The following is a 143,761-nucleotide window of genomic DNA, read 5'->3' on the forward strand; positions in this document are numbered from 1 at the left end:
TTATATGGTAACACTGGCAGCTTAGAAGTGGAATTTACTTAATTATTTCTATCATTGGAATTGCCTTGTTAGGATTGTATAGAGCAGTAGGAGGATGACCTTGGGATGGCAAGGAGAGCAAATACAGCTCATTTTTTAGCCCACAGAAATTTCACAATATACCTGTAATTTTACTTGCTTGTACAGAAACGACAAGAACCTTGAGAGACTCAATGCTCGTATGTCTATAACAGGTCCCAGAATTATCTAAGTTTTGTTGATATGTCAAGAATCAACAGGAGAAGGATAGGCATTGTGAACTAATATCGTAGTGAATCATAGTTTCATAGAGATGGAAGGACCTATTTGGGCCATCAGGTCTAACTCCTTGTCCAGTCCAGAAATCCAAATTAAGCAACCCCAACAAATGGCTGTGGAGCTACCACTTAAATATATCTAGGAATGGAAAGCTCACAATCTCCTTTGTTCAACCGCTATTACTGTTAGGAAGTACTGCCTTTATGCATCTATGACCATTATTCTGTACACTGGGACAACAGAAAATAGGATGTGACCTAGTTCTTTGTTACATGCCTTCAGTTGTTTTATCTCAGGACAAAACTTCTCAATTTTTCTTGCTACGACCTTGTTAGAATTAGCTTCAGTCCCTCATGTGACCATGGGGATGTTGCAACAGTCATAAGTGTGAAAAACTGCCATGAGTCACTTTTTTCAGTTCCATTGTAACTTTGAATGGTCACTAAACAAACTCTTGTAAGTCAAGGACTACCTGTAGATAATTTAAATATATTATAGATTTGGCAATAAGATATTAATTTCTAAAACAGTTGAAAGCATTTATAATGAACGATTTCTTTTTCTTTGTAAGCTTTCTTTTATAGAAATCAGACCATGACTCAGAAATATCTGAACAAACAACATTTGTTTGCATCTCATAAAAAGGTATTTAAAGACCTGTGTTCTGACAGAGGAGTATAATTCAAAACGCACTGGTAAGGTCTCCTCGAATGGTAATGAAACATTTGCAACAGGGGTGGGTTCTACTTACCTTTACTACTGGTTCGCAACGGGGCCGCGCGCATGCCATCGGGTCGGAGCCTCCCGCCGGTTTTACTACTGGTTCTATAGAACCGGTGCGAACTGGGGGCAACCCACCACTGATTTGCAACCAAATTGCCAAGCTCAAACCGACAGCCTAATTACCAACCCAAGATACTAATATTCAAACACATTTCTTTTGTAATACCACATCTGGTCCTTAGAAATCTGGATGATCATTAGTTGGCAGTCAAGGATAGTAGAGCTTTCTGTACATTTTTGCATTTTGATTTATGCTGCCTAGATCTGATAACCCTATGTCTGTGGGATTGATGTCTGAAATTAGACACAGTTGTGGAAACAGAAATTGTGGAGATCACATTGCATGAAAAACAACATGTATTTCAACACTAAAAAAAGGGTTTCTTGATAAGATATTCTAAATGCTTTCAGAAAAACATTTATATAGATAAAGCAATGGAGATTATTGTGGTACCTTAATACTGAGCTTTTATAGATCTCAATCTATCACCACATATATCAAATGAAGTGAATTTCCTGTTGAATCACAGCTGAGCGAAAAGTAAAATAATTCAGTGGCCCTGTGGAAAACTTCAGTGCTATACAGCCCTTTGGGAATGGTACAAATGCCGTATAAGGAAATGCACTTTGATTAATCATGAGAAACCTTTTAACATCTATTATTGGTTTCAATATCTGCTATTTTGTGATGAACGTGGCCTTTGCCATTTCTTTTCTCAAGAATCTCAAATCCATCTTGAGGTCAGAGGCAGAGTGTCTTGGAGAACTGCGGTGCTGCCTCATTATTTTTTTTAATATTACCATTTTTAAAATTAGATTTGTGCCTGTTTATTCGTCTACCTAGAGATTGATCACATTGTTCAATATAAAGATACAACAAACATCGTTTGCAGATGATATTGTGTAATACAATAGAACTAAGCAAGTGTATATTCTTCTGATTTGTGGGGACTTTCCTGAAACTATGATACCAACATAGCCAAAAAAATCCATATGCCACATTTTTTTTTACCACACCTTACAGATATCTCTGGCTGGCAATGATGAGAATAAGTGTGGATGAATTTAAAATATTTTTACAATTTTGGGAGTGAAAATAGAAGCAGGATTTGCATATGGATAAGAGATTCTCATCAGCATTATTTCAACCAACTAGTCTATGCAGGCAAATCTTGTTATTTTTAATTACTGTTTTGCTAAAGGAGGCTTTAAGTAATCCTCATGACTTCTTGACATTCTAACATGCTGCCTGTCTCCTTCCCAACAATATATATATAAATGCTATTCATGTTGTATGTACCATTTTTTCTGCCACAAGACTTGGTTTGCAGATGGTGATTACACAAGTAGAAATGAAATATGAACAGCATCCAAACAAATATAATTTATACTGTTTATCTCTGCATACAATGACAGTAAAATGAGAAAAGGAGGGAGAGGAAATCAAAGGACCGGTCTTATATAATAATTTAAAAATGATCATATAGTCAAGAACAACAAATATTAGATAAGTCAAAAAAGTTAAAATATTAGTAAGCCTTTGTAATTAATAAATCAAATGCTGTAAGTAATAGCTCTCATATTTTTATAATATTTGAGGATGGAAAACATCATCTAATTCAGAGGACCTTATTTGTAGATGCGAACTGTGAATTTTAACTGGATTTAATCAAAGTTGCCTTGTTGAAAATGAACAAATGTCCTTGGTGGAATGAACAACTTCAATATTTTGTCCATGTAAGAAGATTTTTCAGATGGTAACAGTTTCATCCACATTATTCATTTAAAATGTACAATAAATCTGATTGCTTCATAACTGTATACAACAGAGAACAGTATATTTGTTTCAACCAAATAATAAATCAGATCAGATCAGCAGATTAATGGTGAGACTTGATGTCACTACTTGCCAGTCCTGATCATTCTTCACCCCCAGCATTCTGATTAGTAAGTGCAAAGACTCTGTATTTACGCATCAGCAGCAAAGGAAGCAGTAACATCTTATATAAAGCAAGTTTTTAGCTTTAGGAGGAGAGAAGGGCTAGAGATAAAAGTATTATTCATTCCATTTATTGATTAGATTGATGCCCATCACAGGGTTGTTGGTCTTTACATCCTCCATTATTACAAAGAATAAAAAAGTCCATGATAAAAACCCATGAAAGAAAGTAGCAAAATAAATCCTAACATTCACAGCATTACGACTGCTGGTTACAATTCATATTTCAAAGGATTTCTGAACATCTTCCATTTTTATAACATTTGAACATTTGATAGCACAAAGGTGTATCAAATTCCTGGGTAGGGGCTATTTCAAGGTGCAGACATACCAACCAAAAGTACAGAATCTGCAAGCCTTATCCCTCACTTTCTTTATGGAATTGGAGACTTCCAGCAGATTGCCTTGGGACATAGGTTTTGGGCAGGGTGAGAGTAGTTGAAGCAGGTGGTCCTGTAAGTACCTTAAGGTCAAGTCATGTAAGGCTTTAGAGGTTAAGACCAGTGCTCTGAATTGTATTCAGAGACAAATACAGAGCCAGTCCATACAGAGTAAAGGTGTAACGCAACAGTGAAATCCTCTGAAGTCTGCTATCGGTTCTGTGAGTCTGCTACTGAGTGCATGCTTTGCATGCATTTACACGCCTGAGTTGCACACGCGCAGCGCTAAAAATGGAACATTTTGAAGCCTTAGAGTCTGCAAAGGTAAGTATAACAGCGAAGGGGGGGATCCACTGTGCCATGCGATTTAGATTAGCTAGAAAGCAGGAAATCCAACAATTCTAGCTAATATAAATCGTGCATCACAGCTGATCGTCAGAAATATCAGTTTGCCCAAACCGGTAGCATTTTTTACTACTGGTTCAAGAGAACCGGTCCGAACCAGTAGCATTTCACCCCTGGAGTAAAGTAATTATGACAAAATCTAACAACCAGCATCTGGGTCAACTGTGTTGTGGACTAATTGAAGCCTCTGGGTTGTGTTCAATGGCAGACCCACATAAAGTGCATTGCAATAGCCCAAACCAGTGGCAATGAAGGCATATTTTTATTTATATATACACGAGACACAAATGTAATTTAAGAAAGCATTTCAGACTTGACCCTCCTTCTCACATAGATAGAAAGGAGAAGCATATCCAGACTTGAAAGATTATGTTTCTGTACCTTTGTGATAAAAATAATATTAGCACTCATAACTGGTTTTTGAAGGACTGACACATACTGAATGGACAGCTGCAATTGGCACGTTACCTATGCCTTGAGAAAGGGCAGGGGATACACCTTCCACCTGCTATATAGCAGTAGCCATGCGTTCAGGAGTATCCACTGTTTCAGAGACAGTGCCACTCCAGCAAGGAACAACCCTGGAGGCAATAGAGAACACCAGTGAACTATGAGAATTCCATCTTGTTTGAATTCAGTTATCAGCCTGTATAATCCCATCCAGGTTGTTACAGCTTCCAACATTGGGTTAAGACATTGACAGTCTCTCATACATTTAGGGACCTAGTAATATGGCAATGCATATCACACAACTAAACCACCATATTGAACTCATCTTTCCAGGCAAAGTATTGTAACAAAGCTAGCAGTGATACCTACCTTCCTTTCTCCCCACAGAGATAATTGCTTTTTTTAAAGTGGGGATCCAGTACTTAATCTCCTTTTTTCACAAAAGTGTCCCAGTTATTATAACAGTAACAGAGTTGGAAGGGACCTTGGTGGTTGTCTAGTCCAGAGGTCTTCAAACTTGGCAGCTTTAAGGCTTGTGGACTCCAACTCCCAGAATTCTCCAGCCAGCTATGCTCACGCAGGAGACCTATACTAGGGATTTGAACCGCCAAACTGCTGACCTTTCTGATCGACAAGCTCACAGTTCTCCTCTGAAGAATACTTCAAAGCACATAACAAGGCCACGTGTCTCCTTCATGAGTGTAAAAATGGCTCTTGTAACAAAGAAACATGTTTGGACCTGTCTATATAGTATGCATGGTGCTTCCTATTGCTGCTTTTCTCCATAACTGCAATCCTGTTAGGTAGGTTGGGCTGAATGATAGTGACTGCTTCAGTACCATATGCTGCCATGCTGCTTCTGCTTCAGCACTGCTAGCCAGCCACAGTCACATGATCCACATTTCCAATACTCCCTGACAGCTTCCAACAAATCAATGGATAAATCAGCTGGATAGGTGGCAAGTTGCTTGGGTAAGTCTACCACAGCAACACAATTATCCCAGCCTCACACTGCACCGGCCACTTGCACGCCCCAATGTGCCCTCCATAACTTGCACAGCATCTCTCACAGACTCCTGCATGCCCTTCCCGACCTGTGCAGCTCTGCTTGCACACTTCCACACAGTACCCCATACCCTTCCCAACCCATGCCACATCTCTGTGCATCCTCCCTCACCTGCACGGCATGTGCTCGGTGACCCACATGGCACTTCTCGTGTGCCCACATGCACTCCCGCACAACTTTCTGAAGAGATGACTCAGAGGGTCACAAGTTCCCACTAAAACAATAATCATACAGAATAAACATCATTTGAGTCGTGAGTTAGTCAGAGATGCAATTAAATGCTCTTTGCTTGATCTTAGCTAAAAGAACAAAACAATCACAAATTGAAACAATAGTGAATGAATGTGGCACAACAAGAAGTCAGCTAGTGGACCAGTTTCTTATGTTTTGTCTTCAGACAAGGAGAGGGAATTGCCCAGAAATCTCCAGGGATTAGTTCCCCATAAGGATATTGCAAGACAGCAGGTTTCAGTGCATTTAGAGCTCTAGAAGCTGAAGGATGATCATCTTTGCTGAAGCCTTGGGTTGGACAACACACTGGGCTCACATATATCTTTTCATAGTCATTTTTGGGAATTGCTTGTTAACTGCTTTTTCTGTCAATGGTACATCCTAATCAGGATCTTGTCTGCTATCATAAAACTGGATTTAAAAGAGGTTTTGAAACAGGAGCATGCTTTACTAGACAAGGCTGAGACTGAGGCTGATTTGAATGTGAATGCTAAAATGACAAGATAAAAGTATAACATGGGTAAACTGGATATACAAATGAAGCTGGCTGAGTCTTAATAATTAAAAGGGATATAAAAATACCAAAGCAGAAGAGTGATTTATATAACTTTTTCCTTTTAGATTTACAGAAGAGATGTACTAAATGCTTTGAAGGACCTTTAAAGGGAAACTGAAAAGAAATTGAGTTCTGAGACACTATTTAAAAGGATTATAGATCAAGATTTTTAAAAGCAACGGAAAGGAATATACAGCAGGTTTATTTGATCAAGGTTAAATATATATGTTGTTTCTGATAATTCTTATTTTTTTTGCAATCAGGATCAAATGACAAAGTTAAGATTTGTTTATATGTTTATTTATAAAATATGACACGGAAAAAGAGATCTTTTTATGACACATAAAAAGAGATCTTTTGTAATAAAAAACTAATGTTATTATGTTAAAAGTAAAAGGAATGTAAAGTTAGTCAATTTGATTAAGCTGAAATATCTGGTAACTCTTAATAGACTTTTGCTGATTAGACTTAGATGAGAAGGCTTCAAGAATTGGTTTATAAGCAAGATATGAGATATGGGAAGAAGAGAGCTTTTGTTGTACTATCAGAGAAAGTGATAAATTACTGAAATTGTTTGTATTTGTCATGATTAAAAGGAAAGTAATTCGTTTATCTTTTTTCTTTACAGGTAGTCCTCAACTTACAATCATTCATTTAGTGACCATTTGATGCTACAACAGCACTGAAAAAAGCGACTTATGACCATTTTTCACACTTGCAACCATTGCAATATTCCCATGGTCACGTGATGAAAATTGGTACATATTTATGACCGCTGCAGTGTCCTGAGGTCAGTTGATCACCTTTTGTGACCTTCTGACAAGCAAAGTCAATGGGAAAGCCAGATTCACTTAACAACCATGTTATTAACTGCAGTGATTCATTTAACAACAGTGGTAGGAAAGGTAGTAAAATGGGGCAAAACTCACTTAATGACCCTGCTTAGCAAGGGAAATTTGGGGCTCAATTGTGGCCATTAGTTGAGGACTACTTGTACTATATTTTTTATTTGCACTTTTTAATTTTTTTTCCTCTTTTTTACTCCTATATTTTCTTAAATTGGGTTCTTTTTATTCTTGTAACTATAAACTTTATTAAAATTATTATAAAAAATAGATTAAATGCTCTTCTAGATTTTCTCCAGGACTTCTACAATCAGTTTAAAGCAGAGTCATCAACAACATTTTTATTCAACAATTTCTTCTAGGAATTAACAGCACCTCCACCTTATTTCATCAGATTGTGCTAATTAAATGTTAAACATTGTAGCAATTGTTGTGTTGTGATGCATTCTGTTATCATTTATTTGGTTTTGATCAACCTGAAGCATATCCGTTTTTCATTAAAATTCACATATCCATATCGTATGCTGATGAAGTGTTAGATTAAGATTGGGAAGAAACAGGTTAAAATCTACTGTCAATAATGGATGCTTGCTGGATGTCTGAGCCAGTCATTCCCCTTCAATTCAATCTCCCTCACAGTGGTTGTGAGGAAAAAAATTGAGGCAGCAGTTCCATCATACTGAGTTTCCTAGAGGAAAGATGAGATGTAAAATGAATGAATGAATGGAATATTCTTAATTATTATCAAAGACCAGTAACAATTACTTTATCATTTTTTTCTGCAAATCAACAGCACTAAATTTCTGCATTACAGTATATGCTATTTGTATACGATGACATATATAAAAATATAACGCTTTGGGGAAGAGGTTTCCTGCTTTAAAAAAAATATGCTTATCTCTCTTCAGCTTACTGAAAATTGTGCTATGTTCATCACAAGGTAGAATTGATTATTCATGAGAAGTGGAAGCCTGATCCTCTCTTTATGGAGCTACAAGGTAAGATAATATCTTCCAGAACTGAACAAAGATTGAAACTGTGACTGTTCCAAAATCAAACTACTTGGCAAGTGATCAGTTCTCCTGATGTCTTTGCTTCAATTAGTTGGAGGTGGTAGCATTTATTTTGATCCCATGATGATTGGGGAGAAGATAGTTAGATGTTCTACCTTTCCCCATAATTATTTCCGTAATTATAAAAAAAGAGAGAGAGAGAGAGAACTTCTGTCCTGGCAGCTGCTGCTATTGGCTGCATAGGAAGAAAAAATATAAGTACAAATAAGTACAAATACTCCATCATAATTAATAGCTAATTTGGGATGATTGAAATTGCAAAACTGTCAGGGCAGGAAGAGTTTTAAAATAACTTGTAGTATATTATTATACCGTACCTTATACCTAAACAATACCACTCTACCCAATTGGTCTTCAATAAAAGCTTTGGTAGATTCAGTCTGCCATGTTTCCTAATTCAAGTAGAATTCCAGGAAAAAAGATGCATTCCTACTGTAGGGTGTTGCACAGGCTCTGAAAACTTGCGACTGATCATGTCATGTCTCTCCAGCTGACATCAAGCTACTTTCTTTCCTATCAGCCCAATCTGGGGTGAGAAAGAGAAGGTAAAAAGCTGAAGATTTTTACCTTCGTATTCCCCATTTATACATGCATGTTAAAAGGCAGCATGGCTTCAGTGCTTCAAGGTGGTTGTACCCACCATCTGTCAAGCACCAGGGAAATCAGGAGAGCCAGGCGGTTCAAATGGGTATAAAGATTTATTGCAAGCTTAAGCTGTCTACAAGAATCTGAACTACTAACAGTCAAAACTATTTGGCTGTAGATAAGGAATTAAAGGAGGGCTGGATTTAGATATCTTGTGGGCCCAATTACTGACTGATGATGTGTTTGACCCCTCCCTCGGGCTCAGCCTGGTCCTCTACACCCTCTTGACATTTTTACCCCTTCCCACAAACAATCCTGTTCCTAACTGAATTTATCTTACATTATTAGTTTGCTGCCCACATTGTAAGATTTATTATCCCTTAATAGTAGGTGGCCAAGAAAGCGAAAAAGGGGAGGACCAAGACCCTATTGACAAGATTACTTGCATAACCTAGAGACCACCCAAAGCAATCTGATTTTCAAAAAAATAGTTAATAACAAGGTTTTGTGAGACAAAGAGCAGAATATTCAAGAGATACAAAATTATAGAATTCCAAAATTGAATACAGTGAGATTGAATACCAATATATCTATACCAGGTTTTGCTCTCTCTTGGTGAACAGAACAGAACAGAACAGAACAGAACAGAACAGAATAGAATAGAATAACAGAGTTGGAAGGGACCTTGGAGGTCTTCTAGTCCAACCCCCTGCTTAGGCAGGAAATCCTACACCACTTCAGACAAATGGTTATCCAAATCTCTTCTTAAAAACCTTCCAGGGTTGGAGCATTCACAACTTCTGGAGGCAAATTGTTCCACTGATTAATTGTTCTAACTGTCAGGAAATTTCTCCTTAGTTCTAGATTGCTTCTCTCCTTAATTAGTTTCCACCCGTTACTTCTTGTCCTGCCCTCATGTGCTTTGGAGAATAGCTTGACTCCCTTTTCTTTGTGGCAGCCCCTGAGATTTTGGAACACTGCTATCATGTCTCCCCTAGTCCTTCTTTTCATTAAACTAGACGTACCCAGTTCCTGCAACCATTCTTCATATGTTTTAGCCTCTGGTCCCCTAATCATCTTTGTTGCTCTTCTTAAAGAAACAACCTTTAAAACATAACAACGCTTAATGAAAATGTTGTTCTACTGCATTTGGACTGTTCTAGATGAGAAAGGCTGACTCTCCCTCCTGCTCTCTCTCCCTCTCTGACATGCTCTCTCTCTCCCTCCCACCCACCCCCCACAAATGCGCAAACACGTGTATGAGTGCACACACCCATTAATCATTATAGCAAAAGATAATTGCTTCACAGCTATCATTTCACCTGATCATTGACCATATTGGGCTGGTGGGATTTCTAGTCCACACTTTCTACAGTATATAGTCATTAGTTTTGAGATTAAGAATGTGGCCTAAAACCATTGGGGTTTTTGCCATTTGCTTCATCCCATTGTTTGCCATTTCTCATGCCCCAGGGAAGCCCTCAAATCTAGTTGTCCTTTGGGGTTTTTTTTACTCTTATGTAGCACACATGGATCGCTTTTATTGATGGACAGTAAAAAAAAAAATCATTATTCTGTGCTTTCCAAGCCTGATGAATTTTAATAACATTAAGAATAGCTGCTCTTTGTTTATTGTTTATCATTTCTGTTGCATGTGATAGAGGTGAAGAATATTTTGCTTTCTGTGAGTCATTATTATTAAATGTTCATTAAAATGCAGTGAAGTCTGTCCATAAATGAAAGATAAACCTCCTCAGAGTATTGTTGTCCTACATATTTCAAAAACAACAGGATAATGTCATGTGGCAACCTATAAACCTGCCCTAGTTCTACTTTTTGTATCCTTTGCAGTGAATCACTAAAATGTCAAAGAAACACTTGCAGATAGCGGTTTTTCAAAATAAAGAAGGCTATATCCCAGCTGATATCTATTTGTGTCACTTTCTAAATTCATGTGAACAATGTTGATTCACACCACCTCAAGAAATCTTACCAAAGGTGATCTGACATATTAGAAGACCAAGAGAATTAATCTCCTTGGGCAGAATCATTTGTCTCAAATTCTACACGTTTTGATCATATACATTCATATTTCCACGGTATCAGTCTGCGCTTTCTAGGGCTGGAATGACATATAGAAAAGATATTTAAAATATTTGGGAATTTGCATTGTTCACCTTATTGTCTCTATACTACTGCTTCATGTTATTGTTATTGCACATCTTCAACATTACCTTTCTACTCCTTCCTCAAGCTCCCCATTTCTGAGCTGAAGTGCTCTCTAGCGATATTTGAGTCAGCATGTCGCACCTTGTTAAACACTTTTTCTCCCTGTGGATCAAAATCAGTCTCAGTATCACATCGTCGCCAAGAAGCTTTGTGCCTGATAGTCACCAAAAAGTTTCGAGCAAACTGGCTCATGAAAAGGTCTGCACTTTTCAGAAAATAGAGCAGATGTTAGCAAAGGCAGCTTAACAAAAGTGGCATTTTCCACTCTTCCCTTTAATTTTCCTAGAATAAATACAAGCACAGAAGAAAACTGTGAGGAAGAGAGGGAGCGAATGAAACAGATAAGACACTGTAAAATGCTCTTTGAAATTGGCTGCTTAGAGTAGAATGTTTATAGTTTGTTAAGATAAAGCTACTGTTAGATCTTTACCAACTCAAGGTTGACTCAGCCTTCCATTCTTCCGAGCTCGGTAAAATGAGGACCCAGATTGTTGGGGGGCAATATGCTGACTCTGTAAACTGATTAGGGCTGTAAACCATTGTGAAGTGGTATATAAGTCTAAGTGCTATGGCTATGGCTACTGTGTACATTAAATACTACTGCAAATTGCAGTGTATGTAGAGAAAAATATTGTCTTCCTCCATGAAAATTGAAATGAAACAGGTGTGAAATTTACTGTCCACTTGCAAACCCCTAACCTGTCCCTATTGCCTCTATTGGCAGTCAGTGCCAGTGCCACGGTTTCCTCCCAATGCAATGGGTGACAAGTCCTAGTAGTTTTTATAAAATTGAGGTTGCTCTTGAATTACATCAGAATGAAGAAGAAAATATTTTAATGTAGTCTAAGGATGCCTGTCTTACTCGTGGTCTTAGGGCAAAATAAAGACAGTATTATGTGGGTGCTGCAGAAAAAGCAAAACCTGTTGTCAAGAATGCTATTGTTGCACCTGTTAGGTACAAGCGAAGAAGCCCCTAAGGGTTGTCTGAGCATCAGTAATAGCCTGTGTGAATATTGCCTTCTATTCATTATCAAGTAAATAAGCTTAGAAAGATTCATTCCACAAAACTACACACTTGTGTTAATTCCATTCATAAGGAGATTGTTTTGAGAAGGATATTAAGTGAACAGTGACACCACAATTGTACACTTGTCTTCTCAGAAATAAGCCTTATTGAGCTGACTTCAAGCAGATAAAGAAGCAGAATTTGCAGCTTAATTCATGTCATTACGGAATGAGTGAAGGTACTGGCACAGAACTTGGGTCATTATTTTAATGGCATTTTAGACCACAAAAATTTCATGTATGACACCATACAATCATAACAAATTGAACTGAAATGCTAGATGAAAGTAGTAGATGCTTGGGTCACTTTCGCAAGCATGTAATGTATGCATGCATGCAGGGAAAGCGAAATATTTCATCCTGCTTTGTTCCTCTTAAATGATCGAATTCGTGATCATGACGATAGCAAAACTACACTCGAAGTATTCTAAGCAACCTGAAAGGGTTCTTATGAACAAATGAATAAAACAATCACAATTCTAAATGAACTCCATTTGCTCAATGCCAAAGGCATTTGGACTTAACATCCATGAAGTATGTATCTCTGGCTTGCTTGATGTGTTTCCAGGTTTGAACTTTCAAGGTACTACTAGGATCATATGGGCTGTATGATTAGGCCCTTCGGTCAAAAGAAGTCCCAACTGGGCTCTCCACTAACCACTTCCTAGGAATGCTTGGCTTTACTCTGACACTGAAATAAGAATCTAAAAGGAATGGTTGTACTTGTCTCGCTTTCTATAAAAGTGTGTCCTTTAAGCATCTCTCTATCAAGCTTTGTTCCCTGGGATTCTTTGTAGTGCATGCAGAGGGGTCATGGCGTTATTTTTTTTGAGAAATGTCAGCTTGACAGAAGTTCACAGAGGTAGAAGCAGATGCTCTGAAAATGCCATACCAGCCTTATGACAGCATTGTTAGATTACTCATTTTCTTTCAGTGTTTGTCAATACTTAAGATACAGTATGAAAAAGTCGAAGCAGTGCATTTAAGGACTGTGGCATCTGCCATGAAATACGCATAGTTTGAGATTCTTAAAAGTAGGCTTCTCTCTTTTTTTTTTTCTTTTAATATATGTGAGCTGCCAACTGGCCATAGGAAAAAAACCCATAACTTAGTTTACTCTTGGATCTTTAACCAGATCTGCAGAAATCAGAACAAATAAGTAGTACAGGTAATCCTTGCTTAGCAACTGTACTGTTTAGCAACCGTTCAAAGTTATGATGGAGTTGAAAAAGTAATTTTATGACTAGCTTTCACACTTACAACTGTTGCATCCTCCCCATGGTTACATGATTGAAATTGGGGCACTTTCCAACTAGCAGGTGTTTATGATACCATGTTTCCCTGAAAATAAACCCTATCCTGAAAATAAGCCCTAGGTTGATTTTACATCTACACCTAATATAAGCCCTACCCTAAAAATAAGCCCTAGTTAAGACTCCATCCACTCCATCCCACCATCTGCTTGTATGAGGTGGGGCGAGGTGCATGTGTAAAAATCAAGCTAGGACGGGGGTGATGGGGTGGAGCTGCTACACACACCCTGCACTCGCTTATCTTAGGATCACTGCAGCCAGGCCTCCCATGCCTCGACACCTGTCGTGCTGCTGCTTTAACCTCCAGCCCCCACCCTAGCTTGATTTTTACATATGCACCTCACCTCACCTTGTACAATCAGACAGTGGAATGGAGTGGGCGGGGTTTTAACTAGGGCTTATTTTTGGGGTAGCGCTCATATTAGATGCACATGTCAAAAGTCTGTCCCAGCCATGTCTCACTGCCAGTCCCTATTGTGGTTTGTTAAGCATGGACTACCTGTACTATTTCTTTCTTCCCTAAGCTTGGCAATGCCAAAGATTCACACAAAGAAGACCACATGATCTGACAGTTGAACTTGTGTCTTACTGGTTTTTGTCAAGCCCTGTTTGTTTGACAAAATTATCCCATGAATGCTTGGAGAACAAATTAGACTTCAAGGACTTCCACATGACAGAGTTTTTATTCATTTTCCACCCTCCCTCAATGCAAAGTTAAAGTGACATCTCCTAACCTGTGAGCCAAGAGAAAACTAAATAGGCATAACATTTGCTGTCCTCACTGTTGATGTCTGTTCTGCCACAGACACCTGTCATCCACCAGATTGAGGTATCCTTATTTACTGGGTGAAGGGCACATTGAGGAAATTTATTCCTAAATTTCCCTGGGGAGGGGGATGTTCTTCTCTCCCACCAACCAATACCAACCAGCAGAAGTAGAGCTATCAGAAATCCTCTTTAATGTGGAATGGGGAGGTTAGATTGTGTATTTAGGCATCTGTCAAAACTTACTTCAGAGCAAGTGTAAGTAATCTTTAAGAATTCCGTGTTTTAATAGTGCTGATTTTAATGTGTATGTTTGCATTTTAAAATATTTGTATTGTGTTTTTATTCTTGTTCGTTATTCAGAGTTGCTACTGGTAATGGGCAGCTTTATATTTGTTAAATGAATAAATGATGCATGGCAGGGTTGCACAGTGTAATAGGAAGGACAATGCCACCTGCTTCCTGGCCAGGTTATTTCTAATCATATGTTCGTCATCATTTTGGAAGAGCATTAGGTTCATGTGTAAAAATACCTGACTGAACAACAGAAAGTGGATGTTTAGCAATGTAGTGGAAGAGAAATTCCTGCTTTACCAACAATAGTTCCCTCCAGTCTTTCAGATGTTCACCTGAGCTATTTTCATTGATGGGCATACTTTGGGTCCTGTTGATTAAACAATCTTGCCATACTTCATACTTACATACATACGTACGTACGTACATACATACATACATACATACATACATACATACATACATATTATGGAGTGTGCCTATATATACAGTGTGTGTGTGTATGTGTGTGTAAGGTAAATGTCCCCTCGCACATATGTGCTAGTCGTTCCTGACTCTAGGGGGCAGTGCTCATCTCTGTTTCAAAGCCGAAGAGCCAGCGCCGTCTGAAGACGTCTCGGGGGTCATGTGGCCAACATGACTAAACGCCAAAGATGCACGGAACGCTGTTACCTTCCCACCAAAAGTGGTCCCTATTTTTCTACTTGCATTTTTTACGTGCTTTCAAACTGCTAGGTTGGCAGAAGCTGGGACAAGTAACGGGAGCTCATCCCATTACGCCACACTAGGGAATCGAACCGCTGACCTGCAAACCTTTCAATCAACAAACTCAGTGTCTTAGCCACTGAGCCACCATGTCCCTGTGTATGTGTGTGTGTTTAATATCTCTCTACACATGCTGTTCACTTTGAGTTTTACAGCATTCCTGATCTTTAATTTTATTGTTACATAAAACATTACATCAAAATTATCCAAAGCTATGTGCCCTCCTACTTTGTTTAATTATATTAGAGTGTAGAGTCTTTGGGTTTTTGGTTGCTTTAGTTTTAGGACTACTCAGTCTACATTTCAGATTCATCATTGTACCCAAAGAGAGAGTTACTTAAACATCCATGAAGTATGTATCTCTGGCTTGCTTAATGTGTTTCCAGATTTAGCAATAGCAATAGCACTTAGATTTATATACCGCTTCATAGTGCTTTACAGCCCTCTCTAAGCGGTTTACAGAGTCAGCATATTGCCCCCAACAATCTGGGTCCTCATTTTACCTACCTCGGAAGGATGGAAGGCTGACTCAACCTTGAGCCGGTGAGATTTGAACTGCAGCTAGCAGTCAGCTGAAGTAGCCTGCAGTGCTGCACTTTAACCACTGCATCACCTTGGCTCATGAATTTGAACTTTCAAGGTGCTATTAGGATCATTTGGGCTGTATAATTAGGCCCTTTGGTCAAAAGAAGTCCCAACTGGGTTCTCCACTAACCATTTTCTAGGAATGCTTGACTTTACTCTGAAATCTTACTAAAGTTTTCTCCAACAGAAATACTGCAAATGGAGGCAGCTGGTTTTTCAATTTTCCAACATTTTCTTCAGGCTATGTAGGCAGCAAGAGCACTAAAAATATGTTCCTAACGCTAGGGAGTATTTTGTAAGAAGAAAAATAGAGCAATCGTATTAGGCATATTAGGAGTGTGCTTTGGAATGTAGGTCAAATTACATGGTGCCACATTGGGTGAAAAATAGATCCAACTTCTCACAAAAGCATTCCATTGCCATTTACCCTCTAGTTTAGGGATGGATGCTGTTAAAGGTATCTGGGAAAAGTTATTAGATTTAGACAAGGTTCTGATATTTTCATTTCTACCATTTGCACTTTGGTTTACTGGATACCCTAGGCTGAGGCCAATAAAAAAAACTTGACAGTGCTCTGATATGAGAAGCATGTGTGTCGGTTGCAGCACCCAAACCTTGTTTTACTCTTTATTTCCAGTTTCAGTCTCCCGATGTGCATTCTGTGAGAAGAGGTAGGATGTTTACATCACTTTTATAAATGGGCAATTGGGCATTGCAAAACCATATGGGAAGCTAGTGGGCAATCTCAGAGTCAGGAAGTGAGTATAGATAATATTGTTGTAGAAAGAGAAGACTGAACAACATTCCTGGGTCAGCCAGAGTCAGTTTATTGCGCAGTTTCAGAACCAGATTCGTATCTGCAATTCTGAACAAAGAAAGAGTTCTGATACAACTGCTTTTATACATATCCAAGACAAAGGACTTTGCTGGCACAGCAGTTTTCCATATATGGTTAATATACATCTGTTACATGATAATTGACACTTTTTTAATTACTAAATTCCTGCCCTAATTTATAGTACATGAGATAATTTTAGCTAAACATCCTCCTCTTCTGTAATCACTGATGCATAGATCCATGGCTGTCCTAGGATTAATAAGTAACTTTTGTTTCATATGGATGTCCTTGAATTCTTGCCAACTAGGCCTTTTAGAAGATATATTACATATGGTCCTTGCATCTTTGACAGATAGGCCCCTCAAAAGATATGTTGCCAAGAATGGAATTTCGCTGACTTAGTGTAATTTTTGAACAAGCACTTTTCTGTCTTATAATAATGTGAATAAAGAGGGTCCTCCAGTGTTCATATAGCTGACCCTATACCATTCACATTATTCACATTATTATATTATTCACATTATTCACTTTAATATGGCACAATCCAACATAATTAAGATGCCATTATGGCATTTCATTTTTTTCTAAAAGGGAAATTCCTAGGCAACTGCAGAGATGCCAATATTCTAAATAACCATTTTAAATAATGAAGAGTTGTGTCTAGATAAAATGATAGCCCTGGAACTCTTAAGTTCACAATGGAGGGCTGATGAGGCTGTTTTAAGTAACAGATACTCTGTGAATCAACATTTGACAGCAATATAGGCAAATCCAAGGATTGATGACTTACTTCAAAAGTAAGCAACGTACTTTTTTGAACTAATACATTTGCAATCATCTGCTTTGGCACAGGTTAAGCATCCTGTACCTGATTTAATTCTTTTAGGCAGGCAGGAAGGAAAGGGGACCACATATACTGGAAAGCTAAGGCCATCTCCCAGTATCGCTGACTTTTCCAGGGGTGTTCCTGACCTTATAACCAGATTTCTTAAAAAATTAATGGTGAGTGGTGAAACCCAGTGGTTTTTGTTTGTTTGTTTGATTGATTGATTGATTGATTGATTGATTGATTGATTGATTGATTTTGAGGGGGGACATATGCCCATCTGACCATAGGTAAAGGTTCCCCTCACACATATGTGCTAGTCGTTCCCGACTCTAAGGGGCGGTGCTCATCTCCGTTTCAAAGCCGAAGAGCCAGCGCTGTCCAAAGATGTCTCCATGGTCATGTGGCTGGCATGACTAAATGCCAAAGGCACACAGAACGCTGTAATCTTCCCACCAAAGGTGGTCCCTATTTTTCTACTTGCATTTTTTTAAGTGCTTTCAAACTGCTAAGTTGGCAAAAGCTGGGACAAGTAACAGGAGCTCACCCCATTACGCGGCACCAGTGGTGGGATTCAAATAATTTAACAACCGGTTCTTTGCCCTAATGATTTCTTTCAACAACCAGTTTGCCAAACTGCTCAGAAAGTTAACAACCGGTTTTCCTGAAGTGGTGCGAACTGGCTGAATCCCACCACTGCGCGGCACTAGGGATTCAAACCACTGAACTGCTGTCCTTTCGATCGACAAGGTCAGCGTCTTAGCCCCTGAGCCACTGCGTCCCTCTGACCATACAAAAGCCAAAGATAAAACATGGGGGCAGAGAGGTTCATTGCCCTGTGCTTTTTGTTCTTTGTCTGATGAATGTAAATCCTTACATAACAAGTGAATCGTTGTGGATAATTTCTATTCTAAGCTCATAGATGCTGATAGATTAACTGAGAAATGTTATGCATGTAATTTTAGAGATTACCATATGCTTGCACCCATAGTACTGGGATTCTCCCAGAGCACACAGCAGCTCAGGGACATGCTATTTGCAGAACTGCAAAGTTGTCTGGACTCCTTGGCCCAGTGCTGCAAGTTCTGAACATAGGACTGATTTTCTGCCAGGGATGTGTCCTCTCTCTCCAAAAACACAGAAACTACCTCAACTCACTTGCATATATGTAAGGAGAACAATACATGCTGCAATAGCCGACAGAACATTCTCCTCTGCCACTGGGGTCTGATAGTTAGGCAGTGACCCTTGACTTCACAACTTCACTGCACCTATTGCAATTTCTGGAACCAGGGGGATCACAAGTGACTTCTTCAGCCATCTTCCGAAAGAATACTATCATCTAAGAAGATGGGAAGGAAAGGAGATGCTAACATCTATAGATAGTAGCGGGATGACCTGAGACAAATATACCAACTTCCATTTGCACTGAACAAGAGAGAGTTTCAGAAAAGCAAAAGAACAGGCTGGTTTCCACTATACCCCACTATACCTCTCTTGGAAAGTTGTGGGAAATATTTAACATGGCAGAACCTTTCAGGATCATCTGGCCTAAGCACAGATGAAACCTACTGGCATGTGACTCCAGCGATATCTCATGGTTCTTCTACCCCTCTTCTTCCTCTGTCATTTTCATCATACCTTTAGATCTGCAGCTTATACCTGCAAACAGAATATGGAATTTAGGCAGGCCCAAAGCATGCTTCTAAATAAGCAGTTAGTAAGATAACTTCAACAATTTTCAGCAAATGCTTATATATGCCAGCCATTTTGTCACCTCATCCTTTTCCCTATAAGAATTATAGGTGATTTCCAGTTTAAATTGTAGAAACAGAAATTGTCAAGTGGGCATCCTCATCAGACAGGTTGGAGTCTTTTGAGCCCTGGTGGCGCAGCAGACTAAAGCACTGTTATTAACATCAGCTGCCTGCAATTACTGCAAGTTCAAATCTCACCAGGCTCAAGGTTGACTCAGCCTTCCATCCTTTCTAAGGTAGGTAAAATGAAGACCCGGATTGTGGGGGCAATAAACTGACTTTGTATAAAATATACAAAAGTATGAAGGCTATTGCTTAACGCATTGTAAGCCGCCCTGAGTCTCCGGAGAAGGGCGGCATATAAATCAATTTAAAAAAAATGAAGTGCAGATCCAATGGGAGGCATCCAATAGCTGAAGTGAGATGCAAAATTGTGGCTCACCTGGAACAATGATTGACTACAACATAGAACCCTTCTAGGACAGAGGATGTCCCCATTCTCTCCCAAGAAGCTCTGTAACCATGAGATTTCAGCCTTCCCAGATTATTTCTGGATATTTACAATTGTTAGTCATGTAATTCTGCCTGCTGCCCACAGCACTCTGACACTGAAAAAAGGGTCACCTCTGTGGTCCCAAACATACAGGATTACTGCATCCTAAGTATCAGGCAGTTGGTAAGTTTTTTAGGTTGTACGTGTGTGCACGCACACATGCACATCTTTGAGTCAGTGTTAACTCCTGGTAACTCCCTGCATTTTTATTGGCAACATTTTCAGAAGTAATTTGCCATTGTCTGCTTCCTAGGCAAAGAGAGAGTGACTAGCCCAACGTCATCCAGCTGGTTTCATGCCGAAAGTGGGACCAGGACTCAAAATCTCCCAGTTTAAAGCCCGATGTCTTAACCATTACACCAAACTGATTCTCTTTAGGACTGATGCTTGCTTCCCATTGAAGAAAGTGGAGAAGCTGAGGGAAGTAGAGGTAAACTGTTGATTCCCACTCTTAGGAATGGTCATAGACAAACACCTTCCAAAAATATCAGTTGACCGGTTTCCATTGTGTGGCAGCCAAAAATAGTGTAGGGGTTTTACCAGAAAGAGTTGGCAGATTTTCATGAAGCTTGGCAGACTATAAATGCCCAATACTAACATGTTTGACCTGCCTTTAAGACTTTTATAACATTTTACATGGCAATCTATAGCTGAATCTCATCAGTTTTGAAGCATGAAAGAAAAGGCTAGCTGGCAGAGGCTACTTTGAGGGAACCAAGGTAAATAATAAAGGCAGCATCATGGTGCAATTCTGCCTCTTTGATACCTACTTTGTGACTTTACAAACATATACAAAGGGCGCAGGACTTGGAGCACAATGATTTCATGCTGCTTTTGTTATTCTAATAAAAATGTTCAAACCAACAAACACCCCTGCCTGGTTGGTTGACCCCAAAATATATCAATCCCACTAACTATTTGCCTTTGAAATATAGACATTAAGATATACCGGTTTTATGTAAAACTGGGAAGGCAGGCTCTGTTTTTAACATATTTCTACTTCTTGCAATGTAGGAGAGTACACTTCCAGCCCATTTTGCACTTGCTTTTAAGTGATATAAAAACTGGAATAACCAATAACGAATCTGTTATATAATGGATAGTTTGACTGCATGCAGCCAATTATCACTCCACAGTGTGAGCTGAATAGTCTTGTTCAGGAATTCCTAATTACAGTTCATGTTAATAAAAAATTTGCCTGGATACATCCCAATATTTGATGTTAAAATTGACCGCCCAGCACCTTTCCCTTCCGTTTCTTTTTGAGCTTTCCATAACCCCAGTTCTGCACCTTTAGTGAGAAAAAAATCTATTCTTGTGCCGCCTCAGGCCTTGTGAAAACTAACATTATTGTCATATGCATATAAATTGCTTTCCTTGCTGTTAGATTCCATATTGTGGACTATTTCTCATCACATTGCACCAAAAAATTAAAAATGATTGAGGCAATGTGTTTTAAAACAATGGGGATAATCTTTTTCTCTTGATTCACTGGGTAAACTGCCTTCTTTAGAGTTATTGTAAATGATTCCATTTGCTGCTAGCATTTTAATTTCTTTTGACTTCAGTGGGTGAGATTCTGCAGATGCTTATGGTTCTCATTGAAAATAATGAGTCTGCAGCTTAGCAATTTTGTGAACATTTGTGCTGATGGAAGACAGGAGACCCACTATCCTGCACCAATCCAGCAGCTGCCAAACCCTGTACTCACCCAGTCCAAGATGGCAAAGACACAATATAGCTACCCCATTAACATCTGGAGCAAAGCATGTTCACCCATTTTAGACGATTATAGCAATTGTCTGTCATACAACTCAGATAAAAAAAGGTAGCTAATTCCCTGCCTGCAAAGTTGATCTACTTTAAGCCCAGGATAGCTTCCTGTCCTACATAAATACAGATGATGCCACAAGCTTCTGGAATGCAGTTAGCAATGATCGAGTTGGTGAGAATTTCCCGCACCCCTACAGGCAAAAGTTTGTCCTGTTAGATCACAATGTCACACAAACGGAAGGAAGGCATTATTTACATTGCTTGGACCAATTAATCTTTCCAACACTGTCCTCCCTTGGCAAACCATGTGAACTATCAGTCCTGCTAACATTTATTTCTCGCTAGCTTCTTCTTAATGCCAGAAACCTAAATATAGAAAAGAGAATTCTTCAATAATACTGATTTTCTCTGTGCCCTCCCCATGATGCCTTTTGAGCCACCATGAAAGCAGACTCATTTAGAATGACGAAAAGGGATTTCTACCTATTTTCATTCCATCCTGTATTGCTTATTAATTCTATCTCTTATTTTCATCACTTTTTAAAAAATTCTTTTTAGAAACTCTTCATTTTTCTAGCAGTTTTCTAACCTGCCCAGAAATTTTTGCTTATTGAATGGTGCCAGGGGTGTCAAACTTAATTTCATTGAGGGCCACATCAGGGCTGTGGTTGACCTCGGGGGGCCAGGTGGGTGTGACCGACTGGTTGGGTATGCCCAACTGGGTGGCCGTGGCCAGCTTGATACCACTCACTGGGTGTAGCCGACTGGGTGGACGTGGCCAACTGGATGGGTGTGGCCAGCTTGATACCACTTTCCAAACTGTTTCCTCTTTGCACTGGGTAGACTGGGCTGAAGCCATGCTGACCAACCCCTTACATTTTCCAGGATGGCCCCGCAGGCTGGATCTGACCACACTGTGGTCTGGATCTGGCCCGTGGGCCTTGTGTTTGACACCCCTGGCTTAGGTGGAAAAAGAAGGAATAAGGGGTTTTATTTTGGGTATGAATGTATACTGAAGGCACAGTAGAATGAACTATAATATGCTAAATGTAAAATACATCATATTCATGACCTGAATTTTAAAACATTCTTTTCAGGTTTTGGAAGATATTTTAGAAGTTGTTGTTTTATACTTTTTCAATACAAGTAGTCTTTGATTTATGGTTGCAATTGAGCCTGGGATTATGGTCGTAGGTCATGCTGGTCATCTTTCTAAAGTCATGCAAGGCTTCCAAAAGCTCCAAAAGTCCAGCATGGACAATCTGTATTTAGAACAGAAGCCACTTCACAGTTCATCTAAGTTCATCTTGCATAAAAAGCTCTCATGGAACAGAGAGTTTATGTTTATGTTTCAGACTTGGGGCAGAGAAGGAATTTTGAAATCTCTAATTCTAAAGTGCATTCACCAGATCTACATGTGAATAAAGATCCAAGTTGAATGTTGGTCCACTTAGAAATCCACGAGTTTGCCGGATTCCTGATTCCTTGCCAGATTCCTGATCAGATGGTCCAAAGAGCAGAAATGGAAAATTTAAGCAGTTTGAAAACTCAACAGCAAACATCTTCTCATGCTGGAAGAAACAGCAAAATGTCCCTTTCTTCCTTCTAGAAGTTATACCATGAATTGTTGTTGTGGCAAGTAAGGGAACTCTTTGGAACAGTGAGAGACAACAGTGAGAATCAGCAGAGAGCACGTCTGTACCCTGTCTCTTTCTTTCAATGCTGGATCCTGGTGTTTTGATTATAAATGGAAGGAGCTTTTCCTTTCATGAATGACCAAGCTCCATATTAGTTAATATAAATATTCAAAAAGAATAGATTATTCTGCAACAACGAAAACACCCCCCCAAGCGTTTTGTAGCATGCAGCAAATGTTCTTTCTAAACAGCATTTCATTTTACAAGTACTTTAGAAAGTTTCTGCTTTAATTGTTCCTGACTATATTTCAACCTAGGAAAAAATGCACCTCTTTATGAGTATATTTCTCTAGCAACAGTGTAATTCCAAAACTGATTTGCATTGCCTCAAGTCCTAAGAGCAATAAAAGAATCACTGAAGAACTCTAATCTGATTAAATTGGAATAAATCACTTTGTCATGAATCATATAGTGATTTCGTTTCCAATGTTTTCTATCTGAAGCCATATCTCAGCTAAATGCCATATCTCAGGCTCTCAGGAGCCTGAGTGGTGCAGCAGACTAATGCTACTGTTAAAGGTAGTATTTAGCTTCCAGATGCCTGCAGTTACTGCAAGTTCAATTCTCACCAGGCTCAAGGTTGACTCAGACTTCCATCCTTTCTAAGGTAGGTAAAATGAGGACCCAGTTTGTGGGGGCAATAAGCTGACTTTGTATAAAATATACAAAAGTATGAAGGCTATTGCTTAACGCCTTGTAAGTCGCCCTGAGTCTCCAGAGAAGGGCGGCATATAAATAAAAAAAATAAAAAAAAATAAAAAATAAAAAAAAATGCCTAGAAATGCTTCTACTATTGTCTCACTATAAATGAGTAATATTTACTCATTTGAGATTCCACATAGGGTTCCAGGTAAAGAGAAGTACAGTACTTTTGTTTGCTTATGTGCTTCTATCAACTTCTGGATCCAGTGAAACCACCAGATAAAGCTGTACAGGAGTTAATAAATGGGATCAACTAATGTTTGTAGGCAAAGATAAGTTACTGTAAAAGAAATATAATCACAACAATAGCAATGAACAAATGGACACACTAGATCAGTGGTGGCTAACCTTTTTGCCGTTGCATGCCAAAAGCAGGGAGGAGTGTGTGGGAGAGTTTGCGCGTGTGCCTACACCCATAATTCAATATGCCCTGCCCCCCTCAAATGTGCCCATGCTCCCCCATGACCCCCCCCTGTTTTTGGCACGCGATGGCATGGTGGGCCAGGTATGCCTGTTTTTTGCCCTCCCCAGGCTCCAGAGGCTTTCTAGGAGCCTGGGAAGGGCAAAAACGTCCTTCTCCACTCCCCAGAGGCCCTCCAGAGGCCAGAAATAGCCCATTTTCTGACTTCCGGTTGGCCCAGAAGGCCCGAAAATTAGTTGGCCAGCGCGCGCATGCATGCTGGAGCTGAGCTAGGCAACACTCATGTGCCCACAGATATGGCTCTGCGTGCCACCTGTGGCACACGTGCCATAGGTTTGGCATCACGGCACTAGATGTATTACATATTCTTTGATCTTGAGCAGTTAATAGAAATGTGCCACCAGATTACAAACTCTCCGTTTCTAAATTGCTGATGGATGGTTGGATCATTGTTGTATAAAAACTTAGAATTGAGATCGAAGTTTCTCAACCATAAGAAGTGTCGACTTCAACTCCCAGAATCCCCCAGCAAGCATGTGCTTTAGATGAATATTTGTATCAGTTTCTTATCAGAACAAAACAGGATTTTTTACTTTAATTTCTGCCAGCAGTGTACTCGTCTAACCTACCTCCCTTGCTAACAAGATAAATACTGGGCATTATTTTGTGGAAATGCAGCCTCAGTTCTGGCCCATTTATTTTCTTTCTCATTAGCAATACATTCTTTAAGCTCTTTATCAAGAGCTGGCAGATGGGTGCTCTATTTATCACTGCTACATAGGAAATGAGGAAATTAACAGAGCCTGTCAGATGCAAGACACATAAACTAGGTGTGCCCAGTTTCTGTTCCTGGAAAAATTAACAGATTATGCTTCTGTTTCCTTGAGCCTATAAAGTATCCTTAATCCGGAATGGGCAGCCTTTTGGTAGCTGATGGCCACACAAATCTTTGAGGAGATGTTGAAGATAAAGTGTAAAAAGCAGTGTCTAAACTTTTGGTTTTTTCCCGCATTTTTTTAAAGGAACTATAAGGTCTTTGTTCTTTTAAGCCAGGGCCACAATTCATCCTCCTGGTTTTCAGAAGGATCAGAAATCATTCAGGATTGTTATAATTGAGGAAATGTAGCTGGGTGTATGTTATGCAGATATTTCTGTCTTTAGCAAGGGGGGAGGGGCTTAAGAATAACGAAGGGGAGAGGAGCCCTCCCAAAGGAAAACTGCTCCTAGTCCAACTCTTAAAATCACTTTATAATAACAGTTATAATCATGCCAAAATTCAGGAATATTTGCTGCTAAATTTCAGTGGAATGACTTGGGGTGAGGGGAATTGGGTATCCATTCATTATATTGAACCTGTTTTAGAGATTACACCGGTTTCTTGCATTTTAACTAAGTCAGGACTGACTTCTCGTTTTCTCTTTCCTATTTCATTGTCCTTTCCTTTTGAGATAATTGCATATTGGTGTATTTCTACTCTTCTTCATGAATATGGCTCTCTGTTTCTCTCTTGCAAAATACTATCAGTTCTTACAGAAAGTTTACAGAAAGCAATACAAATATACTGTCTGCAGCATCTCAAAAATTTAGAGCTGTAATCATAATTTGTAAACTTAAACATACAACAGATTACAATTTAATCCAAATTAATTATACAGTACTAGGATTTTTTTTCATAAATCAACAACCAGCAAGTATCTGAATTTGAACCTAAGACCCAGTTTTCTTGTCCGCCAACCCTAGGACAGGACTCGAATTTGCTAGATTTCTTATGAAAATTTTGTATCTACATAGAACCGCAACTTGTGCAAAAGAACATATATAACTCACAAATGAAGGCAAACATACGTGTCCCAGGATAATGATGCAAAAGCGAATTTGGGTTGGTAACTGGGACCAGAGATTTACTCTTCTGAGCTTTCTGGAATCTCTGGTCCCAGTGACCGACCCAAATTCTATTTCACATATATAACTCTTGATTCTGTCTGGTGTTTGATCCCAAAGTGCCTTTTAGAGATTGCTCTGCATTGCCTGGTACTTTAGGGTATATCAATGATAAGAAATATTATGTTTGAACATTGCCAGTGATTCTGCAGCAGAGATTGTCTGTTGCTATGTTTAATTTTTGTTTTGTCTAACTAACTGCAGTGATATTGATTCCACCTCTGGTTGAACAGAAGATTGCAACCATATTATGTGGATATAAGCCTGCCATACTAGGTACCTATGCACCAAGATCACAGGCCTAACATTACCCATTTGGTTATAAACAATCAAACCTTTTTTTAGAAATTTAATGTCTATTTTAACTTTATTTGTGCCTGCATAAGGAAACTGGCCATGCTGATAAAATGCTAACACATTTAAAATTCTTTAAAGGATTTTACTGACATAGCTAGGACTATCTACTGTTGCATGTGGACTTCAGACTTATAGCTATGTCATGGTTCCATCAGACATTGTGCATGTCTGCTTCTATAATACTTATGCACAGGACATTTACCCAGATGGTAGGTTTGTGAAAAGTGTGTATTTACTAGACTGTTTTTTATTTGGGATTCGAAGTGATGTGAATATCACTATACAATACAGTTCATTAGTACTTGAAGACAGCCTATCATTCAAGGTTGGAGTGAAGCTAATTTGGACTTTATAAGTCACACTTGGCATAGATGTATCTCTGAAAATGCTGACAGATGCTGCTTAAAAGAAATGCCAGTAGATTAAACTCAAATGTCTAACAGTGAAGGATGTTGGAATCTATAGTTCAGCAAGTTTAATAATAACGTCTTACTATTCAACAAATGGAAGGCTCCAGAAATTTCCTATTTTTTAATGGGTAGGAAAAGAAATTCAGGCATATTACCAAATAATACCAATATTACACATTTGCTTTTTTTTCTAAATTATGATCATCTTTCTTCAAGGGCCCCAAATATGTGAGTTTCTTCTTACTGATTATTGACTCAAGAGAGCAATAACTTTTTATTTGGTGCAGGACTGATTGATTCTTCCTGAAGTAATTTCACTTTCTGCAAAATCATAATTAGAAGCTACTTTCAATCTATTTTTCAGCCATATATTAGCACTAAAAAAATCATTGCTCTAAGTAGTCCTCTTTTTGATAACATGTTTTTTACTTCATGATCTTTTCATGAAGCAATGACTGGTTGGCTATTGAGTAATAGCCAGAGATATGGCTGCCTTATTAGAACCTTTATCAATAGCTGATTCTGCCTGGATGGATAAAACAGGCTTTCTCACAAGAAGACTGGAACCTTTGCCTCCTATGGATATTTTGCTCTACGTAACTATTAAGTGAAATGAAATGAATGCAATATACATCATTATCATTTAAGCCATTGTCTATCCATTGCAGGATGAAAGCGTCTTCCACATTTCCAACCCATACGGTCCTGAGCCAACTGAGCCCGCAATATCTGCTTATGATGTTGATTCATCTTGTTTTAGGTCTCTTTTGTGGATACTTTTTATCAAGTGGGATCCATTCTATGACTGCCTTGGCCCACATGCCATCAGTTCTTCTTGCTATGTGACCAGCCCATTTCCATTTCAATTCTTTTACTCTCTTGATTGATATCATATACTTTTGCTTGTTCTCTAATCCATGTGCAGGTCTATCTTGTCTTGTAATGCTGAGCATGTATCTTTCCATGGCTCTGTGCCACTCTTAGCTTTTGTAGCAATTGTGAGGTTAGTGTCCATGTTTCACCGGTGTATTTTAGAGCATGTAGCACACATTGATCGAAACTTTTCTCTTCAGGCATAGGCAGAGTTGTTCTTCAAAATTATGCTTAACTTGCCAACCACATTTAACATGCAACATGTTCAATTTTCTTTATTGTATCACCTGCCACTGAGATCCATCTGCAAAGTATCTGGTTCTTCTCCAGATATATATAATTTCCTTTGGTGAATTTATTAAACATAACCTGGGTCTTTTTCAGGTTTATTTTTAAGCCAAATGGTTCTCCTGCTTTGTGCAGCTCTTGTGTCTTTGTAGCTCTTCTGGGTCTTGTGAGAAAAGAACATCATCATCTGCAAATCTTAAGTGATTTAAATAGGGGCCATTGATTTTTATTCCATCTTTTCCCCAGTCTAGTTTGCAAAATATTTTTTCAAGGCAGGCTGAGAAAAGGATAGGTAATATTTTATTGCCTTGTCATACACCTGATTTTATGTTGATTTTCACTTTAAGGCAAATTGTCATTATTTTTTCATATATTGATTGTAGTAAGTTTATGTAAGCAGTGTCTAAGCCTTGGTTGAGCAATGCGTTAATTATTGCTTACTGAAATACTGAGTCAAACGCCTTTTTGTAGTCAATGAAAGCCATAAACAAAAGTATGGTGTGCTCATTGTGCCTTTCAATGACTTGCTGAACAATCTGGATGTGATCCATTGTGGTGTAGCCACTTCTGAACCCTTCCTGCTCCTTTGGCTGTGCATCATTTAATGTTCTCAATATTCTTTTTGCTATCTTGGTGAAAACTTCATAGATGATTGAAAGAAGGCTTATTGGGCAATAGTTCTTTTCATCTTGAGCCCTTTCTTGTGTATAAGAGTCGCTTCAGCATTTTTTCATGCATTGGCTATTTTTTCTTCTCTGAGGCATCTAGAGTTTTCTAGTATCTTGAGTAAACTGTGACCATCAGCTTTCAAGATTTCAACAGCCATTTCTTGGAGCTTTGCCATTTTTCACTGATTTTATGGCACTTGATACTTCCTCCACTGGGATATCTGGCATTTCCTCTTTCGTGGGTATTATTACTTTTGAGTGATCTTAATCTTTGTATAGCTCTGAATAGAATTTTCCAATTATTTTTAATATTTTCTGTCTTGTTTTTACACATAGAGCCATCTTCACATTTTAATGCAAAAACCTTCTTTCTAGTATTTATAAGCATGCATTTTGCTCTATCAATCCCTTCGTTTTCTTCAGCTTTTTTCACAAGCTTTATGTTAAACTGAAGTGTTTTTTCTTGAATCCTAGAAATGAACACTCAGCTCAAATTTTATCCAACCTGCTAGCCTATGATGTTAATGTAATAAGGTACAATGGGCTGTGGTTACTAAGGAATATATAACCTTTAACTTTCTTGGTACGGAAATAAATTAGCAAAAAATACAGCAGAAGAGAACCATAGAAAATGAAGTTTGAGTAGGGTAGTTAGTGGGGACTAACCTATCAGTAGAAACAACAGGACCAAAGCTACTTCCTGGATAATAATTTATTGGGAATTATCATTCAAAGCAAGTTAGAGCTATGATGATAAAAGGCCTCTGGCACCAGGATTTGCCAGCCCAGGAAGAGCCCGTGGTTGTAGCTTGGAAGGAGGTGGAGACATGCCCCCTTCATTGTTAGGATGTTCAGAACTAGAAAAAGGCAAGGCGACAGAACGATGTTCTTCAGTGGCTACAAGGGCAGTGTCATTAGCAGAAGCTGGAGCTTCTTCTTGTACTTTGGTCTGTTCATCAACTGTAGTAGAAGTGGGAACTTCTTCTTGTACTTTGGTCTGTCCATCAACTTTAGCAGAGGAACGGCGTTTCTGCCAGCGACGGCGAAAGCAATAGCAACAGCTGCAAGAGATGGACAGAGAAGCGCTTAACTAGTAACATGTGAACTGCAAAAGATATCCACACCATTGTTTTCCCAAAACAACATTCTCTTTCCCATGAGTTGTGTTTTTCAATTCTCTAGGAACCCACTGTGTATAACCTTTTACAAATCATAGTGAGAAATATCATATACTGAAAAGAAGTGTTGCTAACTTAAAAGAAAGTTTTAGGTAATTATACCTAAATTACCTAATTAGATAATTATAACTACCGTAGATCATAATTCTTCTTTAGACTGATTAATTTAAACTGATTACCCATAAATCTATCTGGGCCTACGAAATTTTACAAGAATGAAATAAGATAGGAAATGTGAATAGTCAGAACTTACATCACAATGAGACAGAGGCAACCAAGTGGAGGCACAGCAAAGGCTATCATCAGTACAGAAAATCGACGTGAAGGAGGGACTATATGAAGACAGATTAAGGAATCCTCAGCATCCAAAGTCAAGCTATACAGTTATAGCACCTATCCCAATTAAGTATTATATATGGAAGGAAAACAGGAAACTAGGGTACATAGTACATAGTACTACAGTAAATCTATATGTGTTCTTCTATGTTCACCTGCTACTTTTTCATTTCCACTTACTACTATATAAACCTTCCCAAACCTAGTGTTCTTCCCATGTGTTAAGACATGTGTTCAGACTACACATGTATTAAGATTCGCAACTAGGACAGTAAACTAGATGTTTGTATATTTATTTACAAACAGGATTACAAAAGAAATAGTGTCTTGAAAACTATTTTTCAGATACCTCCCTAACCATACTCATAGACTTATGGAATATCTCACCACTTCCTTCAATTTATATCACTGAAAGAACAACACTGGGAGGCCAAACAAGGCCCAATATTAACTGCATTTATGCTTTTAGCATGGAGTTCTTAACATGTATAAGTAATGTTAGAAGGGCTATGGGTTTGCTTATGATTATGAGTGAAACAAGAGGAAAAAATTGAATTCTTTTCCTGCTGAAGTCCTGAAAATTCCTTCTGAAGGTAGTATTTGTATTTTTGAAAATAATAAGAAACTGACTGCCAATAATTGCTGCCAAAAATGGGACTCCAAGGAAATATCCAATCTAATACATACCTCTCATATTCAGGCAGTCTGCAGATGTTCTGGCACCAGGGTGAGAGGTAAGCCAATTGTTGTCGCATGAAATACAAAGGACTGTCCCATAGTGCAAGCTATAGCTCCCAATTGGACAGAGAACACAGCTGCCACTGGTAGCCACACTGTATGTTCCAGGTGGGCACAAAGCTGTTCAGAAAATTAGTAGGTAAAGGGAAAAAAGAAAGGCTAAAGTGAAAAGAACAAACGTCATTTCTCTATTAGCCTAATTTGTGGGGAGCAGAGAAGATGAATTTCAATGTTGACCACATAAGGGCGATCCGTACCAAAAGTATCTTTTTAGAAAATCTGAGCTCTTCTAAACACTTTTTTTAGAGTCTTGATTTGGAGGAACCATATGCAGTACAGGCTGATAAATAGTTAAGTCCCTACATTTGGACAGAATCTGCATGGGTTCCAAGATACACCTGACAAGAGCTACAGAAAACATATGAAAAAGACAAGACAAATGGATAGGAACAGAATGGGTAAAAGACTTCCCACAGCATAGAGAGAAACAGAAGTTTATAGACCAAAGACAGTGTCTGAAGACAGATGAGGCAGTAGCTTTTGGATCACCTGCTTAACTCACTACAGCAGTCGGGACAGCGTGACTGTAGCTCCTGTGTCTGTCCATAACCATCTTGACACTTTGCATCTTCTAAGAAGTTGAAAAAGGTGTTGACAAAAGAAACATGCGAACCATTTGATGTTTCCAGAGAAAAGTTTTTATTCTTCTCCATAAATTCAGTCATGGCTTCTTTGGCCTGTATAGAGCAATGGGCCAAGAAAAGAAAACTTTTGGAGCCACAAAGTGAAACAGACAACCACTTTTCACATGAGTTTGTGTTTGTACGTTTGTGAGTAGTTGAAAAAAGAAGTAAAAAAAATAAGTGAACAGAAAATTTAGGAGGTCAGCAATTGCTGGTAATGTCATGTATATTCCATAAAAGTGAGAAGGCAAAACTTAGTTAATTGTATACTAAATGTCTTATGGTTAAAAGCATGAATCAATTTCTTCAACAGACTTGCTGTTTGATGCTCTTGATTCCCACCCCACAGTAAATAGCCCCACCATCAAAGATCAATTAAGTTATCAACTATTAGTTTGAGGATGCAAAATGCATATTCATAGATTCTGATTAGGTGTAAGTGTAGTGTCAAGAGCAGAATAAAAAAGCTATGCATCCCATTGACCTTTGCCAGATGTGGTTGATCCAAGTACATGAAACCTCTTGTTGCATTTTGAAAGTCAAGCTTCCTAGCAGGCATTTGGTGAAAATGTAACTAGCTCCAAAACCCAGCAAGTCATTTCCTAGTGGGACAAATTACAAACCTCCTGTAGATTTTTTTGGACTGCTGAGTGGTAACATTCTAATGCCATCGAATCAATCTGAGGGTAGCAGGATTTATCCCAGTCCTTTCCAAATGGAGTTACTGGAAAACAAAAATACATTACTGTTCTTGTGATCTGCTCTAACCAATAGATTCTCTTTTTTACCACCACACACAGAATCCAAATATCCTGAAATACTGCAAAATAATAATATACAAAACATTTTCATTACAATCTTTTTTGGGCAGTGTTCTAGGCTCTTTGGAGAAGAAGTGCATTGTAAAATCAATTGACAGTATACTACTTGCTTTCCCCCAGTTTGCATGCATAAAGATTACAGTGGCTAAACTTTAGACAGTTGTCTACTTCATAATATATTTTTATAATAGTCCTTGAAGTAGAACTTAAGGTTCTTCCTTGAAGAATTTAAAGTAGAAAAATCTTCTTTTCTGCATGAATCTTCCTGATTTCATCAGGGAGTTTCCAAACCATATCCCTTTTTGGCTCTGACCTTTTAGCTCTACTTGGAGGTTGAACTCATCCAAAGGCTTCTCCACAGTAGGAAAGCAAGTGGTGCTTCCAGAAACGAGCTCACAATGTAGGTGAGACACCAATTGACTCAGCTGTGTGTGTAGACTCCTCACAAACTCACGCGCCAATGACTTATCACATGAGTTACTCTGAAAAATCAGGAGGACCTGTAATTCTCCACGTATGTGATACCCTGAGAAAAGGAACAAAATTTAATTTAAATTTAAATTCCACTACAAGGATAGTGAATGCACCATATCATAGCAATCATGAAGAAAAGACCAGACTCTAAATTCTGGAAAAAATAACGAATTCTTAGAAAATTGAAAAGGTATGTTGGCATTTGGCTAGACGCTAGAGGATCCAGTCATAGGAAAGCTATTTTCTTCATACTTGTTTCTGAAAAACATTTTCTTCCACAATGTCTCCATATAATCAAATAAATCAAATCAAATGTTGTTCTCTTATCAAGCATCCATAGCAGTGGTGGGTTTCAAACGTTTTTACTACCAGTTTTGTGGGTGTGGCTTGGTGGACGTGGCAGGGGAAGGATACTGTAAAATCTCCATACCCTCCCCACTCCAGGGGAAGGTTACTGCAAAATCTCCATTTCCTCCCAATCAGTTGGGACTCAGGAGGCAGAGAATAGATGGGGGTGGGGCCAATCAGAGGTGGTATTTACCGGTTTTCCGAACTACTCAAAATTTCCACTACCAGTTATCTGGTCAGAACCTGCTGAAACCCACCTCTGATCCATAGCATTGGTTTCCTGGTGTTTAGCCATCCTTCATAACAGCAGGGATATACTCACCCACCACCGTATGAGAGAAAGTCATAGTATGGAGCTGGTCTTCCTCTGTGAAAGAGACGGAACAGGTATAGCGTCCACTCTCCTTAGCACGAAATTCATGCAAAATAAGGGAGGCACCAGAATGGAGAGTTAGGTTTTCTGGAAAACAGACAATAAAGTTATATCATTTGAGAATGGCAACTTCATCTTAGTCAATCAACAAAAGCACTTGCACTGAACTAGAAATTTTATTTATTTATTTATTAAAGAAATTTATATGGCTGCCCAAATCACAAAAAGTGACTCCTGACAGCTTACAATATTAAAATTTCACAGTGTAAGAACCAATAACCCACTCCCCAACCATTTAACAGTCCTTTTGGAAATGAATCTTCTATGATACGAGCTCTCTCTCTTTGCCAAATTCATGAAACCTTGAAACCTAATTTCTCCTGATTTTATGACTATCCCACATAACAGCAGTTATTAATCTTACTTTTTCATATCATCCCTTCACTAAAAATGTACTTTCTGAACTTCAAATTTAAAAATTAAATATAAATATATTATTAATCATATAATTAAATTACATGCTTAAAAATATTAGGTTTTCTCATGACTTACTCCAATTATTATTTTCCAGAGTCAAGGGTCTAAAGATAAAAATGTATGTTTCTCAATTAAATAGAAAATAGAAATAGCTATGTCAATGCATTGTTACATTCAGTAATGTCATTCAAAGCAGCTGTTCCAATATTTTCTGCATTATAAAATAGATACTAGGAAAAAAAATAAGCCTAATCTATTGAATTGCCTAGATAAATATAGAGAAATTATTATTAAAATTAGAATTCTGATCAGCTTGGCTTTTTACCTGGGAAGTTGAAAAGCACATTTGCGGATTTGTCTTAGGGCTCAAATTGTATGTTTGTAGTTGGATAAGAGTCAAATAATTAGGACTATCTGAACTGCAAAAAAATGGAGGACCACTAAATGACAGTAGAGTTAGAATTTTTTGCATCTCTTAGTGCCATCTAGTTTTTGTATAATGTTTTTGTAGCCCAGGTATAGGGGTCTTACTTAAATCTACTTGCCTCACTGTCTCAATCCTCCTTATTTTAGACCAATGTTGGTCTGCAATCAGTAGCATCTGGGAGGGCAGCCCATTAGTAAGCCATCAATGTAATTACAGCACTACCATCGCACTTCTTAAGATTTGGATCCAGGAGGCAGAAATTGGCTTGTCGAGCTAAATTTCTTTCTTTAGACTGTAATCTCCATCTCTCTGTGTGTGCACATTCAGACACACATAACTATTAGCAAATGAAACATTATACATTCGCCTTTTTGCCTAAGGAAGAAGTAAGCTATGTACCCTCCAAGTACTTAAAAGTTATATATTTATACAGGCAATACATGAACAACACATTGAAAGGAATATCATGAAGAATAAAATACAATACAATAAGAAATGATTTCAGAGATATTTGCAGTTGTACATTTGTAATCTTTTGGAGAGATACAACATTTTAAACATCTACATTCAATATTTCTGCTCAGAAAAGGAGGCATATAAATGAAGATTATCTGTTGGGAATTACTTTATTAGTATAACTAAACATTTGAAACCAATTGTAAAACTAGCAATTTTAACTAATTCTTTCTTGGGTTTACTTTTTCAGCCGATGTTATATTCTACACTTTTAAAATGTACTGATGCAACAAAAAAAAAAAGCATATGCGAGACCAAGTTATACAATACAAGCAAACAGCCTAGTACCTGATCCACCTACTATCAGAATAGTAGACAGACAGAAACCATCACTCCCATCCAAAGAAAATAGCCTTTAATGCATTATATTACAAGAATAATATTTGAACTTCGAATGCACCATAAGTAGGGTTCTCATTTAATACACAGCAAAGGCAGGAATTCTTTCATAACTATTACAGTAAATCTACTTATCTGAATTTATCCTTTTTTAAAAAACATGTAACATTTATTTGAGCTAAGGGCCTCTTTTGGGTTAGAATAATTTCCTGAGAATGGCAGTCCACAGATTCAATCAATAGCAATCTATAATCCATTTAGATATAAATTAAACCTAATTACAATTAATATGACTACTTCCATAAATTAATAGTTTTTCCTTGAATTTATCCTTGAATTCTTGTTTGTTTTCTTGTAGAAACCTGATAGTGAACTCATATCTTTTGCTACAGTAAATTGGCAATAAATTATATTACACATTTTACAAAAAATAAAACTAGAAAAAATATTAATGCATTGTAAGCCGCCCTGAGTCTCCGGAGAAGGACGGCATATAAATCAAATTTTTTTTAAAAAAATTAAAGGTTGTTGTGCAATATTTCCATCTCTTCAAAACCTTTCGTCCAGATTGAGTAATTGAGTATTATCCAGAAATAATATTATGTTGGAAACCAACTACAAATTTAAAGGCCAATTTAATAATATAATTTTAATGGTGTGTGATGCCACCTGTAATTTGTATTTATAGTCAATTCTTAATAACTTGTTAAACTAGGTTAGGAAAGTTTATGTTCTAATTTAACTTAGCAAGTTCAAATCTTTTAAGTGTCTTAAAAAAGAACCCTCCAGATAGTCTCTGAAGTCCAAAAGTTCTAACCAGCATGACCAACTATTGGATATCTTAAGAGTTACAGACCAAAACATCTGAAGGACACCAAGGTAACTACTGCTGCTCTAAGGTTTAGCTACATGCAAGACACTGTCAGATCCACCAGCTTCGGCTTGGTGCCTTGCCGGCATTCTGCCATCAATCAGAGAAGGGACGGGGAACAAATGGGCAATAAAGCTGTATACCTTAGTGATGGGAAACTGGAAGGAGAGATTGACAGTTGAGGAAGAACAGAGTGTTTTGGAATCCAGTTTGTGATAGTGCGCTGGCATCTTCAAGGCAGTTTACCCTAAGAGTGGAATTTCACCAGCCCAAACAACCTCTGTATTTCCCAAAACATCTCGATGATGCCAGATTGGCTACACATAGATGGGCCATGGGGGTGGGGGGCAGGTCTAAAGGGAACCAAGGGGTTAGTCCTGTATTGGTGCACAGGAACTTTAGATCCCGCTTGATTCTACTGCAATCAGCATCTCTTAGTAAAAGTGTTTTTTCACTTCAAGCAAATGTAGTCAAGTGTTTTACTTCCCTAGGAGATCAGACTGGGGCAGGTCTGACAGACACTTGGAATTTATTCCTTTTATAAAATATTTATAAAGTATTTGAATTCAGCTCTCCAAAAATCTTAGGCAGAGTAATCTAAAGAAACATTGAAAGCCAGAATATATTCATGTATCTTTCCACAAGAAAAAAATGCTATTTCCTGCATCATATATATATATATATGTCTGTTCTCTATAAAGAAATCTTAAGCCCTCAGCAACAAAGCCGAACCTCCATTTTCCAGGTTCCAGTTGTACGTAGGATTCATACCAATCACAACATCTGTTTTCTCAGGCTTGCATGGTACAGTGAATTCCTTGGCACCAATGTGGACAAAAATGAGTTCTGAAAGAAATGAAAGTGTGGTAGAGTCCTAAGAGAGTAGGATGACAAGGTTCTTCAGCTGTATTAATGTATAGTTCTAAATAATACCTATATTTATGACTAGATCAGTTGGACAGACATAATGCCATGACTAGAGATTTTAAGACTTTAATATCCAGGGGTTACGCATGTGGAAAAGTTAAATACCCCCATCTATTGTTAGAAATTTCAAAGTCTTCCTGGAAAAGTGTAATTCAACTTTATTAATTTTTTTACCTGTCTCTTTCTCTTCAATAGGTGCTTGCCCTGAAAAAGTCTCATTATCAGACTTGTACAAATCAAGGAAGAATGCACAGCCTGAAAAACAAGGTAAAACCTCAGCAAGTTGCTATGACTGGAAATTATTTTACATTCAAAGTACTTTTCTTTCAATGTTTACAAAACTGCCTTTTCCAGTATAAAGGTGCACTGCAACTCCAGAAAGCTAGCTCACACCTACCAACAAAGAGTAAGGTAAAAGTAAACCAGAATATAATATCAGATCTTTGGATCACAACCTGATTTTATAAGGATTTCTCACTCTCTGTTTAATAACAACCAATATAGTTTATTCATTACAGTTGGCTTGTTCTAATACAGTGAGTCTCAAATCAGGATTCACAGCTAGTTGAACTCACCAGTTTCCTCATAATCAGTGAAGATCAAATAGCCAAATTACAATAAGTGCATTTACTGTACTGCTTCTACCACTGCCTTCCTGCCATTACCTTCAATCCATTGTTTGGCAAAGTTACATCAGTGACTGAAAAGTGGTTCACTGAAACTAATAGCAATACATACTATAAGTAGCAATGTGAGTATTAAGAAAACTGAGAGTAATGAACAGATCTGAAATATAGTTACTGAGTTCTCAGGTGTTGTCAAGTATAACTGTGATCTCATATAACCAATCTTTTATCCCCCCCCCAATGTAAATGGGAGTATGTAAAGTGAGATTTCTTTGTATTATGAATCTATACATCCCAAGTTATTAACATTCAAAGATCACTTTATAAGAATTTTCTTAAGAAGCTTGTGCTTATAATTTTCACTATAAGGGCATAGGGAACCTAAAGTAACTCAACAAATAATATTTAGTTTGGGCGATATTTTTGTACACAATTAAAGTGTCTTTTAAGACAGAAGGGATGGTAAACCAACTATAATCATTATTTTTCAAGTAGTATGAACTCCCATGCTCTTAAAATTGAAAATGTAGAGATGGGTATTTGTATAACTGGGTAGCTCTCAAATTTCTAAATGTTTACTGAATGGACTACAAATACATTGGCCTTATAGAAAGTCTTTATGTTATGTCTTAGAGCGCTTGCTCAAAATATGACCCATGAGTGAATATTTATTTTAATAAACAATTAGCATTCTCCTATTAGCTGTACCTCCTGTTTACTCTTCTCACCTCCCACCTCTTTCCTTCCATTTATTATTTTTTATTATTTATTATTTATTTGCCCTTGCCTTCACTTGACGTTTTTAAGCTTCTAAATAAAATGAATCGTGCACATCTTGTGATTTAGGATTTCACCCAAACTTAATTTTTTCATGAAATAACACAGCCAGCCATTTTGCCTGGGAGCCAAGATGAGTGTTGGTCTATTTCATCTGCTAATGGCCAAGTCAAATCGTTTTTTGAATGTTCCCAACAAACAGAACTAAATTACTGATAAATATTGCTCATCAGTATGAAGGCGCCATCATGGGGAAAGCTGCACCTTTAATCTTTTGCCTACAACATCTTTACAACACAATAGTCCTATATAGTTGCATCTATCAAAGGAGTGCATAAGTGCACCAGCGTGCCTACCAATCCTGTACTAATATTCCTTTTTACTTACTCTTTCCAGGTATTCAAATTATGTTTATACTTATACCTGTTATCTTATATATGCTTGACAAATAAACTTATAATTATGATAGATTTGTCTTATTCTTATACATCCCCCGGAATCCCAGCTTCCAAGCGATGGGAACCAGAATAACAGTGTTGGAAGGGACCTTATAGGTCATCTAGTCCAACCCCACCCACCCCACCCCACCCCACCTAAACAGGAGACCCTGCACTATTTCTGACAGATGGCAGCCCAGTCTCTTCTTGAAAGCTTCCAGTGGTGAAGCTCCCACCCTTCTAGAACCAGCCACCTCACTGCAATCCATCCCCATACCAGGTCTCTCCCAAAGAAAGACGATTATGACACCCAAAGCAACTCCAACCCCTCGACCTGACATGGACATGTAGCCAGACTCGAGGATAATTTGCTCCGCGCCGGAGGGCGTTCCCACTCTATCACCATGGTAACGAGCGGGAGGAAAGGCATTCTACGCATCCCCCTTAGTTACCCCTCAAAGCCTTCTGTGACTCCGCGGCCGCTTACCAGCCCCGCCCCTCCTTTGGAAGCGTCGGCTACGTCACCAACCCCCACTCCTCCTTCTGGTCGCCGGTGATTGCGTAGCTCTGCCTACGTCATCAGAACGCGAGTCTTGGAAATCGTACCTTGGAGAAGCGTTGTTAATTTGTGTACGGAATGCGGTCTTGAGCCGCGCGGGCTGCGAAGCTTTGTGGGCGGGAGGAGTAAGGAAGGGGGCGGCGAAATTTACTGCGCGGGGACGCGAAGACGCTTTTTTTTCCCCTGGTGTTTTCTTAGTTTGGTGCCTGGGCTTTTCTGGGTGGGGAGCTATGAAGCCCCCGTCGAGGCTACGATCGGCGCCCGCTCGCTTCCGCCTGGACCCCGCAATCCGGGTTTGGACGGATCGAGAAAAGCGACGTCTTCTCCAGGCTTTGAGAGCTCAAGCCCAGACTCCGGGCCCGCTTCGGCCGGAGCAGCTGAAGAAATACTTGCCTTCCAGAAATGAAGATGAGGTGGGTTTAGAGGCGCCGTCTGTGGGTTGGGATAACTTAAAAGGCCTCGATGGGATCCTCCTCAAACGAAAGACAGGAATACCTGAAGAATTTGTGGGGACAGAGAAACTGCTACCCTGTTTAGACTGTGATAAGATCACTCGAAGTACACAGGATATAGATGTAAAGCAGTGGTTCTCAACCTGTGGGTCGCGACCCCTTTGGGGGTCGAATGACCCTTTCACAGGGGTTGCCTAAGACACACATTTTCAATGGTTTTAGGAATAATTTTATGGTTGGGGGTCACCACAACATGAGGAACTGCATTAAAGGGTCGCAGCATTAGGAAGGTTGAGAACCACTGATGTAAAGGTAAAGGTTCCCCTCGCACATACGTGCTAGTCGTTCCCGACTCTAGGGGGGCAGTGCTCATCTCTGTTTCAAAGCCCAAGAGCCAGCACTGTCCGAAGACGTCTCCATGTGGCCAGCATGACTAAATGCCAAATGCGCACATAACGCTGTTACCTTCCCACCAAAGATGGTCCCTATTTTTCTACTTAAATTTTTTATGTGCTTACGAACTGCTAGGTTGGCAGAAGCTGGGACAAGTAACAGGGCACTAGGGATTCGAACCACTGAACTGCCAACCTTTCGATTGACAAGCTCACCGCCTTAGCCACTGAGCCACTTTTAAGGTCACTCAAAGTACACAGGATATACATATAAAACATAATATCTATTTCTAACAGTACAGCCGAAAAAAATCAACAGGTCATGCTATACATCTATGTCTTTGCCCTATTGTACTTGCTTTATACTATGTTCTATAATTACTGTTATGGGTTGAACGGTTTTTGGTTATCCTAGTCACTATTTAATCTGGACATTCATATCTTTCATTTTAACATGGCCCATTTTGAGTTTCAGCTGCCCAGATACGAGATTAATAATACCAATAATCTAGCTTGAAGATGGGAAGTTAATATATTTCTAATTGGGAAGTGGGTTTGAAAGTGATAGGTGAGTGCCTTAGAGTGATGCAAACCCGACATTTAAAGATGGAATGAAAGAGGCCCAAGCTTTTGAAAACAAGGAGAGAGAAGGACTAATTACAAACCCTTGTCTCTGTCATAAAGAATGTGGAACATACACTAAGAGTCTATCTTGCAGTGTGGTCAGCTGAGTGTATCCTTTGGACGGTAAAACAAGGGTTTTCCTCTTGAACTGTAAAATAAACCTAAATGTCAAACAGCAATACTTTCTTATGTCTAAAGAAATGGAACCACTATGAATAAGTTTTCCCATGTCTAAGAATTCATCATCAAGCCAAATTTAAATCAAAGCTGAAGTATGTTAATAGAAAAATGTTTGACTTCCTATTTGTGTGTATTTTTATTATATTTCCATCCAGCCTGTCTATCAAAGAGGTCAAATAGCATACATGGAGTCTCCCCGCATTTTAATCCTCAAAATTACAATTCTGAGATATGACTTTGGACTAATTATTTCTCAGGTCCAAAATATCCATGAAATGGGTTCCATGAGATAAAAAAAGATACTCAAAATACAACCAGCTTTCTATTAGTAAAGTTTTGTCTCTTAATAAGGTGTTCCAGTTTGTTTAACTAGCAGGTTACATAGCCTAAAACAGTTTGAAAATCTCTGGATCAGATTCTCCTGAGTGTTAGACTTAGCAATAGGACTTAGACTTATATATGACTTCATAGTGCTTTACAGCCCTCTCTAAGCAGTTTACAGAGTCAGCATATTGCCCCCAAGAATCTGGCTCCTCATTTTACTGACCTCGGAAGGCTGAGTCAACCTTGAGCCAGTCAAGATCTAACTCTTGGCAGTGGGCAAAGTTTGCCTGCAATACTGCATTCTAAACACTATGCCATCACAGCTCTTAGGATTCACTTTACACTTAGTATTTGTGGCTAAAGAATTTTCATTAATGGGTGACACTAGTTCTCCATTTTTGAAAATGTAAAGTTCAGATTGTTTGTGCAATCAGCAAAACCAACAATTGGGGGCTTTCATGAAGTGGGCTGGATATAACTATTCCTATGACTGACAAAGCTGAAAGTTACAGAAAACAAAATAATTCTTCTTTGTAATGTTTCTCTTTTGCACCAGGAATAAACTGCATTTTTTTCTGAAAATAACCATTATTCAGTGCTGTTTTAAGAGTAGAATGTCCCTTCTTCTAAACATTCATGTGTGATATTTTGCAGATCTTAGCATTTGTAGACCTGCTGAAAGAACGTGTGGCAAGGGAAGCAGTCAAGGCACGGTATCGATATCGCCAGTGCAAAGAGAAGGATGCCCCAGTTCCAGCACCTATAGAGGTCTGAAATTATTAAAAATATGGTTTCAAAAATAAGACAAGTAGGCTAAAAGATACTCATTTATTGTGTCATACTCTCTATTCCAGGTATGGATTCGTTTAGCTAAGAAGTTAACAGGTTGCCTTGAGGATGCAGTAACAGCTGCTTTTTCCCAGGTAACAGTGATATCCCCTTCATGACACGATTGTATTAAGATAAATATTTCTATGAATATAATAACTTCAGAGATTTTTAACCTTGGATATGCAAATGTTCTCTTGAAACAAGCATGTCTACCATTGCTAACTACAGCTATACATTCCTTTGATTTTCATTTTTCCAAGCAAAGATGCAGTAATTGAAAATATACCCTACACAGAATTTCTGTTTTCTGGCACTTGAGTTATTGGATATTTTTTCTTCTGATTATCTTAATTAGGTTTTAACAATTGCATCTGCAGAGCCACTCTCTTTGCTTCACTCTGTGCCACCAAAGCCTGTAGAAGTAAATGCTGCTCAATGCATGACCCCAGCTGTTCCTAGCAAGAATATGAAATCCAATACAGAATCTGAGGAAGCAACTACATCATCAGATGTAGAACAGTTGACTCCTGCGGAAAATGGTGAATTACATGTGGACTTTGAAAAGATATACAAGTATCTTTCAGTGATTTCACGGGGATCTAAAGCACCAGAGCTACCACCTGGTGGTAAGTCAGGATTTAAACCAAGATGAAAAGATGAACTATTCCTGCATCTAGAGTTATATCTATTTATTTATTTTTTTGTGTCAGTAATTGTTTTATTTACTCTATCTTTAAATCTTAGTTGCTCTTATATCTACTTTTTAATATTGTGTTGTTCTTTATAATAAATTTCATTTTTGTAAACTGCTCCGGGTTCTTATTGAAGGGAAGACTCTTAAAAGCTGCGGGGAATGAAAAAGCCCTAGAACTGAAAAGAACATATTGAACGTCTCCAAAGTTTTCAGTACATTTGAAAGCTTATTTACCAATAAAGGAGAATATTTGTAGTTGAAATCAGAGATCCTTGGTGCTCTCTGAGCTTAGTAGTTTTTATCTAGACGTTTCATCCAAACTAGGTAACATCATTAGTGCTTGCCCTGTCAGTTTTAATGGGAGTGGTCTTGGAGGTTCTGCTGTTCCTAGTGGCATTTGGTTGGACTGATTTCTTGTTTGGCAGTTCTTAATTAGGGCAGTAGAACCTCCAAGACAACATCCATTAACATTGACAAGAGAAATATTAGCATTGGTGATGTCACCTAATTTGGGTAATGAAATATCTGCAGAAAAACTACCAAGCTGAGAACACCAAGGATCCCCAAAAGGTTATTTATCCCAAGTGTGACTGGTGAGAGATACTATATATATATTTAATTGCAATATTGATGTGTGAAACCTATAAAACGAGCAATATTTGCATTGAAGGAAGCAAGAATATGGCAGTTGAATAAGCATTTGAGATTTGGTTGTGTTGGTGTGAATTACACACATATACAAATTTACAAACTCAACTAGTTATTTCACTGTACAGTTTCAAAATTTTCAGTATAGGAATCAGTAGAAATTCAAAATAAATCAGTTCCCTAGTTTCCTAGCTGTAGAGATACCAAAAAAAGTCCATAAAGGCTCCACCTACAATGCATTCTACAGAAAAATGATCCATTATAAACTATAGTAAACAAAAGAGTAGTTATGAAACATTTAGTCTGTACTGCAATGTTTTAAAATAATTTCCCATCCAATATTCTAGGCCCAGCTCTGGGCCACCTACTTTTGCACTTTTAGGATGACAAATGAAGGAAAGGCTTGTTTAAAGTTCCAATTATTCCTCATGAGCTCAAAATAAAACCTGTGCTTGTTTATTAGCAATGTTTATGGAACAATGGTTGAAATTTTAGAGAGTAGGAAAAATTTTCAAATGCAAATTTCTCCACGTGAAAATAATGAGAAGTGAGCTAAAACAATTTTTTACATATATAGTAGGGAAATTATAGCTGAATTTCTATAACTGAGAACCACAGTTTTCATTTAGCTTTTCATTAAAAAAAACATGTTAGAAATTGCCATAAATCTCTAAGACTTGGAGATAATTAAAATTCAAATAAATGGATGCAGGAAAGAGTGAAGAATGACAATTATTTTGCTACGCTGTTTGGGGAAGTATAGGAGAAAAAACTTGTGAAAATGTCAATTAGAAAATAAAATACAGCATGAATTAGCTCCCAGCCACTACTTATGTTTTGCTTCCTTTATTGCTTTCTGCAGAGTCAGCTGTTCTGCTAGATCTGCTTTTGTCATTACCAGAAGAACTGAGTCATCTGGATTATAAGAAATTTAAGGGGCATATGTACAAATGCTATATTGATTTAAGTGCTCACTATAAGGATGAAAAAAGTACAAGGAAAGCAAAGATCAGCCCGCTTGTAAACAATAATCAAGATCTTCCTGAAACATTTTATAACGTGCCATCAGCTGGAAATAGCTTTTCACAAGAGCAAGAGGATACTAGTTCTACTGCTGCTTCTACAAGTGGCACAGCATCAACATCTTCCACGGATTGGAAGACGCTGGGTATTTGCCCACTGAATTCATTTTGGTTTCCTTTGGATATTCTAGCACAAAAAAAAGAGATTTTGGATTAAATTTTTTATTTTATTACATGTCATGAATGTTGTGTCTTGGTATCTGTAACAGTGGAAAAACAACTGTCATATTTTGGCCAAGCATGGTCCTTTAATTTGGTTCAGTATTTAACGCTGGACTTATGAATGTCTACTTTGTATTTTTAAATTAAGATATGTGACTGTTTTGAATTTTAATTCCAAAAATTCTGAAGTTTACTGATTATTCCTGGGAAATCAGTCTCATCTTGGAAAGTTTGTGCTTACATAATTAATGTTCTGAGTATGCATCTTTGTTGTCAGGATATGGATTATTCCAGATGTATCAAATGCAATCAGTGTTATTAAAGTGTTTCTGCAGTATAGAGCTGAAATGTTTTTTTAGTGCTATGAAAAAGATTGTATGCTCCTTTAGGTATAATTGGCCAAGTTCCTTTAATTCAAGATCACTTTGAATAATCAACTTCTGTGAGCTGATGGTGAGGCAAAGCTCCTGTTAAATTTCTGGTTTCTTATTTCATGCAATCACTTCATAAAAATAAGATAATTCCAAATTGAGTGAACACTTCAAAATCTCATTTAATCGGATGTCTGCTGTATGGTCAACCTGCAGTAGCTTGATTGGTCTGCTGATCATAGATAGGGAATAATTAACGTAAGGGTAGCTCTGTAATACTTTCAATACAATATATAAGCAATGTTTTTATTTATTTACTTGTATCCTGCCTTATTTTACAAATAACTCAAGGCACCAAACATACCTAATAGTCCTTCCTCCTATTTTCTTCACAACAACCCTGTAAGGTGGGTTGGGCTGAAACAGAATGATTGGGAGTGAAAGTCACCCAGCTGGCTTTCATGGCTCAGGTAGGACTAGAATTCACAATCTCCCATTTTCTAGCCTGGTGCCTTAACCGCTAGACCATAGCATTAAATTATTTTCTTAAATAGTTAACAGAAAATCTCACCTAGCATTGCTTGCTGTACATGTAGGAGAGAGTGCATTTTAACAAGTATATGCAATGTTATTTAAGTAGCAAAATTATTTTTGCTTCAAAAGGTGTTCAGATTTTAAATTGAATGATTTTGTTTCAAATTCTGCTAAGGGAACAAATTCTATTCTTGAAATTGCAATGTATACAGAAAATACCTTTGTAAGACACTAGGATGTGATGCAGATTACTCTTATCTGGTTGGCTTTCTTTTAAACTTGAGAAGCTATACTGCATACAAGACTATAGTACAAAGAAAATGAAAGTGTCTCTGTTCAATTCAATTAAAAAAATCGAAGACCTTTCTCAAAATTGGTACATTTAAGAGAAGCAAAATGGTCCAGGGTATAGAATTATCAATCATACATTTATAACGATCATTAAGTAAAATCTCATTTGGTTTATTAAGGAAGTAATATGAGTCCTTAAAGTTAAGTTTTATTCAGTAATATCAAATACTCACAATACACACAGTGTAAGTGCTATTTGAAGTAAATATTGTAGCAAAATTTGACTATTCTGTCAAGATGGCTTCAAGTAATTTTTAAGATCTGATCAGTGCAAACTCAGAAGCAGAATGATTTGGGTTAAAACTTAAGTGTTCATTTTAGGCAGATGGACTGTCCGTGTTTATAGAAAACGATGTCTCATAATTGTTCTCTTCTTCACAATGCTCCAATACTTAATAGAAATACTGAATTTGTAGAAGCAGTTGTTCCAAAACTGTTCCAAAATTAATTAATAAAATGGTACCAAGGATTCTCAACCTATAAATGTTCCTTTAACTTTTTCATTTTCTTTATCAGGGTAAATATAGGAATGCAGAGAGACCTAAAGAGTAAAAGCAAACAAAGTCAGACTCAAGTTGTTAAACACCTTATACTGTTCAGCCCCTTATACTGAGATCTACTTTGATCTGTTAAAACTTTTTTTTTAAGTACTAAATTTGTGGCCCGCAATTTATTAAAGATGAGGGCAAATGGAAAATACCTTTTGCAAAAACAGAACTACAACCAAAAATATTTTGGACTGTTCTACCCAGAAACCTCAGTAATGCCACTAATCAGTTAAGGGCCTTGCTCTAGTCTCTTCTAATTTTCACCCACCCACCCCCAAATATCCACTCTGTATAGGAATATATTGTCTCCAAATTGTGCTACTCTGGATTAGCCTAATAACAAATTACCTGATTTAAAAATCGGTCTCTCTTCAGCTCCTTGTAAAATTGCAGTACACATGGATTAGCTCTGACTACCTTGGCTTCAAAATCCAAAACTCGGAGACTTGCCAGACTACGAGCTCGAGAAAGTGCTACATACGCCTGCCCACTTTCAAAGACGCGAGCTAGAGAAACCTCTGCACAGTCTAAAGACATACCCTAGAAAAAGAAATAAGTGAAGAAAGTTATTAGTAGACAAGACTGAGCTAGCAACACCAACAGTTAAATGTATATTGAAGTATGTACATAAGTCATCTGCTAGGATGTACATCCCAGGTTTAATCTTTGGAATAATAATGGAAAAACATTCAGTAACTGGAATTACAACTATGAGCTTGCTGTATTCTTACTGCAGCACAAATATAGTAACTACCGTATTTTTTTAATGTCCGTATCCTCAAGATCTTATTTCCAGCTCTATTTATTCTACTTCTTAACGTAGCTTAAAATATTTAGTTCCAGTTTTAAAGTAATTCTCCCTGCACAAGTTTTGCTATGGACACTGTCATACTGCTTCTACAGAGTAATTGCTGACATGATCAGAAGCTGGATCTGCTCAGCTTCTATTGCTACTTTAGGCTGCTGCCACCAACATGCATCTCTCCAATGAAGAACTGCCTTGCATGACCTTTTTTGCTTGAGCAGCAGAAGATACGAGACGCCTAGCTTCTACAGATAAATTTACTGATGCAATGTCTGATTGGTGCTTTCTAAAGCAGGGGTCTCCAACCTTGGCAACTTTAAGACTTGTGGACTTCAACTCCTAGAGTTCAGCAAAGCTGGTTGAGGAATTCTGGGAGCTGAAGTCCACAAGTCTTGCCAAGGTTGGAGACCCCTGTTCTAAAGCACTTAACAGGTTTTATGCAAGCTTCTTATTAACATGAGTAGCACTCAGCATTAAAAATAGCAGGTCTTGCTGCCCAGACGTTTATCTGGGTTCTGCAAGCTACATCTTTGCTTGTTCTGTTAACTTCCAACACATTACAGATTTTCTGCTGCTCTGACCAACCTATTTTTGTACAGTTATGCTGATAGCACTATTTTGTCTATTCTTTTCTGCTTCATGGGCATTCATAGACTACTTTCAGATGCTGATGGCCAGGAGGATGGAATTGGATTAATCCTGCAGGCATTGCCATTCCTTGCAAGATTACCTGAGGATGAAGTTTACATGTTCTCAATCGCTTTTTCTCCCTTTAGCTTACTGTCCTCCTCCATGATTGTGACCTGTCATCTGGGCTATTTGGGGATATATATTTAGCATTCTTTTAATTGGACAGTTTGACAGAAGGCTAATTATGCCATTCTGAGTACCTGCCTACACTCACCTAACCCTGTCCTAACCCACATTAGCAAAAGTTGTTAGTTATTTTCCAGCTGGTGAGCAATATTTGATAGGAAGGGAAGTCAAGGAAAGAGAAACCAAGGGAATCCACCAATTTCTTTCCTTGCTTTGTCCCAGATAAAAACAGAAAAAGGAGGGCACCAATCATCAACTTAATTACTGTGTAGCAGAATATATCCTTAGAAATTGGGCAGCAAATTTTAGGCCAGTGTACTTTTCTGCTGACCCCAGAATTAGGGGATAGGACTTTAAATGGTATAATGGGATTACCAGATTAGGGCTGCAAACACCCAGATAACCTGGTGCTCTCTGAGTTTGTTGTTTCTCACGGATGTTTCAATACCTAACCAGGTAACATTAGTGCTGATGTGTGTGGGGGTTTGCTCTCTGTTTATATACAGTAGCTTGCCTTGCCAGTATTGGTGGAGGTATAGTTTTCTCTTTGGCAGTTCCTTGATTAGGACATTGTATAGTGTGTGATTACTTTTTTTAGTGCTAATCCCTGATTAGCTGGATGATGGCTATTGGAAATGATGTGTTTTGGGGGTTTTTTTGTTTCCCACCAAAATTGGCAGGGGAAGCTACAGGTAGTCCTTGACTTATGATCATTCATTGAATGATCGTTTGAAGATATAATAGTCTATAAAGATAATTTTTGCAGTGATATCACCATGTGGTTGCATGTTAGGTGCTTGGCAACTGGCTCTCATTTATGACCAGGTTCAGCATCCTACAGTCCCGTAATCATGATTTATTATCCCCCCCCCCCCCCGTTTCCAATGGCTTTTTTTTTGCTACTTGCCAGCCAACAGCATCCATTTGCGATAATGGTTTTGCTAAATATTATGTATTTCGATTAATTAGAATTTAGAATAACAGAGTTGGAAGATACCTTGGAGGTCTTCTAGTCCAACTCCCTGCTTAGGCAGGAAACCCTATACCACTTCAGACAAATGGTTATCCAAATCTCTTCTTAAAAAACTTCCAGTGTTGGAGCATTCACAACTTCTGGAGGCAAATTGTTCCACTGATTAATTGTTCTAACTGTCAGGAAATTTCTCCTTAGTTCTAAGTTGCTTCTCTCCTTGATTAGTTTCCACCCATTGCTTCTTGTCCTACCCTCAGGTGCTTTGGAGAATAGCTTGACTCCCTCTTCTTTGTGGCAGCCCCTGAGATTTTAAAACACTGCTATCATGTCACCCCAGTCCCTCTTTTCATCAAATTAGACATACCCAATTCCAGCAACCGTTCTTTATGTTTTAGTCTCCAGTCCCCTAATCATCTTTGTTGCTCTTCTCTGCACTCTTTCTATAGTCTCAACATCTTTTTTACATCGTGGCAACCAAAACTGGATGCGGTATTCCAAAGGTGGCTTTACCAAAGCATTATAAAGTGGTATTAACACTTCACGTGATCTTGATTCTATCCCTCTGTTTATGCAGCCTAAAACTGTGTTGGCTTTTTTGGCAGCTGCAGCACACTGCTGGCTCATATTTAAATGATTGTCCACTAGGACTCCAATTACTATGTGATTTGGATTTAACAACTGCTGTAAAAACAGCAAAAAAACTAAGGTCCAATCTCGTGAATACCTTGATTTATAATGACAACTTCTGACCAAAATTCCAGTCCCAATTTTGTTTGTAAGTTGTGGACTACCTATACTGTATATAAACAGGGAGGAAAACCCACACTGACTCTCACTGATGGTATTATCTGTGTGTGTGTGTGTGTGTGTGTGTGTGCGCGCACACACATGTGTGTGTGTGCATGTGCGTCAGATAAAGGAAACATTGCCTACAGAAATACTACCTTTATTTATCCTCCCTGCAGCAGAGTAGAGAGATTGGAGAAAAAGAGATTTCAAGAGAACAAGTTGTTGCTCTTCTACACTTCAATAGAAAGTGGCAGTAGGAAAAGGTCAGACAAAGAAGAGCTTGCTTACAGAAATTGCTTGCCTTTTTCATCCCCTCCCTATGCAAAGCAGAGAGATTGGAAAGAGATTTCTAGAGAGTACTATGGCTGAGGTTCCCAGCCTTGGGCTCCTGACATGATCGGATTGTTTTTAGAAAAGCAAATGGCTTATTTTCTTCCAATCCCTTTCTCTTCAATTAATCTGTGTGGTGGGGGAAAAAAAACACAGATTGGGGAAAGAACCACGCCTATGGACCGTAATGGTGCTCACAAGACTGAGGAATGCTGCAGAGGTCATAAATGGGCTGTAAAGTTATTTTTTCACCATTGTTGTAAGTTGTCACTGGACAAGTAGTTAATAAAATGAGGATTACCTGTATATGATTTCTTTAGTATTAGAATATCTACTTTAAAGTTTAGGGATAAAGCTGTGCCTTAATAGCATTTAGTGTGCAACTTTAGTCTGCTCAGTTTTATAAATCATTGATAGGAACAAAACAAGTTGGATTTCCATCAGGTATGGGCAAAAAAGAACAAACTAGCTGATAACATTCCAGGATTTTAACATTGATAAAGAGTCTAGTACAAAAATCAAAATTCTGCTGTTACTTAAAGAAGCCCAGTGATAAACCGTTATTACTGTATATTTCCCACAAAAATCAGATATATTACAAACCTGGCTCTTGTGGATAGAAATGGCCCAGGCAAGCTTCAGGGGCAGCTGCTGGCGACTCAGGTAAGTGCCTGCTGGCCCCTTAAAAACCCATCTTTCCAAGCCAATAATATTAGTCACACCACAAAGAAATCTCACTTTGGGCAGGCCTGTAGCAAAAAACACAAGTCTACAGTTATTATTCGGTACTGCAATATACTGCTGGTTACAGGTAGTTCTCAATTTACAACCATAATTTAGCCTGAAATTATGGTCATAGGTTCTGGATGTTTTTAGGAGGGACACCATATGACCGTGGCTGATTTTACCTATTTTGCAGTGGTTAAGCAAATAAGTTAAATGAACTCTCATGGTCATTACATGGAACCATTGCTTTTTGCCAGAAAATAGAAGTAAATGACAATTTCCAGTTTTAAAAAAAATGCCAAAAATTGCAGTCATGGGGGGGACACTGCAAATGGCCATAAATAAATCTAGTTGCCAAGTGCCTTAACTGTGATCATGTGACACGAAGCGGGGTGGGGCAGGGGCAGCCATTAGACCTTTGAAACCAGATTGTAAGTATCAAATGATTGCTATGTAAACAGTTGTAAGTTGAGAGTTACCTATATAGGTAATATGCCAAACTACCATACATAACAGTATTTTCCTACATTTTCTCATTTTATATAGAATGATTGTCAACTCTCTATGAAGCAAAAATAGAATTGCTTCTGCAAAGAAGTTGTGGCACAGAGCAGAGGAATCTAAGACTATAGTAAAACTTTTCTAAAGGAACAATGCACAAAATTACATTAGAAAGTGAAATCTAGACTTGATCTGTAGCAATGGAGTTTGTTAGAACTGAACTAGATTGTTTGGGACAAAGGGAAAGAGACAGCACTTTCAAACAAGTTTGACAATGGAAGAAGAGTGGGAGTTTTTCTGTATATGACAAAACTTTTTTGATAGCTTTCCTTGCTATTTTTTATTAATATTAATGCCAGTGTTGCATTACAATCTTAACAGTTGAATGTATTTTCTTCATTGCAAAAAGAAACCAAACCACATGACTACCCATGAGGAGATCATCCAAGGTTTGTCTGTCAGAAACCAACCTTTTCCTTCAGTTTCAAATCCAATCACAACTCCACGAGCCCCATTCACCAGACCTTGAGAAACATCAAGATTCTTTGTAAGCATCACCTATTAAAAAAGGAAAGTCACAGAAATGCTCTTGTGGGTTTTTCCATAGCACTTTCTAAAGTAGATTTACTTCCACTGCATGCTGACAAAACCATCCTCCACCCATTTGTGGGTAGGGGAATCATCCAGAGAAGTGCTTCGAGATTAGGATATAGGCGTTAAAATCAAGTAGACTCTAGCATTTGGCAAGATCTGATGTGTTGTGAAGAAAGAGAAGGCTCTCAGAAGCAGCCACAACACCTCTGTCCCAAGCAGTGCTGTTTTGTTTGTTCACCTGGGCACCTTCCTTGAGTTCAATCATGCTCTTCACAGGACATTGTGCATCAAGAGTCTTTGCCAACATAGGATCACTGTCAACAGCCTTGAAAGACCTTAGCTGTCCTGGAAAAGAAATAACATTTTATTCACTAGAGTTCTGATTGCAGTGTTGCAAACTTATATCCTCTCAGACATCCTGCAACACTAAGCTTGTTAACATTTTTTTCAAATTAATAAATAGGAATGGAAACTGGCATGCTTTAAACTAAAGTTCCAGCCTCTAGAAAAAAAGACCTTTCAAGTATTTGAAGAAATAATATGGTAAGGGGCTACTGGGCATGGATTTGTAAATAAGTGCAATTGCTATAAAAGTAGTAGCAGGGAGGGAGGGAGGATAGGGGAATAACAGAAAAGTAAAGATTTCACAAGCAACATACCTACCTGGTTAATTTCTGAGAAATGGAGGTTCTGTGACTCATATAAAAAATTATATGAGTAGACAACTCAATATTGCATCTAGTTTATGAAGCTGCCCCAAAATATGTTCTCAAATTTCCAAATTTATCCAATTGGTGCAATGAGTGGGGGACTTCTGGCTAAATTTAGTTTGAATTTAATACCGGCAGCTTCCTAAATAATGTTCCAGCAACTGACCGCAAGCCTCTCAGTTTATCCTTCTACAATCATAAATATTTTGAACATCAAGAGTTCACAGGATTCCCAAAATGCAACAAACTCATAATCTCTACAATTGGTAGGACAGTATATCACATTTTGCCATTTCATTCAAAACAAAAATGACATGAAATAAGTCCTATTATTGGTTCTAAGTTTTTACAACTCGTATTGGAAGTCATCTTCTTTCTCAAAGGCAAAGAAAAAGCTACTTACTGTACCTCATTAGGAGTTGCTGCATGATTCTTACCAGCTAATTGCTGCAGCTGCATAGTATTTGTGAACTCTACATCATCCTTGTGAGTACACAACCGTGTAGCCAATATTCCATTTCTCTCCACTTTTTGCATTACTGTTTGAGTCAGCAGTCTGGTGACTTCCTCTGTACATCTGTCAGATTGCAGTAGAGGTATTTAAAATTACAAGAGCTAAGACCTGTAATGGAGATCCATGGATGTATAGAAATCCTGGCATCACAGCAATTCTAGAAAACACTAAATATTTATCTATTTGACAAATTGTACTGTATGTTTCTCTGCCTATTGAGGAAAGAAGAGCATTCCTCCACTCTAACTTCCTATTTCACTTAACTCATGGGTGTCAAACATGCCGTGTCATGTTGCCATCACGTGACGTTTCATGGTGTTTTTCCCATTTGCGGAGCTGGGGTGGGCATTGCCTGCATGTGACGCATCCAGGCCATGGACCGCCAATTTGACATGCCTGTCTTAACTCCATGCATGTTACAGTACAATTCCATCAACTCCAACCAGCCTGGCTAGTGATAGGAATAGCTGAACCAATAAATCAGGAAGGTTGGCATAACAATTGTTACAAATTATTTCATTGGTGGCAAATATCAACCAACACTTCTCTTAGGATCCCAGCATTCAAAGAATGTTACATTTGAAGTTTTGTGAACAATTAAAAGAAAATGACATTTTAATCAGCATTCAAACTTGGCAGATGTAACAAGTGTCAACATTCAGAAATAAAATTAGGGAGAGATGGGAAAAAGAAGTTTCTCTAAGTTTCAGTTATCTCATCCCAAGAGGACAGATCCCCATCCTTTCCCTCCTGATGGTTCTAATGAACAAGAAGATGATATCTCACCTGCCAAGACGGACAGCGTTCAAAAGAGAAATGAACTCCTTGTCAGTCTGTCTCCGAACCTCTGTCAACTCCATGTTCAGATGGATGCACTTTCTCCAGCTCTTTGCCTATTAAAGAACACTCCCGGTCAGCCTGTGACTGACCACAGTGTTAGAAGCAGCAGCAGCAACTATAACAAACCTGGAAACAGAACTTGGGCTGTTTGTGGTCCTTGGTAACGGGCGGCAATTGTAAGAAGTCTCCACAGATAATAAGCTGGATTCCTCCAAATGGATCCTCACATTTCCTGACATCTCTAGCCAGAAAGCAAACAGAAAAAGATTCAAAAATGTTTTTTTTAATGCTCTGGGCCAAGAAAATTGAGTGCAGTATCCAACATTAATCTGTTTTAGTGCTTCTGCAATCCCAGGATTCCCAGTCAAGCTGGAAAAACAACAAATTATGAAAGGATGTCTTAAAAGTAAGTCATACTCCCGTTTTCAATAGCTGGCTTTCTTTCCTTTCCTCTTATTTCCTTCCTTCCTTCCTCCCCTCCTCCCCCCCCCTTCTCTCTAGAAGCACAGTGACAATACTGGCTACAATCCTGATCCAGGGGTGGGTTCTAAATTTTTTTACTACCGGTTCTGTGGGCGTGGCTTATTTTATGGGTGTGGCTTGGAGATCATGTGACTAGGTGGGCGTGGCTAGCTGGTCAGAGTCATTTCTGGAAGGTCCTCGCACTTACGACCAGTCCTCGCACTTACGACCTGACTCATTTGTTTGCTTTTAACACTGATCAGCTGTAGGACGGCCTTTTGAAGCCCCGCGGCAAGAGTTTAAACAGTTTTTTTCCCTCTAGTCATCAGCTGGGACTCAGGATGGTGGAACCAAATAAAAGATAAGAATAATGTGGGTGGAAGGGGTGGCAGGGCGGGGGGGGGGGGGGGAGAACCGGTTCGGTGATGTCATATTGTCACCGCTACCGGCTCTGCCCAACCGGACCAAACCGGGAGGAACCCACCACTGTCCTGATCCCTTCCAGGCTCTCAGTCCATTGCAAAAGTCCACAATTCCTCTAAGAGAATTGGCACACTCCCTGCCAAAATCTGAAAAATGTTCCAGGGATTTCAGACACTTTTGAGAGGGTGCATGGGGAAGTAGTAAAAAACTGGAGAATATAATACACGCTTCATAGTATACTCAAGAGTTAGTGAAATTAAGATTGAGAGTCACAGCTAGAATCTAAGCCAGTTCATGAGTTAACAAGATGTCCAATCTTTTAGTTACTCACACTATATTATTGTGGCAGAGAAGTGGTCATTTTATGACTGTTTGGTTGAATCTTGCTGAAATCTCACGACTCTCAGCACTTTATATAAGTAAAACAAAATCTATGTATCTATGGTACAATATGATTAAAGTGATGTAAATAAAGCATAAAATTAATAACCAAGGTAGAGATTAACAATAAAAGTAACAAAAATAGAAAATAAAAAAGGTGGCATAGTGGTTAAACATCGCAAACCTTCTCTGGAAATACTCTGTTTTCAACAAACTTCTAAATGTCTTCCAGGAAGAAACTAATCTAATATCCATAAGGTGACTGCTCCTTAGCAGTCTGCAACACTTCCTGTGGTATTCTAGATCCATTTACTTAGGAGCAATGCAAGTATAGGAATACCATCCAGAAAAGAAGGTTCTACATACCTAGCCACCGCTTCCAGTTTATCAAAGAATTCCCCCTCCACCATTGAGATCTCATCGATGATCAGACAGCGGCAATTCAGCCATTGCTGCCGAACCCCAGGTCTCTGGGCCAGCTCAAGACACTGATGCAGAGAGGCCTTTCCTGATCCAATACCTACAAAAGGGAAATTAAGAGGGCATGACAGCGGCATACCAGGCCCAAATTCTTTCCAACTTCTCTCCTTCTCAGGATCTGAACTCGTTACCTGCAAAAGCATGGAGGGTGATGCCCCCAATCTGACATGCTGCCACTCCTGTGCTGGCTGTGACATAAGTGCCATTTGGAGGAAAGGAGGCCACAATCTTTTTCAGTAAATAAGATTTTCCAGTTCCTTTGAAAACAAAAGTTAATTTTAGAGAAATGCCATTCAGCTCAATTCATTCAAAGTTGCTCATATTTTCCTCTCTACAATTTTTTAAATTATTTAGGGAGTATTTAAATGGCAAGTACCATATCAGGTTTCCTGTGCTTAAGTAGTGGTACTTAGGATGCAACACTGAGCCAGTTTAAAGCAGAGCAATTCCACTGAACCAGGGACTGTGTGTGTGTGTGTGTGTGTGTGTGTGTGTGTGTGTGTATTAAAGAAATTTTAACAAAGTAAAAACCATTGAAAAAGAAATAGAGTACCTAAGGAGAAATAGTGCATAGTAAAAAAGAAAAAAAGAAAAAGAAAAAAATAGAAAAAGGAAAAAAGAAGCGGAAAGATTATAAGGAAGCGTCTTATGATTTTCTTTGCAGCAATTATAAATGCATTTACATTTTATTCTCTCTCTAAGGTTACATCATAGCTTCCTTCTTTCCATAAACTGCCCTTTTTTAATTGTCAAACTCATAAATCACAAGGTCACTTTGGTCAGTAAAAAGCCCAAAGGGTAAGAGCAAACAGTGTTAAGGTCATGCTGCAAATAAAAAATGAAGATTCTAATAGGAAGTGAATAAATGTAGCTCGGAGTTAAATGATGGAGTCCTTGATGATCTCTGAGCTTTGTTATTTGCCTGCAGACATTTCATTACCTGATTAGGTAACATCATCAGTGCTAGTGAGAGTGGGGCTTGCTCCCTGTTTATATATGGTAGCTTGCCTTACCAGTCTTGGGTTTTTTTCCCTCTTGGTAGTTCCTTAATTAGGATATTGGTTTACAATACACTAATGTTTCGATTTAGGATTTTACAATACCCAATAATCCTTGGAATTAGGATTTTACAATATCCTAATCAAGGAACTACGAAAGAGAAAATGACAACCCCACCAACACTGGCAGAGCAAACTATTGTATATAAACAGGGAGCAAACTCTACACCAAATAGCAGGTAATAGCAATAGCACTTAGACTTATATACCACTTTACAGTGCTTTACAGCCCTCTCTAAGCTCTTTACAGAGTCAGCATACTGCCCCCAACAATCTGGGTCCTCGTTTTACTGACCTCAAAAGGATAGAAGGCTGAGTCAACCTTGAAACGGCTGTGAGCAGACAATGAAGCTCAGAGATTTCAAGGACACCATTGTTCAACTCTGAGCTACATTTATTCACTTCTATTGGGATCTGTATTTTTTATTTGCAGCATGACCTTAACATCATTTATTCTTACCCTTTGGCCTTTTTACTGAGCAAAGTGACCTTGTGAGTTATCGGTTTGATAATTAAAAAGAGCAGTTTATCTCAAAGAACTCCACCAAAAAAAATGAAAGTAATCTATTCATGCATACTCAAAAGAAATCCCAAACCATTAGTTAAATCTCTTATGAATAATAGCAGTGGGAGTTCTTTAGCTTGAATCCCCAACATAGTCATAGAAAACATCTGGGATTCCTAATTTGAAATTCCTAATCATGCCCCCTTCCCACCCCTTTTCATTTACCAGCACTCCCTGTGAAGAAGACATTCTTTCCACTCAACACAGCATTCAGCACTCTTGACTGCTCCTGGGAAAGTGTTGCTCGGGAGCCCATCAACCAAGGCTTCTTCACCTGTTTTTCTTCAGTCATCTGGTATTTCAGACAATCCATATTTAACTGACATCCCAAAGGCAGAAGATATACATTTGAATCTCAGGAAATCAGAACTGGTTATTACAGTGACTGCCATTAAAGGTTTACACTTTTATCTCTTTGCCAAAAAGGGAAGGAAAGAAAGTTCCTGACGAGGGAAGAGGAGTTGGGAGTGCAAGTTCAGTTCTGGTGGGAATACAGGCAGCCCTCGACTTACAATCACAATTGAGCTCAACATTTCTGTTGTTAAGTGAAACGTTGGTTAAGTGAGTTCCCCCCCCCCCTGCCATTTTATGACCTTTCTTGCCACAGTGAATCACTGTAGTGGATAAGTTAGTAATATGGTTGGTAAGTGAATCTGGCTTCCCCATTGATTTTGCTCGCCAAAAGTTTGCAAAAGGTGATCGCATGACCTTGGGACACGGCAATGGTCACAAGTATGAACACTTTGCCTAGCATCTGAATTTTGATCCCATGATCACGGGGCTGCTACAAAGGTAGTAAGTGTGAAAAACGGTCACAAGTCGCTTTTTTCAGTGTCACTGTTACTTTAAATGGTCACTAAATGAAGTGTTGTAAGTTGAGGACTACCTGCATGTGTATATATATTATGTATATATTCTGTTTTTTTCTTTCCACTTTTCTTCTTTTCCTTCTTTATATTTTTCTTAGTTTGTATTGGAAGGGACATGGTGGCTCAGTGGCTAAGAGGCTGAGCTTGTCGATTGAAAGGTCGGCAGTTCAGCAGTTCAAATCCCTAGTGCTGTGTAAGGGGGTGAGCTCCCCTTCCTTGTCCCAGCTTCTGCCAACCTAGCAGTTCGAAAGCACGTTAAAAAATGCAAGTAGAAAAATAGGGACCACCTTTGGTGGGAAGGTAACAGCATTCCGTGTACCTCTGGCATTTAGTCATGCCGGCCTCATGACCACTGAGACTTCTTCGGGCAGTGCTGGCTGTTCGGCTTTGAAACGGAGATGAGCAATGCCCCCTAGAGTCAGGAACGACTAGCACATATGTGCGAGGGGAACCTTTACCTTTTAGTTTGTATTATTTTTTATCCTTTTTTTTTTGTAAGCTTTAATAAAATTATTGGCAAGATCTATCTTCCCAACATGTTATCTTCTAGTCAGCATGGTCAATGGGCCTTTTTGGATTTGGGGAAAGCACCATCAGAGAGGCTATGACTCTCTGCATCTTTTCTTTAGCGCTTAGTATTACCTATTGATGCTTAACAGTATAAGCAAATACCGTAGTTACCTTTTCAGGCAGAAGATAGCTTACCTGCCTCCCATCCACTGATTCCAGAGGACGCTTCCTAGACCTGCAGGGTAGAGTCTGTCCTTTCGTGGGGGTGGCTGTAACGTTAGCCAGAGCTTCTCGGGCACTTGCTTGTTGCAAATCGCGGACTTGCACCGGGCTCACCGTGTCGAATGTGCGCGGCAAGCTAGAGAGGAGCCTTGTCCGCTCAGGCACCGGCCGCCCTCCGTGCTGGGCAGCTTCAAATTTGATGCGCAGAGTCTGCACGAAGCGACGCAAGCGATCCGGAGGGCAGTTCGAGAGCAGCAGCTGCACATAATTGGAGCCTAAGGGACCCAACCGGATCGAGCTCTTCCCGTCCTTCACAAAACGTGTGAACAGGCGCATTTCGTTCCGCCGCAAAGGGAAGTTCTGGAGGCGGTCCGGACCCGAAGCTTTCGTCACCTGTAAGACCAGTTCGCGAAACTCGTTCCGCCCGAGGTTGACCCAGGCATCCCGCAGGAGCAGCCGATTCGGGACGGCCGCTGCACCCAGATGCTCCACTGCCACCGTGCAGCGAATCCTCCCATCCAGCTCCGAGTCTTGCATTCTGCGGGGTGAAGCCGAGAGAGCAAACACACCAACATGACAAAAAGCGAGATCGAGACCCACTCAAAGCCTGCGGCGGGTGCGGAGCAGACGCTTCTCTAGCCCGCTGTCGACCGAGCCGGGTTTTGAAAAAAACATCCTCACGTTTAAAGTTGCCTTGCTTGAGCTGCGAGACGCAGGCAGATTCAAATGTTTCTCGACCGGCCGCAACGACCAATCAGCACTTGGGAAGCTTTAATTTTTCAGCCAATGAAAAGAGGAGAGGCGGAGTTAGGATTCCCGGTTTGAGACGTTCTTAAGTCAATAGCTGGGAGACCAGAAAGCGACCGTCTCCGCCCTTGGATACGCTCCGGCCGGAGACAACATCGGAGGAGATCCTGGAGCGATTGAACCAAGTAACGCCGCATGGCTGGGATTAAAGGGGTCGTAAAGGAACCATTGGACCCAGTCAGTCAGAACAAGATCTTCACTGAGACGGTCCAGAAAGAGCTGCGATGCCAGCGCCTGCACACTGAGTATGCGTTAAACCCGCTCATGAAAGGCAAGTGAGCGGTTTTGTCAAATACAGGTAGTCCTCGATTTACAAGGGTTCATTTAGTGACCGTTCAAAGTTACAAGGGCACTGAAAAAGTGATTTGTGGTGATTTTTCACACTTAACGACCGCCGCAGGATTCCCCACGTTCACATGTTCAAAATCCAGGTGCCTGGCATGTGGTTCGTGTTTATGACACTTGCAATGTCCTGGGGGCATGTGATCAGCTTTTGCGACCTTCTAACAAGTCAACAGGGAAACCAGAGTCACTTAACAAACACAATACCAACAACTGCATTGGCATCCTTCAGTCTCAAGAGACTATGGTATCGTCCTCTGGAAAGAGGTCCTAAAACAGCATCTAGTGTGACTAAAAAGGCCAATTCGAGAGTGACACTCTCAATAACGGCAGTGGTTCACTTAACAACTGTGGTGAGAAAAATTGTAAAATGGGGAAAAGCTCACTTAATGAATATTTCACTCGGCAAGATAAATTTTGGGTCGTAACTTGACTACGTGTATTGCTCCCTTTCCCTTCCTTTTTTTAACATATCCTAGCCATTGAATGTAATAAACACCTGATGTAGGCCATACTGATATGAAAAGGGAGTGGGACGAAACAATGATAAAGATCTGGCTGAAATCATGGGTTCTCTATGCATGTTTTTGGTTCTGCAAAACTCAGCATTTCAAACTAAATGTTCCCAAACAAAGCAAGGTAAGGAGAAAATATTAACTTTCTCATTCTTTTATGGTAGTCTAAAGCAAAGTTTAAGAGTGCCTTAATTTGAAGATCAGCAATAGCTAATTTCATAATCTTCCTTTTGATCTCCAGTTCATGCCTTAACTGGGAAACCTGCCTCTTGGCATGATAACTTAGAGGAACCTGAAGATGGTAAGACACATTTTTTTTAATTGCAGTTTGTTATGGATGCCACTGATATTTTATTATTATGGTTGGTTGCAAGTGAGCCAGATGTTTAGACTGGTATCAGTATTACTATCCGTTCACAAAACTGTGAAGTCACAGCTGCCAGTCCTTTAACTTTCATATGCAGTTTTTCGCAAGCACCTAGGATGTCTTAATTTTATTATGGTTCATCGTAGTTAGCCAGATGTTCAGATTGGATGTGGCATTTTTGTCCACCTATTAAGCCCTTTCCAAGGACCTGGGATAGGCAGTGTGGATGTTTGGTGATATTACAGACATTGTCACAAGATGTAAGTTGTTCAAGTAAAGCTGTTTTTCAATTGATTTATGGTGAATTTGTCAATGCCGATGGTGCTCGTTGTTTTAGGATTGCACCCAAGGCACCTATTACTAATGGTACTGCCTTTGTTTTCTTAAAAGTTCAAAAAAGTGCTTACATGTCCTGTCTTTAAAATGGTGCCATAAAATTTGGCTTCAGCTCTTTTATTCACACAAGCCTATCTCAATCATATTATTCCCTTTTGGGTTAACTAAACATTGTGTAAAATTCTGCAAAGAAATTAGGGAATGAGGTAAGAGGGGGGGAAAGAGGAAATATAACTAAATCTACTTTGCAGGATCCACTCTGGGTTGGTCACTGGGACCAGAGGTTTAGTCTTCAAAGCTGTTGGCCTCGTGCTGGAGCCCATCCTCAGGGAACGTCTCTCTCATCAGAATGTGAAACAAAACACAAACACAAATCTAAAAGTACTCTAAAACGAAAAGTGAGCACCTTAGATGGGTGTAAGAGTTGCTTCTTGGCCAAGATCAAGTGCGGAACTTTTTTTTGTCTCCCATATTTTCAAAAAAGTATCTTCTGCAATATTTTGTATGTCTATAAATTATACAAAGTATTGTTTAAAACTTAATAGCAGGATAGAAGATTTCTTGGAATTGGAAGGGAACCAGATGCCAAGCAAAATCAATTTTCAGGACAAAATCTAGATCAGAATGAGAATCCATGACACAAAAATATGAGCATGTTATTGGATAGAAATTATTCATGAACTACAATTTTGCATTAAAAACAGGGAAAGGTTAAATGCAGTTTCACACTGAAGTATTATGTCAAAAGGAATGTATGTCTTGCATTTTTGCTTCATTAAACATACAAGATATAAACGCCTGCCAAAACTGCTTAGCTTTTTCCCAGAAAGAACAATTAAAGCAATTTAATAAACTAAAATTTTATGCGGTTGGTGTTCTATTTTATGTCAGTCATCTTGTGACAGTATTTCTTGAATAGCATACTGTATACGGTATTCCAAAGTTAAAAAAATACCTAATACTGGATACAGATCTGTAAAAGATATACAAACCAAAATACCATTAAATGTTCAATAGAACACACTATTTACATAACTCTAAGTAAAATTCACTATTTATATAACTAAGTAACCTAGTTCCACACATCTACTATTTCAACCCACCTAATTGAAACTACCTAATAATTACTGTCAATGCTTTAACTCAACAGCTAAATTCCTAAAGCTTATTCATCATGCTGCACTTGAGCCACCCAAGAAATACACAGAACCACAATGTGAAAGTCAGGAAATTGGTTGGTTTTCCACACCGTTGGTAAGTAAACGATACCATTTTGAAACATTAGAATCATGAGGAAAGCCTTCAAAAGGTTCATGTAGCATCAAATGGGTTATCAGATGAGAGGAAGTTATATTGAAGCATCCAACACTTTGTTCCTTCTTTTATTTCAATGCTCTTCTGTTATAATCATATTCTCTTTCACAGATCAGTATCAACCGGAACGATACTAGGCTGCACTTCCCAAGTCGGAGCACTGAAATCAGCAGGTACATGGCTGCTCTCTGGCGCCTGAAGCAGATGACCAAAAGTAAATAAGGGCATAGTAACATCGCGGGATCTTACTGTAAAGATGTTAAACTTTCATTTAGGATTCCTGCCCTGCAAGATTATCATCTTGTCATTGTAATTGGTTATTTTAACAAAGGAAGCTGTCTTGCTCTTTGAACTTTTAGCGGTTGCAATAAACTTGTTCCCAAATTGTGTGTGTGTGTGTGTTTCGTAAGATACCTAGGCAATGAATTTCTCATCCATAACTACGCCATCTCTCCGAGTACTTATATGCATGAGTGATCAATGCACAATTCATGAGATGGCGCAGTGGTTAGGGTGCAGTACTGCAGCTACTTTAGCTGACTGCTAGTTCAAATCTCACCGGCTCAAGGTTGACTCAGCCTTCCATCCTTCCAAGGTGGGTAAAATGAGGACCCAGATTGTTGGGAGCAATATGCTATTTAGTATACTGTCTTTGGTGTAAGCTGCCCAGAGTCCTTGGAGAGTGGGCGGCATAGAAATATGAATAATAAAAAAATATAAATGATACTCAAAGGGTGGGAGCAATCGAGTGCCATTATGTGAAGGAAGTAATGAAGAGGTCAAACATGGGCGCTACTGCCATACTTGCAGGCCCTACATTGCTTTTGCATGATAGGCAAAGAATTGGAAGACTTTGATATCCTCCCCAATTATTCCAGTATGCATCTTTCCAAACCTTGAAGAAGGAGGATGAAACCATCAATACTTTTTAATTCACTTAAGGAATTTTCAAACTAGTCTGAAAGGAAAGGCAACAAAAAGCATCTATTTGTCATTTGTGTGTGAATAGTATTATGCTCAGGATCAAACAGAAACATCTGCCATGCACACCCATAACCAGGGAGGCTCACGTTCCATATCTGTTCATGGTTATATGCCAATATTGTGTATGGAGCTGGGCTCAAAATGTCATTCCATTTCCAATCCTGATCACGAACGGCTCTTAATTTTCTGCCTCATCTTTTTGCCAGGCCTCTTCTGAAAAGAGAGGGAAAAAAATATAGAATTCACTAGTCTTACCAGAATAGTCACACTTGCTCCTCTAGTGATCCAATTGTAGCATGTAATAACCCAACTGTAACTTACTTTGGCACCCTTTTTTCCTGCTTTTCCACTTCCCTTCTTGTGGGCTTTGCTAGCACGGAAGCTGGACACATCATTGTAGCTTTCCTTGGTGTTCCATTTGGACCCTTTCTTTCTGCCACCAAAGCCAAATTTCTGATTCTTGTAGCGTCTTTTTGCATTTGGTCTGAAAGAAAAGACAATATGTCAGTCACAACTAGGTATTTGTTCCTACAAATTAAAAAAAAAAAGAAACTTTGGCCCATACATGTTCTGTTTCTTCAAAATAGCCAAATATTACACTTTCTGCCAGACTCGGTTTCAGTAAACATTCCTCTTAATCTAGCAAAAAGACTATTCAATCTCTATTCAAGATCATTTTCTAAATGCTAGATGTCAGCACCTGATTTAAATTTTCTCCATATGTACAAGTCACAACATAGTTAGTTCTGTTTTATAAGACAGTTTTTGCATTTTGGAAATGCAGGTTTTAAATGTTCATATTTATGATATTCCGTATTTTTTGGTGTATAAGACGCACTCCACCCCCCACCCCAAAAGTGGGTGGAAATGTCTGTCTTATACAGCAAATGTTGCCGAAGCTCCACCCACCCGCCGGCCCCCAGCCTTTGGCCTCTGCCTCCCAGCAATTTGCTTCCTTGCAGCAAGCAGCAAGCAGCAAACAGCATGGTCAGTTTCAGCATAGCCTAATTTAGCACGAGCAGCTGATTGGCGGTTGGATCTGCCTCCCAGAATCCCGCCTATCAGCTGTTTCAGGCTGCAGGGATCACCACCGCTGCTGCCTATTGCTGCCTCCACACGCCCCATTTTCAGCCTGTTTCAAGTGGCGGGGATTACCGCTGCTCCATCAATCCCCGCCACCTGGAACGGGTCGAAAATGGGGTGCACGGAGGCCAAAAACGGGAAACACAGAGGCTGAAAATGGAGCGATGGAGGCGACAGTGGCAATCCCCACAGCCTGGAACAGCTGATAGGTGGTATTCTGAGAGGCAGATCCAACCGCAAATCAGCTGCTTGTGCTAAACCAGGCTGTGCTGAAGCTGACCAGACTGTTTGCTGCAAGGAGGCAAATTGCTGGGAAGGCAGAGGCAGATTTTTTTTTCTTGTTTTCCTCCCCAAAAATAGTCCGGAGCATCTTATAGTCCAAAAAATACAGTAACTCCTTTTAGATGATTTTATACATGATGCTCACTCCTTTATTTCATTCAGTTATTAAGGCTTCTAAAAGACACTTTTTAAAAGTCTTGAAAATGATAGAGAGTGCATACAATCACTGACAGTCCCCCAAATAAAGTAATTGCACCACAGAAATTATGATAACCTTTCTTCGTGGATCAACCTTTGCTCTTGGTTGTGTGGACAGCCACTTGTCTGAAATGGTATAGACCAGAGGTCTCCAACCATGAAGACCCCTGGTATAGACTCCCCTGCTCATGTAGGGAGTTGGACTACATGACATCCAAGATCCCTTCCAAATCTTCTATTTTATTCTATTCCATTCCATTTTATTACAAAAGACTCATATTCAGAACAAAGATGCACTTCATTCTTACCCCTTCTTTATTGGCTGTCTCTCTGTTCCTTCCTTCTTCTTCTGAGGTTCAGATGATTTTTCACCTTCCAGGAATTCCAGCTTGTCCAAGAGACCTTACATGAAAAAAGGAATAAGTGGCTACAGCCTTCTGGCGCTCTTAACCCTTGGATCCCAAAGTTCTATAATATTTTATGCATATCAAACCAAATTTAAAGAAAGTTATTCTATGGTTATCTTAACATAAAGAAGCATTTACTTTTTAGAAAGTCCCAAATACATCCAATCACTGACTACCAAATGACATAACATTGAGCTTGTTAAATTTACAGTGATTTTACTAGATTCCCAAATCTATCAACCAGAAAATGGATCAGACAGTATTTTGAGGTGAGCATCTCTGAAACTGGTAGTTTGTTTTAAGTTCATAAGCCAATTATTCACAAAATAGCCACTCTTCTGTCATCAAATTTTCTTTATTTCTGCTGTCTATATGAAAAGGTCAGCTGACTGATGCAGCTATTAAACAAGGCTTACAGAGCCACTGAAATCTGTCGGTGGCTACAATCCACATTCTACTTTTTCTTTTTTTTGTAGTGAATTAATAGAATGGAGAAAAGTAGGCAAAAGGAGAAAGTCTGCAGAAAATCAGAAGTCTGCAGAAAAACTATGAACAGAAGCAAGTGACCATAGCTGACATTTAATGGAGGATCCCTTATCAGTTAACATAGGTACTGATTGTCCAGTTGTAAATATAAAACTGTTACCAACATATAGTTGGTTCGATGATTCAGCCATAGCAGACTATTTACTGGCACAACAAGCCTTTATTAAGCTGCTGATGCTGAAACTCATGTTTTCTTGTTATCACAGCTTCTTACTCTTTTTCTAAAATTGAGAGGTGGGAAGGAAGTGACTCACCCTTCTGATATTTTTTGACTGCATTCAACATTGTGGACTTCTCTTTCTGTCTCTTCTGCAACACGTCAATTTGAATCTATCAACAAGAAAATCAAACATGAGCCTTGCTCTCCCTTGTACCTGAACTTTTCCAAAATTTTCCAATTTTATGGATTTGCAGATATATATGGTTCTCATATAGCTTCTGAGGAATTCTGTCTCTTGACTGAAAATCTTCCAAGCAAAACAGTTTGAATGAATTGAAAAGATTTTTGTCATCCAACTGCAAGTGTACCTGTTTGCCGTATTTTCTTAGGGCACGGAGTTGTTTGGCCTTTTCAGACTTTTCCATAGATTCTTTTTTGCTCTTCAGCTTTTCACGAATCTAATGCAAAACAATATGGTTTTTGTTGTTATTTTTTTAGCAGATGAAAGCATACTCCTACTGTTTAGACATGACAAAGACTTTTTCAGGTTTTTGTAACAATGCTACAGCATTTTAAATATGTTATTAAATTTTATCATCACTTTGCATCTTCAGGGCCTATTCTGACAAGGTTCACCAGCATTTCACACTAGGCAAGATAGCCATGTCAGAATACATATCCAACCATAACACATAATAGTTAAAGCAAAAAGCTATTTTAAGCACACAAATACATATTCAATGCCCCAAATGTATTATAACTTTAGATGGCAACTTTCACTAACTTAAGGACCACACTAGCTTCACACTGCACGTCACTCCAAAACTGAGTGGAGCCAGATCCCAAAGTGGGAGGTGGAGAGGACATAACTTAATTTTAATCTTTTTAAAAAAATTGAAAATAAAATAAAAGCTGTCCCCTTTTTCTTTATCAATAAGGGACATTGTAGGACTGAATCCCCCCTTTTTGTAGAAATCTCCCCTAAAAACACTATAGTATTTGCTGCCTTGAATTACATATAAAATAATAAAGGTGGGATAAAAATCTAATCTATAAATAAAAACTAAATGGATGTTTCTAAGGGGGAGAGGTAAACTCCCCACAGGGAAAAAGATCAGCCTGAATTATAAGGGGGAAATAAAGAAATGAGATAGGTTTCATTTATTAAAATGTATAGCCCACCAAAGTTGCCAAGACTTCAGGTAGCTCAGATAAAAGTTGATAAAAAACATAAAAGCATGAACAGAAACATTAAATACGATGCATTATGTCTTAAAATTAATAATCTAAGATATTGTGAAAACTAAACATTGTTTTTACATATCTGTTTCCTGTTTTTTCCAGTAGATGTTCACTTGTTTTATTTTAGATATTCACTGGCATAAATAATACTAACTATAAATTTCCATATAAAACTATTTCGCATATATATAAAATAGAAAGATAAATAGATGATTAAAAGCTATGGAATAAATAAAAGACCAAAGGTTCAATATTAATTTCAATATTGTTACTAAGGAGGATTCACCATAACTATATACAATATAATTCCATAGAAGTAATAAAATCTACCAACTTATTCTGTATGTTCTAAAAAAATTTAGAGAAGTAGAAATATGACTCCAATAGTAAATTCCTAGTAATATTCTGTGCTAAAACAATAAACAGCATATCTCAAAATAACTAAACAACAATACAGGTCTATGTCTTATTGGTCCCATTATCTTTTATCAAGAATGAGTGAAGGAAGAGCACTGCAGGATAGCAAGGTAATAGGACCTTCTATATTACAGGACTTTTAGCTGCATAAATTATGCTACAGTATATAACTTTAACTATTAGTTATGTGAAGATTAGGAGGCTTAATGTTACTCTTGTCAATTACGTAAACATATCACATTAATTCCCACTTCTACATTCCTGTGCAAGCTTTGAAACCAATATCTTCAAAATTCTAGAACAGATGTGACACAAGTTTCTCTCCCACAGAGCAACGCTCATTAATAATGACAGCTAGAAGAGGTGTGAAATTGAAGACTTATAAATCTTACTTTTTGCATCTGCTGATCGGTTTTTGCCATCTCTGCAAAATAATCATCAGGCCGCCTTGTGGGGATTTTAAACTGATGTAACCGAGGTAACGCTTCCAGAACAGAGGCTTGGGCTTGATGATAACTGGGGAAATCAGAACCAACATTACTATTTCTAATCAGTGGCTAAATATTCCAAAAAATTCAGGATTTGTGGCCTATTAAACATACACTTCACTGAAATAAAAAATATCTAATCTAGCTGCCTTTTCCAGCTGAAATCATTGCTGCTATGGAGGCACTCAAGAGGTAAGCTTTTTAATATGCATTGTCAAACAACTGCAGCTATACAAATAGTGTCAATATGCTAATAAGTTGTTACATGTGCAGTGGGAAGTAAAAGAACTTATTATTAACATTATATCAACATATAGTTTATACATAGTGTGGTGGACCAGTTAACACACATTATTAAGCTATATTACTTCTGTTTCGTATATAAGAATCCATTCATTATGGATTAGTGCCCTATGTCGACCTGTCTAGCACTTCATGTGAACTCACACTGTATCATCTATTGTGCATGAGAATGAAACAAAGGCTGCATATAAGACTCCCAGCATAAGAGAAACTTTTGCCTTATACATTAAGACTTACAAGTTCATTTCTCTTTTAAAGTCATCTTCAGGGTCAACAGAATCCTTTTCAACTATGTTCTTAGAAGCTGCACCGGTGACATTTGTTTGCAGCGGAGAGGTAATATCAAGCCTTTCGACCCAGGACAGGTTTCTTTGGAATTCAGACAAGCATCGTTTCAATCCATCCTAGGAAGATCATATTAATTCTACATAACCTCAATGCTTAGATGTTTCTCCATATCAGTTAATACATCATATTATCCAAACTACCACTCAGAATGGTTGCAGATGTTATTCATTTTAAAGCAAGCAATATGATTTTGCACTAACACACCAATTTCTCTCAAAAAGCCAGATTCCAGTTATATGCCCATCAGACAAAATGTGCAATATTTAAAAATTCTAATCAATGAATGTTAGGTATTCTGAGTTTAAGATCTTCCTAACAAAGATCTACAGTACATAGAAAATGTAGTGCTTTGTTACAGTGGCAGCATGCTCCACTAGTCTCTATTACGTTCGTATTACGTTCGTATTACGCTCATATTACGGTATAGTACGTTCATAATATACCAAACTGAAAACACTGTACCTTTATAAATGGAATATTTTACTTGCCAACATTTTTAACTTTTTTTTTTTCAAAAACCAAGGAGTTAAAGCTTGTAACCAATCAACGACGCCTAATCTAAAAGGCTGGACCCATCGAGCTGTCAGATAAATAGACGCAACCCTTGAATGCTTGGTGTTGAATTTAGAATTCCAATTCAGTGTACTAAAAGGCTGATGTTTAAAAATACGAAGTAAACATTGAGTTGTTCAAAAACAACCAAAAAAGTGCAAACAACTGATATCGCAGTACTTACCACATTATTAAAGGTTTTTGGTCGTCCCTCCAACACAATATTTAAGCCCGGTTTCAATGAACCTTTAGCAAAGGCTTCCTGAAGCTATATTGAAAAAAGGTAGTATTTATGTTAACACATTACAAAATTAATATATACAAATATAAAACTGATCCCATTGATAAAAGAAGTGAGCATGTGACGTCAAAGCACATAAATGAGCACACAAGGGAAAAGAAACACCTGGTCAGTGATTGCCAAGCTACAGCATTTATCCTGATGCCACATGAGCATTTCTGGTTTAGATTAGATACTATGTATTGCACTGTGCAATTCTTAAGTGTGGCACAGTAACTAATACTGTCATTAACAGAGTTAACATGCAAACCTAAACTCACTATACTTTCAGGCACAGCCCCTTAACCTATTTGGGATAACAAACTGTTTTAATTATTACTAAGATAATTCAGCCTCATCTTAGTGACAATTGGTCAACCTTATCTGGCCTCAGACCCTAAAAAGGGTAAGATTACAGGGAGACAATCAAGGAATTCTATGGTTGCAGGTACATTCCTGCAGAAAGACAATGACAAACCACTTCTATACCCATTCATGGTTGAGTTAATGTAGTCATCATGGGTTAAGTTCTAATCAAGAATATCATTATCTTAATACAATATAGCAAGTCATGATAATACAAAAATGGAAACATGTGCATAGTTACATCACAACACAATTACCATCTTTATGTACAGTACTTGCATACCAACGTCTAATTGTCAGTTATCTCCCTTACAGATGTCCCAAAGGTGCTTTTTCAGGAGGCAACTAGACTTTGTTTTTTCTTTGAAGACGTTTTCATTGTATCCTCAGAGTCAGCGATAAACCTCCAAGTGCTTCATCAACCCTCTAAAACAGGGGTTGCCAATCTTTCAGACCTCAGGGACTACTAAATTCGTAATTTTAAATCCCACAGACCACTAATATTATTTTTTAAAAAAAAGATAAATAGTATTTAGTGCAATATAAAAAATGCAAATTATTTTTCTGTAGACCACCAAAATTTTCTCACGGACCACCAGTGATCCTCAGGACTACCAGTTGGTGACCGCTGCTCTAAAAGGATGCAAATGACCAGCTGTCCGCAAGGAATATAAATCCTTCCATTCCCCACCATCTAGTCAGAGCTGAAGAAGCTTTAACAGATTAACAGAGTTGGAAGGGACCTTGTAGATCTTCTAGTCCAACCCTACCCCCCCCCATGCCCAAGCAGGAGACCCTACACCATTTCTGACAAATGGCAATCCAGTTTTTTCTTGAAAGCTTCCAGTGATGAAGCTCCTCCAACTTCTGGAGAAGCGAAACATCTTCAAAGAAAAACCAAGAAAGTCCAGTTGCCTCCTGAAAAAGCACTTTTGGGACAACCATGACCTGGATGACTGAGAATCTCTATAGACTCTCCCTTACAGATATCTCTACCTTTACGATAATCATGTTTTGAATATTTGAAACACCTTGTATAAATATTAAATAGAATTATTTTAGCTATTTAAATAAACACATATCTCTGATTACAATGCAGCTACAAGTAATCTAAAGCAGCTATAAATTTTAAGATTATTGAAATTGTGTATAATTGTCCTAGACAAATTAAAGCAGAATAATAGAGTTGGAAGGGACCTTGGAGGTTTTCTAGTCCAACCCCCTGCTCAGGCAGGTCCTATATCATTTCAGGCAAATGGTTGTCCAACCTCTGCTTAAAGACCTCCAAAGCACTGTTCCAAAACAGCAGTGCTCCATATCAGCCTGCATTTATCAATTCACACAAGATCATTTAAAATTCAGCTTAAATGTTAATTTAATGTTTCATTCCTATAGTTTACACACTACTAGAATATTGGGGTATTTCTCAGGTGCCAAACATACCTCTTGATCTGCTATAACAGATTCTTCAGAATCAGAGGATAATGACAATTCTTGCTCCATTGCTATGGGCGGCATCTTAGACTGCTTTTTGAGATGTTTGGATTTTGCCTCCAAGCTACATCAAAACCAAGAAAATAATCAGACAACATACTGCAAATTCAAGCCATGGAACAAATTCAGAATTGGACTGCTAACTTCATCCTTCCCTCAGCAAGGCACAGACAATGTTAATTGATGAGGTTTTCCCCATCCATACATAAGCTCTATTAAATTAGGAGCTATTACTTGGTAGTACAGGGGTTTAAGGCACCCTGTTATTAAGCTTATTAAGACCAGCTGCCTGCAATTACTGCAGGGTTCGAATCTCGCCAAGGCTCAAGGTTGACTCAGCCTTCCATCCTTTCTAAGGTAGGTGAAATGAGGACCCAGTTTGTGGGGGCAATAAGCTGACTTTGTATAAATATACAAAAGGATGAAGGCTATTGCTGAGCACATTGTAAGCCGCCCTGAGTCTTCGGAAAAGGGCGGCATATAAATCAAATTAAAAAAAAATAAAAAATTATGCATCAATGTTTAAAATAACTGTATACATGAAAAACAACATGTCAATTTCATTTTAACCTGGAAAGTATTTTTCAAATACAATTCTGTACATGACCTGTTACTACATTTGACCTGGACTCTTTTAAAATAAGGATTCTACACTCTTTAACTATGATTATAGTTATAGAGCCGAGGTGGCGCAGTGGTTAGAGTGCTGTACTGCAGCTACTTCAGCTGACTGCTAGTTCAAGGTTGACTCAGCCTTCCATCCTTCCGAGGTGGGTAAAATGAGGACCCAGATTGTTGGGGGCAATATGCTATTTAGTATACTGTCCAGAGTCCTCGGAGAGTGGGCGGCATAGAAATATGATTAATAAATAAAAAATAAAATAATTATGCTTTATCAAACATAACTCTCAACTAATCTAAAACCTGATTTAATAGTTAAAAAGTACTATTGAACGCACTAAAGTGTTTAACTATCATGAAGTACTAAAAGTATTTGTGAAAAGTACTAAAGTGTTTTAACTATCATGACTTTGCTTTATATTTGTTTTAATCCAAGCCTCTATATAAGGAAATCCCCCTCCCCTTGGAACAGTCACTTTAAATTAAATGCAAAGGTATTCCATGTCATATCGGTATTTTGTAATTTCCATCTTTTTTTTTTTTTGCTTTGAAAATAAACAAAATACAAAACATGATCATCTACAGCCTATTGAATGTCCAATTACCCCTCTCTCTCCAATTATTAATTTTGCATTAAACCGAATCTAAAATTCCTTCCATTCTTCGGAATCCACTCCATTAACTATCTGCTTAAGAAATTCGATGCGGTCTCTATTTTAGATTAGCTATGGTCGATGCTTTTGTGTCTGCGAGCTTTAGATGTTTCTTTTTAAATTTCTAAAGGCGTCCTACTCACTTTGATCAACCGGTTCCCCCGGTGAATTCAACTTAGCCCGAAAAAAATCCCCTACAGCCATCCACCACGAGGAATTGTTAAAAAAAAAAAAGGGACTTCCGCTTTCCGTGGCTGTTCCATCTATTTCCGGTTCCGCTCCGCCAAATTGTTAGCCTTGTCCTGGGGACGCTGTCGCCATGGCAACCCCTTCTCTTCCCTCGCGCTCAGCCTTAGGGGCGCATCTTCTTCCTACTCTTTTCCCGAGCGGGGCTGAGGTCCTGAGGGAGAATTCTGGGCAGTTGGTAGCAATTTTTGAAAACGGATCGGAGCGAGCAACGAACAGAAGGAGCGAGACCGCCGAGAGTAGCCGAAGAGCCCCGTCCCAGGGAGGTTTATCCGTGAAGGGAAAGACCCCCTCCGCCTAATAAATCCTCTCCCGTTTGTCTCTCCTCTTTCTCACGCAGTTTTCTGAATTCAGTCGCCATGTCAGTGATTGTGGCTCAGGCTCTCCACATCTTTGGGTTCCAGTCCCGAGTAGCAAATAATATTTGCTTTTTTGATGAGCAGATAATAGTCTACCCCGCGGGAAATAGCTGTGTGAAATACCACATAGAACAGAAATGGCAGAAGTTCATCCCAGGTAAATTAGCTAATCCCCCTCCCCACTTTTCCCTCTATCATTTCTGATTCCGATACAAGAAGGGAGAAACCCAAAGGTGCTTTTTCAAGAGGCAACTGGACTTTCTGGTTTTTCTTTGAAGACGTTTCACTTCTCATCCAAGAAGCTTCTTCAGCTCTGAAGGGGAAAGTTCTATACCCTTGAAACTGTTTCCTTTGACTATAATACTCTTACAAAGAGATAATGGTTCTTATATATTGTTTGTTGTTTTCTCTCTTCGCTTGCAGGATTTAAATACAGGTGGTCCTCAATTTACAACAGTTCGTTTAGCGACGGTTCAAAGTTACAATGGCACTGAACAATGTGATTAATGAGTATTTTTCACAGTTACGACTTTTGTAGCGTCCCCATGATCGTGTGATCAAAATTCAGATACTTGGCAACTGGTTCATATTTATGACCATTGTTGTGTCCCAAGGTCATGTGATCACCTTTTGCAAACTTCTGACAAGCAAAGTCAATGGGGAAAATAAATTCATTTAGCAACCAGGCTACTAACTTCTCAGTTGCAGTGATTCACTTAATAACTATAGGCAAGAAAGATTGTAAAATGGGACAAAACTCAACTTAACAAATGTCCCATTTAACAACAATTGGGCTCAATTGTGGTCATAAGTCAAGGACCACTATAAGCTCATAAACTAACGAATTTGAAAACTTTAAAACTATGTATGGTGTTAAGTCCAATGTTAGTTGGTCTGAGAGAAAGTGACTGACCTTAAATCACCAGTGAGCTTCCATGGATGAGAATAGATTACAACATGGGTCTCCAACATCATAATTCAACACATTAATCATACTGGCTCTCATAAGTAGCATATTGAGATAACAATTTGGGGGAAGATAGCTATTTTACATTATTCATTCTTTCCAAATGTGAGGTACAAAGTTTGTTTTCACTATACTGCTCGTTTATCATCAGTGCTGATAAACAAAATACAGTAATATCTTTGTCTTTTACAATATACTTTACAGGTTAAATAAAAATATAGGCAATATGAACTTCCAGTTTACTTTTTAATGTTTACCAAGCTTTAGCTTTTGTTTAATGTACTCAGAATTGGATGCTTTTGCTTCTGTTTATCTTCTGTTTACTGTCACAGATGAATAACTATTTATTGGAAATAGTTACATTCTTAAATCTTAGATTTAAATTAGTATAGTTAATACTGTAAAACTAGCCACAGTTGTTAGATCTGTATATAATATGATTATAATAGTTTAAAACCTATATGAATTATTCTAGTTTTCATGTAAATATGCCAAAAAAGATAGGAGAAATTGTTTGAGGCCAAGCTAATTCAATTCACTTGAGTAATGTGAATTGCAAGGCACTAGACTTAAATCTAAATGAGGCAGTGATTTGCATGATCACAGTTAAATATGAGCCAATGATGAGCAAGTAAATTAAGAATTCTGTCAACAATTTCTATCTCTATTATAATGCAGAACTAGCATTTAAGCATTTTATGGATTTCTCATAATTTACTTAATTGCATTATTACTTGGAGATATATTAAAGTGTTTATTAGAAAATCAGGTGATTTATGTGGATAACCATAATATTGTAATTTGGTGCTATTTTGTCCCTAATCAAAATTTAACATTACGATGTTAAACTTACAGGAATTTCATATTTTTGTCTATGTACTATGTAGGCTCAGAAAAAAGCCAAGGGATGCTTGCACTAGCAATAAGTCCCAATCGACGCTATCTGGCCATTTCAGAGACACTTCAAGATAAACCAGCTATCACAATTTATGAACTGTCATCCGTCCCATGCAAGAAGCGGAAGATTCTGAATACCTTTGATTTTGCTGTGCAGGAATTTATCAGCCTGGCTTTTTCTCCTGATTCCAAATATTTAGTGGCACAGGCAGGACCTCCTGAATCACAGCTTGCCTATTGGATGTGGGAAAAACAAAGAACAATGGCAATTATTAGGGCTGATGTTCAGAATAACCCTCTTTATCAAGTAAGTTGAAGATAAGTAATATCTTGGGAACAATTAAGTGTCAGTAATTATGTTGGCCCTCTGGATACAGTATTGAAAAAAATATGTTACTGTAAAGATAGCTTCAGTGTGCAATTCCAGTTATCTCTATTCTGTATTTGTCTTGGTACATCCAAAAATGGTAGAAATTTCAATAGTTTGCAGATTGGCAAACCTGGGACAGCTTGTTCTGTTGTTGCTGCCACTTGCATAACAATCCAAACATGGTATTGTCCTAATCCAAAAATTCTTGCTTGTGTTTTGGAGACATGACTGTCAATTTAACTAGATGATCTCTAAGATATCTTCCAGCCCTTACATGATATAATTATGTGACTAATATTGCTCACAATAAAAGTAAGAGTTTTATTTGAGTTTATGGACAGAGAATTATGTAACTATAAAGGAGCGTAGGATAAATATCATACTACTTATCTGAAATTTCCAATATACCAATCTATTATTTTTTAATTACTATAGTTTGTTCGTTCTGTGATGATAATGTTGTCAAATCTTTATAGCCTAAAATTCTTATGTTCACATCTTTTTGTCATTATTTTTTGGGTCAGTTTTTTATCTCCCACAAGATGCTATTGGACTCGGAGAAAAATTATTATTTTTATTATCATTGTTGTAATATTTAATTAAAAGCCATTATTTTTATTAAAATAATTAATTAAATATTTTAATGCATTCATTATACTTAAGTTGTGCGAAATTAGTTTTCTTCATTTTTGAACAGCTGAACAACTCTCTCCTCTAACTTGAAGTGGGTAATGCAAAACGTTAATGATGTAGTACTGAATTAAGTTATATGTAGAATGACCGCTACAATTTTGCTTTTAACTAAATGGGGAACAATAATGTCTAAATATTTGAAAGACATCCTTTTCATGAGTGTGTAAAGGTTTCAGGCTAAGAAAAAAAAATGCTGAACAAAAAGAAAAAAGTCTGATGACATAAAGTAATCAACTTGCATGACTGAGTATGAAGCGTTTGCCGAACCACTCCTCAGGAATAATGTTAGGTTTGCCCATTGATCCATCACCATATCATGTATGAATGTGATCTTATTACACTTGGACTTATCACCAATTAATAGCATCCTGAGGTTCAGTATGTGCAGGAAATTAGCTTCCAGACTAGGAACTGGCTTAGCAGTGGAAATTTGCATAAGGTTGTTTCTTTTGTAAAAGAGGTCAGGCAAACATCTTTCTTATATTGTTTAAAAATTTAACATTCTAAATAATTGGGTTTTTTTCCTATGTTTTAGGAGCAAATGGCTTTAAACCATATTCATTTTTGTTTATGGGTTTTTTATTTAGCTATCATTACACAAAAAGCTGCCATGAATCAATCTGGATTTGGCGCCATACAAATCTAATAAATATATCTATACATGGTATAGAGAGTAGGAAAAATGACCTTGACAGAAATATACAGGAACTGGTACCATGGCAGCATCTGAAGGAAGAAATAGCAGACTAGATGGCTTTGTAAAGTGGAATCAACAACTCTGGCAGAATGAAGAGCTGATGAATAGATTGGTTCTTCAATAATTTATTTTAAGACAAGGTGTTACAAAATTGTTTATACTTGTGATGGAGATGATAAGTCACATGAATACTTTTTCTTTTGCTATATTTTTAATTTTCTTTTTCTCTTTTTCCCTTTCTCTCTTCTGCACTTCTACTTTTTTTACTTTTCTGCCTTTTTCAGTTTATATATTTAATTGTTATAAATAAATTAATTTGATAATGTTAATGACTATTTAAAAAATGAATAATTATACCAAGGGAAAGGTGGGTTGAAACATTTTTAGGTCCAGAACTATGAGTTAACATCCAGAAGTGATTCAGGTAGTTACTGATACTTTCCTAATTCAGTGGAGTATAAGAAGGAAGAAGGGGCACTGAATAATTACATTTGCAAGATTCTGTTAACATACTGGTAGTCAATCCCAATAAAAATAAGTTTAACCTTCCTGTGGATTTCTTGGTCTGGACTGCATAGTAAGGTTAACATACTGTATGTATATATACACACTAAATATAATAGAATTGTGTTGCCCTTGATTTTAATGAATTAAATCAATTAGTTGAATTGCACATACAATAATAATTATCAAATGATTGTGTATGTGTGTTTGTTTTCAGGTGAGCTTCAATCCTCAGGATAATACTCAAGTCTGTGTCATAGGAAATGGTATTTTCAAGTTATACAAATACACAGAAGGATCCTTAAAGCAGACCAATTTCATACGGGGAGAGCCCCAAAACTACTTGTCCCATGCCTGGCTATCTGAAGATAAAGTGATTGTGGGTACTGATATAGGCAAACTCTATTTATTTGATTCTGGTGATTTACGGTGGGAGACAAGTATTGAGCGGAAAGAGCCAACTGAAATGTTGAATGAAGAACCAGTTATAGAATCAGAAAGGTGAGATTTCTGCAAATTGTTCAATCAAAGATCAAAAATAAGCATAATTCAACAATTGGACTAAATCTCCAGTTTCTGATAAAGCTATATTATTATTATTGTACGATGACCTTGATCAAGTTATTATCTTTGAGTATTTTGCTTCCAGGAAACGTTCTTGATTTGTAAAATGTGTTTATTCAGAAATACTTTACTTTAAATCTTATACTTTAAATCTTAGAAATGTATACAGCACAGCAACTTTAAAATTACATATTGGGAAAACAACTATCTTAAAGGAGCACAATGTTTTTTTTTACACACTGTACAACAAATATTTGAAATTCTTAATTGCTCTCTTTGTCTCATTTACTTTTCAAGCCTCATTGAATTTCCTGTTACTAATTCCCCTGAGTACTCTACTGAGGCAGTTTCTGAAACTGAAGGGCAGCAGCAAACCTCTCTGCCCCGAGTCTCTGCTATTGCTGCATATTCCAAAGGATTTGCTTGCTCTGCTGGTCCAGGTATTGTTTTACTGTTTGAGAAATCAGATGAGAAAGATGGTTACCGAGAAAGTCGAGAGATTCGGGTACGTAAAAGTTATGAAGGGTATAATCCTTCATTTTGCTACTGTGAAACACTATTTCCCAGACCAGACTAGTAAAACTGATGCTTGGAAAGAGAAGACTGAGAGGGATGCTGCCAAACCAAACAAAAAACATACTATAGTGTTTGATAGTGACAAAGTTGTTATGTAATCCTCTCACCTAGTTCCGGTCCATCATATATGGTTAGTCATAGGGCCACACTTAAGAGAAAATTGTTCTGCTTATTTGTAGCACAAATGAATTGTGCACTGTGAATATTAGTCATCCCATAGGGATCAATATTCAAGTTTTAAATATGGTGGTGCAGTGGTTAGAATGCAGTACTGCAGGCAAACTCCACCTACAGCCCAGAGTTCAATCCTTGAGGAGGTTCAGAGTTGACTCAGCCTTCCATCCTTCAGTAAAATGGTCAGTAAAATGGGGACCCAGATTGTTGAAAGCAATATGCTGACATAGTAAACTACTCAGAGAATGCTGAAAAGCACTGTGGGGCAGTATATAAGTCTAAGTGCTATTGCTATTTAAAATGTGTTTTTAATTACTATTTTTCTGCAGAATTGCTGTAGGGATATATTTAAGGAAACAAAGTCTAATGTGGTTATTTTATTTTATAGATTCCTCAAGATCCATGCAGCAGTGATCCAAACCAATCAGATAAACAAGAGGTTGTGTGTATTGCCTTCAGCCCTGCAGAAGAGACACTTCTCATCAGCACAACTAAAAATCAGGTGTATTATCTTTCCATGTCATCAGCTGAGTTAACTAAAGTAAGTTATCTCAGAGCCCCCTCTGAGGGAGATGGGAGGTTTAGAAATATAAATATAAATAAATAATAAGTTCAAATAATAAAAAGAAGTACTACGCAGGCAACATTTAAAAATGTATTTCTGCAATGTAGAAACACTCTTAATAAGTGTGCATCAGACACATCCTCATGGTTGAGTTAAAATATTATTCACTACACTTTCAGTGAGCAGAAAATTTGCTGCTCCCACTAAAGATCCCTACCCTGTTACAGGTATTGTACCAACAAATATAATTACAGTGTTCTGGGCACATTAAGAGAGCCTCCACAGATTTCCCTCCCATCCCACAAAGTATTACCAGTTTGCAGAAAAATATCCACCAATCATACCTTAATATGGAATGAGGTTAGGGCAAGAGGCAACTTTTTAAAAATGGCTAGACACACTGCTTTTAAAGAAGATCAGAAATTCAGGTAATTGGCAGTATAACAATAAAATAACTCTTTACAATCCAGAAATTGGGGCATATTGTTTTGTTCATACATTGGCATTTTATTTCTGAATTCAGCTTAACTTGTCTTTAAAGCCCTAAACATTTTGAGCTGGATTCATCCACTCGTAATAGATTCCATTTTAAGGTTGACAGCTCTTCAATATAAGAACAAATTGGCAGGTATCCATAACCAGACTTTTCCAATAGGAGGGCTATTATGAAATATACTTTCTGCTTGAACATCTATTAAGATTCTTTTAATACTGTGCTTGGATATTTGTTGAAAATCTTTTTCTTTTCATTTTTTTGAGTAATTTCATCTGTTTAAAATATGCAGCTGTTTTAGAAGTGGCTATTTCTAGCTAAGTTACTTGAGGGTAATTTGTGTAGATTCAGGTACAATATAAATATGTGAAGTCTCCTTCAAGTCAACCTGGCGACTTTATGGACATGCCCATGCAGTCTTCTCGGCAAAGGGGTAGAAATGGTTTGGCATTGGCTTTTTTTTTTTTTTTTTTGGGAAGGATGTTTACTTCCCTCATAGCACAAGTCCTGGAATTTCCCAGAGGTGCCTCACAGTGGTGGGATTCAAAAATTTTTACTACCGGTTCTGTGGACATGGCTTGATGGGCGTAGCAGGGAAAGGATACTGTAAAATCTCCATTCCCACCCTATTCCAGGGGAAGGATACTATAAAATCTCCATTCCTTCCCCACTCCAGGAGAAGGTTACTGCAAAATCCCCATTTCCTCCCGATCAGCTGGGACTCGGGAGGCAGAAAATAGATGGGGGCGGGGCCAGTGAGAGGTAGTATTTACCGGTTCTCTGAACTAGTCAAAATTTCCACTACCGGTTCTCTAGAACTGGTCAGAACCTCCTGAATACCACTTCTGGTGCCCCACCAAGATTTGATCCTGGACCTAGTAACTAAGTCCAGATAGGTTTAGCTATCTGCTGAAGTACATTGCTATAATCACTTTGCTTTCTTCTTTTTGATGATAATTGAAAGCTAAGGTCATTGCACATTTTGTTCTGATAGAGAATTTGTTCCCATTGAGAACGTTTGGTAGATTTAGTGTTAGACTATCATACAAGTATTTGTTCGATAACACATACAATGTTTCATAAGGGAGAGACGGCTCATTTTGAATACCTGAACTTCCCAATACACTCTTCTTCTGTTACTGGCTTGGATACCTGCATTCGCAAACCACTTGTTGCTACATGTTCGCTGGACAAATCTGTCCGTATCTGGAATTACGAGACAAAGTAAGGAGGCATGATTTCTTGGTTATTGCATGTGTCTTTTGACTAAGTGAGCAATATAACAGAACATATTTACTTATTTATTATTTATTATTTAAATTTCTATATATGAAAATTTCATATACTTGCTAGGGTTGGACAGCCATTTTTTTTAGACTACAATAGAATTCTTTATTGGTCAAGTGTGACTGGACACATAAGGAATTTGTCTCCGGTGCATAAGCTCTCAGTGTACAATAAAACAATGAGGTGATAGGTCATAAGTCATAGTCACCATCATTAATCATAAGATACAAACAATGTGATAAATCATAAGATACCAATAAGAGAAGATAGTAGGAAAGATTAGCAGAAGAGAAAAGAGAAGAGAATAAAGATGAGAAAGATTTGGAATAGTACAGGTATGACCACAATTGAGCCCCAAAGTTATGTTGTTGAGTGAGACATTTGTTAAGTGAGTTTTATGCCCCATTTTATGACCTTTCTTACCCAGTTGTTAAGTGAATCACTGCAGTTGTTAAGTTAGTAACATGGTTGTGAATCTTGCTTCCCCATTGCCTTTTTTTATTATTATTATTATTAGATTTATATACTGCCCTACTCCCATAGGACTCAGGGCGGTGAATAGCCAGATAAAACACATAAATTTAAAAATTTTAAAACAATATAAAATCTGATTAAATAATTTGGCCCGTGACAATTTAAACAACCCCAATGTTTTTAAGACAAATTTAAAATTCATCATTGGGATTAAAAAGGAAAAGAAAAAGTTAAAGTTAGGCCAGGCTGGTCTGTTGAAATAGGAAAGTCTTGAGAGCGCGGCGAAAGGTGCGTAGATCTGGGATCCTCCGTATCTCCAAGGGGAGCTCATTCCAGATAGCAGGTGCTCCCACAGAGAAGGCTCTCCCCCAGGGGCCGCCAGTCGACAATGTTTGGCTGACGGCACCCGGAGGAGCCCCTCTCTATGAGAGCGTACTGGCCGGTGGGAGGCTATTGGTGGCAGCAGGCGGTCCCGTAAATAACCAAGTCCTAAGCCATGGAGCGCTCTAAAGGTGGTAACCAAAACCTTGAAGTGCACCCGGAAGACCACTGGGAGCCAGTGCAGCTCGTGCAGGAGAGGTGTTACATGGGAACGCCATGCCGCTCCCATAACCACCCGCGTGGCCGCACTCTCCGCCAGTTGGAGCCTCCGGATGCTCCTCAAGGGGAGCCCCATGTAGAGAGCATTACAGTAGTCCAGGCTTTGCTTGCAAGACTTTGCTTGTAAGAAGGTTGCAAAAGGTGATCACATGCTCTTGAGAAACTGCAACTGTCATGAGTCAGTTGCCAAGCATCAGAATTTTGATCACATGACCATGGGAATGCTTAATGGTCATGTGAAAACGGTCAAAGTCACTTTTTTAGTGCTGTTGTAACTTTGAACAGTCACTAAATGAATTGTTGTAAATCAAGGACTACCTATATAGGCTCTCCTGTTTGAGCAGGGGGTTGGACTAGAAGATCTCCAAGGTCCCTTTCAGCCCTATGATTCTATAGTTCTGAAAACAAATTCCCATTACAATAATGTGGTTGCAGTACAAATGGGTCACTGGCACTATGTTTAATTTTATGATGGTAGCTTAGGAAAGAATTATGTATAATGGTTTTAAATCCGGGCAAAAATCCATGTAGTATTTTGAGCTGTCCAAATTAAAAACAAATACAATTATTTTTTAGATAAATATGGTGAAATGTTCATGTTGTTTCTCATTATGTCAGATAATGCAAATAGAATGTTATAAAATATTCAAAACTATTATGTAAAATATTGGGTTAGCTTGATTCCTAATTTTTTGCTCATGGAAAGAATTTGTTCAAAGAGCTGATCATTCCCACTTAATGTTTTATAATACCTATGTTGTATTGCATATTATTATTAAAATGTTCTTAAGTCTTCTGACACAGCACTAGATAAAGGGATCAGTTAAAATCTCATACCCTAGGTTACACCACACAGGGTGAAAGCGTTGTTTGTACAAAATCATCATCTGACACATATCACTATCCTCTGTTCCTTCTTTATTTTGAATGTTATTCTTCTTTTGGAAGTTAGAGAATGCTAGACTGCTAAAAACTGATTATGTCCAATTCACTATCCCAAAGGTGCTTTTTTGGGAGGCAGTTGGACTTTCTTGTTTTTCCTTTGAAGACGTTTCGCTTCTCATCCAAGAAGCTTCTTCAGCTCTGACAGGATAGTGAGGAATGGAAGGATTCCTTGCATTCCTCACTATTCTGTCAGAGCTGAAGAAATTTCTTGGATAAGAAGTGAAATGGCTTCAAAGGAAAAACAAGAAAGTCCGGTTGCCTCCTGAAAAAGCACCTTTGGGACAACCATGACCTGGATGACTGAGAATCTCTACAGACGTCCATTTCATTACAAAATGAGCATAAATAAACCTTACATAATTTTTATAATTATTACAGTCAAAAGGTGCCACATATCTAAATAAGTAGCCTTCTTAAAACCCTTCTCTTACCAAGTAAACTCCTCAAATAAATATGAAATTAAGTATACATCTCCTGCTTTATATTGTAATATATTTTCAGAAGCCATAGCAGAATGGGGGATATAAAGCAACAATGCCTCCCGTAAACCTATCAATGTATGGTAATTTAACAATTAGATGGAATCTGTTAAATTATATCACTTTTGTCAGACATAGTAGTGGCAGTTCTAAATGTGCCAATTTATTAAAATATAAATGTAAAAGCAAATATAAATGGGAAAAAAATGAGCTGGTTTCAGGAATAGAGCTTTAATCATTCTCTAAATAACTGGTTTTCCAACTGCATGAAATCCTCAGATGTACTGAATTCCTTCTTTTATGGTTATATTATTTTTGCTACCTTGTTTACATGTACTGAATTGGATAGTTTAGTCTTTGACCCTGTGGCCCTTCTCTTTGGTTTCCCAGTATTTCATCGTAAAGTATGGCCAAGAATAGCACCAGCTGTAGGGTTTTTTATTAACTGTGTTGTACATTAATTGCCATGGCTGCTCCTGCTACAGCACACTCGACTTATATAAAGAGTACCAAGAAGAGGCATATGCACTTGCTTTTCACCCTGGTGGTCTGTGTGTTTTGGTTGGTTTTGCTGACAAACTTCGACTGATGAATTTACTTATTGATGACATCCGGACTTTTAAGGACTTCACTGTACGAGGATGCCGAGAGGTAATATCTTCTGACAAGACGGAAGGCTTTAGATAACTTTCTTTTATTTGAAAGGCACCCAAAAGCCTAGCCAGATCCTTAGTAAGCGAGTAAGCTTTGATTTGATTAGGGTTTGTCATGGTGTAGCTAATTAATAATAATGTATATTAAGTAGGGAGGCAAGCCTTGCAGGTGTGGGTAACCCTTCTACTAATTTGAATAGGGTCCTGAACTCAAAAGTTCTGTTTTGAAAGCACTTGTGGTATGCTAAAGTATATTGAATATTTAATGTGCCAAAAGGTTAGTGTCATTTCTTTGACAGGTTTTATAAAACTCTGAATACATTTTTGGATGTTCCTCGACACAATTTAGCTTTTTGGACAAAATTGCTTGTTGGGGGACACTGAAAGAATAGCTCTATCTGTCAATCAAAGGGGTACAAGATTATTAGATACTGTTTTCTGCATAATTTCCAAATTATGTATATATTACTGATTCTCATAGTCTCCTGCTTCTTTCTTCAGTGCGCCTTCAGTACAGGTGGTCATCTGTTCGCAGCAGTTAATGGAAATGTGATTCACATTTACTCTACCATAAGTTTTGACAATATCATAAATCTGAAAGGACACAATGGTAAGGTCAGTGATTAGAGCTATAAGATAGATAAAATGCAAGTTAATTGCACACACAAAGAGGAAACCTATCTCCATGTGGGAAGTGAAGAATATGAACTTCCATAAATCTTTTCTCTTTATAATCAGGGAGGAGGGAAAGAGATCTTCCAGCTGATCAATAGCAGCTAATGTATTTTCTTTAAAATATTTGGGCTCCACTGGAATGTGTAAGTTTCTTTCCAAGTTCCTTCTGGGCTTGATCCTTCAGTTCCTTTTCTGTTTCAGACAAGAACCCTGTAGAAGGAAGAAAGCACTAATACTGTATAGAGGATAAATTTAGATATAAACATTGTGAAAAACATTATCAAACCAAACCAAATAATATAATTAGAAATGCATGTGTCAAATTAAACATATATCATGTAAATTTCACTGAGAAACAGTACTTTGCCATCATAAATCATAATTTATAGAATAATTGTGAAGCCTAGAGCTCCCTAACTTTGGATTCAGATTACAGCAGAAGTGCCCTATTCAAGGCACAATGTGGCCTTCAAAATTTTTCAGTGTAACCTTTCAGAGCCCTCCAAAATGTGATGGCATATTGTAACGTTCAGTGTGACAAAAGGGGAAACGATTGAATGCATGACTGAAAAGCAATATTAGTTGCTTAATTGTAAATACATTTACATGGAAATCCAATTAATCAAGTTTTTTGTCTGGTTTCCTACAGTGCTTTTTGTAGTGCAGCCCTTGGCTTTTCACATAAAGGCAGACCATCTTTATTCTGGCCTGCTGTGTTCCCATCAGACTTTCTCATAAATAAGCTGTGAGCACATGGGTTAAAAACCCATACTATGATTCCAGCCTAAAAACAGAACGAACAGTGGCATAAATAAATGGGAATAATGTAAAGCAGAAGACTGCTTAAGACTAATTGCCTGAATATTGTGCATTTTCATCCTTTTATCTTTCCCTTTCCCCATGCTGTCTTCAGGTACGATCAGTTGTGTGGAGCATGGATGATTATAAACTGGTATCCTGTGGCACAGATGGAGCAGTATATGAATGGAACCTCCAGAATGGCAAAAGAGAATCAGAGTGCGTACTCAAGTCTTGCAGCTATAGTGGAGTAGCAATATCACCTGATGCAAAAGTCATCTTCGCTGTTGGTTCTGATCATTCTATCAAGGAGATTTGTGATTCTTCGGTGAGCCATTCCATACATACAATACATGCATACCTAGTGGGGAATAGTGAAATTGTATTTCTTGAAGTTAGGGTCATGCTCTGAAATAACCTCGTATACATAATTTTCTGTAATTGAGACTATCAAGCGGTGCTAGTTTTCATAATTTTCTCTATGGCAATCCAGTTATTAAATCATTTTTTGGTACCCTAGAGTCTTCCTCCTAAAGATCACTGCTGGAGGCAGTCTTTTCACACAGATCGGGGTGGGAGGGGTGAGAAGGAAAGTAGATATGAGGCTTTCACTGTGGTGGATATGGTTGGTATAAAGTGAATCCTGTTCTGAATAAATCTTTACTTTGTGAATTACTACACATAGAAACACCTACAAATTACAATTACCAAAAGTTGTAATGCTTAAAAGGAATGCTATGTATGTTTCAGATACTGAGAGAAGTGCCCTCTTTTGACGTTACCTACACTTGCATTGTGATAGCTCATAATGGGCGGATGGTATTCACTGGAACATCTGCTGGGACCATCCGGTCCATGAAATACCCATTACCTGTGCACAAGGAATTCAATGAGTATCAAGCTCATGCTGGTCCAGTCACCAAGGTAAAGTCTCTGAATTACCTTGACTGCCTGAGTTTTCCTGGGATTTTTCTCCCCTCTCCCCTTTAAGTAACAGAAGGTAGCTTTCATATGGTGGGGCCTATACTTAAAATTTGTTTGCCTTTTAAGGAATTCGAACAGCTTGTTTTGTATTGTGTTTTCTTCTGCATTGGGATTTTTAAAGCAGGTTCAAAAAGTTCTTAAATCTCCTTAGAAAAATCAGAAGAAAATCAGCTGGGGTGCTTTAGGGGCTCCAGAAATGGAGCTGAGGTACTACAGCACCTAATAATGCAACTATGCATAATTTAAATTACCAGATAACCTGTAGTCTCTCTCCCACATATATATATATATATATATATATATATATATACATAGTACATCAATGTATCATATCAATACATTTAATGGCATTACACCACAGATTTCTGTAGTAATGAGGAGGAAAGTGTGCATATGAATCATCAATCTACAATTGGAATTATTACTACTAAGAGCCGTGATGGCGCAGTGGTTAGAATGCAGTACTGCAGGCTACTTCTGCTGACTACCAGATGCCTGCAATTTGGCAGTTCGAATCTCACCAGGCTCAAGGTTGACTCAGCCTTCCATCCTTCCAAGGTTGGTAAAATGAGGACCCAGATTATTGGGAGCAAAATGCTGACTCTGTAAACTACTTAGAGAGGGCTATAAAGCAGTGGTGGGTTTCCCCCAGTTCGCACCAGTTCTATAGAGCCGGTAGTAAAACTGGCAGGAGGCGCTGCCCACCGACCCCAATGTAATCAAAACACTTCTGCGCATGTGTAGAAGCTTCTGCGCTTGCGCAGAAGAGCATGCGTGCGAGCAAAGCTCGTGCACACGGGCAACCCCGCTGCGAACCGGTAGTAAAGGTAAGTAGAACCCACCCCTGCTATAAAACACTATGAATAACTCCGCCCTCATGGCCCAGTGTTTCGACTCGATCTATGCTGGATAGATGTGTCTTCCACTATCACCTACTAACTGCTATTTTACTTCGCCTTCGCCTTTGGCTTTTATTTTATTTTATTTTGTTTTACCTAATTTTTCCTGCTCACCCTCTGCGGCCTTATCTCTCCGATCTCCTTAACGAGCCGCCGCTGCGCTTCAAAGGCATTTTGCCTAGCAGCGTTTCCCTTGGCTGGAGCTTGCCTCGCCGCAATTCACATCGCAATAATAGCCTTGAGCTAGCGATTCTTCTGCCTCCCTATTTACTGGATTGACTTCTGCCTGTGAGGAGCCTAATTGAATTGCTGCATCCATGAGTTTGGGCGGTTAATTTTGGCGCGATTTGGCCGGTGGCCATTTTGTTTGACAGAGATCGCTGTCATGGGGGATAGTTCCAAGGCCACAGCTTCAGCCCCTTCCAGGCGCCCTGCTGCTTCTGCCAATGACCCGCTGGAAGGTCCCTCGACCCAGCCCCCTCCAGCCAAGCGGTCCAGGGCTTCTAAGGCCGTGGCTCCTGCTATCCCTGTGGCCACCAAAGAGGAACAGCGCCACCATCGTGCAATGGAGAAGGCTTTCTCTAAGGCGGCCCATCAATCTCGGGCTCCTGCCCCTCAGCCGGCCCACCAGACCCCTCCTGCCTCAAGCTCCCAGGTCATGGCAGATACCCACAATTCCAGGGAGCTCTCTCCGGACCGCCCTCCTTCGGCGGGACCGCCTCCCCCCCCCCCACTTATATAAGTCTAAGTGGTATTGCTATTGCTACTCTCCATACTGATCTCATTTATCTGGAGAATGCAAGAAAGAAACTTCAGTATTTTATCAGATTGCCTTAATAGGTTTAAGCATCTGTATATGCAATATAAATATCATGAACCTGTTTGTCTTATTTGTAAAACTGATGCATTGATTTGATCTGATTTGTATTCCACTTTTCTGCTTAGGTGTTATTGTACCTAATTAAAAAGGCAAGAAGGGGAAAGGGGACGTGTTCAGAAACTGTTCATGAGAAGTGATAGAGTAGATACTGGATGAGGTGAAACTGACTAGAGTGAGAAAAAAAATCTAATTAATATGAAATGCATTTTAAGAAAGGGAAGAGGTTTGTGCTGTGCATATTGAGCAATGAGAGAAAATGCCAGTGTAATGAATATTGCTTAGATAATAAAGGAAGAGCCTAAGTGAAGGTTGCTTTTATTTTTAGAAAGTGCAATAAAACTTTGACAAAGAATAGGAAAATGCCAGTTTTATTCTGTGAGAATAAATATCTTATGTTTTATTATCACACTAGTGCCTATGCATTTATACTGCAATTCATGTCCACATTATGCATCTAGACTAACAGTCTTTTTCTTGGGGATTTGGAAATGATAATAGGATTAGAACACTCTGTGTGAATCCAGATGTCAGTGATCACAATGATAACAACATGATGTTATTTTATTTCTGAGAAAGCCAACATTAAACATGAATAATACAGATTTACTTATTAAGGCCCTATTGAATCTGGTAGAATGTACCTTTTAAACTAGAATGTACACATGTCACCACAGACTTCCAGACTTTTAGCAGCAGTTATTTCTGGTGAATATTGTATATATTTTAAACACAGACCTAGCTGACATTAAGTTGCTTAAGCTTTCTTTACATCCAGAATCTCATTATATAAAAGATGCACAATATTCTAGGAGTGCAAGAAGATATTCAGTGATGATTCCCGTTTTATGTACTTACTTGTAATGGAAAAGCCATTCAGAGGTAAGAAAAGAAATAAGTAGAAAACCACCCTTCATTATCATTTTTCATAGCAGTCTTTGTGAAATCAACAAGGACATATTTTACTATCACTATTGTCTGCCTTTCCTTTTCATCACTCACTCTTTAATTGTGCTGTCTCACAGTTAAGGAAGCTTCTTTTTTTTTTTAACTTCTACAGATATCCATAACATCTGATGATCAGTTTTTGTTAACATCTGCAGAAGATGGATGTATAATTATCTGGAAAGTATATGACAAAGAAGGACGGGGATTGAAAAGGGAGAGAGAGGTACCATATTCTGATGAAGTGTTGATTACTAGAACAGACATGGAAGAGAAGGTCAGTATAACTGCAAGGTATTGGTTTGAGAATCATTACTATATGTATTTCAAATTGAAAAGTTTAGATCATCATAAGTCTGAGAATCAACAAATGTTAGTCAATAAGCAGCACTCTGAACCATAGCAGAGATATAGCAGAAGTTAAAATGGAGTCTATAGTGTAACATTTAGCCATTGATGACCTAAAGCTTAACTCCTAAGCCATACTGCTCCATGTTTTTAGGAAATGTTTTAAGTATTGGAGAAAACCCAAGTTTATTTTTGCCTGCGTATGTGCAATTGCAAAAAAACATGATATCTTGATTCATAGTTTTTCAGGAATCCATAAAACTGTATGTATATATGTAACTAGATAGATCATTAACCTGGAAACATGTATAGCAAATTTCAGTGGGACCTCTAAAGGTTGTATTGTTAATCCATATAGGTATTAACAGCAAGTTGCAATATACCATAGCAACAGGATAGCAATGTGATAATGATGAGCCATCAAGTTGGTATCAACTCTTAATAACCATATAGATTTTCTTCAGGAGGCTCTGTCCCAAATCTGGTCTATCATATTTACAAACATTACAGCCAACACCACTATAATTGAGTCTATCCACATTGCTACTTGTCATTCTTTTTTTTATCTTTCTTTCCACCTTTCCCAATATTACAGATTTCTCCAAAAGTTAGTTCTTTGCATGTGCCCACACTAGGATAATCTGAGCTTGATCATCTGTGCCTCAAGTGAGAATTCTGGGTTGATTGCTTTGATGATTGACTCCATGGTATTTTCAAGTGTCTTCTCCAACACCAGAGTTCAAAAGTGTGAATCCTGTTTCTAGCCCGCTTTTCAAAGTCTGATTTCCATCGAGTGTTACAGGAAAAATCACTGCTTACATTTTAACCTTTGTTAAACACATCCTGGCACCTGAATGTCTTTTCCAAAGCCTTCATGACTACTGTGCTAGTTTGTGGCATATTTCTGGACTGCTAGTTTTTTTTACCATTCAGGATAACAATATACTAGTAAAAGTAAAGGTAAAGGTTTCCCTCGCACATATGTGCTAGTTGTTCCCAACTCTAGGGGGCAGTAATCATCTCCGTTTCAAAGCTGAAGAGCCAGACATCTCCCGTGGTCATGTGGCCGGCATGACTAAATGCCAAAGGCGCACGGAACGCTGTTACTTTCCCATCAAAGGTGGTCCCTATTTTTCTACTTGCATTTTTTACGTGCTTTCGAACTCCTAGGTTGGCACAAGCTGGGACAAGTAACAGTAGGATCACACTATTAATAAAGGAAACCAGTTATACTTATGATAGATAACATGCACAATCATTACTTTAATGTCCATGTATAAATTTAAATATTTACACATTGATTTCTTTTACTAACAATTTTACAATTTCTTATCCTGCAGACTCAGGTCATGCTAGAACTAAAAACACGGGTAGAGGAACTAAAGATGGAAAATGAATATCAGCTTCGTCTCAAGGATATGAATTATAATGAAAAAATAAAGGAATTAACTGAGAAATTCATCCAGGAAATGGAATCGTTGAAAACTAAAAACCAGGTGTGGCTCAAATATCAATTGCATATCTCTCTCTGTATTATTGCATTACTCTGTTTCCAATAATGCAGTCAATTAAATAAATTAAAAGTTGTCAATAAATTTCAGATGAAAATGTTATCTATCTATATTTCAGGTTCTGCAAACAGAAAAAGAAAAACAGGAAATACAACACCAGGAGCAGCTATCAGAATTAATAGAGAAACAGTCAAGAGAGGTGCAAGATTTAGGTTAGGAGAATCTGATATAACTGAATGAAAGTTTCAGTCTTTATAACAAAAGATAACAATTTTATGTATAGGTAACACATGCACATTTTTTGGGTTTAAACTTTATCATGCCAAAACAAGTAATTGTAGTTGATTTTATTTTTCATTTATTTTTATAACTTTCTTGGTTTTCCTGATAGTGAAGGGGATCACTGCTTATGCATAACAAGCTGAGATTTTCCAAGAATATTTTCAAAGCATCTATTCCTGAAAATCACTCATATTTATTTTGTCCTTCTTCCTTGCCCTAATTGTTAAGATTTATGCAGTTTCTGTAATAACCATTTAGCTTGAAGCACCTAAACATTTACCTAAGAATCCTCTAATATATCGCTCTTGTCTTCATTTTCTGCACAAGGAATGGATTAAAAGAGATTTCCACTTTTATTTATGATCTTATCTTGAAAGAAACAAAAAAACTGAATATGAAAGTTTTATGTAGACATAAAGTTGCCAGAAATAGAGTTCAAATCTAATAGTGATTTAGAAATAGTGCAAAATGTAAGAATATGGACTTTACAAAGACAGGTTCTAAAAGGGCAGGACATTCTTTACCACTTTATAGTGCTATTTTTAAACCGCATTTTTAAAAATTACTCTGGTGTTTAGAATCTGGCAATAACCAAAAGCTGCTGTTGGAATATGAAAAGTATCAAGAACTGCAAATGAAATCTCAAAGAATGCAGGAAGAGTATGAGAAACAACTTCATGAAATGGAAGAGAACAAAAGCCAAGCACTTGAGGAACTGACAGAATATTATGAGGCAAAGTTGCTTGAGAAAGCAACTTTACTGGAAGAGGTATAACTTTATTTTTTTGCTTTTTAAAGCAGAATTGAAGCAAGTACAACACACCTTTCAATGTCCTGTATTCCTAGCTAATCTTGGCACAATTTTGTATGACTTCATTCTTGAATTATTTTGAGAATAAGAGAAAGGCAGTAAGCATACAAGACATAGAAATATTTATAGTCATTACCAAATCACTTCATTATTTTATTTATGTACTATGTACTGTATGCTTTTATTGTCAACTGCATGGTTTTGGTTGATTGAAGTGGTATAAAACTCTTATAAATATATATTTATAACAATTCTTCCAAATAGATATCCTCCAATTAAGTTCTGATTTATACTGCTTTGCCTTTATAAATATTCCTTTTTTAAAACCAGCGGCTTGTAAGCATTCCAGCTCCTGAGAAGGGATGCTAACCAGCAAATTCCACAACTTAAAATGCTAATTTAAATATTTTCAGTTGTGTTTCCAATCATATATCTAGGAAAAGATGTCTTAACAAGCATTGGCTGAACCACATTAAAGGAGTGTTCAGTTTTAGTCTTACTAAAATTAATACTGAACTCCCACATCATTCAAGATTTCCATGTCTAATGACTGCCAAGGTTAGTGATAGTAATTGAGCTCTATATCAGAAGGCACTAGCAAATAAGGCCTTCAGTCCCATAACACCATGCTGCTGCTTTGGCATCCCCAGAATACTGTAGCCCACGGGTGTCAAACTTGCAATGTCATGTGATGTATTGTGACGTTTTTCCCCTTCATGGAGCTGGGGTGGGCGTGGCCTGCACGTGATGCATCCAGCCTGTGGGCTGCCAGTTTGACACCCCTGTTGTAGCCTATATTTTTCAGGATTTTGCCTTTTCCAAGCCACTCTTAAGACTTCATTTGTTTCCTCAAGCAGTTTTGCCTAGGTTCTTTCTTCCCGTCACTTACTTTTACTTTTATTCTTTTTATTCGCCTAACAGGCTCAAGATGATTCTAGACAGCAACTTAGGGAATTTGAGGAAACTAAGAAGCAGATTGAAGAAGATGAGGATAGAGAAATTCAGGATATAAAAATTAAATATGAGAGACGGCTTCGAGAAGAAAGGGAATCCAATCTACGATTAAAGGGGGAAACAGGAATCATGAGAAAGAAGGTCTGCCCAGTGTTTTCTGTTTTTTATGCTTTTTTGAGCATTGTATTTGTGTGTATTTAAAATCAATAGCAAGCACATGGTTTTCTCTGCTAACTTGGCAATCAAGATATTAGCATACCACATGAATAAATTATTTAAGACTAAATAAAAAAACATATTTACAACACCACCATAACTTTTAAGATCCAAGCACTTGTTAAAATATTTATAATAAAAACTTACTGAAAGAAGAGTCAGCAAAAATCACAGTAATAGTTATTAGGCTGATTACTACCCATGTCTTACAGAGCCTTGGTGGTGCAGCAGACTAAAGTGCTGTTAAGTAGCACTTAGCTGCCAGCTGCCTGCAATTACTGCGAGTTCAAATCTCACCAGGCTCAAGGTTGACTCAGCCTTCCATCCTTCCGAGATAGGTAAAATGAGGACCCGGATTGTGGGGGCAATAAGCTGACTTTGTATAAAAAAGAACACCGCTTAGGGGGGGCCGAAAGCCCTACTAAGCAGGTATATACAAAAGTATGAAGGCTATTGCTTAACACATTATAAGCCGCCCTGAGTCTCCAGAGAAGTGCGGCATATAAATTAAACCAATAAATAAATAAATAAATAAATAAATAAATAAATAAATAAATAAATAAATAAATAAATAAATAAATAAATAAATAAATAAATAAATAAATAAATAAATGTCTTATCTTAAATCTAAATTTTGTAACTCTCATTCAGCCAGGTTGATGTATTCCCTGAGGAAGTAAAATGAAAAGTAAAATGGGTATTGTTAGTATTTTGATGACATATTACAGATTGCTTTTCTCCCCAAGTCTTCTATTATATATTAGATTTTTACAAACCATTAAGATAAACTGGAATCCTCCTGTTCTCCAGAAGTTAAATCTCTTAGGAGATTGCCATCAGGAAAAATCTACAGCAGAATATAGACCTTTACATTCTATCCATCTCTAGAAAAATATTTACAGATAAATCAGTATATCCCAAACCCTTCCCTGAATTTAAGACTCAAATGGGAATGCCAAGTTAGCATACCACAAAGATCTATGTTAAATCTGGATTTACTATCAGGAGGAAGAACCTGAATTTCTTATTTGTCTTGTTTTTTCTTCATAAGCTTTTCAAAAAATATTACAATTTACATTTTAAAGAAGTTATTTCTATAAGATTGTTTAAATTTCAGATCTTTTATGTGGTCACCGAAAGTACATTCAGAATGTTTTTGCAGACAGTATGATTTTTAGTGCAATAGCTTTCTAAAAGGATATGAAAATGTGCAGTTTGCCATAATTTTAATTGATTGTTGCAAATGATTCTTTTGTTGCTGTTACAATACTGCAGGAAACACTGACTCATTGTTTTCAGCTTGAAAGATAACACATTTTTTCAACAGTTTAATAGTCTCCAAAAAGAGATTGAGGAGCGATGCAGCGATATTGAGGCAATGAAGTTGGAGCAGCAAAAGCTGCAAGGGATTATTAAGGCTTTAGAGAAGGACATTATGGGGCTGAAGAGAGAGATTCAAGAAAGAGATGAGACCATCCAAGATAAAGTAAGTTGACTGGGTAGTTTTATCTGAACTGCTTTCACATCCCAAGATCTTTTTACGATGTTGATCCTCACATAAAATCCTCAGTAGTCCTCATACAGAATTAGTTCTCAAATTGAAGAAAAGTTTTGTTCAGGATCAACTCATCCCATTCTAAGGGGCGTTGCTCTGAGTTCTTTATAGTTTCTCTAATATTCCTGATTTGGTAGCACCTTTTTCCTACAATGTCCTTGTTCAAATCACAATGGATTGCCTTTATCTGATGGAAATCTAAAATGTCCTTACTGCTTCTTAACTACCTTTTTTCCTGCTTTGCCTGATTTAGGAAAAACGAATTTATGATCTAAAAAAGAAAAATCAGGAACTGGAGAAATTCAAATTTGTATTAGATTACAAAATTAAGGAGCTGAAGAAACAAATAGAGCCACGTGAGAATGATATCAAAGCCATGAAGGAACAGATCCAGGAGGTGAGAAATAAACAATGCAACCCACTTGCTGCTCTTTTAGACAAGCATTGCCATGCTTTTTTTGTTTTTACTTTTCCAGGATGGTTCGTTTTTTGTTTTCTCCCATTTCTATCTTTCTATAAAATATGTTATGAAGAAGGAAGGAAAAAGCCAAAAGGAAGATCAAAAGCATCATTTTACTACCTCCAGTACTACTTGTTCTTATTGACCCAGAGATTCAATATGTGTAAAAACAAATGGAGAAGAAAATGGCAACCCATTCAATCATTTAATGTAATTTATAAATTGTTTATGGGCTCTGTGTACGTGTGTGTGTATATACGCACATTGTATATTAATATAGATATATGATGCTATTGCTCAATAGCTTTAGATTAGTAGTATTAAGAGATCTCTGTCTGAAAGCACTCCATATCAGGTATCAGACTTTGTGTAATCTTTTATTGCTTCTCATTTTATCTCTTCAGATGGAGGGAGAGCTGGAACATTTCCATAAACAAAACACACAATTGGAACTTAACATAGCTGAACTGCGCCTAAAGCTGAGAGCTACAGATCGTGAGATGCACAAAGAGATGCAGAAAGTGAGTATATTAAGAGTAAAGAGAGTGTTCATTGAATCACACCAAGGACTGGAAATGATGGAGATTCAAGAATTGCTTCCTGAAAACTACAGTTAGTATGAAATGTTTGCATCTTATTTTCCCAGGAGAGGTTAATCTGAGATATTATCTACATGTGCCTACAGTATTACGGACGTATCACTATTAAATCTTGGCAGTATAAGATTGCAGAATTTCTTACCATTTGGGTGTTTCTTTGTCCTAAATTTATCATTTTCATTAAGTACATTATTTATTTTATTCTATTGTGTGATGAAGCAAAAATGCACTTTAGGTAACAAAATAGCCTTCAGATTTTTTTTAAAGACTGTACAAGTTATCAGTACAGGCCATTATTATTCTTTGTTTGAACACCATACAAAGAGTGAATGAATTTTGAAATTTCCTTCTTTCTTTACAGTTCTGTTATAGTTGCATTTTTTTTCTAATGAGTACGAAGTAATGTTAAATCAATTTTGGTTCTCTAATATGAACAATTGAATAGGTGACTTATATATGTACCTTTGCATGAGGAACAATTATCACAATTTAAAAACAACCAGTTCCCACATTTTCATATTTTGTCCATATTATACTTTTCACAAACATTGTTTGCATATTTATTCATCATTATTAAGCTATCTGGGATGAATTTTTAAATGATGGAAGGTTATTTGAATTGGTCCAAGGATTAATCAATTCAAAGTGATATGCTGAAATATTTATTTAGTTATCTACCATGTTCCTTTTGACTGGGTGCCATTTGGTTGATACGAATTTTACAAAAAACATGTATGCCTTTATTTGGGTCACAACAAGGAAATGTATCAAAGGGAGCAGCATTCTGCATATTGCCTTAAATTTTTGGTTTTTGGTTGCAGGAACGAGATATGGAAGCACTTGTCAAGAGATTTAAAACAGATATTCACAACTGTGTAGGCCTCATCCAGGAGCCTAAGAAACTAAAGGAGTCCATTAGAGATATCTATGAGAAGTATGTACAGAAGGCAGATAGGGTGAGTAAGGATGTACATCAATAAAAATCTGGTCCAATTTACTCCTCTTAATAAATTAGTATATTTTTAAAATCTGTTTTTTTAAAAAAAAAACATGCATACAGACATATTTTTACTGTATTTGGTATTTCCTCCTCAATACACTGACAGAGAAGCTGTATGCAATTTCTCCTGATGTATTAGGTTATTTACATAAGTTTCTTGACTGATTTTTTTTTTAATGCTTGCATCTTTGATATAAATTATTTTATTATCATATACATTTCCCCAATGGAAGCCAAAATTGCACTGTGTGTGGAGTCTAACAGACCTGCTGTTCAGTTATGTACAGCAGGTCTCTTTTACATCCCTAATAATTGAGAGTCATACCCCGCCCCCCCCGGCCCCCCCATTTGCAGTTAAACACAAGCTTGTTTGAGCTCTTGTTTCTTCAGGTGGAAATTGTTGGGGTTGATTCAGACTTGCATCAAGAGTATACACGGCAGCGAGAGCATCTTGAACACAACCTAGCAACACTGAAAAAGAAAGTGGTAAAAGAAAGTGAGATCCATCGTGCAGATTATGTGCGCATTATGCAGGTATGAACTCAGATTTAAAAAGTGCAGGTTTTTTTTCAACTGAGGGAAATTTCAATGTGTTCTGTATACAAACTCAAAACAGAAATTAATTATTTCCAAACCCAGAAGATATATTTGAGTCTTATGATGATATCCAAATATATTAATATGAAAAGTAACTGGAAGGGAGGGAGAAGAATACATTGAAATTTGGTTGCAGAAAATGATGTTTTCTGCAGGCTGGCAGATGTGAAATGGATCTATACTCCATTGTATATCAAGTTTAAGGCTTGATATTTTGCATATACTTTAGCTATGTTTTTATGGATTATTGTAAGCCACCCTAGAACCATTATATGAGTTAGATGGCCCTATAGTCCAGTAAGTAAGTAAGCGAAGATCATGTTCACTGTACTAGTCAAAAACTGTACTAGTTTAAACTGTGTTGTTCTTGAATCTATAGGAAAATGTAAGTCTTATTAAGGAAATCAATGATTTGCGGAGAGAACTGAAGGTCACTCGTATACAAGTCCATGACCTCACGTCAACTCTGAGCCTGCTTAAGAAGCACAAGAAATCGGGAGCACAACCCTCAGGTGATTCCTGTTTTTTTAACTATCACTTCCTTCTACTTTTTCACAGCAAGTAATATTCTATCTTTTTCTTGCTGCTTTTCATTAGAGGCTCTGAAGCATGAAATAGGTAATGAGAACCAGTTTGGTATAGTGGTTAAGGTCCTGGTCTAAAAACTTGAAAATTGAGTTCTAGTCCCACCTTAGGCATGAAAGTCAGTTGAGTGACTTTGGGCCACTCTCTTCACTCTAAGCCCACCCCACCCCACCAGGTTGTTGTTGTGGAGAACATCGGAGGAGAAAGATTAGGTATATCTGCTGCAAAATTTGCAATTACTGTAAATTCGAATCTCACCAGACTTAAGGTTGACTCAGCCTTCCATCCTTTCAAAGGTAGGTGAAATGAGGACCCAGTTTGTGGGGGCAATAAGCTGACTTTGTTTAAATATACAAAAGTATGAAGGCTATTGCTTAACGCATTGTAAGCCGCCCTGAGCCTCCAGAGAAGGGTGGCATATAAATCAAATTTAAAAAAAAAAATCTAATCTAATAAAAAAAATGCATATTTGTCCTGGATGGTTATTCATTAATGCTATTAATTGGATATTTTTGAATTGCTGAAAGAAAAATTAGTTTAAATCTCTAATGTAAATCTCCTGGCATTATTCTTTGTAACAATTTTATGTAGATAGGACTCAGGTTAAACATATACACATTAATTCATTGATTAAATATATATGAGCATTCTAACCACCAAAAGGAGTGGTTTCAAAGTTGTCTGTGGAACTGTCCTGCTTCATCTGGGTATATTGTGGGTAACATGTTTTAAAGAGGAACAGGGCTTTGATTACTCAGACCTACCATTTTGAAGCCAGTTTCTATTGCTATGGACTTCCCTGTAGATGGTCTGACTAGCAAGCAAGGAGATGGAATAAAGTCTCTGCTTATGAAATTTAAGCCAACCATTATCGTTCAGCCCAACTAAGGTTTGGTCTAAGGTTTAAATAAGGAAAATGCAGCGTATGACTTACCTGGTTTCTTGGAGAAACAAAATGTAAATGTGATAAACACAAAATGACTAAGAATCAAAGATTCAACTATTTCCTATTTGTGTGTGCCAATATTCTTATAATTCAACTCTTTTTGTAAGGATTTTTTTCCCATTAAATCACATATATGAGAGTGAACAAACAGTCATGCCCATTGTTTCAATGGTGGCTGAGCTGCAAAGCCAAGCAATACAAGGCAAAACTCCATTTAGTCATAGGAAGGACAGGCGAAAGAAGCAACAGAATTAAAATTACAGTGGGTGTATGGTAAAAAGAGATTTGCATCTTCATGGGTGACAGAGGGTACTCATCTGTTTCAGTGGCTTTTTAGTTTGTACTAACTTATTGGCCACCAGATGGCGATAATAAGCAATTGATGGAGCCTTTCAACTCAAATAGCTGTGGATTAAAGAAAGCTGTTTCCTTTTTCTTCCAGTATAGAACCTGTCTAGAATCTTAGTACACATTAATGTTTTCCCTGGATCCCCTGAGTTTAATAGCTTGCTAAGAATTTCTCTGTCTCCAGTGGAGGGATGAGAGCTCCTGGACTCTCCATTAAAAGTATTTTTCCTTTTAGCAGATCCCGCTCTTTCAATTCTCCCATGAAAGTTTGGTTATGCTATTAAATACTTACTGCAGCTTCAAAGAAGGCTCTGACAAGAATCAAGATAAGATGACTCTTAGCAGTACTTCTGAGTCATGTACATTTATTGAAGGAAGAATTATCTCTTTCTTTTTTTTCCTTGAAATTGGAGTAACAGAAGTTACTAAAAGTTCTCAAATAAAAATAATAGCAACAATAATAACAACTACTACTATTAGTAGGAAATTCTACATACAGTAGGTATCTTTTCAAAAAGTTAAGGCATGCCTATATTTGGAGTTTTAAAAATCAAGTCATTTTCTCTCTGCACATTGCAATACAATTTCTATGTTGCTTTCATTTATGGAGCTACAGTTTCCAATAGGGTAAAAAAGGTTTGTGTATGAATGCCATACCTTAGATACCACTTCAGGGCCGATCTCTCTGTCTTGGCAAGAATCAAACAGTTTACTACATTTACTGACTCATGTCTAAGAGAACAGCAACATTATGTTCTATTGGAAAAGACCTTAGGGTTTCAAATGACCTTAGTTACTTTCCTACTCTCACTTTTTTTGTAATTCTCTCATTGCTATTTCAAAACAGTCACATGTTTCTCTGACTTCCCAAGTGAAGGAATCCAGTTCTTCAAATTATGCCAGTGAATTCCTTCAGGGCCCTCAAAACAGATGCTATGTCAAGTAGTCAGGGCAATGTAGATGAAGGACAAAAGCTACTGCCAGTAGGCTAATTTTCTTATCCTCATATCTCCTTCATTAGTTTTCTCCCCTCAGGATATGTGATGTGACATCTTGCATAAATCGAGAATGCCCCTTGTGGCAGAAAGTGAGGGCACTCAACTTCAACCTTTTTGTTCTCCAGAGTATCATTTTTACCATGACTACTTAAATTGCATCGTTAAGTAAGATGTGCCCTTGAAAATTGTTTAAACAGTTTGATATTTCTGGTTGAAAAATAATTTCCTTTATAGTTACAACTTCAACAGATAAGTATCTGAAATCAGCTCTTATCCATGAAGGACAATTTGTCATGTTCTGTAAAAACATGACGTTTAGTAGACTAGACTCTTCTTTCATTTTAAGTTATCCAAAAGGATTTATTAATCATGGGTCACTCAGCAGTCTACAGCTCTAAGGTCTTTCAGCAACTATGCATTTCTAGTGTGTTTAGGCATTATAAGGTAAAGGTAAAGGTTCCCCTCGCACATATGTGCTAGTAGTTCCCAACTCTAGAGAGCAGTGTTCATCTCCATTTCAAAGCCATGGTCATGTGGCTGGCATGATTAAGCACCAAAGACGCATGGAATGCTGTTACCTTCCCACCAAAGGTGGTCCCAATTTTTCTACTTGCATTTTTTATGTGCTTTCAAACTGCTAGGTTGGCAGAAGCTGGGACAAGTAACAGGAGCTCACCCCGTTACGTGGCACTAGGGATTAGACATTATAATGTGATATCATTTTTACTAGTTGGAAGCACTCCCAGAGCCATTTATGTTGGAACCTTAATGCTATAGAACAGGGTGTGAAACTATTACATTAAGGGTTGTCAGGTTGTCAGGCTTGTGTCTGACCTTGGGGGCTGAGGTGGGCGTGGCCAGTTTGACGTCACTCACGTTGGGGGCGTCTGTGGTGGCCTAAGTATTCTGTCAGTGAAAATGGGCTCCTGAGCTCTGTTTTCAGCCACGATGGCCTCCTGCCGCCCTCTGCCAGTGAAAATGGAGCTTGAGGGGGCCACACGCAGCCCTCCCGAGCTCTGTTTTCACTGGCAGAGGCACCGCGAGCCGGTCCTTTGCTGTTTCTAGGGCTGCCCCACAGGCCAGACCTAAGCACTCTGTAGGCCAGATCTGGGCCCCGGGCCTTGAGTTTGACATCCCTGCTACAGAATATATAAAGGTATATTTTGGAATGCAACAAGTACAAGTATTCCAGATGCCAAAAATGAAAAATTAGTTAATAACCAATCAATACAATTTATTAGATAATGTAAGCACACCTCTTCTTGTATCATTTCATATATGGCAGCATCTGTATTTTTCACTGTTTTCTCTTGAGTTTCTAAATACTGTTACCACCTTTCTTGACTTCTGACCAAAAAAAAACAAAACAAAACAGTTGTTTATGACTTTTATTGACTTTTGACTTCTTTTTTCATCTAGGTCCCTCCCCAGATCGGCAGCTAAGTCCAGGCATTCTGCGTTTGAATCTTGAAGAGGAAACTGAGAGAATAATTCAAATGCAGCGACTGGAAATCAAGGGCCTTAGAGAGCAAACACAGGGGCAAGAGAAAGCCCTTGCCCTCCGGCCTTTGTCAAGTGGAAAACTCCCCAGTCTGGAAATGGACAAAACTAGGGACATACAATCACATTGACCTGGCTAGAAAGAATTCCGTGCTGCAGCTCTCTGCATTTCTAAACATTCCCTAAATGTAACTCTCTGCACTTGTAATCTTGTCCAAGTGTGATTGGAGGATGGCTTTTTCCTGTTCTTTTTTTTTTTTTTTTTTTTAGCATGTCTAGTTTTTTGTTTGAGACAGAATGTTAAAGAAACAGTAAACAAGCTAGTCTGGATTTGCCTGCCTCCTGTTGGTATGTTTCCAGTCTCAGGACTGGAAAATCAAGTGAGAGCATACACAGAGCTTTAGGAAGGAAATTGGTCACCTGGCTTCAACTTAAAGCAGAATCCATTGGAGATAAAGAAACCTTGTGTGTGGCATTATTGGAAACAGGCTAAGGGATGTAAACTTTCAATGTTACTATTTGTTATTTGTCCAGAACAATTTTATTTCACTCTCATAGAACTCTTTCCCCTTCCCTCCTTCTTTCTTGTCATTTTTGTTCTCTAACACAGTCCCTATTTTAAGGTTATACTTCCTTTAGCTTCTTCTATGTACATAATAAATTTCCCATTGACCCAGATACTAAGGAATACTTGAATAATAACATTGATGAGACCACTTTGAATAATAATTAAAGGTTCATGCTATTTCCTTCATCTTCCTGTAAGTGTTAGGTTTTATTGCTTGACTTTCTGTCATAGCTTACATACTGATTTTTGATTCTGCACATTTGATAAAATGCTTGGAGTATTATGGTCTCTGGATATCAGTGAAATGCTCCCACTGTAAAGCCAGTTTGGTTAAGATGCTGGTCTAAAAACTAGAAGACTGAGTTCCAGTCCAGCTAAAGGACCTTATACAGAAAGGTCCTGGTCACAGCTCTTTATAATATCTTACAAATTACATCATTCATATTCAGCATTCTTCTGTACATCTATCATCATTTCCTGCAATGAAAGCGGATGTAATTGAACTCTATATCATTGATAATTACTAGCTAATTATTCTCCTCTGATAGCTTATATTAAAATAGCTTAGTTTTGGCTTCATTAAATTGTGGTGCTGCCCTTAGGTGAGACATTTTCTCGGTACATGTCTTTACATGTGCGTATACAATTTTTAAAGAGGAAATCTAAGATCCTCTTTAAAAATAGCTAACAAGAACAGCTAATTGTTCCTGACAGAAAAAAAGGGCCAAGCACCCCAATCATGGACTGAGGCTTATATCACACTGATTCATAAAGAAGACACAGACCCACAGCAAGTTAAAAACTATAGGCCTATATCCCTGCTAAATTCGGATTATAAAATCTTTGCTTCAATACTGGCAGAAAGACTCAAGAGATACTTGAATAGCTTTATTCATCCAGATCAAAATGGATTTCTTCCAAAAAGACAAATCAGAGACAATATAAGAATAATTTTGAATACTCTAGAATATTATGAAGCGCACCCTGAAAAACAAATGGCTTTGGTATTCTTAAACACACAAAAAGCATTTGATAATGTGAACTGGCAATTTATGATGTTACAAATGGAAGAGATGGGCTTTGGAAGGAAATTTATTCAGGCAATTGAAGCTATATATACAAAGAGGGCAAAGGTAATGATTAATGGAGAATTGACTGATGCTATTGAAATAGAAAAAGGTACTCGACAAGGATGTCCCTTATCCCCATTTATATTGACGTTGGAAGTGTTGAATAGAAAGTTTAGAGAAGAAAAAGAGATAAAAGGAATGAAAATTAGAAAGGAAGAATATAAATTACAAGCTTTTGCTGATGACCTGGTTTTTATTGTTGAAGAACCATTAATATCAATAAATAAATTGATAGAAAAAATAGGTGAATTTGGGGAGGTTGCTGGTTTGAAAATTAATAAAGAGAAGACGAAGATAATGACTAAAAATATGTTTAAAAAAACAAAAAGAACTGAGGGAGATCTCTAAGATGCAGGTCACAAATAAGGTAAAATACTTGGGGATTCAATTAACAGCAAGATGTAGTTCTCTTAAAGAAAATAATTATAATAAGCTCAAGCAACACATAGGACAGGATTTGAAATGGGGAAACTTGCAGTTATCTTTGATTGGTAGAATTGCAACTATTAAGATGAATATTTTACCTAGAATCTTGTATCTTTCTCAGACAATTCCTGTAAAGCTGGGTAAGGAATTTTTTGCAGGCTTAAATAAAATAGTTTTAAAATATGTTTGGCAGGGAAAGAAGACAAGGATAAAACTCAAACTGTTACAAGATGCTAAGATGAGGAGTGGTTTTGGATTACCAGATTTTGAATTATACTATCAAGCAGTTTGTTTAATGTGGATTAAAGAATGGGTAACATTGAAAAACACTAGATTATTAAATTTGGAGGGACATGATTTGCTGATGGGATGACATGCTTTCTTATGGTATAAAGGAACTAAAATTCAGGGGTATTTTAGAAGGCACCAGATACATGAAGCTTTGTTTTTGACATGGGAGAAGATCAAAAAATACCATTATTTGAAGATTCCAGTCTGGGTATCTACAATTGAAGCTTTTTCTTATCCAGTGGTATTTGAAGGGAAGCAAATTGTTAGATATAATGAATTATTGGATGAAAAGGGTGAACTTAAATTGAAACAAAACTTAGAAGATCGGGGAATTAAGATAGATTGGTTTTCATGCATGCAAATACTTTCCAGATATCGAGAAGACTTTAAACAAGAAGGTATTTATAGTGTTTCGACTGGTTTAGACAAGATATTAATGGTTCAGATGACCATGTAATTAAAAAGTTATATGGATATTTACTTGAAGCAAAACTGGAAGAAGAACAAGTTAAAGAATCAATGATAGCATGGGGGAAAAATTTTGGTTATAGTATTGATTTAGAGAAATGGCAAAAATTGTGCTCACATAATTATAAAATGACAATGTCAACAGCATATAAAGAGAATTTGTATAAGATGTTTTACAGGTGGCATTTGCCACCAACGAGAATAGCCAGGATGTTTAAGAATAAAACGGAGAAATGTTGGAAGTGTCATCAAACTCCAGGATCGTACTATCATATGTGGTGGTCATGCGTGGAAGCAAGGGGATTTTGGACTAAAATACATATGTGGTTAAAAAAAATGACAAAGAGACATATTGACTTTAAACCAGAAATATTTTTATTAGGAATTTTACCAAAGAATTTAATAAAGAATTACAATACTTAATTGTGAACATTTTAACAGTGGCCAGAATTGTATTTGCCAAAAACTGGAAAGGAGAGAAGATAATTACTGATGAAGAAATTATGAAAATGTTGAACTGTGCTGAAATGAGTAGATTGGCATTTGAAATAAGAGAACAGGAAGATAAACAATATTATTTGATATGGGAGATATTTTATCAATGGTTTGACAAAAAAGTATGGAGATGAGATAGCATATATGAAATGTTTAAATATTTATCTTCAGTTTAAGTAAAGAATAATTGTTATATGAGGAGATCTGGAGAATTGTAAGCATGAAATGATTTCAACCGATTGAAATGCTGTCTATAATTGTTTGTAAGGATGATATTTTTATGTTGTTGTTCTTGTGGTTTTTTTTTTTTTTATTTTTTTTAATCTAAAATAAAACTTTTTTCAAAAAGAAAAAGAAAAAAAGGGCCAAGCAACTCATGTTGAAGAAGCACTTTGCCATATAATTGCTCTCTAGCATTAGAGAAAAGACAGTTCTCAAATAAGAAGATATTTATGAACTTGCTGCTTAATTGTAATGTGGGCTTCATAAAATTTGTTGCAAAATGTACAATTCTGCTTGGAATTTCAAGGTAGAATAACAAATCTTTGTGCGCAAGGCATGTCAATGTCACAAAAAGATATTTTCTCTACATGAACAGGTGTTATGTTGTTTTGTATCCATGGTATATGGAACGTAATTCCCATTATTGAGCACACAATGTACAATTCATATTGTCAGTATTGTCCTAGTAACAGTTACATTTTAAACAGGAATCAATGTAAGCTAAATATCAATATATCCTGCTAAAAGATATTGTAATTTAAACAAGAACATTCAAGAGAGAGGTGGCTAAAAAAGATTTAAAGCATAATCTTTGTGTTGAAAACAATACCACAAAATTACTGAGGGGGTATGTTATTAATCAACAAGAAAATATGGTGGCCAACTTCAGTATTATTGCCAAGGAAACTTTAGTCCAGGAAGTCACTATTGATTAAATTGGGCTTGGAAACGTCAGTTATAGTATATTCATCAAACTAATAATTATATCAGCTAGATGAGAGTTAGATTACAGGAGGATTTTAACAAGGTGCCAAAATGTCGATGTGCTTGTATCAAAAAACCCTACTGCCATTTGGAGGGAAATATGTTGCTGCAAATCACAAGAAATCAAGATACCGAAACAGAAAACATCCAAGAGTTTGCCATAGTTTACAAATATTATGAAAGAAACTACCGGTAGTGCAATTTCCCCTGATGGTGGGCTTCCAGACAAGTTCAACTTCAGTTTCAACACTTTCCCTGTCACTTGCCTGTGCATCAGAACAGAACAGATCTGAGCATCTACCAACTTTGTTGAATGCTCTTCAGAAGGCATTTCCCAATTTGTACCTAACCATGGGACAAATTTGCCTGATATGGGGCAACATTTTTTTCTACTATATCCCTATTATATTGCTTTCCTATTGTCCTCTGCCCATATGTGAGGCAGGTGTAAGCTATCCCATTGCTAAAGTAATAGTTTCCCCTTAAAGTAATAGCAACCCGCGGTTGTTCCAAAGTTCTTAAAATATAATGTGCTTCATCAACCATTCTGCTGGCAACGGAGTCAGGGAACAATAGGGAGATGGGATCAATTTAGGACTAGTAGCCAGCTCAGGCTGATCTGGGAACATGCCTGTCAGTTACTGGGCCCACTCTAACGCCACCTTCTGGGTTTCCCCACTTCTCCCTATGTCCATGGAGAACTGGAGATAGCTTTGAGGCCACTGCCATGTTCAGATTTACAAAAGAACAAGTTTTGAAAAACAGACCCGAACCCTCCTGCAGAGTCCATGAGTCTAGCTATTTGTCAAAATTCAGCATCTCCAGAAGCCCATTGAACAGATGCACTAGGCACTTTCCTCCTATAGCACATATATCAAACCAGGAGAGGCAGGTCAAGCCACTTGTTAGCTTCCCACCAGTCCCAGACCCATCTTCTCATCACTGCCATGATTGGCTGCTGCTGATTGGTGAAAAGTCAGAAGGCAGCAAAGTCATAAATAAGGTTTACAAATTACTTTGTTTAATCAACCTGCAGGCATGAAATAAGGACACCAGTATTTGGCTTCCAGCCAAAACAGGCAAGCAGTGCAGAATAGATACCGGCAGTGGGGACAAAAAATATTATGCTGGTATAGCTTTCTGCCAACTGGACAGATAGCATTTTAACAGACCCCCAAATCCAGCCCAATTAGCCAATGTTTCTCCAACAGTCTATAGACTTTCTAATGACCATTGCCTGCTGTTCTAGTCTTTTTAGGGGTCATCAGCGATCTGTTCAATTAATATGTTCACTCCCCAAACAGATTTAATAGTTCCTATTAGGACTCAAGAGCCAATCCTACTCTAAAGAAGTCTGCCAAAAGTCCCAATTTCTCAACAGAGACAAAAGATGATGCTAATCTGTACTATTTCCTTATTGCCCCTGTGCAGTTCCTTGAAGAAGAAAAAAAGTCAATTAGCTTGCAAGAAGCCATCAATCTCTATCACCCTGTATTGTTTACTTCTACCTGTAATGTACATCCTTCTTTTTTGGCTTCACCAGCCTTATTTCCACTTCCCACGTGTGCACACACCGTCATCAGGCTGGAATGTTTCCAAGGACAACAGGTTGTCTCTCCAACCCCACCCTGCTAGAGAATGTACCTGCCTGGGCAAAGGTCAGTGACTGTTGTAAGCCTATCAGATGAAGCATCTGGTGTTAGACGGAGGAAGGAGGTGGAACTAGCACCTGTTACTTGATAGGCATATGCAGTCAGAGAGTGAAGAAGGCAGGTTTCAATTTTCTCTTTGGACCATACCCTAAAAACTGACCATTAAGCAACCACAATGGAAGAGGAATATGGCACAAGGATCCTAGGAAACCCAAGAACATGGCCCAGGAAAAGATTCTGGCAACAGCATCTTCTGTGATTAATCAGCTGTAGGTGAGTGAAGCCCATCCCAGAAACCATCTGTGCCTCCCTGACATGCTATCCTTTCTCTTTTCAGTCAAGAAACTGCCTTCTGAAAACTTTTCAGATGATTACAGTGTACACTCGGACATATTCTTTCTTCAGCTATATTATACCAACATATAGACAGATTTATTTCCATATGAATTGCCATGTATTTCTGTTTCTCTTTTACTTTCATTTAAATTTCAGGAGTTCACAAAATAGGTGGTGGAATTGGCATACTTTTTAAGTCTTAAAACCATTCTTCCCCTCTAGGTTTCCTTACTTAGTAGCTTCAATCACTAACAGTTGGAAATGGTGGGGAGGACAAGTCTTTTCCCATATGGGGTTAATGCTGAATAGCTAAAGCCAAGCTGGGTGCTAACTTCTCCTAGCTACAGGCACTCCAGCAAAACATAGCAAACATTGTCCCAAGTTAGTGAGCACCATCCATACAGGGCAAATAGTAGGTATATAGTAACTCTTTTTCACTATTTAAATGAAGTGAATGGAGCCGTGGATATGGATTTCATGTCAATATTGTACTCATAATTTAACATCCACGGGGTTCAACTGTTTGTTTTTCAAGAATTCAAGCTTCAATCACACTAGCAGAAAAAGATTTGGGGGTGTTTGGGGGAGGGAGAGATTTATCTTCTATCTTGATCACCTTCCAGTGATTTAGTACTAGATTTAGTACTTTAGCTTTTCCAATCATGTGGCTTAGCTAGTAATCTGCCTTAAATAGGCCTGATCTCCATATAGTTTTAACAGTGATCTCATGTTCTATGCTGGTTGGAGGGGAGGGTTTGAGCTGATGCTGTCAGGCTGTGTCTGGATCAGAAGCCTCTTCTTTCTGCTCACTGCTTCTGCAAGGGAAACCTCCAGTAGCCTCTGATTAAATTATTAAACAATTGCCTGGGATAAATGAGATCTCTTATTTGAGAAGCGGTGGGGGAGGATTAATTATACTTCTTTCATTCTTATGTGCTGTACTAAATATCCTCTAAAACCATTATCTGCTGTTAGATCCCCATACATAATTATTCTCAAAGCATCCTTCTCATTAAAAAAAAAAAACAAGCATTAATTGTGGCCTTTGACTACCAGTGGTTTTATAAATGACCACCCCATTGCTTTGACTCCAATGCCCTATGTATTGCCAATATGTGAAGTTACTTTTTCTATCTTATTTAATTCGACAGCTAAGATCTGCTAAAATACAAAAAAGGGCAATGATTTTAGCCCCGAGCCAATGCAAAGTAATACTCTCTCTCAGATATGAATCCCTTCTTTGCAGACCTCTTTGCAATTTTTGGTTAAGAAGACGTTAAACTAATCAGGGTTCATTTGAAGTGCCAACTTTCCCTGACTTGGAGATATGTTGAGGGACAATTTTTATTCAGAGAAACATGGAAGTTGTAGTAGCTCAATATATCGCATGAAGACCAGGTTGGCAGAAAGTTTACTTTCAAAGACAGGTAGGCAGTGTTATATCTTGTATGTCCATTTCATGTGCGAACAAATACAAGGGAAGCAGGAAGAAAGAAAACAAGAAAAACAGTATTGTAAATAGATTGTTTTTAAGACTCAGTAAAGAATGCAAAGGCCAGATTGTACATTTCAGGAGCTTCTCCTGAACATCTTCAGATTCAGATTCTGAACTTAGATTTCACACTGTACTGTAACTTTTTAAACAAAGGGACTTTCTGGTTTCAGAGCTCAGCAAAATAAATAGGCCTCAAAGGATGAAGGCCATCCAGATTTAACAATCGTCATATTTGCCTATGAAAATAATTTCATTTTCTAGTCTCCGATACTTTTGATATTCTACAGAGGAAGACTGTAGATACATAGAATTTGCAAGCCAGAAAATTTAAAGCCATTTAAACCAGAAAATCTAAATTCTTTATTAAATATTGAAAAGATTTTGAAATGGACCAGTGAGGAATCACCATCTTGATACCAGAAATACTTTTTTCTACTTTTCCTAAATACTGCAATATATTCAGCATCCACTGTCCACCTAGATTCCTGCCTAATTTCCAGAATATCTAAAGGGGGGGGGGAAGCCAGAAGAGCAAAGTAGTATGAAACAGTTAAACGCCGGTCAACGACTTTGTCAAGTTAGAAAAGTTAAATCCTGTTATTTGTACCTTAAGCTGAGGATGAAGAAAAGAAGCTAATAATAAGCCCAGGTCTCAATCGCTCTTGGAGAAAAAGTGTTTATCAAGGGTTAAGACAGCTTAGATGCAAGCTTCTATTGTCTCACAACACAGAGAACCAGTTGGTGACAAGAGGCAGATGCTGATGAGGGACCATGTGAGACTGGAACAGTGAAAGAAGCTTTCTTATTGTGCGGGATCTCTGCTTCAATCATCAGCTTTTGCTAATACAAGAAGCAAATGCTACTAAAATGAAGACTTGTACCAAGAGTCTAAGAATTGGTGCATGACATGAACACCCTTATGCCACAGAAGATCCAACCTATTGAAGACATAGCCAAGACTGCAACACCTATGCATGGAATTCCTGAAAGGCAAGGAATCACTGACCCAGCACCCTGGAACTAAGATGTCATAACAAGAACAGTACATTGAAGGTAACAGGAAATTTAGACCAGTCCATGGAAGAAGCTTCTTTCCAAGGCATGTGTGCAACCTTTCTGGAGTAGATCAATGTAAACTTTATAATCCCGGACCTCCGTACCTTCCGTCGAGCTTTGAAGACCTTCCTATTCCTGCAAGCTGGGCTGGCTTAAAATTTTAAAAGGGTTATTTTAAGGGTAATGGGTTTTAATATTTTGGGAAGCCAATTTGATTTAATTCTGCTTTTAAATTATTTTAAATTTTGTATTGTATGTATTTTAATTTTGGCTGTGCACCGCCCTGAGTCCTTCGGGAGAAGGGCGATATACAAATTTAAATAATAAATAAATAAATAATCAAGTACTAAGGTGATGTGTAACAGCCAAGGAAATTAATACTTTACTATTGTTGCTTGTGTCTAATCAATGACTGTTTCTAATCTAAGCATTTTAAAAGTAGCTATGGATATTCCGTCCATTCTCCCAACCCTGTATGTGCTTTATAAGAAAATTCATCTTGTTTTAAAATCACATTTCAGTTTTGTTGGATGACCACTAATTCTATTACGATACAAAATATTTCTCCTATTTATATTTATCAAACTATTCTCAACCGTTATCAATCAAAATATGTCAGTTTCTAGTGCATGTTTTTATCTAGGTCATTCAATTTATATTGTATAGGTATTCCTTTTGATGTTGATTGTTTTTATTCACATAATCATTAAGCCTTTATAGCTCTAGATTCATCAGATTTACAAAACACAGAATAAGGGTGAGCTCTTGCTTCAAGCGAAGCAATTCTGATATTTTTTTGCATTATATCTTTCCTAATCTGTTTTTGCCTTTTTTCCCAAAAATATTAAGATGCTCTCATGGGACACATAATAGCCGCATCCTTTTTTCTGCAATTAACAGAACTTTGTACCTAAACAGCACATTGCATGTCTTCTGCTTGCTCTTTCAGGGTGATACTTCACAAGCGCGTAGTAGATAAAAATGTAATTATGCTTTTCCCATTTTATTGGGACGATTGTGAGGCCTTGATACTATGATTGTGTTTTAATATGCTGTTTTGATTTTGTGATACTCAGGACTAATTTTATACTGTTTTAATGTGCAGTGTGAAATGTTTTAGGAATTGCACCAAGGCATTTTACATTGTATGGCAAAATGTGTTGAAAAAAGATGGAAAATACCACCTTGACAGTAGAACAACTACAGATGTCTTCAGGATGCCTTTGCAGTGGGCTGGAGACAGAAGTGATGTCATGAGAGGGTGTCCTTTAATAATCATTAGAGTATCATCTTTGTACTGTAATTAGAGGGACATGAGGTTGAGCCCTAGGATCAGAATAATTACTCTAATTATTTTATGAAAAATATATCTGTGAAAGAACAGGCTATTTTATATTCTTAATATTGTTAACAAATGCAAAGCTAACCCCAACATGATGTAAACTGGATTTCAATATAGAACCTGTTTTTGCCTTTTCACACTGGAAAACTTTCCCCCCCACCTTTCAACCTCTATCATCCTGATGTCATGAGACATGCTTGCAGCAAATATAATTTCTCTTTGCCTCCCATCAAGACAAAAGCTAGTACAAAGAGCCGAGTTTGGCAGCCTGAGAATATCAAACCCATCTTTTCTTAAAGAAGAGATTATAAGTATATGTATATGAGTATATAAGTATATATTTATGCTTATATAAGTATATACTTATGTATAAGTATATGACTAGGTGACTCAGTAGCTAAGACACTAAGCTTTTTGATCAGAAAGGTCGGCAGTTCGGCAGTTCGAATCCCTAGTACAGGTCTCCTGCGTGAGCAGCGGGTTGGACTAGATGACTTCCAAGGTACCTTCCAACTCTGTTACTGTTATTAAAGATAAACTATTTTTAAGATGATCGTCAAATTGATAAGAGGTGGAGGTGTTACTAAAATAGCATTAAAACCTGAGACTAGAAATAAGAGAAGCATTTCTTGCATGTTTATATTTTGCTATAAAATTATTGAAACCATGTAAATGAGAAAATACATCCGAAGGTTTCATAGGGGCAAGTATCAGTTATAAGTTACTTATTATTAGACGATCTTGCTTTTCCTGGCACAAACATTTTGCCACAAGGAAAGCTTATGATTCAACTTTCCTGGACAAGGCATATAGGAATATAGCCTGGCCCATAAAAAACTGATTTGACTTGCATGAACCCTATTTAGAAACAGAATAACAGAGTTGGAAGGGACCTTGGAGGTCTTCTAGTCCAACCCCCTGCCCAGGCAGGAAATCCTACACCACTTCAGACCAATGGTTATCCAACATCTTCTTAAAAATTTCCAGTGTTGGAGCATTCATAACTTCTGCAGGCAAGTTGTTCCACTGATTAATTGTTCTAACTGTCAGGAAATTTCTCCGTAGTTCTAAGTTGCTTCTCTCCTTGATTAGTTTCCACCCATTGCTTCTTGTTCTACCCTCAGGTGCTTTGAAGAATAGTTTGACTCCCTCTTCTTTGTGGCAACCCCTGAGATATTGGAACACTGCTCCCCTAGTCCTTCTATTTGACCCCAGTCCTCATCACTCTTTCTTTTCAGAGAGAAAGCTCTTTTCATTTTTTATCACTGTTTCCTTTACAGATAACTGGCAGGATCTGGGCGTGCTCAGAAGGGAGCTCCAAAACGCCGAAGCAAGTTTCAGCCTCAGCCTCAGCCAGAAAAGTCTTCCATTTCTGCTGTTCCCTTTCAATCATTTCCATCCAAGAAAAAAAAAACGTGATTTGGATAGGAACCAAATAAAAGTTCATTGCCTCTATCCCTGGGAAAATGTGTCAAGTGCCCACCCTCCTCCTTGCTGCCATCCTCCGGGCCAGTTGAAAGCAACAGTTCCTGTGGCCCGTTGTTGCTGTATATGAGCCAGTTCAGCATCCACCATGGCGGAACTGGAGCACCTGAATGAACCCAGGCTCCCAGCTCATGCCAGCCGGATCCAAAGGAACATCCTGGAAGAGCATGTGGAGCTATGGTGGTTCCAGGAGCCCAAGAAATCCCTTATTTGCTACGGAGTAGCAGTGGCCTTGATCCTAGCCTGTGGGGTGGGTGGTATTGCCTTGCTGTACAGTACTAGCAGTCGCTCTGGAGAGTGGAGGCTGGCAGTGGGCACAACACTCTGTCTGCTGGCACTCTTGGTACTACTGAAGCAGCTGTTGAGCTCTGCCATCCAGGACATGAACTGCATTCGCAGGCGGGAACAGGTGGAGTTGCTGAAGAGCGGAGGCGCCTCGGACTGTGCTGTGCTTCTGCTGACAGCCTTGGTGCTGCTGGTGTGTGGCACAGTGCTCACAGCCATCTCTACCACCAGCGTCAGCACTAACCCCCCAACCCCGCGCCCCTTTGCCAGCATGTTTATCAGTGGCATTGTGCTCACAGCCGCTGGAGCAATTATTCTCTTCAGCCTGTTGTTCTATTTGACGTGGACTTCCTGCCGTACGGCCACTCGTCAGAACCAGGGGGCGGCAAACAACAGTGCAATTTTCACTGTATCAGGACATATTTCGGCCAGTCAGCAATTTCCTCCTACCTCCAGCATGGCAAACTTAATTTAACCATCAAGGACATAATGGTGACTGCCATCAACTTCTGAGATTACTCTGACTTTACGGTTGGATTTGCCCTACATGTCATCTGACCCAAACTCAGCAATGTGATGAACTTTTCGCCACAGAGCAGTTATTCTCAGTCAGTATTGAGGCCTGGCTTCTTGGCAAGATGTTTGCTTTGGAGCACTGAGAGATTCAAAAGACATGTAAATGAAGGAAAAGAAATGGCTATCACTCTCAAGTGTGATCCTAAGTAACTAAGGCAACTTGAACACGCAGAGAAGCATCTCTCTTTCTCAGCGGTTCCACTGAAAATCCATTTCAATCTAACGTTGGTTTCTGAGGCATTACTGTACCACCTATTTCTTTTTTGCATTCAAAAGGACTAGAAGCTTGCTTTTACAAAAAGGAAAGCCACAGCTCTGTAGAAATTAAATCAGTTTTAAGTTTATGCGATGTAATAGTGAGAAACCCCAAATGCACAAAGTTCTATTTAGAACAACCGAAATATGAATGCTAAAGAATAACTATGCTACATAGAGCATATTTCCAACAAAGTATATATTCCTAGCCAGAACACTGAGGATCATGGCAAAATACCCTAAGATTCAGCTGCCATGGCTACTGGATGTAGACTGTAAAAATCCAGGTGATCACAAGATGATAGCAACAAGTTATATTTGTATAATTCTTTTTGCTATCTTCTAGCAATCCCGAATGTTGTAACCCAGAGATGGCAATTATGCCACTTGCCATTATTATTTATTTATTATTTATTAAATTTATTGGCCGTCCATCTTACCACAGACTAATGGCACTTGATAGAAAATAGAGGATAGGAATAATATTTTCCAGGCCTAAGATTTTGGTGTTCTTCAGTCTGGAAACAAGATAAAGTCACCCAGTCACTGGGAGTCAGGTGGCATGTAACTTTCATGAATGTTTATTAGTAGTATTATAAAAGGAAGTTTACAGGAGAAGCATACTTTGTGAATCCAGGGAAGCATCAATTCATGCAATATATGGAAAACAAAAGTGGTATAGGTGTGCTGGTGTATGAAGAAATAATACTTGATTTACTTTTATAATGGAAGTCCCTAGGTCTGATTATTTCAAGAAACATCTTGCTCCAGACAAAGAGCAAAATGGATGTACAGCATCTGCAGACGAGGAGCTTTATAATATCTGTCCCTTCCTGCAATGCCAGCTTTCTCAACAGCAGTAAAATAGCAAAGAAAGTCAGTAAAGTTTACTTAAATTGTACTGTGCAGGTAGTCCTCAACTTATAACAGCTCATTCAGTGACTGTTCAAAGTTACAACAGCACTGAAAAAAGTGACTTATGATCATTTTTTACTTACGACCATTGCAGTATCCCCATGGTCAGGTAATCAAAATTCAGATGCTTGACAACTGGTTCATATTTATTGTCATGTCCCAGGGTCATGTGATCAACTTTTGTGACCTCCTGACATGCAGTCAATGGGGAAGCCCGATGAACAACGTTGCTAACTTAACAACTGCAGTGCTTCACTTAACAACTGTGGCGAGAAAGGTTGTAAAATGGGGAAAAGTCACCTAACACATGTCTCACTTAACAACATAAATTTTGCACTCTATTGTGATCATAAGTCGAGGACTACCTTATGAACTCTTGATTTCCATCATATGTGCAAAAGGAGATGAATGGAATGATATGTTGTTTATGAAATGTGAGGATGCTTGCAATGATAGGGGGTCCTTTTATCTCAACTAAACTACAATACAGCTACATTTCTATTGTTTTAAAATGATTTTAGCACTATCTACAATACTGGATCTGGAAGAAAAAAGATGTTGCTTTGTTCAGCTTCTAAGCCCTTTTGAAATGTAATTTGATTCATGTGTGTATTTTGAAAATCAAAATTAAATAAGATAATGTAACAGCTTGTTGCTTCACCACGTACCCCTCTACCTATGGATAGCTTACATCCAATTACCATATTACTAAAACTTAAGTTCTCACATACAAGCTTATCCACTTATTCTCAGATGTTATAGCAATTTCCACTGGAATTCAAATGAAAAAACATGTGGAGGAATCTGCTGCTATTCCCATTTCTGTGGCTCCTAGTTTCCAAGTATCATTCGACAGCCATAACCCAGGATCCATTCACACATCTTCAAGAAACCTGGCTATAATTGTGAGCTATTAAACTGTGAGGCAACCATTCCTATTTCAAAAGTTTACTGGAGTTGGCTAGCCAATTAATTTCCTCATATTTATGGCATCAAAATCATCCTCACTTTGCATCTTACCAAAACATGCAAAAACCAGAGAATATGCATTTTTTTCTTGCTATAAATATTAAAAGTTCAAAAAATTCTTTAATGCTTTCTACATTTGCTTGGGGGTTAGCGCCACTGAATTTAGTGGGAAGAATATAAAATTAAAAGCATTCTGGACACCTGTTATGCGAAAAGTCAACTATATTCCCTTTTTACCTTTCCAGTAGAGTGGCTTTAAGCAAGGTTTTCTATGTCTGCTAGACATTTGGGACTGTTTAGGATTTTAATGTAAACCCTTTCCAGTTTCTTTAAATTCATAATTCCAATTTCAGACAATACTGAAGCCTAATTCTAGAATTAAAAGATTTATACAATTGAGGGGAGGAAGCATATCTCCACCCTTTAGCCAACATCTTAATCTTACTGCCATATTAATATGGTCTCTCTCTCTCTCCCTCCAGGTGAAAAACTGCAGACATCCTAAAAGCCAAATTTCTTTCTGGTTTCAGATCCAAAAAACTTGGGATGCACATATTATAGAGGAACTACTGTAAATTTAACCATAGTAGCCATAACCTAGACTTGCAAAAGCCTGCAAGTTCAATTACAGGTATCTTTGGCTAATATGATCACAGGCAGCAAGTGCTGAGAAATATCTCTGCAGAGTCATACCTGATGGAGGGAAATTTAGAGCCCAGGATGCTACGGATATGAAATTAGTAAACAGGACTTTGCAAAGCAACTGAAGGGACACTTGGCAAAGCATTGTTAGGGCAAACAAAGCATCTCTCCCCTAAGCATTAAAGTGGCGGCATCTTCTAGAACAGGGGTCTCCAACCTTGGCCACTTTAAGACTTGTGGACTTCAACTCCCAGAATTCCTCAGCCAGCTTTGCTGGCTGAGGAATTCTGGGAGTTGAAGTCCACAAGTCTTAAAGTGGCCAAGGTTGGAGACCCCTGCTTTAGAAGGCTGCCTTTGATTGTCTGCAGGTGCAAGTACATACACGACAATACTATGCAGTATACATGAAGGCCATGAGTGAGAGTATTATATGCAACGACCTATCCCAGTCTTCCCAGGCATATGCCTTCCAGGTAAGTGATGTGCTGGAGGAAAGTACCTGGGAAAAGATGCTGATGGTTTCAGAGTGAAACCACTTCTTCTCCTTCTACTCTAGGCTGGTCAGCCAGAAGTTTTGCAACCTACATCTGTTCTGTATTTGCCTGACTGCCAGAAGTTTTTGCAAGCGGCCACGAACTCACAAAACCACCCCGTCCACATACTACTACTCAGTCGCTTCTTGAAAACATCCCAATACAAACTTCCGTGTGATGACGTCATCCGCGGCAAGGTTTCTAGCGCAGTGCTTCCGTTTAGCGCTCTTAGACATAGAAAGAAAAGAGTCGCTCACGCTCTCAGGGGGCTTGAAATTGTTGCCGTACGGAGCCTTAAGGTGTTAGCCGACTTTTGGCTCGTGGGACGACGTAGTCTTCTTGTTTTAATTCATAGAGGTTTTTTTTTTTTAATGTATTACATGTATTACTGAAAGATAAGACAAGAAAATCTATGCACAACATAATATGCCTGGATTTGCAAAACACATTTGCTTTTCGAATTGATTTACCGAGTTCACAGAACTACACACTAAATTTTGTTTGTTTGGCACTTATATCTACTGAAATCTGTTTCTCACACTGAAAATATTTTCCAAATTCGGTAACTTTTAAGACTTGTAGACTTCCACTCTCAGAATTCTGAGAGTTTAGAATTTAGACGCACACATCTTAAACATTTACACGTTGCCGGGTTTGAAAAAAACTGCTCTAAACCAAGTGGCAAATGATCAATTTTTCTTACTATGGTTTAGGAGTCACAAACAATGTGGCCAGAAGAGAGAATGTTTTCTTTTCTCCCACTTTTGCTACTGCATTTTGGTGTTTTCAGGTTGTTTTTAATTATATGGGCAATAATGGTGCTTTCTGTGCTGCAAAAAAAAGGTTGATCCTTTTAAAATTAAGAGCATAGCTTGAAAGGGCTGTGAATAAGGTTGGGGCAAGTGTCACACTAACATCTTTAGTGACAGGATTTGATTAATGTTTGAAATCTCCAAGAAGCTGGAGTGCCAGAGGATATGCAAAGGGGCTTCTGCTTCAGAAGCTGCCATCTCTGTAGAAATAGGTAATACAAGACCAGGCAGGAAATGCATTTAATTTAAAAAGCCTTTATCTTTCACACAAAGTGGATATGAAGACATATTTTTATTTATTTAGAACAATATAGTATATTAATTACTGATCATTTGAACCCTTCCAGAGCTTTTTTCAAATTTTGAAGCAAACTAGCACCATCTTGTGGTTTAAACAGGCCCTGGTATTTTCTTGTTGATTATTTTATTAATTAATTTACTGGGAGCTATATTCTACATATTGACAGCTCTGTAATTCTTTCGGTGTTAAATTTGATATATTATGAATATATGAATAGGGTCTTCAAATCATTTTCCACAAACTCTTAATTTTAGAGTGAGATTGTGAGATTGGTCTGTCTCCAGTGGTGCGTTTCAAATTTTTTTACTACCGGTTCTGTGGGTGTGGCTTGATGGGCGTGGCAAGGGAAGGATGTAAAATCTCCATTCCCTTCTCAATCCAGGGGAAGGTTACTGCAAAATCCCCATTTCCTCCCAATCACTTGGGACTTGGGAGGCAGAGAATAGATGTGGGTGGGGTCAGTCAGAATTTTTACTACCGGTTCTCCGAACTATTCAAAATTTCCACTACCGGTTCTCCAGAACTGGTCAGAACCTGCTGAAACCCACCTATGTCTGTCTCCCAGGAAGAGGTGAATCCTCTAGCTACAGATCTATTTGAATTTTAAACTTTTAATCATGACAAAAATGTCACAGGTTGTGAAAGTCCTTTCTCTCACAAACAGCTTTGATGCCCTCTGGAAGTAAGATACCTAGTAGGAGCAGGAATTACAAAGCTGGAGGAACTACAAGCTATTACCACAAAGCAGGAGGAGGGCCAGGGTGTGAAGTCCTGGAGGATTTCAGGGAGGACAGGACACGCCTTCCACCCTGCAGCTCAGTATTCCACCAGGGTTTTTGGCTGGGTCTATCAACTATTCTGCATTGTCTCTATTTTTCTATAAGTTTTATATAAACACTGACAAAAGCAATGATAGGTGGCAGAAGTCAGTATCCTTATGGCAGTAAGACAAGTTTTGCATATGAAAGATTGTGGCTTGGAATGTAAGAGGAGTGACATAGTAAGGAGCATGAACTAACACATTTAAGAAAAATAGATATATTGTAAACAGGGCCGGATTTAGATGAAAAGAGGCCTTAGGCTATTCCACTTATGAGGCCCTTTCACCTATAGTGAAAGTGTAATTTTAATTTTGCTAACAATTTGAATGTAGGCCCCTCTTGATCTTGAGGCCCCCTCTTGATCTTGAGGCCCTAGGCTGAAGCCTAGTTAGCCTATAGGAAAATCCGGCCCTGATTGTAAATATATATCTTTTGTATTGAAAAAAAAATCTAAGACAAAGGGATAGAATGTAATAAAACTCAGTGAAGATGTTCTAATTTTGTGGAATGGAACTGATGAATATTCCTGGTTTAGATTTAATGATGAATGAAAGAACTAAAATGCATGTCAGAAAGTATGAACATGTGTCATCTGGATTGTTGTGGATGCATATGAAAGAAGGAATCCATAGAATGGTGATAGTTGCATGTTATGTTCCAGTGAATCATAATAATGGAAGAACCAGAGATGAGTTTAGATGAAAATTGTGCAACACTGAAAGAATGTGATCCAGGGAGAAGGGTTATTCTGCTTGATGACATGCTATGAGGTAATACTTTGAGTGAGGAATTTGATTGGTCCAATCATGTGGAAGTCCTAAATCACAATTCCCACATGTGCTTAAATAGATAGGTATGTATTTATTTATGTAATAGTCTCACCCACTGAGATTTCTGTACATTCGTATTCATGTATTAAGTAGCTGTATCATAGAAGAGATTTCATACTTTCTAAATGAGAAATTACAGCACTTAATAATTTGCACATTCAAGAACAACTGTACTGCCTCCTCAGAACCTCAAATCCCATACATTTCATGGACAAAATATTGTAGTGACCATAGCAGGAAGTCAAATAACAAATAAGATAACTATGTTTAATCTGCTCTTAAGTAAGATTTAGAGTTTAAGGTTTGGAGGCTTATGAATCATTGCTTCCTTCTGTTTTATGGTATTGAGAGAAGCTACTTTCAAAGAAGACAGAAGACAGAACTATTGTGTGTAATTTGAATTTCCAAATTGGATGGCAAACTGAAGATGGCGCTGCGAAAATGTTGCTGATAATTGCAGCAAAGACCAAAGAATGGGTGAATAGACCAATTCCTTGGAATCTCTCCAGATAAGGAGAGGAGCTGCTTTTTGCAAGGACAGTAGTTCTCCTTTGGAAGGAGTGCCAGGAGATAATGGGATTAGCCATTTTTTTCACAACCACAACAGAGACTTTTAAAGGATACTAAATTCTCAAGCCTTGCTTTCTCACTTTCAGGAATTGGTCATTAATTATTTTAAAGCTATTAGACTTTCAAAATGACAAGTGGGAAAATGCTGTTGAGTCTATCTTCAAACCCGAACCAAAAAAAAAATTGTAATCATAACCTTAAGAATTTAATGTTGTAAGCCGCCCATAGTCTCCTTGTGGCGAGATGGGTGACAAACAAATTTAGTAAATAATAAATAATGAATTTCCTTTTTATGACCCTATAATCCCTTAATTCAGGTAGATTCAGGGCAGTTGTATGGAGCTGAGTGTTACTGACCAGATACCTTTCCTGATGCCATACCAGATATTTTTTCTTTGCGCTCTAGGAGAAAAACATCTGCCACTCACTAGGATTGAACTCTCAACCTTCCAAGTGGGAGGCAAGTGTCTTCATCACTAGGCCACCACAAACAATAAATAATAAAAAATAATGATTTAAAATATCTGAAATAAACAGCAAACAGATAAGCAATTTCATGAGTTCAAAAACTAGACACTAGAGGGAACTAAAGAGAAAAGATTAACAAGCCTATAAAATTTTGTAAACCATAACAATACTGAATGAAACTTTTGAAGAATGGAATCAGAAAATAATAGCAGCAATATCAATAATGTCAGTAATGATATCTACTTTTATGGATAGACTGTTTAAAGGATGTTATTGAAAAAATGAAAGATGTAGAACAGATTTTATCTGACAAGATAAAAAATGGTATTGAAAGTGGATTTACAATTGACAGGATTTATAATTGACAGGACAGCTTATAAAAGGATGTTTCATTGGATCTACAAAGAAACTAGCTGAGATTTTAAAATTTAAAAAGGAAGTACAAATGACAAACCAAAGATGTGACTTGGATAATTTTTTCTTATTGGATTTACAAAAGAGGCTGTTTAAAGCTTTGAAGAACTCTGGAATGGGGCAAAGAAGAAATGATGAGAAATTATGACAATATTTTAATTAATTAATTATTAAGATTGTTGGAAGTCAAAGGAAGTCAAACAAAATTGCACAATCTGTGGTAAATATAAAGAGAAACTAATGAGAAGGTTACTGCAGTTTTTGTACAAATCCATTATTTCAGATTTTTCATCATACAGAAATTGGTGATGCTTAATTAAATCTTACCAACCATGCATGGGAAAATTTACTGAGACATAATTATTGCATACACAATGAGAAGAGAATATACAGTGAATGTTGCAGAATTCCCACGCTCTTTACACACCAAGCAAATCTACTAGTTACTATCACTTTGAAATATGATTAGATAACAAGACAAAAAAAACACACCTCCATTTCAATCCACAGACTGTGGCTGTCAGAAGACAAACCTGGTGATTTTAGGGCATTAGATACTTTCTTCTTGTTGTAGTTGCATCATTCTCTTTGTTGTTTAATGTCTACTACAGTATTCTAACATGTGGCCAACAGTGGCACATGTTCCACAAGGGGAAATTTGCTTGTTTCCGTATACTGTCAAGCAATAACACTGAGGTTATTGTAGTAGTAATTGTTAGCATAGCACAGCATTTGAATGATGCTGGCATGAGCACCCTAACTCCTTGGTTTTTTGCAATTGGTGGATATTTTGTGGTGCAGGTAGTCCTCGACTTATGACCACAATTGAGGCCAGAATTTCCAAGCAAGGCAATTGTTAGATGAGTCACACCCAATTTTAGAACCTTGCTTGCCATGGTCCTTAAACAAATCAGTGCAATTAAACAGCAGTGAAACATGCTGTCATTAAGTGAATCTGGCTTCTCCCATTGACTTTACTTGGCAGAAACTGGCTGGGAAAGGTTGCTAATGGAGATCACATCAACCTGGGATGCTGCAACCATTATAAATATATACTGATTGCCAAGCACCTGAATTTTGATTGTATGATTGTGGGAATGCTGTGACAGTCATAAATGGAAGGAACGTAAGTCATTTTTGTTCAGTGCCATTGTAACTTTGAATGCTCACTAAACGAATGGTTGTAAGTTAAGAACTCCCTATCTAGCCAACACCAGGACCAGAGGTGGGATTCACTTACCTTCCCTACTGGTTCGCAAATGTGAGCGCACGCGCTACCTCTGTGCATGCGCAGTAGTCGTGCATTACGTCTGAGCGGGTGGGAGGAGCCTCCCAGTGTCACCACTACCGGTTCGTGCAATCCAGAGAGAACCGGCTGAATCCCACCACTGACCAGGACAGATAGCATAATTATTGTCCTTAATATAAAGCAAGGCCAGCATCATAGGGGCAAAAGTAAAAACTACAGTCAGGGCCGGATTTTCCTATAGGCTAACTAGGCTTCAGCCTAGGGCCTCAAGATCAAGAGGGGCCTACATTCAAATTGTTAGCAAAATTAAAATTACACTTTCACTATAGGTGAAAGGGCCTCATAAGTGGAATAGCCTAGGGCCTCTTTTCATCTAAATCCGGCCCTGACTACAGTTGTCAGGATGTCCCAATTATGCTGTAATAACTACTGTAATAAAGAAAGGCTTAGTAACAGCAATGAAGCACTTGCTCCAAATTCCTTTTAATAAATCAGTGAGTTTTCAGGAAAAAGGAGAATCTCAAACTGTTATTATAGCAACATCAGTTTAGATCTATTTTTTTTCTTTTTTTGTATCATTTTGTGGCAATCATTTAAGCTTCCCACACCCACAGGTAGCACTCACTAGTTGTGATAAGGTTGAGGAAACTTCTTCAATGAGATTCATAGCATTTATGGAAGATGGTTAATGCGGCCCAGGGGCAAAGTCCTTCCCACCAGCTGCTTGGAAACAGTTTTTTCTTAACCCACAGAGCAATCAAGCTTTTAAAAAACAATTATTTGATGTCAAGGCACATGTGGGGTTTTAGGGGAAAGTCATGGAGGACAAACTGCTCTTGCCAAATGCTGCAGTTCATTTGAAAAATTATTTCCTATGCTTCAAACAGACTCTTTCGAAACCTCCACCAGTTATAATGTAAGCTGTAAAAAATTGTGGTTGATGTATGTATACAAGAAAAACAAATACAAAAGAATGAACCAAGTATGTGTCTGTCTGGGTGTAAGCAAGAGAACGGGTTGAGTGTGTGTAAGAGAGAACTCAGACTTCCACTGGACTAATATTTAGGAAAACATGCAGTACTAAGCTCTAACCACTGCAGGCGTGCGGCTGACCTCTTTGCCCAGAGTCAAATTTGCCTTTGGGCTCATTATCAGTTTCCTACTATAATGAAAGTATCAGGAACCTTTAAAATAAAATAGGCTCTATGCACACATAACAAACTGAACTCTGTTCCTAAAAGGATCTTCCAACTTTGAAATGAGGTTCCAACTCCAGATCCTCCTCTTCCTCCTTCAAGTCTTGATTGGGCACAATATAGTTATCTTCTATGAAACCATCATCATCCTCTGGATAGCACTCAGAAGCTCCACTTATTGGTTGGTTCCTCCCATACATCATGTCCATGTCTCCTTCCTCAATATGGCTGCTTCCAACGGAGCGAGAATCGGGCAACCGTTGATGATGATAGCTGGCATGCTTTTTCTGGAGCAATTTGCATTTGACAATCAATGCAATCAGGAGAGAGATGATGATAGCCAAAAGCACAAAACCAGCAAAGTAGATCCAGTTTTTCCCAGCTGTTACAGTAGAAGGTGTGGTAATAGCTGCTGCTGCAAAGAAAAGAAAGGTTATAAGATACAAGAGCTATTAATGTACTGGAAGGCTGCACCAAACTACAATTATGCCAAAATGATAACGTGTGCGTGGTGATGCCATCATGTAAATAGTACCACTACCATTACTTGTGTTCTGATATGTGATGCAAATATGTGAGATGTGGCATTTGCATCATGGTACTAGCCTCCACTTGCCACCTTATGCTTCTGTGGGTGATCTGAGCAATACTTTCTTTTAGTTGCATTTCCAAGCTTGCAAATCCTATGAAAACTTTTATGTAGAAGTAAATCCAATAGAATTCACTGAATGTACTTCTGAATAAATATGCATAGGACTGCCTCAGTATTCTCCCCTTACAAAATGTAAACAGGGAATAAAAAGAAGAAAAGTTCCATGAAAGACCTGGCTTCCATTATTAAGAAATAAAACACCATTTGTCTTCTCTGTTGCAAAGGATGTCATTCTCTAGAAAATGAAATAATATTGCGGAGTGAGCAGAGCAGTCAAAATGCACACCCAGTTATATAGTTTATTGTCTGTTTAATAATTCTTCAGTATAGCCTGAGGTACAGGAATACACTGAGATACAGACTGGAAAATAAAAAGCAAATGGTTGGGATCACATAACACACCAAACCACATTTTTGCCCAACATTGTATAGAAGCCCAACCTATGTTTTTAGTTAATAGTTCAGTGTGATGTTAAAAAAAAAACATGGTTTGGAGTACGGGGTTGTACCACACCCAAATAGGCCAATGCCGACTCAAAATACAGCCATTTCATGTAGAGAGTTGTGGGCTTTAGTAAAAATGACACTGAAATTCCTTGTGCTTATTCTTTATATTTGACAAGCATACATAATCTTGGTTTAAAATAATAGTCATTAAAATGTGTTAGAAATAATTTCTCAAAGAAGAAATAAGGAACAGCAACAAAAATCAAAAGTGTATGGGTTAGTTCATTGATTAGGGCATCAGCTATCAGATTGTTTTAAGACTGAATCATTTCTGATCGGGTTTTTCCTCCTTTGTTTTGTGTATGCATCCATGAGAGTGTCTGTTGTATGGGTTTAGGGTGGGCTGATTACCCCAATTAAAAGCTACTAAATAGACCCCTTTAGAAAGATCGAATTAAATACCAAAAAAAATCTGAACAGGATTTCCCAATTTTTTTCTTTTTTTCTCTTCAAAGCAACTATTTTGCAAACCCCACTCCCTTCAAAGGGACCTTTGGGGGAAGATGAGAAAAAGTGATATTTCTTATCATTATAGTTTCAGAGGACTCCCATCACTTTTATCAAAGTAGGAACTTCCTCACTGCCAAATGGCCTGGTTGGCCTGGATCAGCAATGGATCCTGGTTTGTGATGACTAGGACTCCAATTCATCTCAACGAAAAGTTTTCTAGGGAATAATTTGTGATAGCTTTGGGACTGGAGGGAGGAATGCCACATGGAATAAAAACCATACAATTGTGTTGTTACTCTAAATCTACAAAGTTGGAATCGTATATTTTGCTTCACTTACTAGCATTTTCTAATGGTGATGGCTTCTTCGTAGCCACAATATGAAGGAAATGAAGTTTTCTTCTGTGGCTCACAGTCTCATAATCCGAAGTTCTGATTTCTTGAGTATGGAGTTCTATGTTTAAATGATAGACAATCTGTTTAAGAAATAGCTTCACTGTTTGTTTGTTTGTTTGTTTGTTTGTTTCTGTTGCTCTACATCTTGATTTACTATATGTTGGTTCTCACATTTCATTGATAAAATGTGCAGACATTCTTTTACAAAACTTAAAAAGATAAGGAAAACTTTTTCATTTATACATTCAGGTTGCTCAAATATCCTTGTTTTAATTGTTAAATTGACTACCAGATATATTTGCATTCCAGTCCACTATTTAACTGTTAATGTATAATACATGAACATATTGACTGAGTTCATGTATTGCATTAAACTATAATTTATATTTGCTTTAGGATGAAGTATAACCTCAACTGCAATAATTTTTAAATCACAGTGATATGTAAACTCTGCAATTGTTGATTATTCAATAAACCATCAGTGAAAATTTTGCCTTAGTGTCTTGAGTCACTCACATTTAAGCAAAGTGAGAGTTGTTTGTGTGGGTCCCCCCCCCCCAATGAAACTGGAAAGATTCAAACATTTATAAGATTGGTCTTGTGCTCTTTTTAAGATGTTACGCACAGATGTTGCACGTATTCACACAGTCATTATTTTTTCATAACTCAAAACTAAGTCCTACGCACAACCAAGAAAGTCAGCCATGCAATAATATTATTTGTGTACTAACACAAAAGTTGATTCAACATACCCTGTTTCCCCCAAAATAAGACATCCCCTGATATTAAACCCAGTCGGGCTTTTGTGCACATGGCAATAAGGCCAAGCGCTTATTTCAGGGTTCAAAAAAAATATAAGACAGGGTCTTATTTTTGGGGAAACATGCGTAGCTTTTTTTTACCCTGATAGAAGAACATATTACTGAATCCCTTCTCTTGGATAATCTTAGCCTCACCTTCTTTTTCTGGCACTGCTTGTTGGAAAGGAGTTAAGGAATCACTGCACACTGAAGGGTTCCCCTGAAGTTTAATATGGAGAATTAATTAGAATTAGGCAGGAAAAATGGAGAGGTCCAGAGATTGAAGTTTGTTGTTGTTCAGATGTAGAGAGTGAAGGCTTTTCAAACCTCGGAAGCTCATTCGGTGCACATAAGAAATGTCACAGCTGCTTAGATCCAAAAGGCGAAGAGCACCAAGGTTACAGAATAGGGAGGAGGAAAGAGTAGGAATGCTGTTGCTGGAAAGATTTAGGGAATGTAAGGAAGGGAAGCTGCTCAGAAAAGGTCCATGCTTGGGCATTGTCAGAGAATTGAAAGATAGATCTAGAATGGTAATATGTCTGGGAAGAAAACTGGGAGGATGGAGAAGGCTCTTTCCACTGCAGACAGCCTGTCCCTACAAAAATATAACCACATGTGAAATATTAAGAAATTCAATGGAATTAATGTTTCAAACTAACTTGGGAATTTTTCTTTCCACAAGAATCATTGAGTGAAATCACATTGTTCCCTTCTTTTACGTAAAACTAAAAACAGAGTTTAAAATAAAATTTGGATTATTTTCCAGGAACCTTGATATATTACCTCATAAGTGGTTTTTGATATTACTGGTTGTAAACAGATAAAGTTTTTAGAAACCTTTTCTTTTTTGCCAAATGTTATAATAAAAAATTAAATACTTTCAGTTACTTAGTATAGTACAGTACTTTCACATTGAACAGGCAGCACTTATTTTGTAACATTTCCCCCATCCTTCACTTTTGTCAAAGATGATATCTTGAGCTACTTTTACCTTTTACACAGAACTTATATGTGGGAAAAAAAATATGTGTTAATTACACATCACCCTTTAGCTCTCTTCGCTTTCACCATTCTTTGTTACACATGTTCATCCCAGGTTGGAGCAATAAGCTATTTCAAGGGTGGCAGTGCATGTTTAGGATCCAGCTTTCTTGAAAGAAGACTTGATGTAGTAGTTATCAACCATCTGCTTGTGCAGTCTTGAGAGTGTGTGCTTCAGGACACCTCATCTGATAGCTAGATTTAAAGAAATCTAAATAGCCAAGATTTGAGGAAGATAGAGATTTGTTCATATCATCTCAATTACCATGTTTATTATGGTAATTATGTAAATTTGAACTTTATCTACAAAACCTGTATTCAACCAGTCATCAGGCTTTCTCACGGTCTAAGATTCTCCCATTGAGAACATTTAATCTAGTTTACAATTTGTAGAAATCATTCCTTGCTTACCATTTTATCAATGTTACAAGGATGTCCAGATATCTCAGACCATGGCAAAAGGATGCTGGAGATCCAGAGGTACCAAATATTTTTCATTTTGCTTTAAAAAAAACTGCAGGAGAGAAAAAGAATGCAATGCATGTTTGGTGATACAACAACAATCTTATGGGCCAGACCTCAACTTAACAGTATTGTAACAAGGTGACAATGTGAAAAGTAAAACATGATTATTTTCAGCCTCCTAAAAAACTTGTACACCTCGCATATTACCTGATTCATAAATTCTGTGAGCCCTGGTGGTGCAGTGGTTAGAATGCAGTACTGCAGGCTACTGCTGCTGACTGCCGACTGCCTGCAATTTGGCAGTTCGAATTTCACGAGGCTCAAGGTTGACTCAGCCTTCCATTCTTCCGAGGTCAGTAAAATGAGGACCCTGATTGTTGGGCGCAATATGCTGACCCTGTAAACTGCATAGAGAGGGCTGGAAAGCACTGTGACGCGGTATATAAGTCTAAGTGCTATTGCTATAAGTGCTAAGTATGGTTTGTCCAGCATACCACACTCACTTGATAGACACAATATCCCATGTTATTTAAGAGCTGTGGTGACACAGTGATTAGAATGCAGTATTGCAAGCTAACTGACTGCTCACTGCAGGAGTTCGATTCTGACTGGCTCAGGGTTGACTCAGCCTTCCATCCTTCCGAGGTCAGTAAAATGAGGACCCAGATTATTGGGGGCAATATGCTGACTCTGTAAAACTGCTTAGCGAGGGCTGTGAAGCACTGTGAGGATATATAAGTCTAAGTGCTATTGCTGCTATTATTTAGATTATTTAAATTATTTAGAAACCACAGTATCAGACTTCATAAAATATATTCATGCAAACCTCAGACAGACAATACTATATGTAAATCCAGTTAAAAACCATGAGTGCAACTTACATGTCAGGTTTCAATGTCATCTCAAATAAATTGCACTCCCAAACAATTAATCTTTGCTGAAATATTCCAGTTATTGAGTACGACAGATCTGGCCCCGACTTCATCGTAGCCGAAGTCTGACCCCCAAACCCTTCCCTTTCCGTTCCCCAATTCTCATCTTCTCATTGGCCATCTTCCAAGTCAGTCTCCCCAGCTTCTGACCTACCCCACAGGAATGTCCCCTCTCCCATACCATCTCCTAGGGGATATTATCTACAGAGAAAATAAGTAGGTGAAAAGTCAAGCCTCATCTCCTCCTTTTTATGGCAGCATCAGAATGCTGACATTACATTTATAATATAAATAGTGTACATGGGCATGTACCTACCATCCACAGGATTGTGGTTGTGGTGATTGTAATATCTGATCTTGAGCGCTAATCGGATACCATGATCCAATCCTGGTTGTTTAAATTTACCATTCAAGTTGAGATACAGTGTTTCTCCAAAAATAAGACATCCCCTGATAATAAGCCCAATCGGGCTTTTGAGCGCATGTGCTAAAATAAGCACATATTGAAAATAAGCCCTCCCCGAAAATATTTAAATGCATGCACAGCCGGTCCCCACCATTTCCTCTGGTTAGGGTTAGGGAGACAGAGCCGGAAATCAGGTAAGACGGCAAGAGGAGCCCGTCATACTAGATTGATGTTGAAGGAGGCATTATCAAAAAAGTAAAACAGAAAATTCAGGCCAGAAAGGAAGATAAACAAAAATAAATGAATAAAAGCAAAATCTGAAATAACATTAAAATGCTGAACAATCAAGTTGGAAAAGGACAATTGTTTGACTTCAAAGAAGCGGGAGGGATTGGTAGAAGAAAAGTCAGTTGCAGTTTGGTTCAAAATGAAGCTCCTGCTAATTAAGCCACATAGTGTTCAGGAGGGGCAACTGCATGAAATTTTGCTGCATCTCTTTGCTTTTGTCAATGGGAAACTTCTGTTTTAAATACATTGCTCTCCACAAAAGTGACAAACTATAAAAGCAAATAACACAAACAGCTTCATAATTTTCCTGTCAGCTTCTCCCCTGGTGAAGAAAAGAGTGAGTTTTCTTTAGCCCTTTCAGAACAAGTAAGTTCATGCCTTAGACATGAAAGCCGGCTGGGTGACTTTGGGCCAGTCATACTCTCTAAACCTAACTCACCTCACAGAGTTGTTGTTGGGGAAAACAGGAGGAGCAAGGAGCATTAGGTGTGTTTGCTGCCTTGAGTTTATAAAAAAATAATAAAGGATAAAATATTTACAGAAGCCCTTCTGCCTCATCAGCTAATTGTGATTCTTGGTTTATATGGGGATGACAGTATGTTTGAGAAGAATTGCAAGGAATGGAAATATTGTTTATTATGATTATTGACCAACCAACATAAAACAAAAAAGCATACAGGGTAGACAATAGAGCAATAAGATGACACGTACTCTTACTTTAACTCTCTGGCTGAATTTTACAGACAATGAAATATTTCAAACATTCAGGGGGAAAGATATATCTGTCAAAGAATCAATTCTAGAAATTAGTCATTTAAGAAAAACAATACCTGAGAAGTTTGTTATTAAAGAGGCTATAAGGCAAAAACTGCTTAGGGGATGCTGGGTACTCAACAATCTGGACAACAACTTTAAAGTCGTTGTCAGTGACTTTAAGATGTATGGATTTCCCTAACATGGAAGGGGAATCCTGGGAGTTGAAGTCACACATCTTAAAGTCGTTGAAGTTGAGAAACACTACTATAGAGCTGTTATACAGAACTTTGCTACTATGGCTTCTTCTAAACCACCAACCTGAGTTGTTTGAGATCATTCTCACTCTATCTAGCAAATCTAGTCCTAATTCAAGAAGTTAATCTCTTGAGCTGCCGTAGGATTGGCCTTGGCAGATTGACAACAGATGTCTCTATTATAGGCAGTACAAGTTATTTGTATACTACAAATCCTTGCCTTTGCTAGAAATTGAAATCCATAACCCCCGAAGGGCAACAGGTTGTCTCTTACTAATTGAATCTGATAATGTGAGCTTTAAGATTCAAACCACATGGTTCTTCCTGGGGTTATCTGCCTTTCCTGTCAATCATTATTGCATTTAGCACACTAAAACAATTCTTTCTTACTTCTGCTCAATGGTCTAAGGTAGTTGCAAGAAGAAAAAGAAAAAAAAGAAAAAAATGAGTTTTGAAAAAAGCAGAAGCATTTGGCTAACTCAGGTTTAAAAAAATCACAATAAATTAGATTTTGAAGAGGCATTACTGGCTTTGCAAAGTTACATTGATCTTCATTGGTCATTCAGGTTTTTAAGGACTGGTCTCAGTGCTGATGTCCTTGTCTCTATATAGAACTTGGCCCCAGGTTTCCTCAGATACAAGACACACAGACTTAAGAAGTTCCATATTGCTTACCTTCTGCTAAAAAAAAGGAGTCTGATTTCCTGATTCTGAGCCACTCTGCCTCCAGTTTAACGGAGCAGCAAATGTGTAGTTTCCTGTTGGAGAGGATTCTCCCATCCCCCGTGTTTACATGCACACCCGCACACCCTACCCCTGCTCCGTTTCATCCCAAATTGTGCATGGCCATGAGGCAGGACATTTCAATCTGAAATATTTATCCTGCTTGTATACTTTTCACTGTTCTCCAAATGCTCCCTGCAGGAAGAAAACTATTTACCTCAGAGCTCATGCCAAGCTCTCTCTGGGTGTGCTCCTCTGCTTTCTCCCGGGTGCTCTTCCTTCCTGGATCTGTGCACTAGGGGAGTGGCAGGTGCCTAAGAAAATGAAAGGTAAATGTGAAAAGGGTGAAAGGTAATGAAGCTGGTTACACATTAACTGCAATCGGCTTCTCTGGTCTTTTTGGAAATGATTGGACAAACATGGTCAACTTAAATAGCACAGTTGGAGAGAGGTTATGTATAAAATGCCCATATTTGTTTACACCAGCCTATGTATTAACTCTGGTTTCCTAATCTAAAACATATGTATGTGCATGCTTGAAGGATAACAGTTCAGCTATGGAGCTTATCTTTTTTGTGCAGGGGTCCAAAGTCCAAGTTTATTCCCAACATCTCCATGTACAGCCATGGGGAAAATATCTGTACACCTGTCCCTCCAGTTGGATTATGATACCATTCTTTAGGAGCAGAAAATTGTTGTTGCATGAAGCTGGTTGAATATCCCTATCATGCCTCTCTTGTGAGGTAATTATGAAACAAGTGGCTCCAATGATAATTTGGGGGGAGGGATTCCTAGAGGAAGCAATCCCTTTACTTTTTAGTTTTATCACTGTTGTTGTGACTATTACTTACTCCTGTTATTATCCTGAGCGGCATGGTGGCTCATTGGTTAAGATGCTGAACTTGTTGGCTGGAAAGCCTAGGTTTGAGACCCAAGTGCCACCCAAAGGGATGAGCTTCCAACCTCGCCCCAGCTCCTTCCAACCTAGCAGATTGAAAGCATTCAAATGCGAGTAGATAACTAGGTACCACTTCAATTGGAAGATAACAGTGCTCCCTGACTTCATTCTGGCCACATGACCATGGAAATGTCTTCCAACAGGGATGGCTCAATGGCCTTGAAATGGAGATGAGCACCACCCATTACAGTTGGCAACAATTAGTGGAATAATACTGGTAACCACAGGGACTCCATCTTTTTTACTTGTTATTATAAACAGAAGGTGAGTGTTCTAAAAATCCAGGTGCTGTGGTTAGTTTATTGTTCAGTATATACAATCATTTGTTTAACGACCATTTGAAGCTAAAGTGACTTATGACTGTTTTTCATACCTACAATCATTGCAGCATCCCGTGGTCACATGATCATAAGTTGGACGCTCAGCAGCTGCAACTGGCAGGTATTTATGACTGACCTTTTGTGACCCTCTGACAAGCAAAGTCAATGGGGAAGTCAGATTCACTTAACAACTGTGTTACTAATTTAACAATTGCAGTGTTTCACTTAACAACTGTTCCAAGAAAGGTTGTAAACTGGGGCAAAGCTAAGTTAACAACTGCCTTTCCTATCAATGGAAAGTTTGGGCACAACCGTGGTCATAATTTGAGGACTACAGTAATGTAGTAATGTTGTTCCAATAGCTGTTGTCTATAATCCACAATTACATTAAACCAATAGTGTGAGGCACTTATGTAATTTGGCTCCACCTCATGATAACTAACACAAGTACATAAATGAACCATTTATGCATTCATTTCTAATACACAGAATGTCATTTACCATCTGCTGTTTCTCTCTCCACACCCACCCCTGAACTCTCTTGTGGATATTTATAGTAACTTGAAACCCAAATTAGAAATAATAAAGTTTACTATATTGTGAAAATGTAGCCAGTGACTGGTCTGTGTATCACACTAACGCCATTCTCCTGAAGCCATAGAGATAGTATTGTCCATGTTTTGCAATACACTGTCCTTCTTAGTGTTTCTTTTGGAAGTAAAACCTCATTCCCACTCTCATTTTTTGATTTACTATAACAATTCTTCACTTGCTGTAGGGCAGAGGTGTCCAATCTTGGCAAAGTTTAAGACTTGTGGACTTCAACTCCCAGAATTCCCCAGCCAGACCTCTTTCTACAATCTTTTTCTAATGCAATATAATATCAGAAAATATCTTAATGGATGTAATGGTTGAAGTTTTGGGGCAATTAGAAAATGATTTACAGTGGTTATATTCACTAATTTGGTTCTTGTTGGAACTAGCCTCTCAATTGCCTGTGGTGAATTTATTTAATTATTAAATGTATATCTAAAGTAATTCTGGGTGGCTTACAATACAATATAAAAACAATTTAACATTACATGAATACAACAATTGTAATACAAAGTTATATACATGCACCCCAACTTTAAGGGGGAGGTCATGAGACTTCTAGTATGAGATCCAAACAAACAAACACCTATAGCTCTCTAGTCTCAGATTGCAAACTAATAAGAAAATTGGACCTTTTATGCCTTATAATCCATGGGCACATGTGGTTTCTTTAACAAACACACAGAAAAGAAACCGAGGCATTGTAAAATCAAACTTCTTCCTGTGGAGCATGTCTGGTTCCCAGTTATAGATGTGGAAGCAGGCATTTGTATTGGGTCTTGTTTCCTTTGTTAATCAGTGCTGTTGGATTACACAGTGCCACTTGCTTAAATGCCTGTTTTGCCTTCCCCATTCAAGGAATCAATTGATTTTTGCACTGCCCCTCATCAGTGATATTCATCTATATTCAGCTGGATGCTTCTAGCACCAAAAATGCTTTGTAATGCTCATCTTGAGTTCATCTTTTCAATTTATAGCCTATCTCAGAACTCATCCAGAAAGTTCTACAAATTGTGGAGGTTGAAGACAAAATGCCAACCAAGCACAGCAAAAATGTTTACAAGAGGCAATTGCATTATGTACTACTGTGGGTGTATTCCCTGCATCCATTCTATTTGAGCATCTCCTGCACTCTAAATTGCTACATTTGTTAGTTGCCAACTATAGGTACAGGGAACCAGCACAAAGCAGCACACGAGGATGCAAACGGCACAAACTTTTACAATAAGAAACTCAGCTATTGTGAAAAATGTGTATCCATGGAAGAAAACATCTCTAGTCTATGGGGCTCTACCATACTGTGCCATCCATATTAAAAATACCACAATCACACTTTAATAGAAACATCCAAAAGGGACTTGGAATGTTTATCATTTCAAAAGATTTGATGGCACTTCTCAGATGCAAGCTAATGATTGGAAACCATATAAAGTAGGCCTGACATACATCTCCAAAACATGCAACAAATCTTGATGGATCTAGATGGATCAGATATGATAACAATTAGTGAAGATTACTGTTTTCTAAATCCAGTTGTATGATTTGCCAATATCCAGAACATTTCAAAGACTATCTAATGATGAGACATTCCATCTCCACTCTTCACAATTTATGAATTATGATTCTGTACATTAGTGTATCTATATACTGTTTGTGTTGCTAGTATATTTGTCATGGGGAAAAAGTGTGTGCCTCTGTAAATCATTTCTGAGGGAGTTGTTTTATTTGTGTGTGTGTGTGTGAATGTGCACATGCACACACATGCACGCCTTTGAGTCAATGTTGACTCCTGGAAACCTGCCTGGACTAGCCTCTACAGTTTTCTTGGCAAGATTTCAGAAGTGGTTTGCCACTGCTGTCCTCCTTAGAAAGGAAGACTGAGAAAAAGTGACTGATCCAAGGTCACCCAGCTGGCTTTGTAATTATGGTGGGCCTAGAATTCTGGCCTCCTAATTTCTAGCTTGCTGCCTAAAGCAACTACATGATCCAAACTACATGATCTCATTATGTGTTTGTTTTTTCCCAGCACAAATTCAGGCCAGACATTGTCCAAGGCCAACCATGTGAAGGAAGGAGAGGATATAAATGTGCATAGAGAAATTATTGCTGATAAGTAAGTGAAAGGAGAGAGAACCAATTTAGTGTAGTGGTTAAGACACCAGGCTAAAAACCAGGAGACCTTGAGTTCTAGTGCTGCCTTAACATCTCAAAACACAGCAATGAGCACAGCAATTGAGTTTCGTTAATCTAAGTTGAAGGATCTAGCACAGGAGTGGGTAATTTGCAAAACTCAAATGTCCCAGCGGCTATGAATGGCATGTTGAGGACCATGCTATGAAAATCAGCAAAGCCAGGATCTTTGGGGGGTGTTGTGGCCTGTCAGCGGTCTGTGCGGATTTTAGCTGACTCTGACAGCGAGGAGGCTGGTGTGGTATTGCGTCAGCAGCCTGTGCAGCTGGCACTCGAGTCAGACAATGAGGAGGCTGTAGAAGATGTGGTGCCAGAGACGGGGATTCAGCCAGGGCCTTCAGAACCTCCAGAAGCTCCCTTAAGTGAAGAGGACGAAGAGGAGAAGCCTCTTCTCAATGCACGGGTGCGCAGAGCGGCCAAAAGGCAGGAATGGCTCCTCAGGAGGAGGTTTCCTCAAGAGTAAGGCTTGGGGCTAATTGGCCACTCCCTTAGCCTATTTAAGGAGGAACGCCGACTGAAGCAATTTGTAGGAAACAACTTTAGTTCACTCTACTTTGCGTCTGGATTCTGTGCAGAATTACTTCTGGGTTTTCTGCCAACCTTAGTAAGATTGTGATTACTTTATCTTTCTTGTAGGCTGTTAAGAAAGTTTATTAACAGCCTTTGTTTTGAAAAAGACTGAGTTATTTTAGTAAATTAAGTTTTGTACAAACTTTGTGTGTGCTCTGTTCTTTGGGATCCGTAGCTGGGGCAGAATGGCGGGGGGGGGGGTGCCCAGAGATTTTAAGGGGCTTATATAGATTTAAGTCACCTGTTCTACCACTTAGCCAGGAGAAGGAGAAGAAGAAAAGACACTTTTAATTCCAGGCCATGCTTTTTACTCTGTTGTTATAATGCTTTGTGCGCAGCCAGATGTGTCTTTTGTGACATGAGGAAGTAATAAAATGCATGAGATATAATCATAACAACTGCATTTAATTAAAAATTAGGAAGAGTGAGCATACTGTTGCATTTATTAGAGTAAGGCTGAGATAAGTAACCATTCTCAATTAGCTCTTGAGAGTGAAAGTAAACCTTAAATCAGTCAGATTGTGAATCTGAAATCAGAAACATGCTATTTTCTGTTCTCATAACATATGTAATACCTACAGCCAGTGGGCTGGCAGCCCACTATCAAAACTAGCTCGTTCAACCAACTTTCTCCAGGAAGTAACTACTATGCCAGCAATCTTTGTATCAGACTGATGTCAGAGGTGGGTTTCAGCAGGTTCTGACCAGTTCTGGAGAACCGGTAGTGGAAATTTTGAATAGTTTGGAGAACCAGTAGTAAAAATTCTGACTGGCCCCACCCCCATCTATTCTCTGCCCCCCAAGTCCCAGCTGATCAGGAGGAAATGGGGATTTTGCAGTAACTTTCCTCTGGAGTGGGGTAGGAATGGAGATTTTATAGTATCCTTCCCTTGTCACGCCCACCAAGCCACGCCCACCAAGGCATGCCATGCCCACCAAGCCACACCCACAGAACTGGTAGTAAAAAAATTTGAAACCCACCACTGACTGATATATATATTATAGATCAAAAAGTAATATTCATTTTATTATTAGCCACTTTCACCATTGACTAAGGAAACACTAACTTGCTTGGCCATTGCAGCCAATCAACGTTTGCCTTCAGCAGTGACTTCTACGATCCTGTAAAAAACTTTTTTCCAAATCAGTTTTTCTATTCAGCATTTTTCTTACATGATTATGTCAGCAAAATAGATCATTTGATTGATTTCATTTGTGTGGATGAAGACTCATTCATTTTACATATACCTGTAGCACCAAAGGAATAGTTGACTGGGGTCAGTTGATCACTTTTTGGTGTTTCTATAATATACTAACCACACCTCACCCCCCACTAATTCAGTAAAGGGCATGTTTATCTGATCTAGGTTTAAAAACTCCAGAAACCACTGGATGGCAGCAAGGTGTTTTTGTATTCCTTTGCTGTCATTGAGGGATGTAGATCTGACAGTTCTGATTAAGAGTATCATGGGAACATAGATAGCCACACTGATTACTCCATCTGGTCCAATATTGTTGACACTATTTGAATAGTTGACAGCTTTAGTTGACAGTTGTCCAAGTTTTCAGACTGGGAATGCCAAGGACTCATTCTGGGACTTTTTGCATATTGGCTTGAAATTCTAGGATTTGAACTCCATATGTCATAAAGTTGCCAAAGTTGAGAAACTCACTTATTCATAGTCTGCTTGCATAGGATTGCTACTATCATGGATATTTTACTCAAATTCTCCTGTCTGAACTTGTCCCAGCAGCCAACAGGTTTAGCCTGTCCAGCCTTTTTCTTATCACAAAGTCACTCTAAAAGACATACTACGTTTCACAAAAGGGCGTGGGAATCAATTTTTTTAAAAAGTCACATTTACATATAATTTAGTTGTAAGAAAGCTGGCAACTGTAATTGTCCTGGAATGTTGAGAATGGGATTTCCTTTTGCCTTGCTATCTCATGACACCACACTTCCCAAGGTTTCTTGCGGACAAGGACTGGCTACTAGCTGTACAACATACGTAAATGAAATGCATACATGAAATAAGTAAATGCAAATACCATATTTCACTCTTCTAGAACCAGGCATTTGAGGGTTCTGTAACCATACCAGATAAGCCTTATCCAGATTCTAAGATAACATATTCTGCCCTCTTTCAAATACATTCTGGAGTCAATAATAATTACACAATCCAGAGAGCAGACCAGTTTGTTTTAGCAAGTATATTTTTACTCACCTTCCCCCCCCACCCCCGCCCTCCGTCTCACCTCCATCTCCATCTCTGTCATATTTCTAGTCTCAGTTTATTATTCAGCTTTGGTATTATATACTTTTTTTGTTTAAATCTGTTTAAAAAGGAAAATAAACACTAATACAACCTAATATAAAGTGAGAAAAAAAGAAATCAAAGAGAAAGCTAGATATGCAAGAAAGGGAAAAATAGTAAAAAAAAGAAAAGAAAAAAGAAAAGAGAAAAGAAAAGAAAGAAAAAAGAAAGAAAAAGATTCAAACAATAGTTTTTGATTTTCTTTGTAACTGTTATAAATGATAAATTTACTTCTTACTCTATGGTTATAGCATAACATTTTTTGTTTTCCATAATTCATTTTTATTTCCATTTCTTTCTTTACTAAAAGTTTTACAAAAAAAACATAAAAACTAACACCAACTAATGAAGAGCAAAAGAAACCGAGAAAGAAGATAGAAAAGATAACAAGTTCAGAAAGAGAGAATGAAAAGAAGTAAAAAAAGAAACTTCAATTTTCTTCTGCAGCAAAAGTAAGTTCATTTAAAACATTAATTCTTAATGTATGATTATAAAAAAGAGCTCACTTTTTCTTTTATCCAGGTTTTTTTTTCTATTTCCATTTCTCTTGGAAAATTAAAAATTATCTTTATGGATAATTGCCATTATAGAATTTTAATTTTCTCAGACATATTTTATCTTCTCTGAAAAATTATTTTCTTAGTTTTTTTCTTTATTTCATCTAAAATAGCTTGCATTTTCTCTTCTTTTTAAGTTCACCATTCTGTTGCATAAAATAACCTCTAATAAAAGTATTACTTGCATCCCAAACCATTCTTAAATCAATACCTTTATCTAAATTATTTTCAAAAACCCCTTTAATATCTTTTTACAATCCTCCTGTCAGTCCTGGAAACCATCCATTCTGCTTCTTTCATTCAGCCTCCATTTTAAAAAAAATAGATTTTTCTTTATAAATCAAATTCACGGAACTAAATTCTGACAAACCCTTTGATAATATCTCTACTTTAGAAACCGCAGTAACCAGGTTCTTTGAAATCCAAATGATGTCTATTCTTAAAAAAGGCTTTTGTCTTTCAGAAAAGCAAGTATACTCTCTTAATTGCCATCTTTCTGTCTCCACATATCATCCAGTCTTAAATTGTCCATCAAATCAAAGAAAATGTTTGCTTTGAATGATTTTAATATTTTTCTCAGAAGTTCTGTCCCTTTGTAGGAGATCATGCCATTACAATCCGCACCAAACGCCAATTTTCATAAATAAAATATATTAATCTCTCTGTTTATTAAATAACTTCTCTTCATTTGGGGTATAAATTCCCAAATCAAAGTCTTCCATCCCAAAAGTTAAGCTTTAGTGTTGCATAAGACTGATACTTAGTAAAATAAGATACAGTATTTCAAGGTTTTGCCCTGCTATATTTATAGTAGTCTTCTAGATACCCTAAAGCAGGGGTAAAATGCTCCCGGTTCGGACCGGATCGCCTGATCCGGTAGAGATGGAGGCGGGTGGTTCGGAGAACCGGTAGCAAAAATCTCTGCCCCCCCCCATGCTTACCTGAGCCGCACAATCATCCGAGGCTTTTTTTTTACTTTTAAAAGCATTTTTTCTACAACCTCTTCGGCCTAAAAAATGCTTTTAAAAGTTAAAAAAAAAAGCCTCTGATGATCGCATGGCTCAGCTGGGATCGTCAAAGGCTTTTTTTAAAAAAAACTTTTTTTCTTTTAAATGCCTCTGATGATCCAAACTGAGTTGCCTGATCGTCAGAGGCATATAAACCAAAAAAAGTCTCTGCCGATCAGGCAACTCAGCTGGGATCATCAGAGCCTTTTGAAAGCACTTTTTACAAAAGTGCTGAAGAGATTGTAGAAAAAATGGTTTTAAAAGTAAAAAAAATGGCCATGCCCACCCAGTCACATTACCCCCTCACCAAGCCACACCCACAGAACCGGTAGTAACTAATTTTAGATTTCACCACTGCTTCTAGATACCCTAAAGCAGTTCCTGCTCATCTGTGTTTGTAGTTCTGTGTTCAGACAGTATTAATGCAGACTGGTGAAGAAACACAAGGTTCCTGCTCAGGAGTGAAATCTACGTACCTTCCCCACTGGTTCGGAAGTGTGTGCACCGCTCACGTGTGCGTGCGTCACGTGTGCACGCAGACCCTCTGTGCATGCGCAAAGGGTAAAAAACAGGTTACTTCCTGGTTAAAACTAGGAAGTAACGACGACTAGGCAGGTGGGTGGGCAAAGCCTAGCGCTGTCGTTGGAACCGGTTCTCCGAACCACCTGCCACCATCACTACCGGTTTGGCCCAAGTGGGCCGAACCGGTAGCGTTTCACCCCTGTTCCTGCTGGGTCCTATTGGGGAATTAGGTCAAGGAGAGATCAGTTCCTGCTTTCCCTAGGGCTATTGTGAGATTGCAGTTAGGTTCTTCAAAACTCTATTTTCAAGACAATTGTCTCCATGTTTACATAAAAGTAAACAGGAAAAGAAAGGAGGCGTCCTTGGGGAATAATTACAAATGACGGCAACTTTTGTAGCATAGACAGTTATCGGTAGTCTTTATACATAGAACGTGTACAGTACATGCAACATTTTCTGGGTGTTGTACATGTAAATATTTCAAACGTGGTATAAAATGTGGAAAATAAAATAAATAACATGAAGAATCCGTTTCCACAAAATTGCTGGCCTCCAAGTACATTAGACTATACCTTCTTCTATCCTGATCCATCAACATATCTGGAAAGTGAAAGATTGAAGACTATTTAAATAAACAATGGCTTCATATTCCCTGGAAGTAGAAATTTGAATGAAAAAAATGACACTTGAAACACAATGTGAAAATGCCATACCATACTGTATTTACAAATAAGTGATTAAGAGTCTCAAAATAACATTTCTTTTAATTTAAAGATGACATTAATGAAACGTGTTTCATGTTATTGGGGACCTCAGGCATTTTATAGAATATTTTTGAGTACCAACGTCATTATGTGTAAAATGATGGAAGGGACATGTGCAGTACACATATAGTATATATTTGGCTCTCTTTAATTTATAAAATATTTTTGGGAAAAAAGTAGGTTTTAAAGTAGGTTTTTATATCAAAAATTTGGAATGTATCAATATATGAAGAACTTTGAATTTATCATGTGATAGGTAGAGCAAAGAAGTTTAACTGATTACTGTGGAAAGATAATACCACTCCAGACTCACAATGCATTACTGATTAAATATGTTTGTTCTCTGCTTATGAATTTTGGTATCTTTCAATATAATGAAATATCTGGTCAATATTACTCCATATGGTCAAAGTTCGATACAGTATTTAAAAACTGGACTGTTTTCTATATATTTAAATACGTATTTTTTCCTTATTTCTTACTTGAATTTTCCCTTTTTTCTTTCTTTTCATACTTAAAACAATTAAAAATCTAAAAGAAAGAGAGAAAAGCCCATTTCATTTGTTTATTGGGCCAGGAAGGTAAGAAATGTTCCTTGCTTAGGAATAAAACTTAAGTTGTACTAAGTGCAATTTATACATCATTGTAATTAAGAGTCAGAGATTATCTGAGTCATTTGTTCATTCAATTTACCGTATTTTTCAGAGTATAAGACACACTGGAGTATAAAATGC

General features: G+C 37.9%; 8 protein-coding genes across 15 annotated transcripts; 4 read left to right on the forward strand and 4 right to left on the reverse strand.

Moving 5' to 3' along the window:
* Positions 1 to 29,487: 29,487 nt before the first annotated feature.
* On the reverse strand, positions 29,488 to 39,697 carry LOC117664072 (zona pellucida-binding protein 2-like). 5 transcript variants are annotated; one of them, XM_087889613.1, is made up of 10 exons: positions 39,626 to 39,697; positions 37,473 to 37,553; positions 37,104 to 37,217; positions 33,691 to 33,828; positions 32,860 to 33,072; positions 32,349 to 32,449; positions 31,605 to 31,779; positions 30,992 to 31,162; positions 30,222 to 30,300; positions 29,488 to 29,851 (listed from the first exon to the last, which is right to left on the reverse strand). In XM_087889613.1, the coding sequence occupies exons 3-10, from the start codon at positions 37,138 to 37,140 to the stop codon at positions 29,536 to 29,538; spliced, it is 1,230 nt and encodes a 409-aa protein (XP_087745739.1). In that variant the 5' UTR covers positions 37,141 to 37,217; positions 37,473 to 37,553; positions 39,626 to 39,697; the 3' UTR covers positions 29,488 to 29,535. The 5 variants fall into 5 exon arrangements, with proteins under 5 accessions (XP_087745739.1, XP_087745740.1, XP_034270708.2 ...); XM_087889614.1 differs by having other exon boundaries at positions 39,591 to 39,669; XM_034414817.3 differs by having other exon boundaries at positions 39,416 to 39,637.
* On the forward strand, positions 39,688 to 45,425 carry SNAPC2 (small nuclear RNA activating complex polypeptide 2). Its single transcript, XM_034414818.3, has 5 exons — positions 39,688 to 40,110; positions 42,324 to 42,437; positions 42,524 to 42,592; positions 42,856 to 43,126; positions 44,705 to 45,425. The coding sequence occupies exons 1-5, from the start codon at positions 39,928 to 39,930 to the stop codon at positions 45,079 to 45,081; spliced, it is 1,014 nt and encodes a 337-aa protein (XP_034270709.2). The 5' UTR covers positions 39,688 to 39,927; the 3' UTR covers positions 45,082 to 45,425.
* A 1,045-nt stretch (positions 45,426 to 46,470) lies between these two features.
* Positions 46,471 to 60,221, reverse strand: PIF1 (PIF1 5'-to-3' DNA helicase). Its single transcript, XM_034414819.3, has 12 exons — positions 59,432 to 60,221; positions 58,023 to 58,149; positions 56,366 to 56,491; positions 56,121 to 56,274; positions 54,615 to 54,729; positions 54,435 to 54,541; positions 53,572 to 53,711; positions 52,663 to 52,769; positions 52,301 to 52,388; positions 51,207 to 51,352; positions 47,239 to 47,430; positions 46,471 to 46,883 (listed from the first exon to the last, which is right to left on the reverse strand). The coding sequence occupies exons 1-12, from the start codon at positions 59,993 to 59,995 to the stop codon at positions 46,815 to 46,817; spliced, it is 1,935 nt and encodes a 644-aa protein (XP_034270710.2). The 5' UTR covers positions 59,996 to 60,221; the 3' UTR covers positions 46,471 to 46,814.
* Positions 60,222 to 60,397: 176 nt separating this feature from the next.
* On the forward strand, positions 60,398 to 63,523 carry CFAP144 (cilia and flagella associated protein 144). The gene is made up of 4 exons (XM_034414820.3): positions 60,398 to 60,536; positions 61,364 to 61,423; positions 62,976 to 63,079; positions 63,251 to 63,523. Exons 1-4 carry the CDS (start codon positions 60,401 to 60,403, stop codon positions 63,359 to 63,361), a joined length of 411 nt encoding a protein of 136 aa, XP_034270711.1. The 5' UTR covers positions 60,398 to 60,400; the 3' UTR covers positions 63,362 to 63,523.
* Positions 63,192 to 73,874, reverse strand: EBNA1BP2 (EBNA1 binding protein 2). Its single transcript, XM_034414822.2, has 10 exons — positions 73,707 to 73,874; positions 72,239 to 72,353; positions 70,334 to 70,417; positions 69,487 to 69,653; positions 68,851 to 68,974; positions 67,168 to 67,257; positions 66,894 to 66,969; positions 65,995 to 66,088; positions 64,445 to 64,607; positions 63,192 to 64,336 (listed from the first exon to the last, which is right to left on the reverse strand). The coding sequence occupies exons 2-10, from the start codon at positions 72,311 to 72,313 to the stop codon at positions 64,289 to 64,291; spliced, it is 921 nt and encodes a 306-aa protein (XP_034270713.1). The 5' UTR covers positions 72,314 to 72,353; positions 73,707 to 73,874; the 3' UTR covers positions 63,192 to 64,288.
* Positions 73,828 to 103,748, forward strand: CFAP57 (cilia and flagella associated protein 57). The gene is made up of 22 exons (XM_034414821.3): positions 73,828 to 74,325; positions 76,023 to 76,339; positions 78,514 to 78,797; positions 79,158 to 79,365; positions 79,999 to 80,151; positions 81,753 to 81,892; positions 84,939 to 85,104; positions 85,608 to 85,721; positions 86,695 to 86,907; positions 87,330 to 87,503; positions 90,400 to 90,561; positions 91,973 to 92,128; positions 92,262 to 92,355; positions 93,004 to 93,194; positions 94,158 to 94,331; positions 95,734 to 95,892; positions 96,215 to 96,358; positions 96,826 to 96,942; positions 97,842 to 97,976; positions 98,411 to 98,554; positions 98,997 to 99,129; positions 102,914 to 103,748. The coding sequence occupies exons 1-22, from the start codon at positions 74,169 to 74,171 to the stop codon at positions 103,123 to 103,125; spliced, it is 3,747 nt and encodes a 1,248-aa protein (XP_034270712.1). The 5' UTR covers positions 73,828 to 74,168; the 3' UTR covers positions 103,126 to 103,748.
* Positions 103,749 to 109,026: 5,278 nt separating this feature from the next.
* Positions 109,027 to 117,401, forward strand: TMEM125 (transmembrane protein 125). Of its 2 annotated transcripts, none has more exons than XM_034414823.3 (2): positions 109,027 to 109,284; positions 114,521 to 117,401. In XM_034414823.3, the coding sequence occupies exon 2, from the start codon at positions 114,814 to 114,816 to the stop codon at positions 115,483 to 115,485; it is 672 nt and encodes a 223-aa protein (XP_034270714.1). In that variant the 5' UTR covers positions 109,027 to 109,284; positions 114,521 to 114,813; the 3' UTR covers positions 115,486 to 117,401. The 2 variants fall into 2 exon arrangements, with proteins under 2 accessions (XP_034270714.1, XP_034270715.1); XM_034414824.3 differs by lacking the exon at positions 109,027 to 109,284 and adding an exon at positions 111,568 to 111,895.
* A 5,761-nt stretch (positions 117,402 to 123,162) lies between these two features.
* Positions 123,163 to 133,529, reverse strand: C3H1orf210 (chromosome 3 C1orf210 homolog). Of its 3 annotated transcripts, none has more exons than XM_034414829.3 (5): positions 133,448 to 133,529; positions 129,818 to 129,920; positions 128,522 to 128,585; positions 127,510 to 127,623; positions 123,163 to 125,973 (listed from the first exon to the last, which is right to left on the reverse strand). In XM_034414829.3, exons 2-5 carry the CDS (start codon positions 129,902 to 129,904, stop codon positions 125,600 to 125,602), a joined length of 639 nt encoding a protein of 212 aa, XP_034270720.2. In that variant the 5' UTR covers positions 129,905 to 129,920; positions 133,448 to 133,529; the 3' UTR covers positions 123,163 to 125,599. The 3 variants fall into 3 exon arrangements, with proteins under 3 accessions (XP_034270720.2, XP_034270718.2, XP_034270719.2); XM_034414827.3 differs by having other exon boundaries at positions 123,163 to 125,976; XM_034414828.3 differs by lacking the exon at positions 133,448 to 133,529 and adding an exon at positions 133,183 to 133,305 and having other exon boundaries at positions 124,816 to 125,976.
* Positions 133,530 to 143,761: the final 10,232 nt, after the last annotated feature.

This window comes from Pantherophis guttatus, chromosome 3 (genome assembly GCF_059756535.1).
Source record: "Pantherophis guttatus breed Tessera chromosome 3, ASM5975653v1, whole genome shotgun sequence".
In the NCBI taxonomy this organism is placed as follows: Eukaryota; Metazoa; Chordata; class Lepidosauria; order Squamata; family Colubridae; genus Pantherophis; species Pantherophis guttatus.

Coding starts and splice junctions, on each gene's coding strand:
- LOC117664072 (XM_034414817.3), bottom strand. CDS start 39,485: ATGTCCATGTCAGGTCGAGGGGTTGGAGTTGCTTTGGGTGTCATAATC. Junction 33,073..33,690: donor TTTCTCTCATACGGTGGTGG/GTGAGTATATCC, acceptor TCCTTTTCTCAG/GGTATCACATACGTGGAGAA. Junction 31,163..31,604: donor ACGCTGTCCCGACTGCTGTA/GTGAGTTAAGCA, acceptor TTTTCTGAACAG/CTTTGTGCCCACCTGGAACA.
- SNAPC2 (XM_034414818.3), top strand. CDS start 39,928: ATGAAGCCCCCGTCGAGGCTACGATCGGCGCCCGCTCGCTTCCGCCTG. Junction 42,593..42,855: donor TAACAGCTGCTTTTTCCCAG/GTAACAGTGATA, acceptor TATCTTAATTAG/GTTTTAACAATTGCATCTGC. Junction 43,127..44,704: donor ACCAGAGCTACCACCTGGTG/GTAAGTCAGGAT, acceptor TGCTTTCTGCAG/AGTCAGCTGTTCTGCTAGAT.
- PIF1 (XM_034414819.3), bottom strand. CDS start 59,995: ATGCAAGACTCGGAGCTGGATGGGAGGATTCGCTGCACGGTGGCAGTG. Junction 56,275..56,365: donor CACCCTCCATGCTTTTGCAG/GTAACGAGTTCA, acceptor TCCCTTTTGTAG/GTATTGGATCAGGAAAGGCC. Junction 47,431..51,206: donor TTTCTATCCACAAGAGCCAG/GTTTGTAATATA, acceptor TTCTTTTTCTAG/GGTATGTCTTTAGACTGTGC.
- CFAP144 (XM_034414820.3), top strand. CDS start 60,401: ATGGCTGGGATTAAAGGGGTCGTAAAGGAACCATTGGACCCAGTCAGT. Junction 61,424..62,975: donor CTTAGAGGAACCTGAAGATG/GTAAGACACATT, acceptor TTAACTCAACAG/CTAAATTCCTAAAGCTTATT. Junction 63,080..63,250: donor GTTGGTTTTCCACACCGTTG/GTAAGTAAACGA, acceptor TCTCTTTCACAG/ATCAGTATCAACCGGAACGA.
- EBNA1BP2 (XM_034414822.2), bottom strand. CDS start 72,313: ATGCCGCCCATAGCAATGGAGCAAGAATTGTCATTATCCTCTGATTCT. Junction 69,654..70,333: donor CAAAAACCTTTAATAATGTG/GTAAGTACTGCG, acceptor TGATCTTCCTAG/GATGGATTGAAACGATGCTT. Junction 68,975..69,486: donor TTTAAAAGAGAAATGAACTT/GTAAGTCTTAAT, acceptor TGATTTCCCCAG/TTATCATCAAGCCCAAGCCT.
- CFAP57 (XM_034414821.3), top strand. CDS start 74,169: ATGTCAGTGATTGTGGCTCAGGCTCTCCACATCTTTGGGTTCCAGTCC. Junction 85,722..86,694: donor TGAAAGGACACAATGGTAAG/GTCAGTGATTAG, acceptor TGCTGTCTTCAG/GTACGATCAGTTGTGTGGAG. Junction 92,129..92,261: donor CGTTGAAAACTAAAAACCAG/GTGTGGCTCAAA, acceptor TCTATATTTCAG/GTTCTGCAAACAGAAAAAGA.
- TMEM125 (XM_034414823.3), top strand. CDS start 114,814: ATGGCGGAACTGGAGCACCTGAATGAACCCAGGCTCCCAGCTCATGCC.
- C3H1orf210 (XM_034414827.3), bottom strand. CDS start 129,904: ATGAAAAATATTTGGTACCTCTGGATCTCCAGCATCCTTTTGCCATGG. Junction 128,586..129,817: donor CTTGTAACATTGATAAAATG/GTAAGCAAGGAA, acceptor ATTAAACTTCAG/GGGAACCCTTCAGTGTGCAG. Junction 127,624..128,521: donor AGCAGTGCCAGAAAAAGAAG/GTGAGGCTAAGA, acceptor ATTTAAACATAG/AACTCCATACTCAAGAAATC.